Genomic DNA, 144,179 nt, shown 5'->3' with positions numbered 1-144,179 from the left:
TGTGTGTATATATTAACATCTATATCACTTTTCTTTATCTATTCATCAGTTAACACTGACGTTGTTTCCATACACTGACTATTGTGAAATAGTGCTGTAATGAACATGGGAATACAGATAGCTTTTCAAAATAATGATTTCATTTTCTTTGGATATATACCCAGAAGTGGGATTGCTGGATCATATAGTAGTTCTATTTCTAATTTCTTGAGCAACCTCTATAATGTTTACCATAATTCTGGTTTTCACTGTCACTAACAGAGTACAAGAGTTCCCTTTTCCCCACATCCTCACTAGCATTTGTTATGTCTCATCTTTTTGATAATCAGATCAGATCAGATCAGTCACTCAGTCGTGTCCGACTCTTTGTGACCCCATGAATCGCAGCACGCCAGGCCTCCCTGTCCCTCACCAACTCCCGGAGTTCACTCAGATTCAATAGTAATGCTCAAAATTCTCCAAGCCAGGCTTCAGCAATATGTGAATCGTGGACTTCCTGATGTTCAAGCTGGTTTTAGAAAAGGCAGAGGAACCAGAGATCAAATTGCCAACATCTGCTGGATCATGGAAAAAGCAAGAGAGTTCCAGAAAAACATCTATTTCTGTTTTATTGACTATGCCAAAGCCTTTGACTGTGTGGATCACAATAAACTGTGGAAAATTCTGAAAGAGATGGGAATACCAGACCACCTGATCTGCCTCTTGAGAAATTTGTATGCAGGTCAGGAAGCTACAGTTAGAACTGGACATGGAACAACAGACTGGTTCCAAATAGGAAAAGGAGTACATCAAGGCTGTATACTGTCACCCTGTTTATTTAACTTATATGCAGAGTACATCATGAGAAACGCTGGACTGGAAGAAGCACAAGCTGGAATCAAGATTGCCGGGAGAAATATCAATAACCTCAGATATGCAGATGACACCACCCTTATGGAAGAAAGTGAAGAGGAACTCAAAAGCCTCTTGATGAAAGTGAAAGAGGAGAGTGAAAAGTTGGCTTAAAGCTCAACATTCAGAAAATGAAGATCATGGCATCTGGTCCCATCACTTCATGGGAAATAGATGGAGAAACAGTGGAAACAGTGTCAGACTTTATTTTGGGGGGCTCCAAAATCACTACAGATGGTGACTGCAGCCATAAAAGACGCTTACTGCTTGGAAGGAAAGTTATGACCAACCTAGATAGCATATTCAAAAGCAGAGACATTACTTTGCCAACAAAAGTCTGTCTAGTCAAGGCTATGGTTTTTCCTGTGGTCATGTATGGATGTGAGAGTTGGACTGTGAAGAAACCTGAGCAATGAAGAATTGATGCTTTTGAAGTGTGGTGTTGGAGAAGACTCTTGAGAGTCCCTTGGACTGCAAGGAGATCCAACCAGTCCATTCTGAAGGAGATCAACCCTGGGATTTCTTTGGAAGGAATGATACTAAAGCTGAAACTCCAGTACTTTGGCCACCTCATGCGAAGAGTTGATTCATTGGAAAAGACTCTGATGCTGGGAGGGATTGGGGGCAGGAGGAGAAGGGGACGACAGAGGATGAGATGGCTGGATGGCATCACTGACTCGATGGACGTGAGTCTGGGTGAACTCCGGGAGTTGGTGATGGACAGGGAGGCCTGGCGTGCTGCGATTCATGGGGTCAAGAAGAGTCGGACACGACTGAGCGACTGAACTGAATAGGTATGAGGTAATATCTCATGTTAATTTTTATTCACATTTCTGTGATTAGTGATATTGAACACATTTTCATGTACTTATTGACCATTTGTACATCTTCTCTTTGGAAAAAATGTCTATTTAGGTATTTTGCCATTTTTCACTCAAGTTATTATTATCATCATCATCATTATTCTTCTTCTCATGTGTTAATTTATTTTATATTATAAATATCAATCCCTTATTGGATATGAGGTTTATAAATATTTTCCCCTATCCCCTAGGTTGACTTCATTTTGCTGATAGTCTCCTTTGTTGTGTAGCAGCTTTTTATTGATATAAACCCATTTGTTTAATAAGATCTAGTTTGTGCCCCAACAAATGATCTATCTCAGAGAATGTTCCATGTGCACTTGAGAATCTTAGATTTAATGTAAACCCTAGTAAAAATCCCAGCAGATGATTTTGCAGAAAATAACAAGCTGATTCTAAAATTTATCTGGAAATGTGAAATACCTATAGTAACCAAAACAGTATTTTAAAAGAAGAAGAAAGTTGAAGATTTGTATCTCCTGACTTTAATACTGACTAGAAAGTTATATTGGAGAAGGTAATGGCATCCCACTCCAGTACTGTTGCCTGGAAAAATCCCATGGATGGAGGAGCCTGGTGGGCCGCAGTCCATGGGGTCGCAAAGAGAAGGACACAACTGAGCAACTTCACTTTCACTTTTCATTTTCATGCATTGGAGAAGGAAATGGCAACCCACTCCAGTGTTCTTGCCTAGAGAATCCCAGGAACGGGGGAGCCTGGTGGGCTGGTGGGCTGCCGTCTATGGGGTTGCACAGAGTCAGACACGACGGAAGCGACTTAGCAGCAGCAGCAGCAGAAAGTTAAATTGTTAAGTATGGCTCTAGTGCAAACAATATGATACTATTGTAAAAACAGGAATATAGATGAATGAAGGAGAATTAAGAGTCAAGTCATAAATCTTATTTTTATGGGCAATTGAGTTTCAACAAAAATTCCAAGGCAATTCAATGGGGGAAAGATAGTCTTTTCAACAGCTGGTGCAGGGACAATTGGACATTGACATTTACATGACATTGGACACGCAAAAAGATTAATTTAGACCCTTACCTTACAGCATACACAAAAATCAACCCCAAAATGGATCTAGTGCCCTAACTATAAAAGCTAAAACTGTAAAACTTCTGAAAAAATATAAAAGAAAATCTACATGTCCTTGTCCGTGGGCAAAGACTTAGAAATCACACCACAAGTATGGTACATAAAATAATTATTATATTTGACTTCATCAAAATTAAAACGTTTTGTACGTCAAAAGACACTTTTAAGAAAATGAAAAGCCAAGCCCCAGTCTGGGAGAAAATGTTTCCAAATCCTAGATCTGACAAAGGATTTGCATCCAGAATATATAAAGAGTTTATGCAACTCAATAATAAGACAAAACAATTTCTAAAATCAGGCAAATGATTTAAATACACATTTCACCAAAGAAAATATGCAAATGGCCAATAAAAACTTGAAAAGAAGTTCAACATTAGAGAAATGCAAATTAAAACCAAAATGAGAAAGCACTCTACGCCCACTAAAATGGTTATAATCAGAAAGATAGGCTGGAAACAGGGCAAAGCAAGCGTTGGCAAGGATGTGGAGAAACTGGAACCCGCATACATTGCTGGTGGGAGTGTGAAATGGTACAACCACTTTGGAAAACGGTTTCCACACCTAGGTATCTGCCTAAGGGAAAATAAAACTTGTTTGTATGAAGACTTGGATGAGAGTTTTTGTAGCAGCATTATTCATAATGGCCAAAATCTGAAAACAATCCAAATGTCTATAAGCTAGCAAATGGATACATAAAGTTTGTTATATTGCACAATGAAATATTGTTCAGCAATTAAAAGGAACAAGTGACGGATAGAGTGGAGGCAGAAAATATAATTATACAATCAGTTGGTTTCTCAGTAAAAAACTTTATGCTCTTGAGTTTGAATTAAAAGTAGCAGCATGAATTAAGATGTATTTTATCTTAAACACTTTTTTCTAGCTTTGTCTACTAAAAAATCCTAGTGAAAAATAAGCTTGTTCTTGTTCTTCAGCCACCTCTGACTCTTTAGGACGCCATGGACTGTAGCTCACCAGGTTCCTCTGTTCATAGAATTTTCTAGGTAAGAATACTGGAGCGGGTTGCCATTTCCAGGTCCAGGGGATCTTCCTGACCCAGGGACAAAACCTGCATCTCCTGTGTCTCCTGCATTGCAAGCGAATTCTTTCCACCGTGCAGCTTGGGAAGCCAAATGAAAATAAGCTATCCAGAATGACTGAGGTTCCTAGTGCCCAGACTATGGTCTCTGAGTACAATTTTCCACCAAAAAGAGTAAGTTCTCCTTGAAGAAATGACTGACTCCAGATCTGTGGCACAGAATGTACCAAATGAGCCTGGAAATTTTTGTCATACCACCGAAAAAAAGAGAAGAAGCTACCAAAAACTACAAGAGTCACGTCCAAAAGAAAGGAGGCGCCAAGTTGACTAGATTCCAATGGGCACAAAATGGAACAACTGAGCATCAAAGAGGACAATTGCCACAGTCAACTGAAATCCGTCCAGTAAGTCTGAATCTCTGACTTTATAATGACACTAAAAACAAAACAAAACTCAATGACTGTCTTTGAAGGAGGCTGGAGAATCAGCTCATTATTTTGAAAAATAATAAAGGAAAAAAAATTAAGCATCTGTCTTGCCTTTCATATTCAAATTCATTCCTTAGGAGACCAAATGGTTTAAGAGGACGAGCTTATCTTACAGAAGTAATAAAGGCAGAAGGAAAATGAAATTAAAAGCCACAAGTTTGCAATTCTAATGAAGTAATGGACTTGGGCAAACATTATCGAAGGCTGCTAATGTCAAGAAGAGAGAGAAATCACACACCTTGACACTCTGTTGGAAGCACATTCATGATAAAATCGAACTAAAGAAAATAATTCTACCTGAACCTGAATGAGTCCCTACACCCTACTTACAGGAAATGCAGAGGGAAAGAATTATGTTAAATAATATCTCAATGATGCAGCTAAAAAAATCCAGGCAAAGACCCATTTCTTCACTTAAAAAAAATTTTTTTTTAAGCTGATATAAAGGGCAAACCTATATATTAAAAGAGATGTCAAAGACATCACCCAAATAAAAAGTAAAACAAAACAAAGAAGACATCTCCCAATCACCATGTATTGGCCCTAATAAAATCATGATGCAAACAAACCATTAAAAATGTTTAAGTGTTTTAGGACTGGACTGTGGTGATGTTTGCACAACTGTACAAATTTACTAAAAATCAAGCTGTACATTTAAAATGAGAGAAGTTTATAGTTTGTAAATTATACCTCAATAAAACTGAAAAAAAACTGTGTCAAACTATCAGGGAAATTTGAACACAAATGGATAATAAAGAATTACTGTTGATTTCTTAAGGTATGATCATCAAATTGTGGGGTTTTTTTTTTTAAGAGTATCTTTTAAAGATTAATGCTGAAATATTTGCAGGTACAGATAATTCGAAGCATTTGAGTTCAAAACTCTCTGGTATGTGGTGAATAAGGGCTATAGGTGTTAAATCTGAATGTTAATACTATTCTACACTTGTGACTGTTAGAAGTGTTCTATAATAAAAAGGGTGTGGTATAAAAGCTTGATTTGAGAAACAAAAAGGAAAAAAGAAACAATGAGGAAGAGAAAATCTTTTAATAAATTAGTTTTTTCTTATTTAGTTTAACTTATCTTTCCACTTTTGATATTAATACAAACGCCTTGTGGGAATGGATGGTATCTAAATAACACTGTAAACCAAGTCCCATATCTTCATAGCTACATAAAGTATGGAACTACTGCTACGAAGCCCACCCCCATGGATGTTGCAAGAAAACTGGAAATCAACAAGCAATACATGGCCATGACCCTACAAATGATGAGCAATGATCTGAATATGTCATGGCTTACAGACATCCCCATGCCTCACATAGGCTTCACATAACTTACTAGGGTCAGGCTGATGAAGTAAGACCCCCAAACCCATTCAATGGCTTTCTTTTCTGAAAAGTACACTAAGTTCCCTACATAAGAACCAAGTTGCGAACTTTCAAAGATGTGAATGTGCCTGTATGCCAGCTATCATACTGTACCACTGAACTTTTCAAACTACTGTTTTCTAAGATTAAAAATGTTTTCTTTTTGTTGTGTGTATGTTTGCTTTTTATGTATTATTTGTGTGAAAAGTATTATAAACCTATTACAGTACAGTACCATATAGCCAATAGTGTTAGTTGGGTACCTAAGCTAACTTTGTTCAACTTACAAATTGGATTTAGGAACACGCTCTTGGAATGGAACTCATTCATATGTATGGGACTTCCTGTAAAATACTTCACACCGTTTCATGAAAGTCAGACCTCACACATCCATGAGTAACATTACAACAGGAAGATTCTGAGTAGAAGCAAGCTTTCCCCACAAAATTTGGTAAAATAGCCCTGTGGCGTGTAAAGATCTCACCACAGTTTTGCATAATGGTTGTTTATTGGTTTATGTAGTTTATTTCAACTGCCCCGTTCTGTTATCAGTACTCTTGCCTGGAAAATCCCATGGATGGAGGAGCCTGGTAGGCTGCAGTCCATGGGGTCACAAAGAGTCGGACATGACTGAGCGACTTCACTTTCACTTTTCACTTTCATGCACTGGAGAAGGAAATGGCAACCCACTCCAGTGTTCTTGCCTGGAGAGTCCCAGGGACGGGGGAGCCTGGTGGGCTGCCGTCTATGGGGTCGCACAGAGTCTGACACGACTGAAGCGACTTAGCAGCAGCAGCAGCCCCCTTCTGTTATCTTTTTTTTTCTTGAATCATGGATTGTTTGTTTCAGAATCATGAGTTCCATGAGTGAGCTCGGGGTATCATTCAATCCATAACAGTGTTAGTATGCTAAACCTCCCAGGGGCTACATGAGGGGTGGCTTGCACTGAGTCCCATCTGTCAGGTGTGTAACCTGTTTTTCTGTATCTGAACATAAGCATCACTCGCCCTGAACACTCAGCCACAGAAAACAGCTCACATTTCTTCTCAACTTACTTGCACACATGCTCAGTTGTGTCCGACTCTGAGACCCCATGGACTGTAGCCCACCAGGCTCCTCTGTCCATGGGATTTTCCAGGCAAGAAAACTGGAATGGGTTGCCATTCCCTTCTACAGGGGATCTTCCTGACCCGGGGATCGAACCCGTGTCTCCTGCATCTTCTGCATGGTGAGTGGATTCTTCACCACTGTGCCACATGGGAAGCCCATTGGATTTATCTGAGTTAGGTGGTAAAGAGCATGGTCTTCACCATTAGATAGATAGGCTCTTTTTCAACAAGATGGAGTTAATTCTCACCTCTTCTAAGCTTCTGACTTCCCAGCAGGGAAATCAGAATGAAACACCTTCCTCTCAGGGTTACTGGGGGTGGGGGGGGGGGGGGGTATGTACAATGCGATCACACAGGGGACGCTTTCAGCGCCATGCCTGGCACAAGTGACATTGTAACCAACACCAGTCACTGTGATCACTCCTAACCGAGGCTGGTGGAAGGCGGAATTGGAGATGGACCGTGCAGCCTGTTTCACTGGCAAAAAAATGAAAAATAAAAAAATAAAGCACTTGGGCTGCCGGATGACCTGGCAGGGCACACGTCTGATGAACAGATTTTTCCAGGGATGACTCTGAAATGGCAAAGACGTTTAAGAGAGCTTCAAAGGTCGGCCGCGGTCTCTCGGAGCCCACACAGCCTGTTGACCTCCGGAAGGGGGCCCCTGGCGTGATGGAAAGAGCAAGGACGAGGCCGTCTGCACCCTTGGCCGAGCCGTTCACTTCGGCCTCCTCCCTTGAAAACGAACATGGGAACATCTACCTCCTTAAGAAGGTGAAGAGAAACTCCCACAGGAGGAAGGGTGGGAGCTTGAACTGCCGGGGACTGGGCTCCGTACAGGCAGTTCAAGGTCACTGTTATTTATTGAAGCCTCACAACAACCCGGAAAAGAACGCATCATTATCTCATTTCATCAGGGAGGAAAGAAAGGCCCGGCTGGGAGAAGGCACAGGCCCAAGGTTACATAACTGTTGTGGGGAGGCGCCAGGATTTGACATTGAGGCTGAGAACAGATTCCAGTCCTCCAACCACCCCTCCCCGAGCCTCCCACTCAGCTCCCCGCCCTGGACACTCCGGCCGGGACGTGGTTTTTTAGGTCTATGCTAATCCCTGTAATTTCAAGAATCCCTACCACAGCAACACGGAGGAAGGGGCGGCAGAGGCCGGGCTAATCTCCCTCCCGAGTGTTGCTCCCAACTCTCCATCAAGGAGTTCGTTTTAGTGTCTGCAGTGAACCCAAGTCAAACCACCAGGCTCCCCGAAGACCCAAGAGATACTTCTTTGGTACCTAGAAGTGAACTCCTGGGAGGAGATCCATGTCAATTCATCTCTTCAGAAAATTAAATCATGGAAGGACTCCTGTCAGCAGTCTCCAGAACTGCATATGCAGAGAACTTAACGAGTTTACTTTCCTAAGAGCCGTCTCATTGCTTGCATTCTTTAAAGCTGAACCTCTGTCTCAAGACCCTAGGGTTAACCTAAGTCCAAAATTCCCACAGTACCTGATCCACCTCACAGCTGCTAAGCTTTATAGCTGTTGTCAGACTGCTCAAACACAAGCCGAGCCAAATGTCCTCCCAGCCAGCACGGCCCTGCTCCTGAGAGGCATGTGTTATGGTTTCCATCACGCCCGGCCATAAAGTCCCACTTGAGCTTGTCAACCCAGGGAGCCGAGGGATGGCCCGTACCTACCTGGGTGACCCCTGCCTCCTCCCTTGGGACGGGGCTTCTCAGCAGAATGGCCACAGTCACTGGCTGCGATGAGTCACAAGTTCCCCAAATCTCCTGACACCAGTCAGGGAGCAAAGGGAAACGGACAGCAAACAGGCCCAGCGGGGGCTGTCTAGCCGTGACCTAAGAGCCCAGCACATTTCTTCATGAACGTTCATGCCCGAATCCGCCCAGCTTTGAGGGAAGAGTTGGGGGGGGGGGGGGGCGTTGGGGGGTGTTGCTCCAGAGACGGCGTTTCCACTGGGAGAGAGAGGAACAGGGCCAAGCCCCAGACATCCCCAGCGGACCTTCAAGATAGTCGACGTACCCACAGAACCTCCCCAACACCCCTGCACTCCGTGACTCTGACAGACCAGCAAGCTGGTTCTCAGAACGTGAACAAGTCTGTGAGCAGGAAGGGTCTACATCACAATGGCGATTCTCCTGGAGCCAAGAGAGAGTCACGGAGCAGACAGGAGCCCAGGACAGAGACCCGGGGCTAGACCTGCTTCCCAAGGGACCCAGGGCTCATGGAACAGACGCCCCTGGGGACAGGGATCTCTGCCCACCTCTCCGCACATACTGGGACTCCTGTCATTCCCCCACTGAGGCCTCCACCTCCACAAGGGCTTTGAAATCCACCATCTGTTCCCTCACACCTTTAGGTATTGTCAAGGCAATGGAGACAAACTCACACTGCCCCAATCTCTGCAGTGGGTCAAGTCCCCCATGCTCAACCAAAGAGTGTTCTCAGTGACCTCAGCCTGGCTTCTGGCCCCCCACCCACCACCGTCTGCCATGGGGGCCTGGCCTCCAGCCAGAACTACCCACTCACCCTTGTCCTGCCCTCTCTTGCTGTTGCGTTTTGACACAGACCTTTTAAAAGCCCATCCACCTTAAAAACCTCACCTGCCCAGCCCAAACCTGCACATCAAAATTACCCCAGCCTTTAAAACCCAGCCAAATGCTTCTGGCCCAAGAAGGCACCCCTGTTTCCCGTCCACATCCTCCACCCAGGTCCATGCCCCCCCGCCTGGGGGCAGGTAATTCCATCCCTCCACCCGGGGGAGGGCAGGAAAGAGGTGGGAATGAACTGTTTCTCTTTATTTACCATTCATCAGTGGACCTTTCTACAGTAATTATTGCTATGATATTCCATCAGTCATCTCTATTCCCCTCATTCCTTCTGCATTAATTCATTAGGATTTTTCTGTAACGAAGAGTTGTCCCTGGGAGTTCCCTGGCAGGCCAGTGGTTAAGACTCCCCACTTTCACTGAAAAGTATGAGTGTTCAATTGCCGATCAGGAAACTAAGATTCCACAGGCACAGCCAAAAAAAAAAAGAGTAGCTGTCCCTCCTCCTTTTATGTTATTTATTTATTTTAGTCATTTATACTTATCAGTATTAACTCGGGGATGCTTATTTTATATAAAAGCTAATATCAGATGTAATTATACTATATATTACAATATAGGATATAGGCGTATGTTAAATTCTTTATGCGTGTGTGCTAAGTCACTTCAGTCATATCCAAGTCTTTGCCGCCTCATGGCAACTCTGTCCATGGGGATTCTCCAGGCAAGAATACTGGATTGGGTTGCCATGCGCTCCTTCAGGGAATCTTCCAAACCCAGGGATCAAACCCGGGTCTCCTGCATTGCTGGCAGATTCTTTACCGTTCAGCCACCTGGGAAGCCCCTGTGCTAAATTATATTCAGCACTTTCACTTTTCACTTTCATGCATTGGAGAAGGAAATGGCAACCCACTCCAGTGTTCTTGCCTGGAGAATCCCAGGGACGGGGAAGCCTGGCGGGCTGCCGTCTATGGGATCGCACAGAGTCGGACACGACTGAAGCGACTTAGCAGCAGCAGCAGCAGCAGGGAATTCCCTGGTGGTTCAGTGGCTAGGATTTTGCACTTTCACTGCCAAGGACATGGGTTCCATACCTGGTCAGGGTAAGCAAGTAAGCACCCACAAGCCACGAAGTGTGGCCAAAAAAATTTTTCTAATTAAAAAAAGGTATATAATGTTTTACCTATAAATTATATTAAATTATGCAAATTAAATATACATACTATCATGATTTATTTTGTTGCTCAAATTGTTCTAGCTTTAACCATGGGGAACTCATTTGGGTAGCATGCTATAATCTGTTTTACTAGATTATAAGCTTTTTGAAGATAAGAATTATATCTTACTTGTCTTTTTGTTCCCACAGCCCCAAACACAACATCATGAATATAGTTGGTTCTCAATAATAATACTTAATATTTATATATTTTTTAGGTTTTTGCTGTTTTCAGATCAATTATCTTAATTTTTACATTGTTAGAAAAATGTATACATGAATAAAGACCAAAGTAATTCATGAATGATTTCGTGTATATCCAAAAAAGTTACCTAAACTGAACTCACTTAGAAACTCAACTTTTATCTGTCTTTCCTTATTTGCACCTAGAGCTGCTATTAGGCAAAATACTTGGGTTATTTTAGCTGTGTCCAGCTGTATCCACTTCTGACTCAGACCAATTCTGTATATGGCTCTTTTGAGTAGATCTTAGGTTGTTTTTGCTGGCATGTTTGTGCTTCAAGTCAAGCTGAATTTCCCCTGCCTCCCTGCTTGTCTGGATGACGGTGGTCTACTATGATCACAGAGCACTAAGATAGCTGTCTGAAATGAACAGCATCCTCAGCCATCACTCACTCTTAATACTGTTCTTGATCGTTGGGCAAAAGCTTCTGGAGTATTATACCCAGCCATGAACATCTGGTCTCATTTGGCAGGATGGCAATTCAGATCCACGTGGACAGGCTAACATGGAACATGCTAGTTGCCATCTTCTTGCTACACTGGCTTGGAACAGGGTGCATCATGGTTGAGTGCAAGTGGCTTCAGATGAAAACCCGTGTTTCCTAGTTATCAAAAGCAACAAGTCCAAACAAGAACAAGGTGGCATTCTCAGTCTCATTGACCGTATCAGAGGGACAGTCATGAAACACGAGTGATTCTTTCATTCAGGGAGATCCAGGAGGCCATTTGCTCAGCCTGCTCACTCTAATCTTCATTCCCCCTGGCCTCACCTCCACCATTCCATTCCAACGGAAATGAATCAGAGTTGATCAAGACTCCAAAAAGTAGGAACTATCACTGATCATGAAACATACAAGAATACTTCTGTTTCACATTACAAGCACTAATCATTTCCTTATGCTCTTAAAGCTATATATTTTTAAAACTTTAAAGCTATGGCTATATACCTACAATCTTGTTTCCTGTTGCCATCTGAAAATTTGCCAAACCGATCCAGTTCTGCATCTTGACGTTGAACCATTTAAGTGTTTTTATTTCCTAATATTTCCTGAATGTTTTTGATATATTATTGTTATTAACATCTAGTTAACATTATCATGGACAGAAACATATATTTTGTATTATTATTATTTCAAGCCTTTTGAAATTTATTGAGACTTGTTTTATGAACCAGTAATGAGTGACTACCAAGTAAAAGTAAGGTGCCCGCAAGGAGTACATCTAAACCAAGACACTTTGGAAAGGGAAAGAGGATGCTATTAATAATGACAACAGGGTGACCAGTGTAAGTTGAGGCTACCCTGGAGGAACTGGGATGTATCCACATTGTATGTAAAACAGAATCTCTCCCTTAAAGCAATGGACACTGGTAAACCCTTACTGAAGGTATCCGCATCTTCGGGAAAGCCAACAGCAATCCTCAGGCAAGTTTGCAGGGAAGACAGATTGTCTCATAATGGATTAAATGGGCCAAAGGGATAAAAACTGCTGGCTATGTGTAAGATATTTTTGTGGAAGGGACTCAAAGGCAAGGAAACAGAAGGAGGAACAAGCAGTTGAATACACAAGAAATAATCTCGCTCCTCAAAACAAGAAAGAGAATGCAAACCTCTCTGCCTAGGAACCAGCTGAATGGTGCAGCCCAGGACTGCCATGTAGCATAAACTCATTAGTCTTTCAAATCTTAAACACTTTCGTCTTTCAAGTCAAACCCAGTTTTAAGTATTCTGTTTAATAATTTCCTTCAAACATCTAGTCACTTAGATCATTTCCTCTTAAAAGACATGAAGCCATAAAGAAGAGAAAATGAGGATTCTCACCAGGGAAGGTGTTTTCTCTGGGGGTGTTTTTCTATATTTATTTGGGAGCAATTACAGACTTCACCATCTACCCAAGCTGTCTCCAGTTGGTCTCTAGTAGGAAACACCTCTTTGGCAACAAGTCATGATCCAGTATTATTTTTTCCCATTCTACCAAGAAGGAAATGGAGCCTTTGTGAGGGGCAAATGATGTGTTTAAATTTCTGGCTTGAATCAGTAAGCAGCCAGAGTTGAGATTACTCATGCTGTAAGCCACAGCCCTTCTCTTTCAACTTTAATGGGAATAGTCAACATCTTATTATGTGAGTGTTTGTCCCAAGTTCATATTTCTTTCACACAGGGAAAGGCATTTAATGATATAAATCATTTCAAACCTATAAAATTAAAGGAGCAGGAGTCTTTCACATGTCCGTAACAGAGATAGTGGCCTGGAAGAAACCCCGAGAAGATCAGAGATTATGAGATAAATCTATTATCTTATGGTAGAAGCCATGAGGATCTATGAGTAATAATTTCCAACTCAGAATATCTGATGAGTGAAATACATTGAGTGCCTAAGTTAGAACCTGCTCCCAAAGTGCTCAGCATAGAATGATTATTATTGCTGTTGCTGTAACTATTTAATAAGCAATGACTTCAGCCTAAGGCTGTGGGGAAACTTAAATCTAGGGACGGAAACAGATTAATAACTCTAGAAACAGTGGCATTCCCAGAACTACTCAAGATAATGTCCATGGGACATCCAGAGAGTTGTTTTAAATATACCCTAGCATATATAAAATAGATAGCCAATGGGAATTTGCTGTATATACTCAGGGAACTCAAACCACGACTCTGTAACAACCTATAGGGGTGGGATGGGGTGGGAGATGGAAGGGAGATTCAAAAGGGAGGGGACATATGTATGCCTATGGCTGGTTTGTGCTGATGTATGGCAGAGGCCAACACAATATGGTAAAGCAATTATCTTTCAGTTAAAAATAAATCAAAAATAAATAAGCAAAAAGAGTTGTTTCAGGGAAGTCTCTTTCTTCATTGAAGGTTTCAGCTGTTGAATTTAGAAGAGAGGATGAAATATCATCATTTTATGACTCTAATGAAATAATAATAACAATTGTCAATGGCTGCTAACATTATACAAAAGACAGAAAGTCAAACACCATATACTTCCAACCCTATATATTCACAGAATACTATGAAATATTCTTCACAAAATTTGAACCTAACTATGATCATGCCTCTAGACCTAAGTATTAGTTTTCAGGATAAATAGGGGATGAGAAATATAATAAACAACCCCATGAAGATATGATCTACAAAATCCAAACCATAGGACACTCTACAAGACAAATAACCCAGTTTCTTCAACTGAATACAAAAAACAGGGCAGGTGGATTGGGAGGTGGGAGATACATAGCTAAGAGAGCTTCTCAGAAACATCAAAAATAGCAATATATGGATGCTATTTGCATTCAGTTTACATATTAAAATCTATAAGGAAAAAATACTTGAGAACATACTTGAGAAAATTTGAACATTGTGCTGAGTGGATATTTAATAATACTAAGAACTTTTTAATTCTTTATGTGTGATAATGGTATTGTGGCTATCTCTTTGTTATTGTTTTAGTTCTTGATTACCTATATAAACGATAAAGTGATTAGAAGAAAACATAAGAGAATACAGAAATAGGTAAAGATTTCTTGGTGAACACACAGGAAGCACAAACCATAAAAGAAAAAATGAATATAAATTGAACTTAAAACTACTACTCAAAGAGACTCAAAAGACACTATCAAAAAATAGGTAGCAGGGGTGGGAGGTGAGAGGGAGGTTCAAGAGGGAGGGGACATATATACCTATGACTACTTCATGTTGCTGTATGGCAGAGACCAACAAAATATAGTTAAGAAATTATCTGCCAATTAAAAAATTTTTAATTAAAAATGTTTCAAAAAGAAAAAATAAGTAGTGGATTGGGAGAAAGAATGTACAACACCTATATCTGAAAATATAGAGAGAAAGAATAAACAACACCTATATCCTTTTTTAAAATAAGGTATCTTTAAACAGACACACACAAAGTAGGGTTATGTATGATTGGTTGAAACACCTATGCCTTATATCCACAATATATAAAGACCTCCTACAACTCAATAATAAAAAGACAAACAATTCAATTTTTAAAATGAGTCAAATATCTGAATAGACACTTTTCAAAAGAAGACATACAAAAATGATCAATAAGCACATGAAAAAGGTCTCACCATCATTAATCTTCAGGGAAATGCAAATTAAAATCATAAGGAGATACCACCAAACATCCTAGAACAGCTAAAATTAAAATGATGAAAAATACTAAATTCTAGAGAGAATGTGAAACAATCAGAACTCTTCACACATTGCTGGTGAGAATGCAAAATGGTGACAGTCACTCTGGAAAGCCATTTGGCATTTTCTTATAAATGAAAATACAGAATCTGAGAGAGAACATATATATTCACTTTGCTAACTCAATATTGTAAATCAACTATCAGTTCAGTTCAGTCGCTCAGTCGTGTCTATTTGCGACTCCATGGGCTGCAGCACGCCAGGCCTCCCTGTCCATCACCAACTCCCAGAGTTCACTCAAACTCATGTCCATTGAGTCGGTGATGCCATCCAGCCATCTCATCCTCTGTCGTCCCCTTCTCCTCCTGCCCCCAATCCCTCCCAGCATCAGAGTCTTTTCCAATGAGTCAACTCTTCGCATGAGGTGGCCAAAGTATTGGAGTTTCAGCTTTACAATCATTCCTTCCAAAGAACACCCAGGACTGATCTCCTTTAGAATGGACTGGTTGGATCTCCTTGCAGTCCAAGGGACTCTCAAGAGTCTTTTCCAACACCACAGTTGAAAAGCATCAATTCTTTGGCGCTCAGCTTTCTTCACAGTCCAACTCTCACATTCATACATGACCACTGGAAAAACCATAGCCTTGACTAGATGGACCTTTGTTGATAAAGTAATGTCTCTGCTTTTGAATATGCTATCTAGGTTGGTCATAACTTTCCTTCCAAGGAGTAAGTGTCTTTTAATTTCTTGGCTGCAATCACCATCTGCAGTGATTTTGGGGCCCAAAAAATAAAGTCTGCCACTGTTTCCACTGTTTCCCCATCTATTTCCCATGAAGTGATGGGACCGGATGCCATGATCTTTGTTTTCTGAATGTTGAGCTTTAAGCCAACTTTTTCACTCTCCACTTTCACTTTCATCAAGAGGGTTTTTAGTTCCTCTTCACTTTCTGCCATAAGGGTGGTGTCATCTGCATATCTGAGGTTATTGATATTTCTCCCAGCAATCTTGATTCCAGCTTGTATTTCTTCCAGCCCAGCGTTTCTCATGATGTACTCTGCATAGAAGTTAAATAAGCAGGGTGACAATATACAGCCTTGACATACTCCTTTTCCTATTTGGAACCAGTCTGTTGTTCCATGTCCAGTTCTAACTATTGCTTCCTGACCTGCATACAGGTTTCACAAGAGGCAGGTCAGGTGGTCTGGTATGCCCATCTCTTTCAGAATTTTCCACAGTTTATTGTGATCCACACAGTCAAAGGCTTTGGCATAGTCAATAAAGCAGAAATAGATGTTTTTCTGGAACTCTCTTGCTTTTTCCATGATCCAGCGGATGTTGGCAATTTGATCTCTGGTTCCTCTGCCTTTTCTAAAACCAGCTTGAACATCTGCAAGTTCACAGTTCACGTATTGCTGAAGCCTGGCTTGGAGAATTTTGAGCATTACTTTACTAGCGTGTGAGATGAGTGCAATTGTGCGGTAGTTTGAGCCTTCTTTGGCATTGCCTTTCTTTGGGATTGGAATGAAAACTGACCTTTTCCAGTCCTGTGGGCCACTGCTGAGTTTTCCAGGTTTGCTGGCATATTGAGTGCAGCACTTTCACAGCATCATCTTTCAGGATCTGAAATAGCTCAACTGGAATTTCATCACCTCCACTAGCTTTGTTCGTAATGATGCTTCCTGAGGCCCACTTGACTTCACATTCCAGGATACCTGGCTCTAGGTGAGTGATCACACCATCGTGATTATCTTGGTCATGAAGATCTTTTTTGTACAGTTCTTCTGTGTATTCTTGCCACCTCTTCTTAATATCTTCTGCTTCTGTTAGGTCCATACCATTTCTGTCCTTTATTAAGCCCATCTTTGCATGAAATGTTCCCTTGGTATCTCTAATTTTCTTGAACAGATCTCTAGTCTTTCCCATTCTGTTGTTTTCCTCTATTTCTTTGCATTGATTGCTGAGGAAGGCTTTCTTATCTCTTCTTGCTAGTCTTTGGAACTCTGCATTCAGATGCTTACATCTTGCCTTTTCTCCTTTGCTTTACGCTTCTCTTCTTTTCAAAGCTATTTGTAAGGCCTCCCCAGACAGCCATTTTGCTTTTTTGCGTTTCTTTTCCATGGGGATGGTCTTGATCCCTGTCTCCTGTACAATGTCATGAACCTCTGTCCATAATTCATCAGGCACTCTATCTATCAGATCTAGTCCCTTAAATCTATTTCTCACTTCCACTGTATAATCATAAAGGATTTGATTTAGGTCATCCCTGAATGGTCTAGTGGTTTTCCCTACTTTCTTCAATTTAAGTCTGAATTTGGCGATAAGGAGTTCATGATCTGAGCTACAGTCAGCTCCTGGTCTTGTTTTTGTTGACTGTATAGAGCTTCTCCATATTTGGCTGCAAAGAATATAATCAATCTGATTTCGGTGTTGACCATCTGGTGATGTCCATGTGTAGAGTCTTCTCTTGTGTTGTTGGAAGAGGGTGTTTGCTATGACCAGTGCGTTCTCTTGGCAAAACTCTATTAGCCTTTGCCCTGCTTCATTCCGTTATTTCAAGGCCAAATTTGCCTCGAATCAACTATACTGAAATCAACTATACTGAAATTTAAAAAGGATAAAACTACAACAAAAAAGGAAAATATATCTATGACCCTGCAATTTCATTCCTAGATATTAATTGCAATGAAAATATATGTCCACAAAAAAACCTTCTATAAGAATGTTTATAACAGCTTTGTTACAGAAAACAGTCTAGATGTCCATTAACAGAAGAATGGATCTGTACAGTAGGGCACTCCTCAAAATCAGAATGGTTCAAGTCACTGAAGTAAGCAACAGCATGCATGAATCTCAATGTAATACACTGAGTGAAGGAAGCCAGGAGCAGAAACGTAACATGTAAAAGCCGATTTATATGAAATTTTAGAATAGGCCTGGTGGCTCAGACAGTAAAGAATCTGCTTGCAATGCAAGAGACCGGTGTTTGATCCCTGGGTGGGAAAGATTTCCTGGAGAAGGAAATGGCAATCCATTCCAGTATTCTTACCTGGATAATTCCATGGACAGAGGAACCTGGCAAACTACAGTCCATGCATGGGGTCACAGAGAGTCGGACATGACTGAGCAACTAACACTTTCACTAGAATAGGCAAAAAATAACTGGTAAACAATAGAAATCAGATCAATGGTTGCTTCTCCATGCAGGGAACTGGCTGAGAACGGGCAAAATGGGATGGGATGATAAAAAACATGCTATTCCTTGATTTGCAGCTGTCCAACTGGCTAATTACACAAGTTCTGAGGATCAGAATGCATGGAAACTATGCGGCAATAAAAATATTTTAAAACTTAAAAGGATTCTAATCTACATAACTATATATTTTAAAAATATATATGAAATTATATGATGTATGGGGTTTTCTTCAAAATAACCCAGTGTCAAGGGTGAGTATACATGAAACAATTCTGACCATGAGTTGATAACTATTCAACCTGGGTGATGAGTATGTGGAGGTTCATGATACTTTTTCTTCTCCCTACTTTTATTTATGCTTGGAATTTTCCGTGAAAATAGTAAGAGAAAGAGCAGTGAAGGGGTGAGGGGATGAGGGAGAGAGAGATGGAGGCAGAAAGAAGAAAAAATGGATCCAACCACAAGATCCACTTCACAGCACTGAGGACGAAACCAAAGGACTCTGTGGGGCTCCTGGGAATGGAAGCCTTTCTGTTCCCCATTTCTTGTCTGTAGGGAATAGACTCCAGCCTCCATGACCCTTCCTGAGTTCCAAAGGGCAGATTCAAACAGTTGCTAATCAGGGAGCAGCGGGGACCCAGAGACAAGGGAGAAGAAGCCAGGAAACAATGGGGCTGCCTTGGAGCAGGGTCCTGGTTCCACCTCAAGGGAAAGACATGGTATCTTTGAGCTCTTCTACTGAACTAGAACCCAGTACTAGAAATCGCCTCCTCCCCTCCGTACACACACACACCACAAACGGAAGATATTAGCATTCTTCTTTCTAGAGAAGATCAGTTTGACAACCTCAAGAAATTCATCAGGGGACCACCTGAGGCCAAATTAAAGAAACCAAAGAAACTCATCAAAAGACCGCCTGAAGCCAGGTTAAAGGGCCACAGGCCCTGCATACACTCTGATCCTTATCAGCAACCTCATTCTTGAACCATTGCTGTAAAACTCCTCACCAAATCTTTCCAGGTTGGGACACAGTTTTGAGAGCATGAGCCCACTGTGTCCCCCTTTGCCTGGCAAAGAAATAAAACTCTTTTCTATTTCACCCAAAACTCTGTTTCCAAGATTCAATTCAGCACCAGTACACAAAGTCCAAGTTTTCAGCATCAAGGACACCTCTGGACATCAACGTGGCTTAAATATAGATATGTCTGTGAAGACCCCGAAAAGGTCAAGCTGAATTGGATACAGTTCCTTTGACTTCCCTGGTAGCTCAGGTGGTAAAGCGTCTGTCTACAATGTGGGAGACCCGGGTTCGATCCCCTGGAGAAGGAAATGGCAATCCACTCCAGGACTATTGCCTGGAAAATCCCATGGACAGAGGAGCCTGGTAGGCTACAGCCCATGGGGTTGCAAAGAGTCGGACATGACTGAGCGACTTCTCTTTCTTTCCTTTTGCAAGAGAGATTTATATCCTACTTCGGGAGATATTTTACAAACAAAATAGAAAAAATCCAGGCAGCCACAGAGGTGGAGACTTCCCATGATTCTGGAACGTTCTCTTGTCTGGGGCAGAGCTCAGCCTGAGGACACCACCCAAATGAGGTGTCAAGGTGCTATTATCATGGACGATTGACCCTGCCCCAGGGCCAAGGCTGTTGCTCCTCACTGGGGTTTGGAACAGAGGCTCTCCACCCTGGAGCGTTCTGCCCAGGAGCTGCACAGGCTTGGCCCAGGGCAAGGCAGTGCCTGCCCAGCCTGGACCTCAATGCTCAGTATGGTAAGCTCATCTCAGAGGCGGGACAAGGGGGTCCAGCTTACGTTCCTTCAAAGCTGTTGCAGGATGAGCTGTTTCTCTCACGAAGCTCTTAAAAATAAAATTAATTGGAAAAAAAAAAAAGCTTCATTTCCAATGGAAAACAGACCCTACACAGACTGGGTTATTTTCCTCAGTCCTGGATGCACTTAGCGCTGCCATTTGGTCAGTAGGGATCACGCTGGCCGTGTTTCCAGGTCGGCCTCTTGGCTGAAGCTGCTTTAATGCCACTCCATGGTGTTACTCAGGTATGGAGCCCGGTGCTGGCAAGAGGCCAGCCCAGATCTGGATTTGCTAGCACCTCAAGGACAAAAAGCCAGTCTGCTCAACTAGTTCACTTGGCATGCCCAGCAGGTTAGGCACGGAAAAAGCCTTTTGATGGATGATGGAAATTTTAGAGTTTCAGGACCAGTTATCAGCCCAGTATTTATCTGATCCTAGTAGCCTATTTTTTTAAATATTTTATTTATTTTTCCTATGCTGGGTCTTCACTGCTGCACAGGCTACTCTCTAGCTGCAGTGCACAGGCTTCTCGCTGTGGTGGTTTCTCTTCTTGCAGAGCCCAGGCTCTATGGCACATGGGTTCAACAGTTGCAGCTCCCGGGCTCCAGAGCACAGGCTCAATAGTTGTGGTGCGCGGGCTTAGTTGTTCTGTGACATGTGGGATCTTCCCGGACCAGGGATCGAAGCCGTGTCTTCTGCATTGGCAGGCAGATTCTTTACCACTGAGCCACCAGGGAAGTCCCAAGTAGTCTATGTTTAAAAGAATACTTCGTGACATCTATTTGGTACATGTTGCTACACATCTGAAGAGGATAGGGGACTGAAAGCCTCCTGAAGGAAGATGATAAGCCTGTCTTGTGCACCACACAGGGCATTCCAGTCCTCTGCAGAGGACCGGCTACACAGGTGGCACTCAGGAGGTATTTAATTGCTGAATGAATGAATATCTGTAAACCAGCATCTCCATAGACTGGTGGTAGCTCTCAAATTCTAGTGTTCACAAAAATCACCTGGAATAGTTAAAACACAGATTTTTTAGCCGTTACCCACCACGGCTCATCCCAAGTTATTAAATCCATATATGTAGATAAGTATGGGGAGAAACCCAGGAATTTGCATTTTTTTTACAAAACTTCCCAATTATTCTTTTTTTTAATGATCAATTATTTAATTAATTGGCTGTGTCAGGTCTTAACTGTGGCAAGTGGAATCTTTCATCGTGGCTCGTGGATTTCTCTAGTTGTGGCATGCTGGCTCTGGAGCAAGCCCAGGCCCCGCTGCTCCACAGCGTGTGGGATCTTAGTTTCCTGACCAGGGACTGAACCCATGTCCCCTACACTGCAAGGCAGATTGTCAACCACTGGACTCCCAGGGAAGTCCCCCTCAAATTATTCTGTTGCCCACGGTCGGTAGTGTACACTTGGAGAAACACCGTGTCTTACTTCAGCAAGCTTCCCCAGAGTCTCTAGGAACTAAACTCCCCGCCCAGGGAACATCTTCCCTAGTGCGTGATCCGTGCAGAGTGGGTTTGCTCTGCTCATCTGAATTCAAAGGGAGGCTGAGGAAGAAACTTCACCAGATGCCAGGTAACCTTTCACGGAAAGTATGACACACGTAAGATGCTACTAGGATCACAAAACCTTTTGAAGAAAAAACCTTTCCCAATAATCCACCCACTTTTCTTAATTATAGTTTTTCCTCCACAAGTCTTAGAACTGCCCTGGAAAATAACATCGACTCATTCCTCAGAGAAACACTCAATTTCAACACTTTCTTTGTGCTGGGCAATGACCAGCCCTACTGCTTTCAAACATTCTGTATGTGGAACATTCCCTCTCTGGACTCTAGAAGGTGACAGGAGGTGTGCCCCTCACCCACGTGGGCAGGAGGGCTGCAGGTGGGGACATGTGAGCCAGAGCCAGGCTGCGTCTCATGATAGCATCTTTGGGACCCAAAGCTGATTCAAACTTCTCTTTGCTCTCAAGAATATTAAAAATGTCTAATCCCAGAGGGAGTATTATTGTCCATAATAAAGACTTGAGTTTTCATTCATCAAATTGATAATACTCTCTTTGACACTCAGATCCAGGAGTGGGGGATGATGGCTGAGTTTTGAGCCAACTTCTAGAGCAAACTAAGGTAACCCAGACTCCAAAAAGTATTACACAACCAAATGCCCAAGCCTGGTAACATTCCGAAGCCCTTTTTTTAGTTACCCAGAAATGACAAAGGAAATTATTTACTCCAGGAAGGTTTGCAGATTGGTGTGGCTGAGGGATCCAAGAATGCATTTTTCTGATGTCTTCCTCCCCATTTCTACTCCTGTCAGCAGCCAAGTGACAACAGAATTATTGCTAGTCATCTATTTTTTTAATCATGTGATTTTTCTTACAAAAGACAATCGTTGTTTCAAAAAAAAAGGCCCCATGATGGTTACATGAGATTCCGTACAGCTGTTAAATGCCTCCAGCCGGTCCGATCCAAGGTTTTGAAAATTATTCACGCTTTTAATGGAATTTCAATTAAGACACAAAAAAAAGAAATCAAAAGGGACCTGAAACTTTAAAGATAATACTAATTTAAAATACAGCCCACGGGGCTCTAAGAACTGCTGAGATCTCATAAGATACATTCCTAATAAATGAAATTTTCTCTTCAGGGAGTGTTCTCTCGCAACTTCACAAGTATTTCTAAACAGAATTGTCTGACTTCAGGAAACGTCTCCTTTTTACAAAGCCATTGTTTTAGTAGGTGTGGTGAATTGAGGTAGGAAAAGAACTGTTATCTTGTAAAGGAGAATAATTACCTTCCTTTCAAAATAATACTGTATTTCAAAAAATATTGGAATATTTCAAATTAATTTCAAAAATATTATTTAAAAAGTCAGAATTTAAAAAAAAAAAGCACACACCTATTTTATCTGATTCCATTCGTAGGGGAGACATGGAAATAACCCAGTGACATGACAGTAAGGCAAAGATTACAAATGACAGGGTCTTTCTTGGGTGAGGTTCTGAGAAAACAAATCAGCAACTACCTCGGGGTGACCAACTGTGTCTTTTTTTTTTTTTTAATGGAGAAGCTAGGACTGTCCCAGGATTGGCACAACCTAGCTGTTTCTATAGACATGCAACCCCAGTGTGACTGGTACATAGGGCGGGAGAGATGAGAATGCCAAAGAAGGTAGGAAAAGGCTGTGTACATTTTAGGTTAACTTACGCTGTTCAGACACCAGGCTAACATTCCTTTAGAAGCAAAACCCTCCAGTTAGAGCCGGTTCTTCCAGGAGGGCTCTCGGTAAGTCCACCGTGAAGCGAGGACTCTAGCTAAGCAGCGAAACTGACATTTCAGTCTCTGTGTTGGAAATTTTCAAGATAGGAAGTGAGCAAAAGGGGCCTGAGCCTGGCCCAGGAGCCCTGAGAAGAGCTATGAGGAGAAAGGATTGAGCAGCCCGTGGGGATGACCAGCTGGAAAGAAAGCCAGACGTCCCTTTAAGGCATTTCATCCTTGGTCCCATCCCCTCTCTTGCCTTTGAACTTCCCTTGGTTGAAGAAAGTGAATAGCAGCTCCAGACTTGTCCAAATACCTTGGGCTCCTTGGTCTGCTTTTAATTTGTTGGAATGTTGGCAGACGCAGACTGGCACACCCCAGAGGAATGCCTTTGGCTGTGTCCAGTGGCAAGCACTGGCCAGTTGCTTTAGGCTCACTGGGAGCTTAGTGATGACCCGTGCCAGCCAGGCCTGGTTCTGAACTTCGTGGGCTGGCGAGAGGGCTGGCTCGGAAGGACCATTGAGGAGGACTGTGATGGAGCCAGAGCTGAACAAACCACCCACATGCCTGCACTTGGGAAAGGTGTCCTGAGGGGCATCCAGCCCACCTGTGCAAGGAATGACTCTCGTACGAGGGGCCTAAAGGATAGGAGGAGGTTAAGCTCTCCCTTGTTGACAAGGAAAGGAGGAGAAAGGCATTCCAGACAAAACCTTCCGGCCTGTGAAACAAGTGGAAGCATAAAAGGGAATGGTTGTTGGGTGTGACTGGTACATAGGGCAGAAGCAACGAGAATGCCAAGGAAGGTAGGAAAAGGCAGCTTAGGTTAACCTGTACTACTCAGACACTAGGCCAACATTCCTTTGGAAGCCAAACCCTCCAGCCACAGCCAGCTTCTCTCAAGAAGGCTTTTGGTACATCCACTCTGAAGCGAGGGAGTAATTCACTGGAAAGCAGTCATTTGCTGATAGGGTGAACATATCATTAACCACCCCAACGCTTGACAAGACCAGCTAATGATTGTGCTGGGCGCAATTAGCCCAAGCCTGTCTTGGCCAAACCAGAATGTCTGGTCACCATTATTTCTTGAGACCTTTCTGTGTGCCAGGCACCATGATAGGGTCTTAACGCAGGTCATTTGTCTCCCTCAGTAACTCCAGTTGAGTAGGTGTCATTATTTCCATTTGACAAACCATGATGAGCCCCCGAAGCAAAATTGGCATCATTTTTTTATCTCTTTCCCAACTCCAGAATCTTCCCCTTCTATCCTCTTGTTTAAAAAAAACCTGTTGGAGAATTCCGTCGGTTTAGTTGTTAGAATTCCATAATTTCATTGCCAAGAACCCAGGTTTGACCCCTGGTCAAGAAACTGAGGTCCCACAAGTGTGGCCAAAAAAAAAAAAAGAGTAGCTATCCCTCCTCCTAACATGTTTATTTTAGTCATTTATACTTATCAGTATTAACTCAAGGATGCTTATTTTATATAAAGTTAATAGTAAATATAATTATACTATATACTACAATGCAGGATATATGATTATGCTCAATTGTTATTGTTCTGTCGCTAAGTTGAGTCTGACTCTTTGCGAGTTCATGGACTGCAGCACTCCAGGTTTCCGGGTCCTTCACAATCCCCACAGTTTGTGCAAACTCACATCCATTAAGTCAGCGATGCCGTCCAACTATCTCATCCTCTGTCGCTTCCTTCTCCTCCTGGCCTGTCTTTCCCAGCATCTGGGTCATTTGCAATAAGTCAGCTCCTCGCCTCAGGTGGCCAAAGTATTGGAGCTTCAGCTTCAGCATCAGCATCAGTCCTTCCAATGAATATTCAGGGTTTTCCTTTAGGATTGACCAGTCTGATCTTGCTGTCCAAGGGACTCTCTTCTCCAGCAACATAATTCAAAAGTACCAATTCTTCGACGCTCAGCCTTCTTTTATATTCATTATAAATTAGGTAAGGAATTCCCTGGAAGTCTAGTGGTTAGGACCTCACCCTTTCACTGCCAAGGACCTGGGTTTGATCCCTGGCCAGGGAACAAAGGTCCCACAAGTCATGCGGTGCAGCCAGAAGATTATAATTTTAAAAATTAAAAAGTGAAACCTCTGTTGATGCTGAGGGCATTCAGCTATTCCCCTGGGTACCTTTCCTAGGCAGGTACCCTACCTGCCACTTGGTTGGTTCCTCCCCTCAGGTAAGATTTGGGGCCCTTGAACTTGAGACTTCCTCTCCACGCCATCCCTGCTATGCCTTTTCTCGGCTCTGACATCTATTTTGCACCCCCTATGCAATCTTCAGGCTTCCTCTTCCCCCATCTTCTACCACTCTAGGGCCCCATTCTGCTTGTCAATCACTGACTATCGTGACCACACACTAGACCTTGACACAACTTCCTGTCTCCTCCCCTCCCTGCCAACCCATCTGTTCTAGGTCATCCAAACTGCCAGCCTTTTCATGCCCTCGTTACACCCGTCAGTGGTGCGCTGGTCAACGTTTAACATGCTCCATCAGGCAGCAATATATGCTGGCATGTATGTCCGTAAGTTTATTATGAGTTTATTGATATAAAAAATACGTAGCACACAATCTATAGAGAATAAAATATACAACAGCTTCGAATTTAAACTCTATTAGGCGAATTGATTTTTGCAGCCAACATATGGTGGTCACGCAATTCAGCTGGAATTTGACAAATGCACTTGCATATCAATCCACTCTCTTCTCAAAAAGTTTAACTGACATGGGAATTCCTTGGCAGTCCAGTGGTAAGATTCTGCGCTTTCACTGCCAAGGGCTGGGACTCGATCCCTGGTCAGGGAACGAAGATCCCAGAAGCCATGCAGCATGGCCAAAAGAAAAAAAAACATAACTGACATGATTTATTGTTAAGTCATTTCCCACTCTCGTTCAAACTGTATTTATTAAACTGAAACTGTGTTCAGCTTCAGCACCAGCAGTGGCAGCATCCCCATCATAAGATACAAGTTCAAACACCTCCAGAGTGGACAAGAGACGAGGGCATGATGAGTTTTGAGTCTTTACTACCTTTTTGTTAATTTTTTTTGGCTGTACAGCATGTGAGCTTACTTCCAGGGCCAGGGATCAAACCAGCGCCCTCTGAATTGGAAGCACAGAGTCTTAACCACTAAGTCCCACTACTTTCGTTTTTTAATGTAACTTATTTAGTAGTAAGTTTCTCTAAGTCAATTGCAAACAACAGTGGTTTCTGAAATCAGCTCACAGGATTCCCGTAAACGTAAGCATCACTTCCTGTGAACTGGCAGTCAGGCTCCAGCACACAAGTCCCCCTCAACCTCAGCCTGGTTCTCTCTTTTCCTGTCTTAACAGGTCAGCCTATAAGGGCACATGGAGTTGGCAGTGTCTGGGTGAACATGACTGAGGTGAGGTCAAGGTCAAATTGTCTAAAACTGTCTCTCTCAATTTTCCGCATATGGGTCCACAGAGGATTTCTTGGGAAACAAATATCTCAAAAAGTTTAGACTAGGCACTTAGCAGGTTTACAACTCACTATGTATCAAGTATTTCTGGAGTTACCAAGGAGAGGTGACAGACTCTCCTGGAGTTTGGGTCTGGTAAGATGTCCACCCACTTCCTGCGTAAGAGATGGAGGCCCGCAGATGGGAATGCAGAAATACGATGGAAATGGACCAAGCAGTCCTTCTGCTTACCCTGCAGGGAGCAATGACTATGCAGAAGCCCACTAAGGAAACAGATCTCCCGAGTCCTACTGTTATCTATGCTGACACCAGCTCCTACAAGGAGGCTTTTCCAGAGAGGGGACGCCATCTGCAGACATTATCTCATCCTCCAAACCTCACATCAAACCTGTGAGGCATGTAGCAGACGGTATCCTCAACTTACCTCACCTGTGGGGAAATCGCTGCCCAAGCATCAGACCAGCTTAGTGGCCTGCCAACACTGCGAGCGCCCCGCCACCAGCACAGACTGAGCAAGTGGGCATCTCTAGTTTGTTCTGCAACCACTTTGCAAACTGCAAAACAGAGTGCCCCCTACCCCAATTCACCAGGGAGAGAAATCCGTTTTAAAATGGCCCACTGTGAGCCCTGTTCTAAGCAGCTAAGACCATCTTGAGGGAGTGGCAACTGTATTCATAGTGACATTACAGCCCCGAGTGTATCTGCAGAAACTCCAGCAAGTGGGTCACCATCCTAGGCCAAGTTGAAGTTTTACGGGAACTCAAAAGTTGCTTGTCGGGGGCTGGAGCTCATGGAAGGAAGGAGAGGTAAAGAATGACTACCAAGCCCTCACCAAGCTGCCTCCTCCTTCCTGAAGGATGTAAATCTCTACTTCCCACCCATGGCTTCCAATGCAAACAAGCCTCGCTTTTTGAAGATGTGAACCTGATAAAAGTACTAAGGCCAAAAAGTTTCGTTCCGCCTTTGAGTTCATGGGCGGGAGGGAAAAGTTGTCCCACTACCAGTCGAGTTGAGGAAAGCTGGCTTCAGAAAGCTGGCCTCCATCTCCCTTTTTTTCTCCTTCACAGGTGAACTTCTTCCCAGCACAGAGCTCTCTCCTCTCAGAGCCATGTTGGCAAGCCAGGGGTCTGCCCAGAGAGCCTCTTCTCCCAGCCATCTGCAAAACTCAAAAGTTCTCTCTTCACCTTTCAGAGGCCCATGCCACTCTCTAGATCCTCTGGTCAAAGGATCCAAGGGCCTACCCTTGACCTTCAGCTCACACCTCGGCTGTCTCCTTCTCAGATCTGGATGACCCCCCACCACCCAGGACTACCTAACGCCCAACAAAAACCTCCCTTTCCAGTTCCCAGTAACTTCACTCGTCTTCCAGGTAATTAAACTGGTAAATGTCCTAGGAAGCATGTATCTAAGTGATCACCGGGTGATTGCCTACACCAAAATAACGAAATAGTAAATGAGAATAAGGAAGCCTTGCATAAGCACCCTCTCATTTTGGAAGCCATGGCCCAGCCCAGCTGCAGGCTCCTAACCCACAAGGTTCAACAGATGACACAAGGTTCGATGTCTGTGTGACAGTGACTACTGCCAAGGCTGCCACTGAGGGCTATACCTCTTGAAGAGCCTTCCACCTACCTGACCACACCAATCATTGTTTCAGTAGGTCACACAGAGACAATAGCCAAGGCAAAGTCCTGGTGGTGTGGCAGGTTCACAGGTCAAGAAACAATCGGTCGGTCTCTGGTCACAGCAGGCGCCGAGATACTGTCCGAGGAAGGAAGTCTCTCCTTCCATGTTAACCATCCAGCTCCAACCACGCATCTGTCCCTTCCTGCTGTGTTGCTTCCTCTTATCAACGGACGTGACAACGTGGGAACCAGCCCTAATAAATGACACTTAGATGTGTGATTTGGGGTACGTGCACGGCCGGTTTTGAAAGGAGCCTGCTGGTATGCTCTGGCAGTGCAGTCAAGGCGTTTTCCTGCATTTGGACTAGATGGTTGTGTTGTGCTGGCTGCTCAGTCGTGTCCGGACTCTGCGATCCCATGGACTGTAGCTGGCCAGGCTCCTCTGTCCATGGAATTCTCCAGGCAGGAATACTGGAGTGGGTTGCCGTTCCCTTCTCCATTGGATGAGATGAGTGGTTTTCACAATGATGTGTACACGAGCCCCAGGTCTGAGAGCAGATGGGGTTATCTGTTTTGCACTCTGGGCTTCTGACTATCGTTATTTTAAAGCAAGGGTTCCAAAGCTGGGAGGGAGGGAGGAAGAAGAAAAAAAAACCCTGAAAGCTGGACTGATCTTCCAGTGTCCACATGGGTAAACACTAGAATGACCTCAAGCAGCAGCATGGAAAGCCAGGACTTAATTCTGGTTTTAAGATGCATTTTAACCATTATTAACCTAATCCTGGATGGCTCAGCGGTAAAGAATCCTCCTGCAATGCAGGAGATGAAGGAGACACCACAGGCTCAATCCCTGGGTCAGGAAGATCCCCTGGAGGAGGGCATGGCAAATGCCATGGACAGAGGAACCTGGTAAGCTACAATCCATAGGATCACAAAGAGTCACATGACTGAACTGACACGCGCACACACAATCTAATCCTAGTTTATTCCTCGAGCATCTTCTAAAGAGAAGCAAACATAGAAACCTCCCACCTGCAGCCACTGAATGGAAGAACTGCCCCCCGCCATCCCCCTTCATGTGGCCCTGGGAAGCCACTGTTCCCACCACCACCCATCCCCGCTCGGCGACTTCCTAGCCAGGGCCCTCCCCCCGTGACCTTCAGGTATTTTTACCTTCAGCTCTGCCTACTCCAGCACAAGCTCTCCTACAACCTAGTCATTTCTGTGCTGATGCTGTGTCAGGCACGGACAGATGAAGCACTCCAGGGTGGTCTGTTATCACGGATCCAACTTGCTCTCCAACCCTCGGGGACTATAGTTTGCTTCCAGAGGGAGTGTCTCCACATCGACCCCCCTTCACCAAAGAAATACCAGATATGAATTAAGCATGGCACTGTGGCTGCCAAGGTTTTAACTCATGTGATAGCTAAACGAGAAGGGGGAAAAAAAAAAAAAGAACCTAATAAAGAGCTTACTTTGCACAACTAAAAAAGAACGACAACAAACCATTTAAACATGATTTATGTACATTTATGGCTTTATACAATAATAGCAAAGATTGTTCTTGTGTCTGTAAGTACATCAGCATCATCAGGCACTTTTCATTGTATTGGAGCGGGAACGCAGGATCTGCACGGGTACTCAACTCGACTGGCCAAGGGGGCGGGGTCTGTCTGCGTCTGGATGGGATGAACGTGGCCAGGCCGCCAGGCTGTCACCCCCCTCAGGGAGGAGGCCGACAGTAATGCTAGGCTGTTCTGTCTACATAAGCCACACTGCGTCTTTTACTGAACGATTACTCGGTAATCATTCAGCTGGGGAGAGGGGTGGGGGTGGGGAGATTGGTAACACTTATCCAGCAGCTGAATTAAGTCCAAATCATATACTTTGGGGGAACTGTTTCCATTTTGAGTGTCTTTCTCCTCCTTCTTGGGACCTTCCATTGATTTACTGCTCACTGGGATTTTAATTTAGACTTTGTCAGTTTTTCAAAGCAGACCTTTCCAAGTAACACATCGATCACCTAAATATACTCCATACGTCTATATTACGGAAACAATACTTTATATTTAAAATATCTGAATAGCTCTATAATACAATATGCTTTTAATAACAGTACAAACCAGAGGAAATAAATCAAACAAGGCTGCATAGGTGATATCATTTGCACATTTCACAAAGCAATCATGTACAATAACTGATATACTCATTACTCCAGAAAGTCAGTATTCGTACAGAAAAAGAATTACCAGAGGTCACATAATGTTTGTTTTCAAAACCGACAAGGTGCCTTTCACTGAACTTCACTGTACCCTGGAGAGCTACCCAGGATTCCTGTTAGAATTTTAACACACACACACAAAATTTGAAGGGAAAAAAAAAAAAAGATATTTACACAGACTCAAGAGGAAGCAACATCTTTTTAAAAGTCACTCTATGAAGTAGTAAGATTTGAACAGTGATTTTTTTTTTTTCTTTTGTAGCTAGTTGCCTCATCAGTGAACAATGGGCCTGATGAGGCTCAGTGTGTGCTGGCCTGGGGGGCACGAAGTGGTGGTCACAGAGGGGAACACAAGAACTGTGGCCCCAATGAGTCCGAGCGCAGGTACAGGGGGCACCGGTCAGAGGAACCAGGGTTTCTGAAACCAGACTTATTTTGGAGTGGCCAACAATGAAGATGGTTAGAGGGGTGGCTGTTTAATGAATTTTCAAAAGTGTAGAAGTCACTGTGGAAAGTAAACAATACAGCCTGCCTCCTGGAGGAAATCCATCCAGAAAACTTGTGTTCTTGTTAAACTTGGAGAAAAAACCAAGCCAGGAGAGATGCAATTCTTGGGCAAGACAAAGCCAGTGTGATGTGGGCTAGGTCCACAGAAATCAGAGCTTCCTCAAGAAGGCCAGAGGAACACTTTTGCGCACCTGTTCCTTTCCTTGTGCTGACTCTGGGCATTCCGCACGACTTGAAAACACTGATGGACTAAATGGGATGCAAAGCCAGTTAACTTGGGTCTAATCAGTTATAGGTAACTGGAAAATATTACAACATAATGACCATAATTATAGTTTGGGTTGCTAAAGGGGAAAGAAACTCTCCAATTCTTAATGCAATGGCTTTCTAAATAGATTCAAAGGTATAACTTACTGCTGGCTTGTCGGTTTTTAAATTTAGTGCCCGAATTTTTAAGCAAGTGCTAGTCTCTTTGGTAGCCATCTGCAATCATGAACACCAAGCACTTTAAAAATCACTCAATTTAAAAATTCCCCCGTTCAACCTCACTTTCCACAGTGCACCAAGTAATGTGCAGGACAGAAGGGGAAGGGGGTTTAAGAGTGAGTATGGACACAATTCTCCAGAAGTACAAAGCCAACACCCGCCTGGACCAGGAAGAGCACAGCGTTACGAGGCAAAACTTTTGCTGAAGTTCAACTCAAAAAGGTTAAGTTGATCAAAACCCCAGCTTGAGAAAGGAGCACTGTTTTGGAGGTGGGTCTCCCCTTCTGATCTCCAAATACTACACAGCCTCCCCCCAGGAGTACTTGAAACAAAGCACATACAGGTACTGATCAGAAGATTCAATGCCGGGCAGGGATGCCTAGTTCACAAGGACAGCAGAAGCAGATGGGATTTCTGTAAAACACATACACAAAAACAAATCAAGTTCTCAACGTGAAACGCAAAATGTCCGTAACTATACATCACTCTCGTGCCAAGGTAGGGCCAGAAATGTTGGGTGTGCAAGTACTAATTACAAGGATTTTAAGATTAGTCAGAAAACGTCACCAAGGAGCATCCCCAAGTATACAAACCAGTGAAGCATGTATAAAATTAGTACTAATCCAGTTAGAAATACAAAAGGAAAATCACGAATGCTGCTTCAAATGTCTGGGATTCCACAAATTTACAAGCAGACTATGTAACAAAGGTAGACTCGAGTTTTAAGAAAACATTACAGTTCAGTATCTATTCCAAAAATGATCTCAAGTCCCAACAGTAACATCAAAAATCATTTATATGGAAATTAGAACCATTTAAAGTGTTTGTACAAATTTGCAAATAACAAAATAAACAAACGAAGAAGAAAAAAAAAATAGAAAAGACCTGTACAAGGCTGGAGTTTAATCTTTTTTTTCCCCCCAAAACAGTTTTGATAAGTCCGTTAATTCAGCAGATGGACAACAGGCTACTGGTTCTCCTGTGAATTATGCGGTGCCATGAACAGATGCAGAGCTGTCCAGTGGAGCTGTAGAACGGAGAGCTTGGTTCTCTGTGATTCATCAGTTCAGCAGAACACAGGTAGTACAAAACCAAAGTTTAACTTACCAAGGACATGAGACCATCACAGTATTACAAAAAGAGTATAAACTTTCCTTGGACCAAAATGAATATTAAAAAAAAAAAAAAAAAAAAGCACACAGATACAATTCTGTAGCTACGGCTTATGTACAAAAGTTGAAAGCACACCAGGATCCAAAAGTCTTTTCTGCAATTATATGGTGTAGTGAGTTTGGCACTTCATTGTAATGAATTTCCAATGGCACAGTCCTTATCTGCAGCAGCACATAACCTGCAAACACTGGGCAAACATCCTGTACAGGAAGCGTCTTCGCTGCCAAGTCTGACGAAAGGAAAAAAGAAATGCGTTTTGTGTGTGTTTTTTTTTTTAAATCAAGAAAACGAAAAGGTAGGGTGAAGGACATCTTTGGACTGCTTCTCTCAGTTCCTGCTGTCAGACAATCTGAAGTACTTTTAAGTGTAGCCTAGGAAAAAACACATACACACATACAAGCATTGAAAACAACCAAATGAAAATCAATTCAACTTAACATATTAGGATGACAGACATACTGGGGGGGGGGGGGGGTTGGGCTTTCTCAAACAGCTCTGAAATCATTCAATGGGAGAAAATTCCACTTTAAAAACCCCTTCAGCATTTGATTTGTATCAAATGTATTCATTTATTGAAGAGTTACTAAGAAGATGCAGCCTTCTGTCAAAAGAAACTCTTTAAAGCCATTAGAGGAAGCTTCCTTATGTTTTGGCTCAGAGGAGAATTTACAAGCTGCAAAAAGGGCAAAGAATGAATGATAAAAGATGCCTCTACAAGGGGCAGCCGACTGACATAAAAATAAAAAAGTCCCGACCCTGGAAGATACAAGGCAAGTTACTGGGCTCCTCTCTTTAAGTCCTGTTTTCAGAAGGTCTTTTGGTATCGGGGTGCTCTTACCTGCTTGCTCGCTTGCTCACTCTCAGCCTGACACCCAGCTGTGTGTTGTTGTCTTGACACTGTGTGGGAAGCTTTGGTTGGGCAAAACGTTGTCAAAGTTAAAATCCAACGTGTCTCCGTCCATGAGGTCGTTCCGAATGATGGACTCCATGTCACAGTCCAAGCGCTCGATAAACATGCCGTCCAAGTCACTGGGGAGCTTCTCCTGGTGGAGAACGCCCATCCGGCCGTAGCCATTGCAGCTGCTCACAGAGGAGTAGCCCCCCAGGGCGCTCATCTGCATGGGGTGGGCCAGAGGCACTTGTAAAGCTGTCTTCACCGGGGCCAGGCGGTTCATACCCGAGGTGTGGGGCATGGTGTTTACCGCGTGGGGCAAGGCACGCCCGTTGACTGCGGATGTCGACTGAGCGTGTCCGGGGTGGGTGTGGGAGCTGGGGGTCATCATTTTGTTGTGAGAGGCCTGGCCGCCGTAGGCCGGCATGACCGAATTGGGGCCCATCAACACGCTCTGGCCAAGCACTCGGCTGTTGGCTTGAGCCACCCCCGGATCGACTGGCGTCATGATGTCGTTGTGCGGAGGAGAGTCAGACGTCAGCAGCTCCTTCAGGAGTCCCGGCGCACAGTACTGGCTCATGCCTCCATAACTCGATTTGTTGTCCTGCAGCGTCTGCATGGGCATCTGAGGCAGGGGGCTCATGCTGGACTGGCCGTATGTATATTTTTGGTAGTTGGGGGTGGGTGAATTCAGACTGGTGTTGGGCGGTGCAAAGGAGTAGCAGGGCGTCTGCTGCATCATGGTGCCTGGGGAAGACTGGGTGGACACAGTCAATGACGTTGGTGACGAGAGAAGGTTGAGATTATCCAAAAGGTTCTCCATGTTCTCAGGGTTACTGATCTCGGACAGACTGGGCAGAGTAGAAGCCATCTTTGCGGCGGACGGCGGGTACACCATTGAGTGCACGTCCCCGTCTCCCAGGTCGTCCTGCTCCGTCATGATGGGAGAGAGCCTCCCGCTAATGGTACTAGCGTTCGAGCTGGTTCGAGGGCGAAAGGTACTCCAGTTGTCGAAGTCGTCATTGCTGTGGGAGCCGGGACTTGCGGGCCACTTGGAAAACTGCGATCCCGGGCTGTCCCCGGCACCCTCCTGGCCCGACTGCAGGGATGCTTTTTTCTTGGCAGCTCGGCCTCGGCTCTTAGCAAATTTACTGTTGTTGTCCATGGATGCGGCTCTTCTCCTGGGGGATTTCCCACTCTTGCCTCCCTCTGGATTGAGCATCCACCAGGAGCTTTTTCCAGTTCCTTCATTCTGCACGCGGATGAACTTGCTGTGCAGGGACAGATTATGACGAATTGAATTCTGTAAAGCAGAACACCACGTCAGAAATACAAATACTGCTCTGGCTGAAGACCAAATATTACACACAGACATATCTCACATGGAAGACACGTCTCACATGGAAGACAAGTCATGTTTTCAAAGTTTACGGTACAGATCTGTACCATCACTACAAGACAGCTCCAAAGAGTAAAGTAGTACTGTATCTTAAAAACAGTATCTGTATTTTAATTTAACAAGGGGAAAAAACTAAACAGGCATTATTATAAACACTTTCTTTTACATAGCTCTATTTTCCATGGAAATTACAGGACCTGGTTTTTAAACCACTTAGATTTGCGATGCAAATACTACTCCATTAACAGAGTGCTATCAAAACCCCTATCCATCCAATCATCCCCTAGAACTACTGCAAGTTCTCTGGGGATGGTACATGCGCCACTTAACACGAAGTGAGAAGTTCTGTATTATGGGGTCCACGTGATCACCAACAAGAGAGAAAGCAAGCAGATTATATCCTCAGTCAAGACTCAAAACCCTGAAAACTAGCTAAGACCTAGGTTCATTTATGTTCTTAAAGTCCATTAGGCAGATATAGGTGAATAGAAGGAAAACGAGGTGGTGCTTGTGATTTTAATTTTAGAAAGTTGAAATACCAAGGAAAAAAAGACTTAAATTCAAGTGCTGTTCACGACCCTCTCTTCCCAGCTTCTACTCGAGCCAAAAAGCTGCCCTGGGAGGGAAGGAATGGTGGAAAGGGCAGAGAGCTGGTGGCTCTGATCCACTGAGTATGGCTCCATGACTAAGTCGTGACATATACAACCCCCAGGATGGTCAGGACAGAAAAACCAACTTTGAGCCCCTGGGTAGCTCTGCTACTCACTGGCTACAAACCTTGGGAAGCTGCCTGGCCCCCACGTGCTTTATAGCCCCCTTTGCGCTGGTTCCATGGGTCCAACGAGACAAGGTATGTCAGGAGCTCAGCCAGTGTCCACCATGGTAAATGGTTGGTGGGAAGAAGGTATCAGATCCCACCTTGGCGGGAGGGCACAAGGCACCACCCTTTCTGAGCCCATTCCCCTCCTCCTAGTCACTGGGTTGTGGGTAGGAGCTAAGTGGTATTACAAACACAAACCCGCAACTCCAAACACACTGCGACAGGAGCCAAAGACAGCGCAGGCCCCAGCAGAAGCGGTGGGGCCAGGCTGTAAGGGAGGAAGCCCGAGTGCGACTCCTGTCCTGGGTAAAGCGTGAGACTGCCGGCAGCTGGACAGCCTGCTGTGGACAAGGAAGAGGGGCTCCAGGGAAGCAGGGCGCAGCCCGGCTGGCTCGGCCCCAGCGCAGGACAGGCACGCAGCAGCCTCTCTCTCTGTGCACTCAGTGCTCTCTGTCATCAGGGCCTGGAGCAGGTTCTGGGCGTCCTGGACTCCCGGAGCAGGACTGAGCGCGTGGCCCCCACACGTCTCTGGCTTCCTCTGCCAAATGGATGCCCAGCTCCGCTGAGTGAGCCCCTGGGACCCCTGCGGCCCCTTCTCCCCGACCACGAAGCGGCTCTGGCTGGATCTGTGGTCACCCAGAGATGCAGCCACAGCGCCCACATCCTCATCGCCGTGGGACTCAGATGCTTGAGTGCCAATTACTGTGCCAGAACAGAGCCTCTGCACGTGGAGCCGGCCGGGGCTCCACGCAAACCATGAGCTCACCATCTCTCTCATTTAAAGGAGATAAAAAACAAAGAGAAAGAAAAAGAAAATAAAAATCTCTCTTTCTAAAAGGAGACAAAGAAGTCAGAATGGGTCCAGACAGTCAAGGCTGAGAAATCTACATTTCAAAATGCCCTCTGACCCTCTGTCCTACATTCCATGCGAGGATTGCAACACAGCAGCCCTGGGACAGCCCTTCGGCCAGGCCCAGGCGAGCGGGGTCGGTCACGGCCCTGGAAGGGGGCTTCCAGGCTGGATGCTGGGCAGGCATGTACGTGGGTGGTGGGGTGGGGCTTCTTCTGTTCCCAAGACTCTGTCCTCTTTCTTCCCGCCTATAGACCTCACCCCAAATCCAGACTGGAGCCCCTGAAAGAGGCCAGGAGCTGCATCTCCCGCATATCCTATTCCATCCCCGTCAGATTCTCCAAACCCTACGGGGAAGGTTTCACTGACACTGACACAGACACAGACACAGACAGTGCTTCCCTGCTGGCCCCCAACCTCCACACACACACACACACACACACGGCCCCCCAGCCTCTACATTCTTCCTCAAAGAAACAGGCCTGCTCCTGGGGCAGACCTGGAACTGAGTCTGTACAGGCTGGAAGTCTGGGCATTTGCACAATATTCCATCATGACTATCTTGTTCTTTAAACACAATAGAAACACAGATAAGCTACAATGAATCTCTGGAGGAAAGGAAGCTTGACTCCTGTCCCTGTCACATTTGGTTAATGATGAAGGGGGAAGATCTTCCTAGATAGTGGCTTCCTGGCTGTCTGTACAGCCTGGGGGGCAGGGGCTGGTGGTGGGGGACACAGCTCTATGATACATATAATTAGGTCAGATCATTTGTAACTGCAACTGGGGGACACTTCCATTAAAGATGGAATCTTTAAGAAGTTCAGGAAGAAAAAAAAAAAAGGCCAGGAAGTATTCACTAACTGGGCAAGACACACACTGGCTTACCAAAAATGGGGGGGGGGGGGGGGGGGGGGCGGCGGCAGCGCGGGGGTGCACACGGGGTGTAAGCAACCCCTTACTTACCAAGACTTTATGCTACATACTTTCCTAAGAGGACATTTCAGGTCACTCTTTGAGTAACAGAGCTGTCTCCTAACTTTACCAACAACTAAAAAAAATTTTTCCCCAAACAGGAAAAGGTTTGCTGTGCAGGGCTGGTTACATAAATTCCTGTTTTTCACATAGCCAGCAGGACACTAAAGAAGCTATGATAATCCAATGGGAGGAATTGGAGTGGGAGATGTTGAGTAGGTAAAGCTTGAAAAAATACATGTCACTAGTCATGATGTTGGGCTTCCTGGTGGCTCAGACAGTAAAGAATCTGCCTGCAATGCAGGAGACCAGGGTTCGATCCCTGGGTCAGGAAGACAGAGGGCGAAAGAGGAAGAGATGATTGGATGGCGTCACCGACTCAATGGACATGAGTGTGAGCACGCTCCGGGAGATAGTGAAGGACAGAGCAAGCTGGCGTGCCGTGGTCCATGGGGTTGCAAAGAGTCGGACACGACTGAGCGACTGAACAACATCAATTCATGATGTGACGTCTGCAAATCTCAGCAGGATGCAGTGGACACGGCCGAGGTGGGGCAAGCGTGGTTCCCGTGACCTGGGCAGAGAGCCACACGCAGCCAACAGGGCTCTGAGCTTCAACTGGGAACGAGTATCACGTGAGGAGAGAGGCAGGGTGTGAAGACAGAAGCGCTCGCGCACTGCAAACAGCTCACCCAGATCCCGAATGTTCGCCCGAGACCACCAGAGAGGAGGAGCCCTCAGCAACTCCCCTGCCACTAGCTGTCGTCTCCGCTGCATGTGCCCCTCGGCTGCCTGCCCCCTGACCCTCCCTCACCATCTGCGTGCCTGGCCACCCTGAGCGTCGAGGTAAGTCTATGGGGGCAGCGGCACCCTGGACCCGCTGCACCCCAGCCAGGGCGCCCCGGCTTGCTCAACCTGCTCTAGTGGCTGTTTCTAGCTCACGGGTTCATTCCGTGCCCTCTGCAGACCAGATTCCACACCTCTTGAAGGGTAAGGGTTTTTTTTTTTTTAATCTTATCTCAAAGCTCATAGAAGACGCCTTACACACAAGACACACTCAATGAACGGCTGTTGACCAACGTCCCAAAAATATCACAGGGAAGGTGTCATGCCATCCACCTCTTTTCTCTGTCCATTCGTGCATCGCTTCATGCCAAGTAACTTTCATTAACACTGGGGCTGATTTATGCTGGGCACAGTGAGGGACGTCAGAAGGAGCTACTCACAGAGTCTGCCTTCTGGGTGTTCTATGATCTACCTGGGGAAGGAACCAGTCCACCTAAATGGCCACTCAGGACAGGAAATGTACAAAAGACTGTCCAGGAGCCTTGATGTTTTCCTGCCAAAGGTCACCACTCCCACCCCACCCCGCCACTTCTGTCTCAGCCCAACTGTCTCTTTCTTCTGAAAGCATTTCCCAAGAACCCATCCCATTCTGCAGCTAACACACGGCCTGGTTTGCTCACCACAAGCACAACTCTGCTCTGCCTGGCTTCCTACAACCCTGTGAGTTCCAGGAGCTTGGAGACCTGGGCTGTCTTCTTGGGCACCGTACCCTCACAGCTCTACTACCAAAGCATCTATTGGATAGATGAACAGATCTTACATTTACAGGCTGTTTTCAAGATTAAATGAGATAACAGATGCCCTTAGCTCAACCAATATCAGCCGCTGTTTTGATTAGGATAATGGCTGTGTTTCAGCAACTCATGCGTATTACAAACATCGGTCTCATTCTCATTATTCCTTTATAACTAGATTATTATAATAGTTAAATTATTCCTTTATAATGAGAATGAGACCATCACCTCTCAGCCACCACTCTTCACCCCAATTTCTGCTGGGCATTCTAAGACTACTCTGGTCTTTGTGTTCAACCAAAAACAAAACCAGCAACTTAAAGCTGAATACATCCTGCTCAGGATCCCCTGGGCCTTCATATTTTACACCTGGATTTTACTTTAGCGCTTACAAACCGCTTTCAATACATCATGTCTCATTCTATCCTTGGAAGAGTCCTGTAAGGCAGGTTATCATTGGCCCCATTTTGAAAATGGGAGCACTGAGACTCAAAAAAAGAATCTCCTGCAAAATGTCTCTGCGTGCACCACCACTGCCGGCTGGAAAAACCATGTTTTGGCTTCACCATCATTAAGAAGAATCACAGGAACATATTACTTAAGACTGAGGTTACCTGTGTGCATCCTTGAGGGAGCGGAAATAATTCTGTTTACAAATACTAGTTTAGAAAGCTTGTTTTCTGCCTCAACGGGTAATAAATTTACAAAATATGATTTGTTTTTAATTCTAACTGGTTACTCTTCGTGGCAGGAAACCAGAGCAGCTTAAGTGTGAATTTCAGACGTGAGTGTTGCCTCGGGGAAAGCGTGTGCAAAGAGGCTGTGGGAACCCACAAGGAGAATGGAAAGGCCCTCAGAGGCCGCACAGCCCAGAACTGCCCATTGCCCCCACGGGAGGGTGGGTGTGAACAACAGCCGGCCAGCCAGACAAAGAGAACTTCAAACCCAGACGCTGGGACACATGACTAAATGGACTTGTTGTTCCAGAAATTCTAGAAATTCTTTCAAAAATGCGAGACAAACTAGATCTTTCCCAGAGCGTTTTATCGAATTCCTGTGAACTCTGTCCGTGTGTGCGATGCCTTCGCAGGCTCCCGGCGTGGACGTGGCTCCTCCTCCTGCTTCCTCGCTTTTTACAAATCCCTTCCTGCATTTCCAAGAGCAAAAACAAACCAAGGAGAAAGTGGGAGTAATCTCTGTTCAGCAGAGCTCCCGTCAGAGATGTGAATAAAACAACTCTGTAAAGCAATGCATGGTGCTTGCAAACAGAAGGAAACGTGACCTTTTTGCCCATCCTTTTTTACAGGTGATGGTGACAGACTTATGTTACCAATCGAAGCATGTACATTCAATTTTGGAAAGTGCTGTAATGGTAGATCTGCTGTGGAGGGCTTGATCTACTACACGTGTTCACGTTAGGCTCCGGCACCCAGCTCTTCTTCTGGAAAGCTGGTTTCACCTCCCCGAAACCTGTCCTTCTTGCCTGCAATCAGTGGCCCCCAGTCTGCACTAGGATTCGTGCTTCCCCAGGAACCTTTGTGGACAGAGGCCTCACAGCCTCATTAAACTTGTGAGCCGGAAAGTCCTGGGAAGGTCACCTGTCCTCACACCCTTATTTTGTATTAGGGAAAATAGAGTTCGGAAAGATTAAAATGCAGATGGAAAGCTCATTTACAAAAGGCAGGAACCACGTGGTGCAGAAGCCCTAGACGAACTGTAAAATCAGAGTCAAGGGCATGCAATGGCCCTCCCCTAGACCAAACCAATCTCAGCTGCACATTCTCCAATGGCTATAGGTGCACATTTAGCTCCAAAAGCAGCTTTATCTCTGACTCAAATCACTTCAAAGGAAGGAAAATATGACTACATTACATCAGCTTCTACTAAAAAAAAAAGCATATGGCAGACTATGCTCTCATGTGAAACAGAACCAAAAAGGCAAATGTAACATCTCAGAAGTTTCAGGTTTTCGGGGGCAGTGGGGAGGCGGAGTCCAAGGTCGGACGGTGGGCTCCAGGTCTCCCCACGTCCTGATACCCGTGACACAGCAGCGCCGTGACACAGGGTCACTGGGGACGGAACGGCACCCTCTCCACGGAGAGTGCTCAAGAGTCACCTGGCACAAAGCGGGGAAATGAAGGTTGGCTATTTTGTGATAGGAAGTAAAGGGATGTGTAAACAGGAATTTTTTTGGCCATCATGAATGGTTACAACTTGATTAAAAACCATTCATCACAGACTTCCTGTTCAACAAGGCAGCCAGCCTTCCTGAGGCTGTTTCCATGTCCTTGCAACCGAGCTGCGACCCTTCTTTGACAGAGAAATTGTTCTCACCCCTTAAGAGGACTTTAAAGGTAGAGATCTGGATCGTTTAACTAGTGTGCTCGCTCAGCTTTGGGGGTGATCCCTGTCAGAACCTGTGTCGTCTGTGAGGTTGTTCAAGGAGAGAGGCGCGCACGCCACCGGCTGATGAACAGCTTGTATTCGGGATGGCAAATAGGAGAGGGGAACTTGCTTCCTCGTCTCTTCCCACACTGGCCAAGAGGAAGCCTTGCAACAGAGAACCAGGCGATGCTCCACAACTGGCCTGATCCTTAATAAGCTTGTATTCGCCAGAAGCCTCAGTGTTTCAGGGCAAATCTTCAGCCACTAACATCAGATATTGAGGACTTAAGGAAAAATCTTCAGGATGGAACAGAAATTTTACTTGATGATATTAAAACTATGCCAAGCTTTGGCTCCTCCGAAGGTCGTAAATGAAAAGAAGCACAGTGTTTCCCCGTGCTGTGCCCTAGAGGCAAACTGTGTGTCAGAAAGCTGTATTTCATGAAAGGAAGGGCACAGCCCTTGATTTTCAGGATGTGAAGACCCATGCCACGCCATGTCCTGTGTTCTACACACAAGCAGAAACTACGAACTGCAAGAGGCAAAGCCCCAACATTCCAGGTGAGCTCGGAGCCTCAGAGGCAGGCACCTCCCTCTGTTCCAGATGCCGAGGCATGCACCTGAACCCCTGGTCCAGGTACAGTCTCCCCAAGAGTGGCTGACGTGGAGCCCTGCTTAAGCAAAGCCTGGAAAACAGAAACCACCTCCCACAGTCACACGCTTGGGCTGGAGGTTGCCATGGGAGCCAACAAGGCCAACTCTCAGGTGAACGTCATCACCCCTGGCTAACAAGGTCCCAGGGGTGGATATACAGAGACTCAATTTCATTTAGCTAAAACTCTCTTAAATACCTCAAAAAGGGGGATGGGGGTGGGGAGAGGATGTGTCGGCTACTAAGGATTTCAAAGTAGAGCTGGTTTCTCCTGGGATTAATTTAGTTCTAGTGCAGCAAGCAGGCAGCCCCGGCCCTTTAACCCACTCACTGCTTCCCCAGGGAGGCACAGGGGCCGGAGGGCACTGCCAAGTCCATGGCGGGGAACCACCACTCCCCACTTTGCCTGTCGGCTGACCAGAAGGACCCCTTCCTTTCTGAAAGGTCTTTTTAGTTAACTGCCCAGAATAGGGATTTTTTTTTTTTTTTTTTTTTTTTTGCTGCTTTTGCCTAATGACTGCTTCAAACACATAAGGCCCTACCAGAACAGAATATTAAGAGGAAACTCATTTGTTGAAGCGATTTTTCCATTTGCCTAATGAAAGTCTTTGTCTATTTTATAGGCCATACCATTTATCGAATCTGCAATGGCTTTATAAACACGCTGCTTTACAAATGCAATTAACTACCTTACATATTTGGCTACCAGAATGAGCCAAAACAAAATCAAAACCAAAAAACAAAGAATACGTTAGGATTTACTTTCTTCTGGTGAGGAATTTAAATCGGGCATACAGTGAAACCTCATATAGCATGAGTTTGATCCATCTTAAGTTCTTCTAAACAGAACTAAGTGAATCTCAAAGTATTTGGTCAAAGTTAGTGATGAGCCCATTAAACCTGTTCATGTTAAGTAAATGTTTATCCAAGGTGTGCACCTAAACTGCTTACAAGAACCAACAAAAAGCTTTACGAATGTAAAGGTGATGTTGAAACTTGGGACAGATTAGAATCTGCAGGATAATATCCCACAGATAGGATGTACTGTCTTCAATTGCCTTTTACCCTAAATATGTTAATATGTTCACTGTCTACAAAATGCTAGGAAAAGATGAATCCACTGAATGCATAATCTACTTACGAAGAGCCTGTACACACAGTAAACAGAATTACAAAGTACAAAATCTAGGTTTATATGGATTTTTTTTTCCTATTTTGGAACTCAAATATGATAAATCTATTTGAGTTAATAGATAATCTAGATAAATCTATAAAATAGATAAATCTGATAAATCTGAGTTAATAGATAATCTAGATAGATAGATAATCTAGATAAATCTATAAAAATAGATAAATCTAGATTGCAAAATGAACAGCAAGTTGCAATAAAATACGCCACTCTGAACCACACATTATTTGCGATGGAGCTATACAGAACCTTGAAACCAGCTTTCGGGCCATCATTCTGGCTAAGGAATAAAGCAACAATGATTTCTTAAGTACACATTGTTGTGGGGCCACCCCCAAAAAATTCTTCAGAGCTTGTCCCAACTCAAATAGTTACAAATATTCACTGACTGACCCAATACGAGCAAAAACACTGGGCCCATTTACTTTAAGATAAAGCAAAATTCCACCCACCACGGGAGACTGGGCTAGCCAGAGCAGTCCCCACACCCTGCAGACGGCAGGGATCCACCTCGGTGAACAGATCACAGCCCTATTCCCCACACCTTCCTTCCTTCCAAACAACAAAGGCTTCGTCAGCACCAGCGGGACCCATGCCAGTTCAGAGACCCCAAGCTGCTGCTGCTGCTAGGTCACGTCAGTAGTATCCGACTCTGTGCGACCCCATAGACAGCAGCCCACCAGGCTCCCCCATCCCTGGGATTCTCCAGGCAAGAATACTGGAGTGGGCTGCCATTTCCTTCTCCAATGCATGCATTCATGCAAAGTTGCTTCAGTTGTCTCCAACTCTGTGCGATCCTATGGACAGCAGCCCACCAGGCTCCTCCGTCCACAGGATTCTGTAGGCAAGAATACCGGAGTGGGCTGCCATTTCCTTCTCCAAGAGACCCCAAGAGAACCCCCAAAACACATCAGAAATGTAGCTTTCCATTAAGTTACCTAAGTGCCTACATATACGGGTCCCTCGGGGCCTTTCATAATGTGTCCACCCCCAAAGCCGCACCTTCTCACCAGCACAGCTTGTCCGTGCATGAGGCTCGCGCCCAACCTGAGCAGCATCTGTCCGAGGTGCTCCCGCCGCAACACGGTGCCGCTCTTGTCTGTCACCTATGCTGTGAACAGCATTTTCACATCGGAAAACTGTGCATCAACTGAACAGAGAAGGAGCCCCAGAAGCGGTCCCCTCACTCTGCACAGTCACTGACACTCCACCCGAAGTAACACATTTATTAAGGGATGCCTACAAGGACCCGCAGCCTAAGTCAGGCCTCAGGTCAAGATTAAGGCCAGCTCTCGGAGAATGTGCTTCACCAAGACCTTCCTGGGCTCAGGGGGCTGGAAGGCTCCAAATTGAGTCTGCCCTGGAACCTGATTTAGATGACCTGGGGACATCCTACTAGGACTTCTGTGGATTCCATTATTTTTGAGCTTAGCCTGAGTTAGACTGGTCCATATTCCAGAGAGAAGAGAGAAAGAAAGTCAAGTAGGACAAAGTGAAGTGAAAAGTGAAAGTCGCTCGGTCGTGTACGACTCTTTGCGACCCCAAGGACTCTCCATTGGGTTCCAGAGAGTTGAACACCACTGAGCAAGTGAACTGAACTGGACTATACAGTCCATGGAATTCTCCAGGCCAGAATACTGGAGTGGGTAGCCTTTCCCTTCTCCAGGGGATCTCAACCCAGGGATCAAAGCCAGGTCTCCTGCATCACAGGCGGATTCTTTACCAGCTGAACCACAAGGGAAACCCAAGTAGAACAAAAAGGATCCCCAGCTGAGTGATTGCAAACCTTGCCCATCTGGAAAGCTCTCCTTGTATTAAACCTTTTACTCTCACACTGCAGTTTGAACTCATAACCTCTTTAGAAACATGAATGACAAAGTCAAGAGTCAAGAATTAAAAGCATAAGACTATGTTTACAAACCTCCAAAGACAAAACCTCACAGCTACTTCTGAATATCATTTTTAGGAGGTGTTGATCTCTTCAACTGCCCTGGCTACACATATGCATTGTTTTGGGTTGAGAAAGCAAGGAGAGAATTTTGTACAGTTAAGCTCTATCTTAAATACTAGAGGGAAATGGACAAAGGAAGAATGAATAAATGATGATATGAACTCACTTTCTTAAGGTGAGTCAAACCAATGGAGAATGAAAACTTCTTGCCCGAGCCCAAAGTCTGTGGTGGTACACCTTCAACTCCTCTTTGGAACTTTAGTGCTCAGTTTTCAATTTTATCACTTTGAATTTTGCCCAGAACGAACTGTGAATAGCAAGCACTGTGGCTGGAATCTTGCACAGGGCACAAAAGTTTTGTATCTCTTCTGAGCTACTGAATTCAAGTTCACTCTGAACCACTGCTACAATTCACCACAGTATGTTAGTACATTCGGGGTGCCTTTCCTCCACTTTGTTAAAACTATGCATTTGCCAAAATGGTTCAGTATTAGGATCTTCGCAGAAGAGTAAAGGTTTATACTCATGTCCAAGTTAGGCCATTTCTTCTGCATATGAATCTGAGCCAGGTAGGTGACGCCCTTTACTTTACCATCATATAACCCAAAGAAGTATGGTGAAAAGGTAGTGACAGCACATTGGGAAAACACAATATTTATTATTAAAAATGTGAAAGATGCTAAAAATTTCAATTTCTAGAAATCTTTGATCATCTAAAACAAAAGCAAGATTTTCTGGATTTTGTTGGGCCCATTATTAGACACTTAAACTATGAGCAGTGAGATAAGTCTAATTTCAACTCCTCTCACTTTGTTCTAAACAACAGGTTAGTGTCTTTGATATTAGTTTATTTCCTTTCTATTTTTTTAAATTACTTGGAAAACTAATTGAGACAAATTCTGAAAACCCAGTTAAGACTGTTAGAGAGATTAGAATTTTAAGCAGGTGAACTAAGTTTGAAACACTCACTCTTCACTGCACCTCTAACCCCAAAGGTAAGAAGCTTTGTATTTTAACCATTTTGAAAGTCCATGATACATTTCTATCAAACAGTTAATGAAGATAGGCGCCAATACATTGGGCAACTATTTTGGTCCTCGAAGTAGCCATAAATTAAGCAGGAGTAGCATGAAATTTTAGAACAAAATATTTTCTTTACAAGAGTCTTCAAGGTTGGGTTATCTGTGTTTTTATTTAATTACACAGACACCCGACTGTTTCAAAAGGACCACAAGGTCAGTCAGGGCTGGAGCAGGACGTGTCCGGTCAGCTCTGCCCTAGTGGATACCAGGGCAATTTTGCTCTTGGAGGGATGGAGGGGGCCAGGGTACCATGGATATCACAGGACCCAAATCAGTCATTTTTATTGGGAATACAAATGGAAGATAAACTAACTTTCATTTTTATCATTTAAAACTCCATCCAAAATTTATCAAGAAATCAAACAAAGCTTGGTTGAAGTGGGTCTACTGCAAACTATTTAAATCCAGACCACCTCAGAAATTAACATTTCCATTTCCATATCAGTAACATAAATCAGGGTCTTCTACAATGTCATTTCCATTCAACAAGTATTTATTGGGCCTCTACTGTATACTAGGTACATGGAAAAGCAAAGTAACACATGCCTCCCAGGCTGACAAACGATAGGAGGCACACGCTCGAAACAAGGAAGGAAAGACCCTGACCTGGAAGTGGGGCGTGAAGAAAGGCGAGAGTCAGACCTCTGGATGAAGGAGAAGGGGTTCTCGATGTGAGTGCAGAAACAAATAGAAGGTGATGGGCATACTGTGTAACAGCCTCCCAGATGGCTCAGTGGTAAAAGAATCTGCCTGCCAATGCAGGAGACAGGAGTTCAACCCTGGTTTGGGAAGATCCCCTGGACAAGGAAATGGCAACCCACTCTATTCTTGCCTGGAGAATCCCATGGACAGAGGCGCCTGGCGGGCTGCAGCCCGTGGGGTCGCAAGAGTTGGACATGACTGAGCAACTAAACCAGCACCACACACTACAGAACGAGCTCTAAAACCCGAGAAACCTGGATTCAAATCCAAACCTGAACACTCCTGGGCAAGTGACTTACAACCTAACAAAAGTTTTACCTTACTGAATCACAGTACTAAAATGCTCAGTGCGTAGACAAGTTTGTGAAAAGCACTAAAAACGTGTTTGGAAGAGAAAGAAGGGGTAAATGTGGCCGTATTTGAGTTCAGACGCCAAAAGAGGGGGAAACAAGATGGGAGGGGACTTGTATTAATAAAAACAAGCTAGGAGCCTGTGTTTCATCCCACATGCAATGCTCAGGAGATCAAGTGAAAAATCGGAATAAAGTTATGACATGAAACCTAGAGGAACGAGCCAACCTGTCTTCCCACGAAACGGCAGAAGAGGAGACTGTGTCCCCGCTTGAAAAGCAGATATTAATATTTTTGATTATCCAAAAACTTAAGAATGTGAGGGTGTCTGTATTTTTATGTGCACACAAATGCTTGCTGATTAGCAAAAGTATCTCGGGAAGGTGCTGTCTTTGTGTGGTTCTTCCTCACCTGGAAAACTGTCCTTGGTTCAGATCACCAAGGTTCAGATCACCCCAACCTCACCACAACCGGAGGTGGCTGACCGGAGGTGGCTGCAGCTTGTGTGGAAAGGCTGAGAAGCATCATCTCGAGGACTCCATGCATCTTTCTCTCTAAAGCTGCTGCTGGGCTTTTTTTTTCTCATGATTCTAACGCTGCTTGGTGGTTCTAAGACTCATGGCATGATCTCAGAAATATGACTGATTTTTTTTTCATAGTCAGAGAAGGGCAGGATACTGGAGCTAGGACCATTTGTTTTGAAAACAAATTCTAAAAGTCGTGAAGTCTGCTGTGTTTTCATATTTTTATCCATCGTTCACAACATTTGGCATATGAACGGCGTTCTTACTCTTTGAGAGGTTTATTTTTGTTTCTTGAGGTCATTGTCTAGGCTCAACCATAACATCTTTCAGGGTGTTTTGAAAGGCTAAAGGGAAATTAAAGGAAATAATGCCCTACAATGTAACCATGGACCGTTCAACATAAACAGGGATAAAGTTGCTACAGATCACTCAGCTATTCAGTACCCTGGTGGGTGCATGTGAGATCCAGGGCCAAGACCAACCCGTGGCTGGACGGCAGTGGTGTGAGGATAAACAGATGGCGTTTTCCCCCTAAACACACTCCCTCCACCACACATCACACATCACCTCCATTACTGTGGAGCACACACCACCACCCCCAACCCACACACACACGAAAAAGGTCTAAATCTTGGCAACTTAATGTTCAATGGCAAACTATCCAGTCAGAATTTGATTATACAAGTACATGATTCTGGATAAAAACCCTACCCTCAGCAGAGTCCACCCTTTCTTCTTCCACAGCCCAGGGGTCCTGGCCTCCGTCTGCTTCCCTTGCTTTCTGCCGCTGAGGAACACTTGCTGAGAAACACCACACCTTTCGTTATTAATGTCCCATCTATTTCACGGCACTTTCTCCCAACCGTGGCTCCTTGTGGGATCACTTTATTCTCCCCATGAAAACAAACAGAACCAAACTAAGCACTTCCACCGATTCAGAGTTTCTATCTTTTGGATTTTAAAATACTTTATGTGAACTTTCCATCTACATTCAACTCCTGAAACAGCTTAGCTGAGGTGAGGATGAAAACAGGAAGAAAGAAACTAAGACAGAAAGAAAGAGACCCAGAGAAAGCAGGGAAGGAGGGTAGCGGGGTGGGGAGAAGAAGGGGGCAGGGGGAGAGAGACGGACGAAGGAAGGAAGGAAAGAACATCGAGTATACTGCCCAAGGATCAGGTCTCAGAAGGTGGACTTGCTTCCTTAGTTTGAGATTTCGGTGCAAAATATTAAATCATTCCTGCCTGGCTGGAACAATGTCTCTCAAAACAGAAGAGTTCTGCTAAGAAGCTCTGCTTCTCCCAAAGCAGAGGGCTGACTGATAGGTGAGAAGGACGCGGAATCTGCACTCGCACCTCCACCATGCTCCCCACACCCGCCCCCGCCACAAACGAGCAATCTCCAGAGAGCAACAGAAAGCTGCCAAGGCGAATACTGGATATTAAGGACGAGCTGGGGGAGGGATGCTGACACACAGGGCCTCCCTCGGGGAACGGGCCTGGTCCAACACCTGCCAAAAGGCAGCGGCACGCTGCTCTGGGTCCAGGTTTCTGCAGCCCGTCCTTGCCAAACAGAACAGCTGTCACCCAGGCTACAGTTCATGAATCTTTACCTAACAACCCTGACACGCGGGCCTGGGGCGCTGATCCTGGTTGCGTTCTGGTTCAAGTCCTGCTCCACACAGCTCCAGCTGAACTGCTGACAGTGACAAGGTGACAGACAGGACTCCCCACGGCCAGCCTCTACCCCACCCCCACCCCCAGGGGAGACGCTCTTTTCCTCCAGCTCTCCAAAGGTGAGGTGTCCCTCTCCCCACAGAGGTCGCCTGGAGCACTTCCAGAGTAAACACTGGACAGAGCAGCACGTTCTGGCCAAGCAGAGCGTCTCCAACGTCTGAGCCAAAGCAAGGACTCCTCAACTTACACTGGACTCCCAACTGTAGGGTTTTTAGAGCCTTTAATATGCTAACTTCATGTTCATACACGAAAGCAACACAAAGCAAAACGCAATAGCCTTCATTAACGCAGACCTTTTGTTTGTTTTGTGGGTGTGATCACGTGCACCCGCCACGTCTCTGACACTTCCTGACAGACCATGCTGTGAAACCAATGTTTAGCGGCAGGCACACACTTTGGGAAACGCTAGTCGACTGGCAAGACAGTGGTCAAGGGAGTGAAGGTCTGGCTCTAACTCTGTATACACGACTCTGGACAAATTTCATCTCCTGTGTCTCTCCGCTTTGTCCTAACTCCAGAGAGGAGCTGAGCCGGGTACAGTGTCTTCAGGAAGCACACAGAGGGTACTGTGCACTTCTGAGGTCTCAGGATCATGCCCAGGGTGGAAGGGCAGGCCATCCAAAAGCTGCTGAGCTGCCTCCCAAAGAGCATAGCTGTCCCAGGCGCCCCGGGAAGCCCGGGTGCTCGCTGAAGCCTCCCTCTCTGAACGATGCAGGAGACAGACTCCCCTGAGCAGGCCAGGAGACTCAAGACTGCGGGTCCCGCACAGACTCTCGCCCACGACCTCACAGTAAGAGCCAACATCTTCAATAATACACAAGGCAGACTTACGAAGGGGCCAGAATGAGCCCACTCTAATTTCAATTCCAAATCCCTCCCACCCCTCCTGAATGCTTCTGTGGGAGGAAGGAAGGCAAACACCAGGTACAGGAGGAGGAAGAAGGGGAGGAGATGACAGGAGGAGAGCATGATAGGCCGACTGCTCAGAAGACAGGGGAATGGAAAAAATGATTTGATTCCTAAGAAGTCTCCTACGTCAGGAAAACATACCCCAGCCCTGGCCGTGACACCATACTGGGTAAGAACCATGATGTGAGCAGGGAGCCAGTTTCCAGGGTCATGGAAACACAGTCCGGAGGAGAGGGAGCTGCACACCTGCTCGCCTAGTTAGTACAAGGCGTTAGCAGAACTACTGCAGAACTAGCCTGGGCAGAAGCAGCAGCCAGGATTGGAGGGCTCATTTACATACATTTGACGATGAATGCCAACGATCACGTCCCTGAGACCTCCAGTGCGTATCAATGTACAGCAGCTAGTATCAACGGTGATCTTCACTGCCCGTTACATGGAATCTGTATGGTCAACTATTTCTTCTACAAGACAATCTCAACGAACATAATGATGTCTCTCAGTGGTGAAGGCAATGGGGATCTTTACTTTCTAGTTGTACATTGTCTTTTTGCTGTTGTTAAAAGAAAGAGCACATGTAACTTTCAAAATCAGAATAAAGCTACTTCCTCTGGGGGGCAAGACCAAAAAAACTCTGCCTGTTCCTCTTTCATTTGTTCATTCAAAAAAACTGATTTCATATCAAGTGTCAAGACCTGTATCATACCACACACACACACAAATATTTTCATAGTCAAATAAAGTCAAGTTCACAAACTATATCCTAGGATTTTTTTTTTTTTTCAGGAAACAATAGTTCTTTCCTTAAGCAGGAAGTAGAAAAAAACAAGTTCTATAACAAAACCAGTCAAATATGGTGGCTGGGCCAAAGAACCTGAGCCTGCTGTCATAGAAACCAGATTCTAACAAGCCAGTCCTAGCACTGAGTGAACACGTGACCTTGGATGAGTCACTTCAGCTCTCCATGCTTCTTTAATCACCTCATCTGCAAAATGGGGACAGCAGCTGCCACTTCAAAAGACTTTTCATAAGAATTAAAATGAGATAATCACACAAAGCACTTAACAAACACAAAATGTCAAGCAAACGTCGAGCCGCTGAACAGAGGCAAGGCAAACCTCAAGTCACCACCCTGCACAAACTCAAAGAAAACCGAGCACTGGTGCGTTTTTTTAGGCAAAACACATCCCTGGGCACTGGGTCTTAATGTTGATCCAACCATTAGTAGCAGCAGCAACAAAAGACGCTGTCACTTGGAGGTGAAAGTCATCCAGGGTATGATCAAGCAAAGTCAGAAGCTCAAAGACACTTCAAGCTGCCAAACTACTCCTTAGCCCTTGTCCACACACAGACACGATGGCTCAGATGGTCAAGAATCTGTCTATAATGCAGGAGACCTAGGTTCGATCTCTGAATTGGGAAATTCCTCTGGAGAAGGGCATGGCAACCCACTCCAGGATTCTTGCCTGGAGAATTCCACAGACAGAAGAGCCTGGCGGGCTACAGTCCACGGGGTTGCAAAGAGTGACTAACACTTTCACTTTTACACATAGACACACCAGGCTAATGTAGTTGGCGAGACATGGGCACCAACATTCTGAAACCCAGCAGGAGAGGGTGCTGGAAGAAATACGAAAATAAAATACAGAGAATACAGAAAGGCATTTGGGCTTTTCCAGAGTATAAGAGGTGTCTGGAGTGGACAGAGCACCACAGAACATCTCTGCTATGTTTTGTGACCCCCTTCCTCCATCATGGATAAATCCGGAGGAGAAACTGCTTGGAGGCATTTAAAAAAAAATAGTGAACAAAAATAGAGTCCAACATCCCTCACACTTGTTGCTGAAACACATTCCTTCACCTTGGAAAGACAGTCAAGAAATCTTGTGGAGAGCTGTCCTCATACAATTGTACAAATTGTGTTTAAATTGGGAAGCCAGCTGCTCCTTGATCAGTCATCCTTTTTATCATCAACAGAACTTTAATTAGCCCCCATCTGCTTCCTGTTTTATACCACAAATTTTAACTTTCACCTGTCTGGAGCCAAACTGCAGTTAACTACACCCATAGTAAATAAAAACACTGAACTTTTCATACAACACACAATTAATTTTCATTAAGTTGATACTGGGCTATTCAAAATAGTGCCTGATTCAAGTCAACTATTTTCCCATAAATGACAAAGTTCTATACTAAAAATTCAACAGAAACTCTCTCCCACCCACATCTTCTTGCATTTTTTCCATTAAGAAGGTTTTCAAGCTGTCTGGCTTCAATTTCCTGATTTTACTGTTAAGTATGGGGCCATGTCAGGTCATGTAATAACAATGGCTCAATCTCAAACACACAATGCTGACTTAAAAAAAGAAAAAGTTGCAGAATGATACCTACATTGACAACATTTATATAAATGTAAAGGGGGGGTGGGGAGGGGTGACTATATAGGATTTATGGGCCCTCATACATCAGCCCAGCCAGGGGACAGGCTTCTCTAAGAAAGCCAAGAGCCCACCTCTGAAGCAGTAGCCGTCTCTGGGGGGACAGGAAGGCACGGAGCAAGGTAGGTGGCATCTGTTAAAACCGCACGGTGGCATGAGCACTGCTGCTGTTTAGTCGCTCGGTTGTGTCCAGCTCTCTTGCAGCCCCATGAGCTGCAGCCTGCCAGGCTTCTTTGCCCATGGGATTTCCCGGGCAGGAACACCGGCCACACTAGCCTCTGTGTACTTCTAGATGCTGGGACTATTTCATACAGTTGTAAGCCAAAGCCAGAGGGAGGGAGCTGCAGTCAATAAGCGAAGGTGAGCCGGTGCCCTATGCCTTCTGACCCCACTCGAGAGCTAGGATGGCACTGGACACAGCTTGAAAAAGCTCCCCCAGATTCTCATGCCCTCACCCTTTGGAAAGGCCGAGTAACAGTCCACATGCCTCAAGGGCAGGCACCCCACTCACTCATCTCCAAACTGCCAGTGCTTACCTACCCAGTCAGGACCCGAGATGTATTATCTGAGTCAACCCAGTCAGGACCCGAGATGTATTATCTGAGTCAATCAATAGACAGCACAAGAGGATTTCTGTGCTGCTATTTCCTAGCCCAATAACCAAGCACATCAAGCCAATTTACCTTTCTTGAAGGAGTCTGAAAAGATGATAAATGGTTACCACTCCAGACTAATGACTGCCGACTTCTAGGAAGCATGTTGGAAACTGAAGCCCTAAAGCCCGTGGCTCAGAGGCTGGGATTCAGCAAGTTCAGAGTGGGGCCCAGGGCTCTGTATTTTAAAAAGTCCTAGTACTGGGACTTCCCTGGCAGTCCACTGGTTAAGACTTCACCTTCTTACGCAAGGGGTGTGGACTGGATCCCTGGTTGGGGAGCTAAGATCCCACATGCCTCATGGCCAAAAAGCCCCCCATAAAACAGAAGCAATACTGTAACAAACTCAATAATGACTTTTAAAACAGTCCACATCAAAAAAATCTTTAAAAAAATTTAAAAAGTTATAATACTGAGCGTCACAAAGTTTGAGAACACTTGGACTAGCTTCATGTCCAACATTCCTTCTTTCAGTTCTAATATTCTAAGAAAATAACTCAACTGTGTCATTCCAAGAGATTCTGATTCAACAGGATGAAAAAGTGAAGCCCCAGAATATTTTTAACAAGCATCTCATCTGACAGCCAAGTCTGAGAAACACAGTGTTAGTGGTACTTTGCAGTCACTAACACCAAATAATATAAGGCAACTTACGGTATGATGTTATTTCATAGATAAGTTTAAAAAGGATGATTAAAAATATAATTATATGGTTATGGATAAAAGCCACTGTGTCCTAAGATCAAATTTTAAATCATCGTTTTTTTTTTTCAGAAAGAAAAACAGAAGCATCGTTAGTGAATGAGGACGTGTCAACCTCACCTTTCAATTTCCTGGAATTTTCCTCCCCCACTTTCCTCTTTAATATATAGTATTTCCTTTGGACACACACACAGCCAGCTTCACAATGGAGTCTTTACAAGATCACGGCTGCAGATACCAACAGGCCAGCCAGAGACTCTGTGGGAGGGACCCTACTGCAGCCTGACTGCCCCCGCTTCCAAGGTTTCTGCTCTGGCCGAGAAAGGATAATCACTTCTTATCAAACACTGATAGCACCTAAAATTCCTTCTCCTTTCTGACACGCCATCTGACACCAGGGTGGGGGCAGACATCACATCTGCTCTGGAAATCACCAGTGGAATGTACTTTCATGGGAGCAAAGGTTCTGGCTCACAGCTGACCACAGGTCAGGAGAACCTCAAGTTACTGCAGAAGAAAAGGAGCTGAAACCCCATCCAGCAAAGTGGATGCAAGCAGCCGCCAGTTTTCAAGGGCTGAAAGCAAAATCTAGATGACCAAGATAGCCAGAAAAGTTCAACGTTATCCTGGCTAGGATGTCACATGGACTCACTTGGCATCAAACATGTAATTTAGCACATGCTTTTAATAAGTTCATGTGTAAGATAAAACCAATCCAAAAAGGGGCTGTGTGCCCAAGGGAAGTGTGGGCCCCCTCCTCCCGGTCCACGACCAAAAGCCATGTCTTTCATATACAGAGACATCCACTTGCCCCTCTAACTCCAAGGTGACTTCAACATGAAGGTCTTTTAAGAATAAATGTGGAAAAGCCCTCAAAAATCTGGATCACAATCCACAAAGTAGTGAAACCAATCTAGAGGGTGAAGGCGAGCGATTTTTTTTAATTAACACAATAGACAGCTTTTTTATTTTGTAGAACTCTTGTGTCACACGTGTACACATGTACACTGAGTCATACTAGAAAATGGACTTCTTACTATGCATCAGGCTTGGGGGGAAAAAAATGAGAAAGCCACAGAAACAGAAAGAAAGGTACTCCTTACCAGAGGACCCGCTTTCCCTCCCTAGGAAAGGCCTAACGACAGAGCCCAGTGAAAAAGAACACGGTTCCGTCCCCGGGGTTTCCGGGAGATAATACCCTCAAAACCTTCAGGGAATGCCCACGCGGTGCAGGCGGCAGAAGGGCCTTGTCCCCGATGTCCTGTGAGAGGTGGCTTACCATCTGGGCCTGGGAAGAACAGAGGCAGGGAAAAGGTTGTGTGCTATCATGTTTGACTTCTTTTTTAATCAGGTAACTTCTGGCCGAGCTACTTTTTCATCAGGAGAACGAAACGGGTGCTAAGCCTTCATAGGCTGAGATTTCAAAGAAATATTACTTAAGCGTCCATCTTTCCTTCAGGGAGGTGCAGAGTCAGCACAAGAAAACCATGGCTAGGGCAAGCAAGAAAAGTGAATTTAGATTATGTTTACAAGCCAAGGGAAGGAGAAAAGAAGACGCATTGAACAAACCCTCTACTGGAAACATTGCTGAAGTGTTTTGAAACTGAAGATTATACCACCACTTAAGATATTTTTTTTCTCTACTATTTTGCCCAGCATATTACAAAACTGCATCTAGGCCTGAAATAGCAGATTGCCTCAAGAGCAAATGACAATATTTGTACCAGAAATGTTGGCAACCAGCAGCACAGATGGGTTTCTGCACAGCAATCTTCAAAATGGGGCTCCGAGAATAACTCCACCTACTGCACCAATGCTAAATTGCTGAATCCAAAGTCAGAAGGGCTCATTATTCCAAATTTTCTCCACCACCTCCTTCCCAAGCGCACGTGTACCTGCCTGACCTCCTCTGCCTGGGAAGAAGAGCGCAGAACAAAGAAGAAAAGAGAGAAAGAGCAGAGTCGAGTGAGAAGGTCCCCGGGCACCAACAGGTGGTGGATGGTCAGTTATCCACAAGCAGCAGGATCACACAAATAATGGAAGCCAGTTATTTACATGAACAGTTTTCATCTTCCCCTTCAAATGCAAGTTTTTAAACACTGTACCCAAGTTTCATCTCCTCTCCAAGGCCGGGTACCTTGGTCAGGTGATGTCATTTTTGTTAGACTTGAGAACGGAGGGAGGGACCAGAAGAATTACTAGGGTGGTCCCAAAGCTACCCTTCTGCACCTACAGCATAGCTCAGTGGACAAAAACCAAACCTCCTTCAAGCCCCCGCAGAAGAAGAAAACAGCCACCTTTAAACAAAGGAGCTGGCACCTCCACGTCTGCTCTGCCTGCCAACTACGACGTGCTGTTCTCTCCCTCCGTTCCTCTGCAATTTCTACCAAATGGTCTGGAAAGGCAAATTAAACATAAGTCTTCACTTAAGGAGACATTAATTATGAAACCCATCCAATTAAAGCACTGTCTCTGGCAGTCACCCTATCCTTTCCCTGTCTCTGAAAGCGCCCAGGGGGTTGGCAGTGGAAATGGGTCTCTGCCTTTGTGCTCCGTAGGCTGACCTCCAAGCAAACCAGAGGGCCTGCCGCACAAAAGAGAACAAGCGAACAGACTTTTTTTCAGGTTAGGACGGTGCTTTTCAAGTTACATAATGCAGAGGGCAGAAGACGGCAACGTGTTCCGAGTTCCCGCACGGTCTAAGGTGGGGGTGGCGCAGGAGGCCTGCACTCTCACAGAGCAAACTCAAGTATTAACAAGCTTAGGGCTTCCGGCAGACAGAAGCCCTACATTTAAATACTTGTTAATTTAATCCTGAAGAAACCAAGAGTGGAGGATTAAGGGAGTACTAAATCTCCCACCCTTCCTCCCCTCAGACAGGCTCTGATGATAATTCCACGGCCTATAAGCAACAGTTAGAATTGGACATGGAACAACAGACTGGTTCCAAATAGGAAAAGGAGTACTTCAAGGCTGTATATTGTCACCCTGTTTATTTAACTTCTATGCAGAGTACATCATGAGAAACACTGGACTGGAAGAAACACAAACTGGAATCAAGATTGCCGGGAGAAATATCAATAACCTCAGATATGCAGATGACACCACCCTTATGGCAGAAAGTGAAGAGGAACTCAAAAGCCTCTTGATGAAAGTGAAAGTGGAGAGTGAAAAAGTTGGCTTAAAGCTCAACATTCAGAAAACAAAGATCATGGCATCCAGTCCCACCACTTCATGGGAAATAGATGAGGAAACAGTGTCAGACTTTATTTTTCTGGGCTCCAAAATCACGGCAGATGGTGACTGCAGCCATGAAATTAAAAGACGCTTACTCCTTGGAAGGAAAGTTATGACCAACCTAGATAGCATATTCAAAAGCAGAGACATTACTTTGCCAACAAAGGTCCATCTAGTCAAGGCTATGGTTTTTCCAGTGGTCATGTATGGATGTGAAAGTTGGACTGTGAAGAAGGCTGAACGCTGAAGAATTGATGCTTTTGAACTGTGGTGTTGGAGAAGACTCTTGAGAATCCCTTGGACTGCAAGGAGATCCAACCAGTCCATTCTGAAGGAGATCAGCCCTGGGTTTTCTTTGGAAGGAATGATGCTAAAGCTGAAACTCCAGTACTTTGGCCACCTCATGCGAAGAACTGACTCATTGGAAAAGACTCTGATGCTGGGAGGGATTGGGGGCAGGAGGAGAAGGGGACGACAGAGGATGAGATGGCTGGATGGCATCACTGACTCGATGGACGTGAGTCTGGGTGAACTCCGGGAGTTGGTGATGAACAGGGAGGCCTGGTGTGCTGCGATTCACGGGGTCGCAAAGAGTCAGATACAACTGAGCGACTGATCTGATCTGATCTGATCTGATACTTCTCAGGGATTTCTTTGGAAGGAATGATGCTCAAGCTGAAACTCCAGTACTTTGGCCACCTCATGTGTAGAGTTGACTCATTGGAAAAGACTCTGATGTTGGGAGGGACTGGGGGCAAGAGGAGAAGGGGACGACAGAGGATGAGATGGCTGGATGGCATCACTGACTCGATGGACATGAGTCTGAGTGAACTCCGGGAGTTGGTGATGGACGGAGAGGCCTGGCGTGCTGCGATTCATGGGGTCACAAAGAGTTGGACACGACTGAGCGACTGATCTGATACTTCTCAGGAAGGTCAGGTACATGTGGCGAAAGGACCTCTTTCATTACTAGGTCTTGATTCAGCTAATGCTGGATAAGCCAAGTGATGTCACAAGTGAAACAAAGTTCTCTGCCTTCCTTTCCATTTTCCAGAGTTAACTAAAATCCAAGTAAAAATGAGGGTGTTAAAGCCTACGCAACGGCCACTAGCAGAAGCAGACAATCTTCACAGAATCCCCAAGTCCTGGGGGAAAACTCTTGTAAGCTTTGGAATGGGCTTCCCTGGCAGCTCAAATGATAAAGAATCTGCCTGCAATGCAGGAGACCCGGGTTCGATCCCTGGGTATGAAAGATCCCCTGGAGAAGGGAATGGCAACCCACTGCACTCCAGAGTTTTTGCCTGGACAATCCCATGGACAGAGGAGCCTGGCAGGCTACAGTCCACAGGGTCGCAAAGAGTTGGACGTGACTAAACAAGTAACACTTTCATCTTATACTTGAATGAGTATATCAGGTTTGGAGGGGAATTTACTCCAAGGCAGAAAGACACCCAAAGACGACACTGGAGAGCAGTGTGATCATTTCCATCTAATTATCCACTGAACCTCCTCAGGTCACCCTGGTAGAAGGCAGGAGCCTCATCAGAGCAGTCCTCAAGCGGACCTGCTCTGGAGAATTCAGAATCCACCACGAGGCAGCCTCCCTGGTAAAATAAAAGGCAGGTCCACCTCTGTCAACCAGACAGGGATTCAGAGATGCCATTGGCACCAACAGCCCAGGCGACGACCAGTCAGGGCGGACCACCCAGAAAAGCCACAGGAGGACCCAACACTAAAAGAACCCTCAAATATTCCCACCTGTTCTCACACACAGTTTCATTCAGTTCTCATTCACTCTAAACAAGAAAAGACTGGCGTGAAATTTACATTTTCTTCCCAATCAAGGCCATCCTCACCCACAGCAACATGGAATTTAAAAAAGAAAAAAAAAAAAAAAAGAAATTACATAAGCAGTCAGTATTATTTTTAGAAACAACTTTCATTTCCATTTCAACGTACTTAAAATTCAAAACTTGCTAATAATAGAAAGCACTTCAGTGTCACTAAAACCGGAAGTTGCTGCAAAATAAAATATGGTATATTTCAGAGTCAAATTCAAGGATCCCATGTTGTAAAATATTTGGTCTCTGTTACTCTTTCAGCATTCAATTTGTAAAAAGGAAACATGTTCTAGTCTGGTTAATTAACCAGTAACAGAAGTCAAGTCATGAATGCTGCTGCCTCCTAAATAAATCAGAATAGATACCCTCTGAGTTCATTTGGTTTCGGAGCCCACGGTGGCTCCGCCTGAAGTTGAGAGAGAAGGCATGTGCTCCTGGGTGTCAGCAGCAGAGGCGTGCAGGAGTGATCCCGCTCCCGGGACGGGGGCAGGCTGCCAGACTCCTGGGGCTGGTCACAGGGGCATGGCTGGGCTGACAGCAGAAGCGACAGGTGTCTGAGGGGCGTGTGGAGACAAGGCGAAGATGCGAATGCTGGGAACCCGCAGACACACACAGGCCTTACTCTTCTGCCATAATCTGCAATCAACAAGTTTTAGTAAAAGCCTGCAATCCTACCTCTGGCAGCCTCTCTCTGCCTACTGTTCGTGGCCCCCACCCAACTCCTCCCAGTAGCAATGGTGTTATTTTACAACCCCTCCAGCAAGTCTGAAAAATGTAACAGATTCGAAAGCCATCCTCTGTCCCGGAAGAGCTATCCCAGCAAGGTGGCAGAAAAGAGACTCTCTCAGGTAAACAAAAAACCTATTTTCACAAAACAAGGGATTGGATTCGACCAGAAACGGCTAATAACATCTAAGACAAAGGATGCACACAAAGCACAAGAAAGAGGAATTCACACCACGGCCTAGATGCCACACACGGGGAAATCTTCTCCTTGTTGAGATGCCCGGGTCTCTTCTTACATAATAACTCCTAGCAGTTACTGTCCCTAAAATAAGCTTTCTTTCCCAAAGAACCATCATCCAAATGTCCACCCTTTCCACAACTAAAGTCACTCAAGTTTGAGAGAAGTGTTCACCAGTCAAGGGTGCAGGATGGAGACAAGACTGCCTTCCGTGGGCTCTGCTGGCCAGGCAGCTGGGAAAAGGCACTTCGTGTCCAGCGGGAGGCCGCTGAGCTGGCAGCCAAAAAGCCCGGCTCTGCCCAGTGTCACCTGCTGGCCTGGCAACTCAGACCCAGCCCTAACCTTTCAGGCTCTTCAAGTAAACTGGAAGCCCCCAAACATCCTTCAGTTCCTGTAGTCGTCTATGGGTCTAAGAAAACTGGGCTCCATTTTGGTAATTTAGCCAATTCTCGGGAAATAGAGGGACCTAAGAAAACCCTGCAGGGTGGATGCAGACTACATGCCAAGCTTGGAGATACCGTGGTTGGGTTCCAGACCACCGCGATAAAGGGAACGTGGCAATAAAGTGGGATGTGCAAATGCTTCGGTTTCCCAGTCCACACGGAAGTTATGCTTACACTATCCTGTAGTCTATTTAAAGTGTGCCATAGCATTATGTCCTACATATATATATATATGTATCTTCTTTTAAAAATAATGCCGTTGAAAAAATGGTGCCAACAGACTTGCTCAACACAGGGTTGCCACAGCCTTTCACTTATGAACACGCACTATCTGTGAAGCGCAGGAAAACAAGGTACGCCTGTATCCCAAATGGGAACCTAGCCAGCCTTCTAAAATACAGAAACTCCAAACCGGAACTAGTGAAATCTAAAGATGAAGCCAAAACAGCACAAACCCAGAAAATTCAACAGACAGAACTGAGTTTTCCATCCTCACAGCACAGGTTAATCCCAGTAGTCTCAAAGTCTCGATTTGTTACGATGGCTCAGACTGGCTGTGAAAGGAAATGCGATGAGGATGGGGAGACACGATGAAATGCCAAGCCAGTTTAAAGAACACATCCAGAAATGGACTAATGCCTTCTGTGCAGAATTTTTTTTTTTTTTTTAAGAAAATCAAATTGCTCTGGGGAGAGCAGTGGACTTAACGTTAACTAAACGTTTTGCCTGGCACATGACAATTTTTCATTTAACATTCCATTTTACAAGCTGCCCAGCAAAATCCTCTTTTACTTAACATCCACTCCTCCATTCTTCCTTTTATTCCCTTCAGGTTTTCAAGGTGGTGTGCGTGTGTGTGTGTTAATTGCTCGGTCGTGTCTGACTCTTTGGACCCCAAGGCCCACTAGGTTCCTTTACCCGTGGAATTCTCCAGGCAAGAACACTGGAGTGGGTAGCCATTCCCTTCTCCAGGGGATCTTCTCTGGAGATGGAACCTGGGTCTCCTGCATTGCAGGCAGATTCTTTACTGTTTGCACCACCAGGGAGGCCCCTTTCTAAGTGTTAGATATCGCTAAAAACACCATTTATAGGTTCTAGAGCTCTGCAGGGCTGGAGCGTGGCTGATGGGGGCGGGATGAGAGTCCCAGGCAGAGAGGGTGACACTCAGTGGGTTCGTCAGAAGTCCATCATTTCTGCTCTGCAAATCCACTGAGAACCAGAGAGGTCCCTCTGCCAACAAGTATGGAGGATGGAGGGGAGCACTAAGAAGTCCAAGAGGGAACGCAGACCCTGGAAGAGGGCGGGTCGGCCCCTTGGTGCTGAGGGACGGCAGTGATGTAGACAGATTCCTTGAAGCTCCCACTTTCTGGACATAGAACACGATGACTAGGTCCAGACATGGTCCAGCAAACTGTGGCTCACATGGAGAAGGTAAGCATCTCAAAAGGAAGAAGCCGTCATTGGCACTGAGCTACAGCCACACTGGGCAGAGCTGCCAACCAGACGGAGGTAAAAGAATTGTGAGCAACCAAAGTCCCAGAACCAGTCAAGGGTAGAGGGGCCCAGGAGGTGAGTACTGACTCGTCCTTCCCCAGCAGGCCAACTGGGGAGAGCACCCACGACTACTGAGCGTGACAGCAGAGTGCAAGACAGAAGAAATTCGCAGTTGTTGTTGCTGTTCAGCCGCTAAGTCATGTCCGACTCTTTTCTACCCAATGGACTGCAGCACACCAGGCTTCCCTGTCCTTCACTCTCTCTCAGAACTTGCTCAAATTCATACCCACTGGGTCAGTGATCCAACTATCTCATCCTCTTGTCCCCTTCTCTTTACGCCCTCAATTTTTCCCAGCCTCAGGGTCTTTTCCAATGAGTTGGCTCTTTGCAGCAGGTGGTCAATGTACTGGAGTGTCAGCATCAGTTCTTCCAATGAATACTCAGGGTTGATTTCCCTTAGGGTTGCCTGGTTTGATCTCCTTGCAGTCCAAGGGACTCTCAAGAGTCTTCTCCAGCACCACAAGTGCCAATTATCAATTCTTTGGCACTCAGTCTTCTTTATGATCCAACTCTCACATCCATGCATGACTAATGGAAAAACCATAGTTGGACTGTATGAAACTTTGGTGAAAAGCGATGTCTCTGCTTTTTAACATGCTGTTTGCCATAGTTTTCCTTCCAAAGAACAAGTATCTTTCAATTTCATGGCGGCAGTCATTGTCCGCAGTGGTTTTACAGCCTAAGAAAATAAAACCTGTCACTGTTTCCACTGGTTGCTCTAGCTGAGTAAGTTAAAACTCTGCAAGTAGACTAAATGCAACAAATCACAAGGCTGAGTTCTCACACTGGCATCTTCACGCGTCAACATTCCACGTCTACACGCGTCGCTCTTCTCAGCTGGGTATATCACAGTGTGCAATCCCCATCTCATTCCATCATCATGCCACTCTCACCTCCTCTTCCAACAGCTCTCGGGTTACTTCTGCAGACAAACCAATTTAAGGACGTGTGAACCTGCCATCACTTTAAAAATAAACTTTTGTATTAAAAATCAAAACTCTGGACACAGAGCCAGTTGCTTCCTGCCCACTGCACAATTTGCTTTGAGAACTAAGCCTATAATGTCTTCCAGGGAGTTATCTTAAATGCTTAAAAGCAGCAGACCAATCTGTATTTCAAAGATCCAGAACAAAGAACAGTCTCTTTTTGAATAGCTGTGAAAGCAGAGAAGAAGCAAGACTAAACCAGAAGAGTGTCCGATGACTACATTCCCCGGGAACATTTTCTGAATAGCTCCGATTCTACAACTCGAACTGCAGCATCAGGTGACCCCTGCCTTGGATGTAAGCTCCCGGGACTAAAGCTCAGTCTGACCCTGTCTTTCTGCAGTGCTCAGCACAGTTGGGAAACCAAACTTCCAATAACTAAGGAGGATCTAAGTTACTCCCTCCTTCTTTCCAATTTCAATGGTCCTAATTTCTATTTTCCAATTCTTTACTGCTTAGCAGAGATGGCAGGTCCTTACTGTCTTGCCATGAAATATTAAATATAAGGGACATTTCCAGGTCTCACATTATTAAACATAATAAAAAGGCACATGGCTGATGATATTAACAATATAGTAATACACAATCACTTCACAACAGTTACGTTTATAAAACTTAACACTAATAAAATATCTACTACGCCTCAAGAATAGGAGGCATTTTGAATGAGATCATTTAAAATCAAAGACTTGAGGAGGAGAGGTATTGAACCTTGGATCACACACATAATACACTCATTAGAAAAGAGTTCACTTTCAGGGTCTCAAGCCCCAGTATTCAATCACTCAAAGAAGCTGCTGTTTTCTACCTACATGATATGAAAAAGCTTTTATACAGACTGCAAAGAAAAGCTATTACTACTGCAATAGTGTGCTTTCAAAATATATTTCAAGTTCAGATATGAACTCTGGTAATAAATACAAACTACTGAACATCCCAACCTGGGATATCACAGGTAAAGAAAAGAAAAAATTTAGCTTTCTGTTTGTTACTTCTTCAAATGGCAATTTATTATATGAAGAATCCTCCAGCTTCCAGTAAAATCTACCCCCATATAACAAGGATTCAGGACTCTGGATCCTTCTTTGCTCCTTAATTAGATGTTTCATAGGCTTCCAAGTGAAACTCAACAAGTGGCCCTGAGATCATCTGCACATAGCCAGACAACACGAGCCGCCCTGTCACCATCCTAGAGCACTGCCTAACAAGGTTCCCTTAGACAAGCCTCACTTGACAACAAGCCACAATTCAGTTAAATACTGGAGTGATCCGAGATTTCCGGATTCCTCTGAATTTGGAGAGGATGCAGGGAACCCTCCTCCCTAAAAATGGAGGAATAAAGAGAGGTAAGATTTCATACAGGGGTGTCTTCTGTTTGAAGGGCCCCCAAGAGAAAGGGCGCTGCATCGTTACCAAGTGAGCAATAATACACACTCAGATGCATTCACGAGCTTGCCCCCGAGTCCTTGGCAGTAGATAGACAGTGCACAAAAACTCCACGCTAGTCACCTCTTTGCTGCTCTGGAGTTTAAGGAGGTCCGTGAACGCGGGAGGAGCAGAGCAGAAGGCAGGGCACTTAGGAGAGTAGGGAGGATGAGCAGAAAGAAGGAAGGGGTGTTGGAAGCACGCGCAAAAGCGGCCCCGGGCCAGAAAGAGCTGGCTGGAGAGAGTGGAGATGGGCTGGTAAGGGTCTCTGGAGAGTCAGAATCCCATGCCTTCATTTCAGGGGTGAGGAAACAGGCAGTGGTCACAAAGCCAGTAAGCGACAGGAATCAGCCCGGGCTGCTCAAGTCTCCCTGCGGGAGAAGTCAAGATGCATGGACCACAAAGGAAGACGTGCAAACCACACGGTGCGGAACAGCTTTCTGCATGTTCACCTCACACTCCCCTCCAAGGAAGAGCACAAGATGAAGGCGGTAGAAAAGGTGTGCCCCAGGAGGAGGGGCCGTCTGGACCATACCGCTGGTCACTGAGCATCTATCTTCAGTGGCACCTACGAGAGAGATTCGTAATTGGGTTGTGGTTGTTATACTCTTAAGAGGCCAAGATCAAGTCCTCTCCCCAAATAAAGGAACACCCTAGTAACTCTGGGGCTTCCCTGGTGGGTCAGACAGTAAAGAATCTGCCTGCAACATGGAAGACCCGCGTTCGATCCCTGGGTTGGGAAGATCCCCTTAGAGGAAGGCATGGCAACCCACTCCAGTGTTCTTGTCTGGAGAATTCCATGGACAGAGGAGCCTAGTGGGCTACAGCCCATGGGGTCGCAAAGAGTCAGACAGGACTGTGCCTCTAACGCTTTCACTTTCACTAGAAACTCTGAATTACAAATGGAGAAAACTGAGATGGCGTGATCAAGAGGTTTAATAAAGGTCAGGCTTTGCTAGAAATGGCAAAATGCCCCTTCGGTGCTCAACAGCTGGATTTCTGTTCTTTAGGGCCTGGCTCCAAAAATATGAGATTATATTCTTGAAACAGGCTTTGTAGAGAAGAGAAAAATCTTCATTCAACAAGCTTAACCATTAACTTTAGGGTGGCGGGGGTGGGTGTGGGATGGGGTGGGGGGTGGGGGAGAGTACCATAAAATCCAGTGCTTCTCATATTAACATGCACAGGAATCGCCAGGGAATTTGTCAAAATGCAGATTCTGATTCTGCAGGCCTGAGGTCAGGCCTGAGATTCTAACAAGCTCCTGGGTGATACTGACGCCACCGGCCCCGTCCATGAACCATACGTCGAGCAGCAAGCCCATAAAACAACAAGAGGTACAAAAACCACATTTCAACGAATGTTTATCTCACAACTCAGACTGCTGGCTACAAAACAGTGACATGTGAGTCTTTCTCCTCCTGATGAGTGACAGGCTCTGCAGAAATGTCAACACAACTTCTTGGGGGGGGAGGCGGGGTTTTAAGTCCAACAAGTATACACAAAAGCATTCAGCACATGGCATTGTGATTATTTAATACAAGAGAATTTGCTCCGGGTCTGTTGGCGGCGGGGAGGGGATCATAGCCTCTGTGTTTGTCATACAAGAAACAGAGAGTAAAGGCTGGAGACACAGAAACTGGTTTAAGTCCTCCTGGGTGGTCACATGGACCATGTGTTCATTTGCATGAAAGCTAATCCCCCCAGTCGCACTCAGAATGGGCCCTGCTTCGCCTTCCAGGAGTCCCATGGCTTCTGTTGTGACAGCCCACAGGAGAGCCTGGGCTTAGACCACGGAGCGCGGCTACTCTTACCCAGGCATTTCTAGAACACCTGACGCCACGTCTTTCCACGGTCTCATGTGCTGTAGTGGAAACGTAAAGCTTTCTGAAGACTGTCTTACAGTCTTTGCGGGCTATTCCACACCTGAGGAACCCAATTTTTACAAGGAGCCTTTAGGAAGCAAAGTAGCTTTGGAGATCTGATCCAAATCCCTGACCGTGACGAGTTACATGACCTTGGGTAAATTATTCAAAGCTTTCTGTTTCCTCGACTATAAAAGGAGGATAACAGCCACCTAGGGAGGTTTCAGTGAGCTCAGGCATTCAGTGGCCGGCCTGTGAGGGTCAATGGCACGCGGACCACCAGGACCACCAGGGCCACCTTCTCCAGCTGAGCCAGGCAATCCCAAGCTGCGCTGTAATAAACACACGCATCACTAGTGGGCTCTCTTCTCAGTGACCTTATGCCCCGGGCCAGCAACAAGTATAAATCACCTACTTTTTAAACATCACTGAGAACTCCTGATTCCTCTGCACTCATCTAACCACTGTGGTATGGTAAGAAGGAAGACTGTAATATTTATTGTCCCCAGTGCCATCTTATCATTAATCCTCCCTGCATGCCACCTTCCCCTTGCATCCTCATCCTGTCAGAAGACGGCTCAGCACCCCAAAGTGGAAGAAGAGAGGCTGTCCCCTCACCTCATCTCCCCACTATATGTCCTCCCTGAGCCAATAGCAACTGGTCTACCCAGCAGAGTGTGAGAAGGAAAGGAACTGGCCTTTCCCCGCCAGTTCAGCACTGACCACACGGGAAGGCTACTTAAGACAGCAAAACCAGGCAGAGCATGGTTTACAAATAAATGAGTGTGATTAATACTTTAAAGAAAGCTGAAGAACTGATACTTTTGAACTGTGGGGTTGGAGAAGACTCTTGAGAGTCCCTTGGACTGCAAGGAGATCCAACCAGTCCATCCTAAAGGAGATCAGTCCTGAATATTCATTGGAAGGACTGATGCTGAAGCTGAAACTCCAATACTTTGGCCACCTGATGCAAAGAATTGACTTATCTGAAAAGACCCTGATGCTGGCAAAGATGGAAGGTAGGAGGAAAACGGGATGACAGAGGATGAAATGGTTGGACAGGATCACCGACTTGATGGACATGAGTGTGAACAAGCTGAGGGAGTTGGTGATGGACAGGGAAGCCTGGTGTGCTTCAGTCCGTGGCGTTGCGAAGAGTCAGACACAACTGAGCAACTGAACTAAACTGAACCGAATGCTTTAAAGTCCACAGTATTCCAATATATATTATCTCACTCAATCCCAACAGTAAGCCTGTTAGGTATTTAAAACTGCTCTTCTTATTACCATCATGACAGATAAAGGCTTACAAACAGTGATAAATGAGACAAGTTCATGGCCACCTTCTCTCATTCGCTTAAGACGGAGGTCTCCCCAGGAAGATGGTGGGGAAGACATTCCAGAACCACCTGCGTCACTCAGTTGCACACATCCTTCTGACAGAGCCCACTGGAGCCCACTCTGTCAGCCTGAGCTGCACCCGCTCTAGGTCATCAGGCTCCGTAAACCACAGCTCACCAGCTGTGGGCCCTTAATCATAGCCTTAAGAAGGTCTCGCGCGCTGGAATGTAAATGGCAACGCTGAGTCAAGGGTGAAGCTGAAACCCTACATTTTCCCTCGGAGCAGGCAGGGCCCTGCTCTGTGAAGCACCTTCCCTTGAGCTCAGGATTCAGAGCCGAGCAGAAACAGCCAGCTGCACAGGCAAGAGGACCGCGCGGGGGCCTGTTCACCAGCGTGCGAGCTGCCTTCCCCCTCCCTCTGCCCACACACCCGGCCCAGGCTGAAAGGGCCTTTTCAAAGGCATCGGAGGTGCTAGAACATCTCCGCTAAGTAATTTAATAATGAGCATCTGGTACTTGAGTCCCAAACAGAAAGGAATGTGCCCGGGAGCTGGCGGGCCGAGCCACATTCCTCCTGTCACCCTGCGGCAGCAGGCGGGTGGGCGGGCTGCAGCCGTGCTAGGGACAAGCCTTCTGACAGCTCCGCCTGCCCAACATCAAAGGGCCAGGTCGTGTCTTCAATTTGTAACTTGGGACTTTTTTCTCAGTTTCAAATCACAGGCTGACAGAGGTTACAGGCTGACGGGGTAATAAAATCATTCTGTAGTGAGTCAAGAAAATGACAAGCAAAAGGAAACAGCGGGATAAAAGAGGAGAAGGGGATGGAAATCTACCACGCAAGAGGCAGAGCATCAAGCAGTGAAGCTGGCTCTTCAAACGGCACAGGGCACAGTGGTGGTGATTCTGCCAAGTATTGTTCACGGAACAGAGTCACAAATGGGCAAGGGCTGTGTCCAACTGGTGATATTTATTTTTTTTTTAAAGGAAGAACATTCACAAATGATTCCAAGTTATTTCTCATTTTCATCCCCCTAAAAATTCTGGTTGGATTCACAATCATGTCCACTGATACAATATTATTTGCCAGAGGCAACAAAAATAAACACATGAAATCAACCAGTCTTGCCCACTAGCATTAAAAAAAAAAAAAAAGAAAAATCATATAACACCAGAACTTTAAAAGACAAGTCAATACTTTTTTGAATGGATTCTTTCAGGAATATTTACACAAACGTGGCCCACATGGTCACTATCCACCCAAATGTGAGGAGTGGTTTTTCATGGGCTAAGCTGTTCCTGTTTGGCCCTTTATAGTGTCACATCCCTAAACCGGAATATGCCCCTGACTCTGTGCTAGTTAAAGTGTGGTTTGGGGACCAGCAGCCTTGTCCAGGCGCTGGTTACAAATGCAGGATCTCAGCTGCGCCCCAGACCTACTGAGTCAGAACTATGTTTGAACAAGATCCCGATGATTCATATACACATTGAAGTTTGCTAACCACCATCTCAAAAGATGTTTTATTATTTAAAAATCATTTAAACCCATTTTAACAGCTCTGCTAAGAAAGTCTTCCTTACACGGAGTTGTAATTTGCCCTCCCATATGTCCCATTTATAGATGCTTCCTGGTAACTAGAATACTCTTAGGCAAAGAATTCCAATCTTAAGCCTGTTGTGTGAAATACTTTTAAAATATACTCAAAGTTCTTTTTGTTTCTGTGTGCAGTGCATGAGAGAAGAAAAATCTCTCAATTCATTCTAAGCTATCCATGACACACCATACAATATTACTATTCCTACTGAGGATCAAAAATGTACCCAATAAACAAAAATAAAAGCAAGTATCCACATTAAATAAGCAGTATCAACCAAGCAATAAACACAGCAATTCAAGTGAAAAAGGTACCCAAACTGTCTCCAAGACAAAATTATTTGCAAAATTCATCTTGCCAGGGAATATCTGCTATACAGTTCAGAGTGAAAAAGACAACTTTTGTTTCCCCCCACATGCCAGTCTCTGCCCTCAGCATTTTCAACACTACTGAATTTAAGCCGTATCACAGCCCCATAAGATGGATACCGTTTTAAGTCTATGTTTTATTGATGTTTAACCTACATATAGACGAGCCCTGAAATCTGCTGTGTACAGCTCGGTGAGTTTTTACATCTGAACACCCTCATGGAACCACCCCCCCCCCCCAGTCATTCCCAGCATCAGGCTCCCGGCCGCACGCAGTCGGCAGCCCCTTCCCCACAGGTTAACCACTCATCTGGCTTCTAGCAGATACACTAGTTTTGATTGTTTACTGAAAGTCATATAAATAGCACCAGGCAGATGTCACCTTTTGAGCCTGGTTACCTTCCTTGAACAGGTAGGTAACAGGTCTAGAAGGATCTACCTAGTGTGGCTAGGGAAGGGGAAGGCCTTGCTGGGGGAACAGAGTGAGCAAAATAACTAGGAGGGAGGAGAATGTCCTGGAGCACGAAAGCGGGACTGGTAGAGGAGTCTGCAGGAAGGAAGTTGGAAAGGTGGGCCTGTTGGATGGTGGGTGGCCGTGGATGCCAACAGAGTGTGCAAGTGTTTGATGGGGTGATTGACATAATTAATGACAAAACTAAAGTGACATGTCAAGGAATCTGATGTCACAGCTTGCCCAGAGGCGAGTGGAGGAGGAGGAAACTGGAGGCAGCAAGCCCAGTGTAGGGACCCAGGTACCAGACGGTACTGACCACAGGGGAAGGGAGGGAGGAGACACTCCAAGGCAGCCTCCGCTGTGGAAGCTGGAGTTGATGGGAGGAGTTTTCTCCACGGCTCCAGGACGAGACTTCTTTCAGCCAACCAATAGAGAAGTCAGGAGGGGAAACCAGTTTTAGGGAGGAAAACACCCTGGGTTTAAGGCCATTTGGTCACCTGGCTGGTGGACAAATGCGACTAAAGCTCAGGAGGAAAGATCCGAAGATGTCATGTAGGAGGTGATGAACAAGAGAGCAAGAATTAAACGCTGTCCAGAAACCATGTGTTTGAATCAAGGCAGCTGAAGCCAGTGAGAAGAGAGGACCACCCCGAAACAGCATGAGGTACAGGACTGCGCCCTGGGGAAGACTCACAGGAAAGAGGAAAAAGGAGTGTGCAAAACAAGGACAGCAACAGCGCGGGAGCAGTATAAAACCTAGAAGGTGGTAGAATATACTTAGCAGCAGTTCCCACAACAGCACTGCATTTAAACACTCTTTTTCTCAAGTATTTGTTGCTGTTCAGTCGTGCCCGACTCTGCAACCCCGTGGACTGCAGCACGCCAGGCTTCCCTGTCCTTCACCATCTCCCAGAGTTTCTCAGGTATACCCACTGAAAATCCTGAAACCAGATTCTCTAAGAAAACGCAAGGTACTTTAGAAGCTTCATTAACTCTTTCTAGCATCTTCAAGGTATTACTTTGCAAATTACTGTCTGGGTATGCTAAACTTAGTAAATTATTGTTTGGGTGAACTAAATAGTAGCCTAGCACTCTGAAAGAGTTAATGGGGCTTTCAAACTATCTAATTTACTCCTGAGGTGCTCGTCATACTCAGAACTCTAACTCGACTTACGTATCACCAAGGATGATTAAATCCACTAAAAAACTGGGCATTCTCATTTCAGTCCAAATTGAAGCTAACAGATTTTTTTATTTAGGCTTCCCAGTCATCATAACAACCACAGTTCATATGATTAACATCCAATCAACAGTGGTCTTTCATCAAGAAAATCCACTACAAAGAAAAGCTGGAGAGAGACAGGAACATAGAAAAGTGCAGAGCAATGTCTGCAAGGTGACAGTGTGTGGAAGCAGGATTCGAAGGTGGGTCTGGTCTGGGTATAATAAAATCTGCCCTGGCCTTCCTTCTCTGCACTTGTTTTCCCCCTTTCACCAGATGACAACTGCTAAATCTGTTTGTTAAAGCCCAGTCTTTGGGAAATAGTAAGTGAAAATTCCTAAGAGCAGGTATGTTTCTTTTCTCTAAATGATGACAATAGATAATAAAAAAAGGAAGAATTTATCTTTGGATTTAAAGCTTAATTTTTACTTGCTCGAGTCACTTCCAGTTATGTTGCCAGTGATAGCATTTTATGTTATTCTCTGATTGAACTTACTTTATTAATCAGAAGCAAGTTGGCCAAGTTTATACATAGCATTAAGCGGAGATTTTTTTTAAAAATACTGCATGGAAAAGAAAAGGGGAGCATTACTAAAACATTGTTTTCTTTCATTAAAGAAATATGGCTCTTTTCCCTATTCTTTCAAATGTCTTTTATGATTATGTTTTTTTTTAATTATAAATACAAAGTCGAATTAGTTCACATCAAGTCTTCAAGCAAATCTGAACAAATCAATGTTTTGAGCTGCCCAAACACATTGAACACGGATACTTCACTAAAATGTGATTCTGAAATTCCCATTAAAATTCACAGTGGTTGAATGGCTTTTTTGTCAGACTGTCACTTTTTGGCACACGTTTTCAAAGATGTCATTCTTGCTTTGCTATATAGAGCAATAACTAGTCATATCTTTATAAAAACACAGTTTTATCATTAATATCTTCATTTGAAAACTAGCTTGAAATAGAAGTATCACCAAAGATTCTCAGTTCAGACCAGTTATGAAATCTGAAATTAGTACCATGTTTTCAAATATTAAGAGATTATAAAGAAACAAGGTAATCAGAACCTTATTATGAAGGTACATATATTACTGTTATATATGTAATATACAAAATTTCATTATATAGCTTTCAGAGCACACAGAAAAACAACAACACAGACCTTAACAAAAAAGTTTAGTCCCATCGTGGTAGGAACAAATTAAATAAAGTTTTTTCAAACTTTTTTAAAAACTAAGTGCTAATCAAATGACCAACCTATCCCTTAAGTGCAGGCAGGGTTACGCTTCCTCTCTCGAACTTTCTGAAGATGAATCCGAGCAAAGGGACAGGGCCATGCACAGGCAAGGGACAGTGAGTCTGCACACTCTCTGGCATTGGTCATCTGCAAAGCCCTAAGCCTGCTGCACAGAGAAATTTTCAAAAGGAGTAGGTATGTGAGAGAAATAAAAGTTTTTAAAGGAAATTTGAAAAGCCTTCCTTCTCTTTCTCCCCAGTCTAACTCTTGAGGACAAAAAAAAAAAAAACAATTTTTAACTTTTCAAAGCATAAAACTCATTAACACAGATCCCTAAGGGATTAAATGTGGAGGATGGGGGACAATGTATAACCAATGCCAAATGTAAAAGAGAAAGAAGTCCATACAAGCAATACAAACAATTATTTCAAACACCAACGGAGTGAAAGTCGCTCAGTCGTATCCAATTCTTTGGGACCCCATACAGTCCATGGAATTCTCCAGGCCAGAACACTGGAGTGGGTAGCCACTCCCTTCTCCAGGGGATCTTCCCAACCCAGGGACTGAACCCAGGTCTCCTGCACTGCAGGCAGATTCTTCACCTGCACCAATGGGACAGACATGCGAGATTTCGTGCTAAGTCTATTCAGTGGTGTCCAAGTCTTTGCAACCCTATGGACTGTAGCCCGTCAGGCTCCTCTGTCCATGGGGTTCTCCAAGCAAGAATACTAGGGTAGCCATTCCCTTCTCCAGGGGATCTTCCTGACCCAGGGATCAAACCTGTATCTCCTGAGGCTCCTGCATTGCAGGCAGATTCTTTACCACTGAGTCACTAGGGAAGCAATGGAGAGACACTTACCTTCAATCACTAATAGTGCTTTTTTAATGCTATTGTTTTTCTACACAAAATCATTTGAACTGGGGGTGGGGGGGACTTGTTTTAATTTCATCCTAAACAGTACATTCCATCTAGCAGGCATCGTTTGTTTACACAGCCCCTAACACACCACCTTTGGCTACTAACTGGCAATCTATCCTTTTTCAGGATTTGTACCAGAGATTCAGGAGTAGATTAACCATCTATTCTTCTTTTAGCTGACACAAGTAAAGATGAACCCAAATGCCAAGCAAAACCAAAAAACCACACTATGAAGCTCACCTACTCAATGAGCAGAATATTCTACACCTTACTCACAGTACCATAAAACTGGTACAGAGGTCAAGGTCCCAGGCTAGAGGCAGTTCTGTGTGGGATGAGTAAGGGATGAATGTGAACACTCCACCCACAAGTACCCAGCACACGCTCACTCACACACTGCCTCAGTCACTCAGCAGCTACACCACAGTTAGCGCCATTTCCCCAGTTTTAATTGAAGGCATTGGCAATAATCCTTCAAGTCTCTTTGAAAGCCTTACTACGCCTGGGCCTTTTATTTGCATTTCGGACTTTTCCTAGCACATGCCTGAGATGATCTATCATTCCAACACAAGGTAATGAAGAGAAACAAGACATATCCCTAACAATGTGGCTTTTGGTGGTCAAAGTTTTTAATACCACAGGTTAAAATACATTTGTCACCCAATACAATCCCAGATCAAAACTGGAGTTGGCCAATTAACTTTAAAAAGGGAACATTGAAGTGCACAATTTGTTAAAACTGATATACAGGCCTTAAACATTAACCTTAAAATAAATACATGCAGATGTGTGAGGTGAGGCAAAATCTTTCCTTTGAGACAGGCCCCATCTTCCTTATAAACCCACAATACACCATCACCAAAGGTTTACAACATTGATTTCTTTAAAGTGGCTTCCCTCGTGGCTCAGATGGTAAAGAACCTGCCTGCAATGTGGGAGATCTGGGTTCGACCCCTGGGTTGGGAAGATTCCCTGGAGGAGGGCATGGCTACCCACTCCAGTATTCTTGCCTGGAGAATGCCATGGACAGAGGAGCCTGGCGGACAGTACATGGGGTCACAAAGAGTCAGACACGACTGAGAAACTAAGCACAGCAAAGTGGTAGAATCTACCAGACTACTGCAGAGCAATCTAACTACAGAATTCTTCATGCTTTCCCCCTTATTTTTTATAGGGTCTGACCACACCTAATTTATCAGCAATTTATTTCCAAAGTACCCAACTTAGTCTTCCTAAAGATAGTTATTTCAATTCATATTTAATGGATTCATTTAATGTTTAACTACTTTCTTTTATTAATTGGGAAAGCGATACAACTACATAAACATGTCTGATAAAAGAGTTTCAAGAAAAATGAGACCCAGCTGGTGTACCAGAGGGTAGCGTGAGCAGCCAGAGGAAGGTATATTTCACGAGGGAATGCAGAGCATGGGTTCACGTGTGTGTTGCTCAAGCACCAGTCGACCACGAGGCCTGATCCTGCATATGCTGGCATTACCACCAAATTGTACACGTTTTTTTGTGCATCCAACTCTTTGCGGACCCATGGGCTGTAGCCTTCCAGGCTCCCCTGTCCATGGGATTCTCTAGGCAAAGATACTGACGTGAGTTGCCATTTCCTCGAACTTCAGAGAGGATCTTTCCGACCCAGGGATCGAATCCCCGTCTTCTGCACTGGCAGGCAGATTCTTTACCACTGAGCCACCAGGGAAGTCCCCTATCACCAAAGTGGACCACAGACATTTATCTGCCAGATAGGGGTAAAGACAGGGAAGAATATGGGATTTCTTTTTTAAGGCTCAATTTATGTTGAATGTGACTGAATTAATCTGAAAAGTTTCACTTCCATTAAAATAAAAAAAAACACAAAACTTGCCACCCAAGAAGCACTAATATTAACACATTAAATGTGTAAGAGTCGAATGTTACTTGTTCCTACAAGTCCATCTTCTGGAAAAGCTGAAGAGTGATACCGTATGTGTATGTGCATGTATGTACATGCTCATTGCACATACGGCTGCATGCAACTCAATTATCTCATAATTAGCTTGGTGTCAGATAAATTGTTTTTTTTTTTAACTCTCCTGGGGTGGACATCCACGGTATGGTCTTCAGGGAGGTCTCGTGGCACAGTTCTCTTCCCTCCTGCTCTCTGTATTAGAGCTGACTCAGCGCCCTTTAGCCCAGTGTCACCCTGGGACCAGGCAAGACGTGCCAGCGCGGATGAAAAGATGACAGACACGCAACTGGATGCTGCAGACACTGAAGGGGAACGCCACTTAATCACTTTTCTTCTTCAGAAATGCCCTAACAGGCAATGTGGCTCTACACCACACAGCTCTGTATTTGCTCACACACTTGTAAAGATAACTGTCATCCCTAAAAACTGTCCTGTGTAGAACAAAAAGCCATGTTCTACCAGGTTAAGATGTGATTTTTTTTTCCAGACAGAAATCCAAAGTGTATTTACTTAAGAGAGCAAAACAGCTGTATGTTAACTCTTTCTAAAATCCAGCTGGTTCCTATTTGATTCGAACACTTTCTCCTGGTTCTTAAGCTGCTTCAGGAATGCAGTTTCTGCTATGAATAATCACATTTATTAAACACCATAGAAACTGAAATCTCTGTTTCCAAAATTTAAAAACTGCTAAGTATTTCTTGATTAAAAAAAAAAAAAAAACTGGATTGTAATGTTTTATGTCACTCAAAAAAACTATGATTCTTTTTTAAATGAGATTTAGCATTTTAAAAAATCTTTGAAATGGACATGCTGAATCTATAATAGTAAAGGAACTGACGTTCCCAAGAAAAATAAGTATGCTCAGTTATGTCAAAGTCCTCTTAATACAATTTAAGCAGACAAAATTGGTAACTCAAAATTTCCAACACAATAATTAACATATTTTTCTTGATAAATTATAATCCAGTCCTTATTTTTAGTAAGCAAAAAAATACACTGTAGGAAAAAAAAGTCAATACTGAATGAAAGCCAGTTACTGGTAGTCACAGGAGTAAATAACTAAATAGAAAAATAAAACTCTTAATAACACGTGATCATATCATGTTATTCCTTGATGAAGTGATTATTTTCCAGGATAATTCCAGTCTGTTCTCTGATGCTCAGTCATAAATCCAAGCAATCATAATTGGCACTTAAAAAAATTAATTAACAGCATTAATGTCAGCAATAATACGTATGAAATAGTTCCTTCTCGATAATTCCTGACTCGTGATTACAAATGACAGGGACGGGACAAGGCACCCACTTAGCATGATCTCTAGGACCCACCTCCAGCTACACTGCACGTCTCAATTCCCTTAACACACAGGCTCTCTCCCACCAACAGCCCTGTGTTCGGGCCGCTCCCCCCACCCGCCACCTCCTCCCTGCTCGGCCCAGAAGCCCAGAAGCGGGGTCAGACTGCTGAAATTCGACTCGCACTTCTCCTCCTCCTCCTGGTGCTTCCACCCCTGAAGCCCCAGTGTTCCCTGTCACGTTGCTCTCAGGTCATTGCCCTTAACACCTGTGCCGTCAGTGGTTATCTAAGCCTTGACCCGTGGTGACCTCTGAAGGCAGAAGTTGTATCATCATCGGCTGCACAAGGCGAAGGAATAATACCACTGGTGATCCATGGAGAGGCCGGCTGGCAAAACCAACCAACTAGTGTGCGGAAGAACGCCGCAAGTTACACCAACAGGGCTGTCAACACTCACCGCTCAGAGATGCCTCTTACTACCAGCTGACGAGTGCTTAAGGCTAGCTAGCATGAGCCTAATAATCTAGATGTACGTGGACCGAGCAATAAAAATATCAACAAATCTGAGACACCGTGAAAGACATTCTGACATGGCACTGTGGTGGAATTTACTGAAAGGCATGTTCTACTTAACCAAAATACTGTAAGAACAACTTCTCTCCCAAGTGTAAGATAGTGAGATGAAGCACACGTTAAAAACTGAAGAGCAAAATAACAGCCACTACTACAGTGAACAAGGTGTTTTCAAACACCCCAAGGAGACGTTTTAACCAAACTGCGGTGGTATCAGCCTTCAACCCTGAGACTCCGCCACACCCATCCTGTCACCTGTAGCCACCATCTAGTCTAAAACAGCTGATTTCTGGGCTGGGCCACACTTCAAAAGCAGTACACCAGCTCCTATCAGCAGAGAAAAAGGTTTTCATCGACTGCACATCATGTTCTCTATTTTTTGGAAGGACGGTGGGATGAGGCAGGGTGCCAACAGCGGTGGAGGAAGACGGTGCAGGCAGCTGTCCCGGGAGACTCTACCGTGAGGTGGCCCCCTGCCCCTCCAGCCTCCCCACCCATGCAACTTCCTCACGGCCACTCCTAGTCCCACTTTGTATAAAAGCCCATCTGCTCACATCCCTGACCCTGCTTCAAACCCCCCTGGTTTCCTTTTTCCATCAGATAAGGATCAAGTTCGTGTAAGCCTCTCAGACCTGACCCTGCCTGCCTCTGCAGCCTTGTTTCACCCTGAATCTCCCTTCAGACTTCGTACTTGGACTCCCAAAATGTACTGTGTCCTTTCACGCTTCCAGGAGGCTCTCGAGAGAAAGCCCTTACGTTCCTCCCCGGGGACAGCTCCCTGTCCCTTCTGAATGCAGGGAGGGCACTGCTATCTCCTGTTTTCTTGTCCTGCACCCTGAGTGCTTTGCAAAATGCAGGAGGACAGAGCATGGAGTCAAGAGTACGTGACGTCTGAGCACTGGCGTGATCCTGGGAGTACTGTAACATTCCCAACGCCCTGAGGCGGACAACTGTCCATCCCAGTCATATGAAGGAGCACCAGAAAGCCCGTGTTCTCCTCTTAAAGACACTTTTACGCTACACCCTCACAAATTTCCCAATTGAGACTACAGGGGAGGCACTGTACTAGGCACTACAAATGAATGGATGGATGAATGACAGACAGACAGACAGACAGACAGACAGACAGATAAGGCACTGTCTCCACTCTCAGGAAGCTGAGTGCCTACTGGGGGATTCTATAACCCCTCAGTACAGCCTTCAGTAATTATTTCACATTTTTAGTACAGTACACACAGACGGTAAGTCTCTCCACATTCGGTGCCTTTATTCTCATCCACTATTTAACCTCCTTTCCCTACTAAAGTCATCCTCTTACGCTTGGATGTTTCCCAAGTTTTACACCCTTATGACACATGGCAGCATAAAGGTGGACTGGAGGCGCCAATAAATGAAACCTGCAGTTATAGCCAGGGAATGGAATCTCAATTCTAGTGGTGCAGAGAACTACGAAGACTAGCCCAACATCTTCATTCTACAGAACAAGCAGCCCACGACAGGAGACAAATAACCCAACTGCCTGGGTCTCCCAACAGATTACAGCTAAACCTGACTTGGAATCGAGACCTCCTGCCTCAGCTCCATTCTTTTTCCCTCTGTCCGCTCTGCCCCTCAACCGACAGTAACATGTCCCCTGTGTATGTCAGATTCAGACCACAGTCACAGGAAAAGCTGAACTGGTATTTCTTGAGGGCAGAGGAAAAGACAAAAGCCAAACGCAATCAAGTAGCACCAAAGAATCTCCTAACCAAAGGCTTCCTTCAGCTGCCAGCATTTTTTGAATTTGTGGTAAACAGAATCATCGGTCCCAATTGTTCCAATGTGGTTACTCTCATGGCCCCTTGCTGAAGTGTACTTCTCTACTCCTTGATTTCAGGCTTGGCCATGTGGCTTATTTTAGCCAGCAGGGGCAAGGAATGAACTTGCAAAGTAAGGCTCCCCTCTTGTGCATCTGCCATCACCCCAAGAAGAATTTACCCCAGACGGTTACTTACCTGCCAGTGGGGGCCTCAGAGTGAGAAGCAGAGTGAGCTGCCCTAGATAACTTCATGCAGGTGAGCAAGATGTAGAACAATACATGCTTACAGGTGTACAGCTCTGAGATGTCCGGGTGGTTTTTTACACAGCAAAGCTGACTGATAAAATGTCTTATTTATCCTCAAGCCAAAAATGCTTACTTCTGGTTATCTGTCACTGCTGCATCCCCTCAGAGTATTCGCATGCTGTCAACGTAGAAACTGATTTACTCTCTTTTACTTCCATTTTGCTAATTTCTTGAGACCATCTCTTATTTGAATTATCTTCAGAAAAGAATCCTGTCTCCAAATTAAAGTGTTATCTCCAAGTGCTTCACTGATTCTTGTGGTAGGTATTATGTAAGTGGGAGAAAAATGTATCCTTTCAGCATAATCTCATGAAATGCCTTGTCTCCCTTTAAAGCAGTAAGATCTGTCATGATCACTATTAATTTAATAAAGATAATTTTCAGCTCATATGATAGATCCTACAGATAGGTGGGAAGGGAATACATGTATCTTTCAACGTAGGTACTAATAAAATTTTCAAGGCTGCTTTAAAGCCCTCACCCGGAATAAATGCTAAAAACACCAATTAAAAAAAAAAAAAATATATATATATAAAGGTCCTCTAAATCAGGGTTACATTAAACAATGACATTCAATGTAAACGTCGTTTGATTTAGCCATTTTCTGATTTCAGCACATACCCTGATGTTGTTAAAACTACTCCAATTTAATTATCATTATCATTTGTAATTTTTGAAGCTCAGTAGACTTGAAATAGAATTACATTTGGATAACAAAACCCATTATGCAATAGAGTCATCTGGAGGGTAGAACACCACACTGGAATCTAGGAATCTACAGCTTATTTTGTCTTCTGCTTGCCAGGACAAGGTTAATTTGTTTCCTTTACTCTTTTTTCTGTCTTGCAAAATGAAAAGGATATTATTTCCTCTGAAAGGACATAATTTCCACTTTGTATATACATATATAACATGTCTAATATATTCATTTACTATATATGCACAGTATTATATACCTGGAATTATGTATGAGCAACATATATGTGAGTCCACTGATGGGACACCACAGATTTGAGGGCGTCTAACTTTTGATGTCAAAGCACTTTATGATCTTAGGAAAGAGAAGGCTAATTTGTCCATTTTGGACTGCAGATAGTTAACTAGAATTTGACCAGGAAGACAAAACGAAACATTCCTTCTTGTTCTGGAACCAACACCAGTAGAATAGCACTATCTTCAAGGAAGACTGGATTTGTATAGATCAACCTGATGTCTAAGGACAGCCTGCAGGAGAGAAAAAAAAATCCTCAAGGGTTCTTAACCTGGAGCCTGTGGGTAAAATTCAAGGGATTTAAGAAAACTTAGGTGGGGGCGGAGGGGTGGGGCAGGGGAGAGACATACATTTTGATATTTACTAACCAATCATTGAAATTTAGCATTTCTTTCACTTATGAAAAGAGCAGTGCAACATAGCATTAGCAGTACCTGTGACTGTGACACCAATGGAAATAGCTCTGTCAAAAATTCAAAAGACTATTTTTTACTTGCGATGAGTAATTACCTAAAAATTATGGTGCCTTGCCACTAAATCCTGTTATTTTAATGTATTGATAAAGAAGCACATGTCTTAACGAGTGACAATTCTGGTAACTGTGTTCGCTATAACTGGTTTTCTTTGCCATCACATGCATTGCACCCACCTACCACATCCCTCACTCCCCAGTCTTCATGAACGAAGGAGCCCAGGGCAGGGAGGGAGACAAGCACTCTGGGGAGGAGAGAAGAGATAACGACCTATATGTGTGTCTATAGCAGTGAAATTAAAAAACGGTAATTATGATGAGGCATCTGTCTGTTTGGCACCATCTAAAACCGGCAAGCAATAATTGTCCAACAAGGGGGTGTTTAGTGTGTGAGGTTTAGGACATTGTGCCAGAAAACCTAAAGCGTCCAAGTTGTAAAACTCTGTAATAAGCAGGTAATCCTAGGCCCAGCGTCCAAGTTTCTGCCCTAACCTGTTCCTTATGATTATGATTTTAAAACATCCCAGTGTCAGCAGGTTCACTGTGAGTCAGACCTGAAATAATAAATGGCTTATTTTCCATCCTGATGGAGGAAATACATCACGGCTCATTGTGGCTCACTTAACTGAGGCTGTTTTTACAGGAAAATATAAAAATAACTAAGTCATTCTGCCTGACCACTTTTATTTTAACTTTTTTTTTTTTAATTAACAAAGCTCTTTACTACATCCACTTTAAAAAGAAAAAGCATGTTTTCAATATAAGTTGCAAAAACAATACCTCACAAACATCTAGAAGGAAAAGTAACATAAACATTCAGAAAGAAAATTAAGTTTTTGACTAAGAAATACCCTGGTGGGCCAAGACAACCAATCAGATGCATTCACTTCATCAAGATAAAGTGTTGCTTATTTAAACTGTCAACCATGTGATAATGCCATTAAATGACAGTCAAAATCCTTCACCACTATTTGCTAAGGCTGCCAGGTTTTCGAAAACTACATTTATTTATACACAAATATAGAGACACATTCCAGAACCCAAAGTCTTAGCTATTGCACCCTCTCAACTAGAAGCTGATGGAAAGGTGACATCGTCACCAAAGGTGAAGACTTATTCAATGACATTATGCTGCAAGCAGACTGCCAAACCCATCATGTCTGTGGATAAAATAACTACAGTGAGTGAGCAGTATATTCTACGAACAATGAGCTGATTTTGTCCTGCATTTCAACACTTTCTGTGTGACCTTACAGAGTTCTAGAGATCACTGATGCCACCGCTTCAGAATGTAATCTTGTTTGCTACCCAAAACTCTGCAAGAGTAGTTCAGTACATTTGGAGGAAAAAAAAAAAAAAAAGATATCGTCACTGCAGCCAACATAGGTACAAACTGCATACTTCAGGATCTGACCAAATGATTGAGAATTACATATAAAGTACTCAGTGTGCAACACATCTGAAGACAAAATGAATCCACAGTTCTGCTGACTTAGTACAAGGAGAGGGTTAACTTTCATTCCATCTCCTTGAAATGGTGCTAAGAGGCAGAAAAACCCGTTGGGAGCGCCCACTGACTTACCTGCCCATTCCCTTCTCACCCGTGTCCCTGAACATGGATGGGGGAGTATGGAAAGAAGCCATGAAGGCAAACGGCAGAAGCTTCATTTCAGCATGTTGTTGCTCCCACTTTCAAATAAGAGTTTTATTAATAAAAGGCAGAAACTCTACATACAGTCCATCACAAGCCCTTCTGTCACTCTCCTCCCATCACTGTTACAGTGTTACCGACAGTTTAAAAAAAAGAAATATTAAGAACTTTCTTTGGAAGGAATGATGCTAAAGCTGAAACTCCAGTACTTTGGCCACCTCATGCAAAGAGTTGACTCACTGGAAAAGACTCCGATGCTGGGAGGGATTGGAGGCAGGAGGAGAAGGGGACGACAGAGGATGAGATGGCTGGATGGCATCACTGACTCTATGGACGTGAGTCTGAGTGAACTCCAGGAGTTGGTGATGGACAGGGAGGCCTGGTGTGCTGCGATTCATGGGGTCTCAAAGAGTTGGACACGACTGAGCGACTGAACTGAACTGAAGAACTAAGGGTCTAGCTTTTGCCCTGCCTTCTGCAGGAATTACCAAGGGCAGGGTCCTTAGGTTTTATAGAGGCTTAGCAGGAAAAAAGCCTTGCATTCAGACATTCCAATTCTCCCTCTTCTGTTTATTAGCTGTCTCCCTGTGGAGACCGATAAAATCTGGCTTCACCACCTCTCCCAGGGGTCCTGTAAAGTTCAAGTGGGACAGAGTGTGGCAGGCACACAGCACGTCACACACTCAAATATTAAGAGATCGTGCCATTTACAGGGGGAAAAATGTTACACGGGCTTCATGCATCTGTAAAAGAAAAGTATCAGGATGATACCTCAGGTTTTCAAACTTCAGGGAGAAACAAGAGAAGGGATTTTTTTTTTTTTTTTTTTTTTTTGACCACACCGTGTGGCTTGTGGGATCTTAATTCCCCAACCAAAAATTGAACCTGGGCCCTCAGCAGTGAAAGCTCAGAGTCCTAACCACTGGACCGCCAGGGAACTCCCCAGAAGGAGTTCCTGATAGATATATCTGCTGTGTTACACACACACACACACAAACAAGTGCAAGCATACTGAACAAAATGCCTTTCAAAAAGAAGGCTGACCCTACAATTTCTATAGCCAAGAATTGTTAAACTCCCAGGCACAAAATTTCTTGTTGTTCATTTTAAGTCAATTCCATGACTGGTTTATCAACCAATCTAGAATTTTAATGTCAACTTTTTAAAAAAGAAAATGACCCACAGACTCTGCTTTCCCTTTCCCCATATTCCTTTCATCATCAACATAAAGGCAAAGAACTAAACTTCTACTGGTCACAATTTTCACAAACCTCCTCTATGATCTCAAACATTTGAACCTTGAGATCTTGGGCTAAAAAGAACATCTGATGGGAATAAACTCTTATTTCCCCATCAGGATTATTACTAGGTCAATGAAACACAGCCGAGTGTAAGAGTCCTCTTCTGGGGGGTGGGGGCCCCCGGCATGTTGAGAAGGAAGAGACAGTGAAAAGGTCAGTGGCCTGCCACCTCTCTCTTCCTGAGGCACACAAGGATGTGACATGCTGACATGTGGTTAGCAAGAGGCCTCTCCTCCCTTTATGATCTGCCTCTCTACCCCATCCCCAATCTAAATCAATTTTTATTTTCAGTTAAAAAAAAAAAAAGTTGCCACACATAGAGGGACTTTAAGTAATCACATCAAAGTCTGGAACTTCAAAGATGCAGCTCCCACAGCAACAGAAGCTCGGCTCCCATCTGCAGCGTGAGTGGTACTGTGCACACCAGCGTCTCTGATCGAAGACCCTGATGAGTGTGTGGGCAGCGGGGCCGACACACGCACTGTGAATCTGGGTTTCCTGACCCTCGCTTGGCTGAGTTGAGGCGGGTGATTATGGGGCGTGAGCATCTGCGTTTGAAACAGGTCCCCAAAGAGGAAGCACATTCAGGTCACTTGAACAAACACGAGCGCAGTCACACCAGAACCATCTGCCGGCCTGCCCGGCAGCCCCGCCCCTTCAGTTGTACAGTCTTCCGGGCCCTCGACCAGGACCTATGCGACAGCTTTGGCAAGACTTAAAGTTGGACCCTCATGGCTTGTACCATGAAACGGCTCATTTTTCCAAGAGCCTTAACAGACAGAAGGGAAAGTAAATCAAGTAAAATCAGAAAGAGAAAAAAAACTAGCATGTGACCCAGCATCTGAACTACTAGTGGTTACCTTTCCTCTACCAAGCAACATAGTGGTTTCCAAAGGTATTTCCCAGCAATTCTACTTCCTGATTTCAGTAGCCACTGTTTCAGGAATAAGAACAAAATTCAATACAGAGGCGAATGTTGGAAAAGTCCCAGGGAACTGACCCGGCCCAGTGGTTATGGGCAAGTTCACCCGGCCATGCCAAGATGCTTCCCAAAGCCTAAGTGTTTGCTGTAGGCTTGGTCCCCGTCTTCGAGTTTAGGCGGGTTCCATCTCCTTTGGTGGCTGGAAATTTTGAGGCCAGATACATTCAACTACCAGGAAATGACACGAGCTAAATGCACTTTAGGAAGGCAAGAGCACTGGTGGGAATATGACCCTCTGTTTCAAAGCACGATCCTGCAATATGATGGCACCACACTTGATTCATCTGAAAATGATACCCAGGATGTAGCCTAAGTTACTCGAGGTCACTAGAATTGCAAAAGACCTGTAAGAGACCAGTCAGTCTGGCCCACCTTATTTTGCAAACAGAAAACTAAGGAACAGAGGAGACAAATTTTCACGCAGAGGGTCTTGTTCCTGAGAGTGAGGCTAGACGATCTTTGGTGTTGTGCTGTCCGTGGAAGACACACAGGCCCTGGGCCCTGCAGAGGAAGGACACGCCCAGCAGTGCTCCTCCCATCTGGTGGGCAGCCTTCCAACAACCTCGACCACTCAGAAAGCATTTCTCCTATTCAAACAACTGTGAGTCAGAGAAGCCGGGGCAGAAGGAAAATGAGCAGAGTACTAATCTGCAGAGCACAGAGACCATCTGAGACCCTCGTCCAGCACCTGCTGGATCTAAATAACCTGAGTATAAAATAAGGTCAGTTATTTAGCACACTCTATTACCCAGGTTCTCCTGAGGCCTCACTCGATCCTACGTAGAGGACCATTTTTAAGGAGCTGGGAGACCAAACAGTGCACAGCTGAGAAGAGGTGCTTCAGTAGCCCCAGAGGACACCACGACACAGGTGGAAAGTAAAAAAGTGGATGTTCCCAATGACCACCCCAGTCACACAGTCGGGCAAGAGCATATGGGCACATGAGAGGTAGAGGGAAAGCACGCTCCTGCGGCAAATGGTTGCTGGGCACGTACACGTCCTGGGTTCAAAGGCACAAACAAAACACACAGGCGATGCTTGTCCTTGTGGAGCCCGGGCTCTGCAGGGTAGATGGACAGAGCAAACGCAGTGGATCAGGTAGCAATAAATGCTGCGAGGGAAAATAAAGTGAGGATGGAGGCGGCTATAATTATCAACAGAGTGGTCAGGGAAGGTCACGTGGGAAAGGCGACATCTGAGTGAAGGAGGCGAGGTGAAGGAAGTCAACCGTTCAGACACTTGGAGAAGAGCGTTCCAAGCGGAGGTGAAGGACGGCACCAAGGCCCTGAGGCAAAAGGATGCTTGGCCTGCAGGAAGGTCAGTGTGACCAGAGGGACATGAAGGAGGAAATGAGTTCAGAGAAATGACTGGGGGTCAGGCTGGGGGAGGAACACTGGAGGAACCTGGGCTTGCACACTGAAGTAGCGGGGCGGTGGCGGGGTGGGGAGGGTTAAAAGAGGGGTTGTGAGCGGAGGACTACTCTGGGCCTTCTGGGAAGGGAAGCAGAGCAGAGCAATTCTCTGCTCACAACCTCCCCCACCCCACCCCCCGGGGTTCCTTCTGTGCAAGCCAAGGTTCCTCCAGTGTTCCAGAAACCAATAGGCGCCATGACTGTCAAACTCACATTATCTGCATTTCTAGATATTCCATCCAGAGTAATTCAAGACTTAAGGACAGCAGAAGTACATGTACAAACTCGTAACAAACACTCCTCGCGCTTCCAATCTCCAGAGTGGTGTTTCATGTTACAGGATTAGATTTTGGTGGGTGACTTTCCTAAACTGGGTGATGAGGCAGAGAGAAGAGTGAGTGTCATCTTATTGACGAGCAGAGTGACAACTGAGAACAGAGTGGGAGCTTTAAAACCAAGAGCCTTGGAGACAGACAGACCTGGATTCGATTCCAGGTTGTCCTTTTCATTAACTATGTCATCTACCTAAAATAGCTAAGCCTTGATTTCCACTCGGAAGAAGGGGAATAGCAACATTATCTACCTTATATGGGTGGAATAAGAATTAGAATCGCACTCAGAATAAGTGGTGCTCAGTAAAAGGCAGCTATCTCATTAGCTTGTCTCCAGCTTAAGCTTGATTTTTATTTCTACTGCCATTCCAGAAGTAGAGAGCAATACAAAAATGAAGTTGGCTGCACTCCTTAAAGTCCTGAGAGAAAGACTGGTGGTTATCTACATATGCGTGAGCCTCCTTAAAAGAAACTTGATGGATTAATAGTACTCTTTAGCATTATACAATTATTTGTATATAGTATTAAATATGATTTGTATAATTTCTCCTAATTAAAACGCTTGGCATCTCTCTTATGTAACTGCCCATATTCCAGCAAAGATTTATCCTTCATTTTAAAATCTCAAACACACAACTGTGGTTAAGAGCTAGACTTACAGATGGGATGTTTATTCAAACCAAAACCTTTGATTGAACTGGCTGAGTCTCAACATGACACCCCAAGATATCACTCCTTGGGTGATCCATGGCCTGGTCACCTATGGAGTTTCCTTCTTTTCTGGCAAAGGCAATTCTGCTTTTCCCAAGTCAAAGACACGTAAACAAAAGATACCAACCTTTCGTCAATTCCACATTAATTTCACTTTTAGCTAGCCCATTTCCTCAACTGTGAACATGGTTAAATAGCAGGTAGTTACTTCAGGACTGCTGTGATGATTAAAGAAGGTAATTAGGTTGTATGCCAGGCACAGAGTGATGAAAAACAAAAGTGAGCTATTTGCTGTTATTACTAATATTACTCCTGTTTTTGCCCATTCTGCAAGAATTCCTAGAGCTGTAAGGAAGCATGGAGGAGGAAGGGAGCTCCTTGTCCAGATAGGCGACTCCTCGGGGCATTATCTGCTTGGATGGTTAGAATCACAGATCTAAGCCTATGCCAATCATCTCTTAGGGCTCGAGTAGGCTGATGGTTAACACATTTATACAGCCAAATTCTCAGCTGAAAAAACACCTTTTATCAAGAGTACCACTTAATCGAAACAAAACAACCTAATTTGCATTAATTTACCTTTCCACTAATCCTCCAATGGGAGAGTTAAAAAACAATGAACCACAGGTAAAGGAGAAGAGGAACAATGGAACTAACTGGCTTCTGAAAAATAACGCAACCTTTATATTGAAATATATTTCCCCAACTATCAAAAATCTGACCAGAAAACATTAACCCACTAGAAGACCACTCTACGAACACAGGCTTTTCTCAGTGGTAGTGGGCATCATGTGGGACATTTGTCCTTACTGGTGCTGACTTGTTAACAAAGCTCTTCACTCTATGTGTATTATCTATCTATCACATGATGAAGCAGAAGGCAGACCAGCAAACCCGCTAATGACAAGCAGCAAAATAAGGGAAAATCAACAGAAGAGTTAATTTACACAGGCAAATTAGAATGCTGGGCTAAAAATCAAGGTAAAATTGAAAGTTTAACAGAGTTGTTAAAAAAAAAAGACATGAGATAGGATATTCCTTATATGCGGAATCTGAAAAAATGGTACAGATGACGTAGCTTATTTACAAAACACCAAATTAAAATAAGTAAAACCCAGGTGGTCCAGTGGTTGAGACCCAAACTTTCATTGCTAAGGGTACAGGTTCAATCCCTGGTCAGGGACCTCAGATCCCACAAGCCATGTGATACGTCCAAAGAAAACATAAAAAATGAAATAAAAAAATTTTAATTGAGACATTTATGTAAAAAACAAACATGGTTACTGGAGGGAAAGGTTTAAACTGGGAGACTGGGACTGACACACACTACTGTATATAAGATACACAATAAGGACCTCTGTATGGAGCAGGAAATTCTACTCAATAACCTGTGATCGCCTATATGGGAAAACAACCTACAAAGTGTAACTGATTCACTCTGCTTTACACCAGAAACTAACACAACAGTGTAATCAACTATACTCCAATACAAATTTTAAAAGATGAGAGAAACTGGGGGAAAGTATGTTTGGAGGTAGTCAGAGAAATGTCTGATGACTGCAGGCTTCAGAGGAAGCATCGGAGTGATACAGATCCTGAATAAGCTGTTTAAAGATATAACCTGCAGAAACAAAGTATAGTTTTCAGATCACAGGAAAGTCCCATGTGCTCAGAAGAGGCCATGTAACAGCTGAAGGACCAGTGAGCTCTTTATTATCACTTAAAATGCACACGAGAGTACCTGTCAAAAGGAGAACGGAGGCGGTTCTGCAAACTCGGGTCAAAGAAGTCCTTACCTCTGGAGACAGAAAGGGACTAGGTGACCCTCTCTAGGAGATGCTGAGAGGGGATGCGACCCAGTCTCAGCTCTGAAATCATGCACCTGGGAATTGCTGCCATATCACAGCCTCAGAGCACCAAAAAGAAATAGATCAGTAATGTGATCAAAGCCGACAGCCGCTAATATTGCTGCTTTTAACAGCAGACCACTCATGAAGCTCCTCTGACCACAAAGAAATGATGGAACACAGGCGCTTCCCCAAAACTTACCAGAACCCACAGCGGTGCTTTGCTTTATAACATCTAAAATTGCACCGAAGAACAACAATAGGCAAATACCACTTACGGGGTTTCTCCCACCCTATCCCACCACTGATAAACTTCTAGAACTGATTCATGTTGTATTATGAGGATGGTACTCTGACTAAAGGAGAGGGTGGGCAACCATCTCATCATAAATTAAATGGGGGTTAGCCAGGCAAATGGCAGGAGGACATTGTGTATGAGTTTCAGTTCAGTTCAGTCGCTCAGTCGTGACCAACTCTTTGTGACCCCATGGGCTGCAGCACACCAGGCCTCCCTGTCCATCACCAACTCCCGGAGTTTGCTCAAACTCATGCCCATCCAGTCGGTAATGCCATCCAACCCTCTCATCCTCTGTCGTCCCCTTCTCCTCCTGCCTTCAATCTTTGTCACCATCAGGGTCTTTTCCAATGAGTCAGTTCTTCACATCAGGTGGTCAAAGTTCTGATAGCTCATTTGGTAAAGAATCCGCCTGCAATGCAGGAGACGGTGGTTTGATTCCTAGGTCAGGAAGATCTGCTGGAGAAGGGATAGGCTACCCACTCCAGTATTCTTGGGCTTCCCTTGTGGCTCAGCTGGTAAAGAATCCACCTGCAATGCCAGAGACCTGGATTTGATCCCTGGATTGGGAAGATCCCCTGGAGAAGGGGATACCCGCTCCAGTATTCTGGCCTAGAGAATCCCATGGACTCTATAGACCATGGGGTTAGCAAAGAGTGTATGAGTTTAATACTTTTTAAGACTTACCAACTCCACTCAAAATATTTTTTGGAAAATTTTAAAAGTGTATGGAATCATCCATTTTCCCAATCTCCTTGTAAATGTGAAAAGGAACATATGATTACAACTTTCAGTGAGATCGTTTCAGTAAAGGAAGTAACTATCTCACTGAGTACGCCTAACAGTTTTTCATGTACATAACAAAGAATATGTCTGGCGTTTCATTAGTTAGAAATTTTAATAATACCAGTATCAGCAGATTTGTGTCTATGTTCTAAAGTCCCTTGCCAAACAATTATAAAACATGGTTTTAAATGCTATTTGAAAAATAACAAAAAGTCTAGTAACAAGGTTTTGATTGGATAAATTTAAGTCAGAATTCATGAAAGTATTACTATTGTGAAAAGTGAACTGTTAGTACAGACAAAACTGATTAAAGCTCTAATGCAATAGAATAGAATTACCACGGTGAACTGAAAGAAACACAAAACACAGTAAATTAATCCCACTTAAGCAAACAAAGGACTTCCCTGGTGGCTCAGATGGTAAAGCTTCTGCCTACAACGTGGGAGACCCAGGTTTGATCCCTGGGTCAGGAAGATCCTCTGGAGAAGGAAATGGCAACCCACTCCAGTACTCTTGCTTGGAAAATCTCATGGATGGAGGAGCGTGATAGGCTACAGGCCATGGAGTCACAAAGAGTCGGACACGACTGAGCGACTTCACTAAGCAAACAAAAGTGGGAGGGAGAATAAAAGCATTGCCACAGACTATCATACATATGGCATGTTGATAAACTGTTTATTATGACCGAGAACCAATGTGACATCGCACAAATACACTTACGATTAAGTACAAAATGTGTCATCTGAAAACTCTCACTCAACAGGTCTCCTTTCTACTTAAGCAAAATATAAACATGGCATCAGCAATCTATACTGCTTGTAGTCCCCAATGCTAACGGATCACTTCTCCAACAAACACAGCAAATTCTGACTACTGCTCAGTTAAGTATCCACAGTTTTCCACCATTAATGCTCAGGATGGAAGAGTAGAAATCCAAGTGTGGCCTAATAGAGAATTTTGTAAGCTAGAGTTTAGAACTGATGCTTCCAAACTGTGGTGCTAGAGACACTCTTGAGAGTCCCTTGGGTTGTGATATGAAACCAGTCAATCCTAAAGGAAATCAACCCTGAATAATCATTGGAAGGACAGATGCTGAAGCTCCAATACTCTGGCCACCTGATGCGAACAGCCAACTCATTGGAAAAGACCCTGATGCTGGGAAAGATTGAGGGCAAGGGGAAAAGGGGACAACAGAGGATGAGATGGTTAGATAGCATCACCAACTCAATGGACAAAAATCTGAGCAAACTCCAGGAGAGAGTGAAGGACAGAGAAGTCTGCTACAGACCATGGGGTCGAAAGAGTCCAGCTTGACTTAGCAACTGAACAGCAACATAATACGTAAATCTACATTAACTAAGGCTCAGTTTAAAAGTCTAATTCTCCACAAAGAAAGAGAACACGGTTACATGATCTTTTGATAATTCTGCAAATTAAAGGAAAATACAGCTCATGATAGGTAATTATATGGACACCAACCTTCCCACAACCATCTGAAGACAAGTCTTCGCATGCATACCATCAAAAGCAATTCAGGACATGAGAGATTATCATCTCTATTTTACAGATGCAGAAACTGAAACATGAATGTCTAAGTGACAAACGTGACCAGGGATCAGGGACCAGGGCGAAAAGCCTTTTCCATCTTTACTACTCTTTACTTTAAAACCTAAGACTATTTTATAAAATACCTGGTTCTATATATTCTATTCAGATATAATAATAGAATCACTGATTTTAGGCATTGCCATAGACTAATGTAAGTGATAAACATTTTACCAAATGGAAAACCTAACAGTTTCTAGAGCTGCCCTGTCAGTGAGAACTCTCCTGCCCCACACCCTGCAATGTTCTTTGCATTACAAGGATTATAAAAATAACTCTTAGTTAAGATTGCTAAATTTTCCAGACTCTACTATATGGAAGATCCAGAGGTAACTCCTTGCCCTTAGTGAACTATTACACACGCACAGAAATGATAACTAGACTACACAGGCTACATAACAAAATTGTAAACTCCACCTATGCCTCTCTCTGTTCAAAGCCCATCCTTAAGGTGAGGCTCTGCATATGGTCTCAGCTGGAGCTCTTGGCCTACTTTTCCTTGCGGGGCCATGCACTTCCCTAAAACTTGGTACACTAGACTCAGCCCAAGATGACACCAGCCTTAAAGCTAAGAAGACAAACCTCCCTCCACCTAAGGCTGAAGAGTTACCAGCTACCAACCTGTGCCCAAGGGTGACTTCACTGCACGGGCCCTTCATGCAAATAACTTCAATCTGGCCACAGGCTCTAAAACTCCTAAGATTTCACAATCTCTGTCTAAACTGGAGGTGTCACAGTGTCCATCAAGTATGCAGAAATGAATACATACACCTCGGAGACATAAAAATGCCTTCCCAGTTTTTCTTTACTTCTCCCGCCTCCTCTTTCACTATTTCTTTTCCCGATCACGAGCCTTACTGGGACGCTGCAATGTGCTCTGCTCTCGTCCAGTGCCATCTACAGCCAAGTAATTTCATCAGTATTTCCTCCCCCTACTTGGCCCCTCAGAGCCAAGCAATGTGGCCACTACTCTCAACCCGCTCTGCCTCCCCCATGCATCTCACACCTGTTCATCGCCCCCAAGTCCAGAGGATCCTATTTCCCCACCTGCTCAAAACCCTCTGACACTCTATAGAAGTTGTACTCTTCCAAACTGTCAATTGCCTAAAAGATGAAAAATGAGGAACTGTTCAAATCCAAGGAGACTAAAGAAGGTGATGCTTAAGTGCACGTGTGCTCCTGCACTGGACTGTACCATGAGAAAAAGCAGCTGTGATTAAGGATGTCATTGGGAAGCTGAAAAAGCTGGAACACGGAATAAAAAATAGGATAAACAAGGCTGTATTCCTGAATGTGGTAGCTGCACAATGGATACTAAAAAGCTTACACTTGTTCTTTGAAAATATACACTGCAACATTAAGGAATAAAGCGACACCATTTATATCAGCTACTCTTTTTAACTGGAGTATAGTTGATTTACAATCTGTTAGTGTCTGTTATATAGCAAAGTCCGTCAGTTATACATATACAAATATTCACTCTTTATATAAGCTACTCTTGAACAAACTGGGGGGAAATGTATGTCTACTATATAAATTTACACACACTCATGCATATATATGGGACTTCCCTGGGTTTTCCCAGCAGTTGTGTACAGATGTGAGAGCTGGACCATAAAGTAGGTTGGGTGCCAAAGAATTGATGCTTTTGAGTTATGGTGCTGGAGAAGACTCTGAGTCCCCTGGACTGCAAGGAAATCAAACCAGTCAATCCTAAAGGAACTCAGCCCTAAATATTCACTGAAAGGACTGATGCTGAAGCTCCAATACTTTGGCCACCTGATGCAAAGAGCTGACTCAATGGAAAAGATCCTGATGCTGGGAAAGACTGAGGGCAAGAAGAGAAAGGGGCAGCAGAGGATGAGATGGTTGGATGGCATCACTGACTCAATGGACATGAGTCTGAGCAAACTCCAGGAGATACAGTGAAGGACAGGGAAGCCTGGCGTGCCGCAGTTCCCAGGGTCACAAAGAGCTGGACACAACTTAGCGACTGAACAACATCAAATGCTTATATACATCAGAATGCAGGCAAATGTGGCAGATGTTAAAAACTGGTAAATCTGGGTAAAGAGTGTGCAGAAGTTCTTCATGTTATTCTTTAAACTTATCCTTTGAGGGGACACATAAGGAAACTTCGACGTGATGGGTATGTTCATCATCTTGACTGTGGTGAAGTTTCACAAGTGCATATGTGTGTCAAAACTCATCAAGGAGCACAGTAAATGAGTGCAACAGATCACTGTCAGTTATGCCTCAATGAAGCAGTTTCTTAAAAACACATACGCACAGCCCTTTGAGGGTTTCAGTCTTCGTGAGCTCTCTCACAAAAGCATCTCAACACACCTTGTAGTGTGTGGCCCTCTCATCCCTCTTCTGCACTTTTCACCCTTCCTTCCCACAGTCCTGAAGAACTCGCTGTGCTGTCTGAGCTTGCCTTCTTCCCTCCTTTTGTTCATTCTTCTACTACTTCCTGGAAAAGGGGGAGTGGAATTTGAACTTACATGGCCTAGACTCAACTCTCATCTGTATCCAGTCACACGCTCAGTTGGCAGCCCAGCTCCTAGCCTGAGAGGTAGGGATTAAGACCACCTACAGTCCAGACACAGACGGGGAACTGGTCCAGCGGCCGAGGTTCCAGCTGAGTGAGGTGGAGAGATGAGAGAGTCTACAGACTGAGACACACACGACAGCATCAAGGGTCATTACCTGCACACATCTGAAGCCTGCAGGCTCAACCCTCTTCCCCACGTCTTCTCTGAAGCAGGCTCACCTCTCCCCTGAATTCACACAGTATTAGAGAGACACTCAGTGAGGCCACCCTAGGTCGGCCAGGTTCGTCACAAGGGCACGCCATGAATAAGGCCCACCTATCTCAATTCCCAAGTGTTAACAGCCTCATCTCCATGTGTCCTCCTTGCACAGCAGAAGAGCGCAGTATCTGAATGCAATAATCATACTGAGTTACAATGATTAGATCCTAATCACTGAAGGAGCTCAACCAATAAATGGCAATGAACAGTTGTAATGGTAAGTTCTGAACTGCCTATGCCTTCATGCACAACCTGAGGATGTACAAAGCAGCTGGATGTGGCCCCCCCATTCTCAGACTGAGTTGTGAGCCTTGGCTAAAACCTGGGAGGAGCCCACAGATCCAGTTTCCCTGTGGCCATCTGGTTCCACCTGGCCCTTCTGGGGCACTGAGTGCTGTAAGAGGAAGCTACAAATGATGGGACTCTGATAAATATGCACTGGTGGAGCGAGTACACATCATTCAGAAACCAGGGGACCTAGAAGGCGGATGGGAACTGGTGGTCAGGAAGCCTCTGAAAGAACAAGGAGCCGAGTTAAGGCCTCTCTCAAGCTCAGCACTCAAGCTCATCAGCATATGGAATGACTGGAACCTCTAGCTACGTCATACTTAGGATTTTTAACTCACTGCTCACTACTTTAAAAACACTGATATCTTCTTCCTTTCCATCTTCAAAATGCAAGGGAAGAAGGTTTAAAATGTAATTAGCTAGATCAGGAGCCCCAGACTGGCCAAAATGCCAGGTATTTTGTTCTAGGAATTCAAGTACTGTTAATTTCAACAGCAAGAGGAACCAAAACCTACAGAATCTGATTATATAGAAAATCTGCATGTAGTTTATACACACACAAGCCAGGGGAATCCTCCAAAACAGCCTGGGCCAGTTTTATCTTTGTTCTTACAGAAGAGCAAAAATGATTGGTCAACACTGGAAAAACCAAGGCAGGCTTGTCATTTAATGGGTGGTCTGGTAACCAAGAAAAGGGGCTAAACAATCTATTCATTCCCGAGAAGTCCTGTGAAAGCTACACGCCTTGGCAACAGCACTCTGTCCTTTTCTTGGATTAAGTCTTCTGTATTTGTTAGAAGGGAGGAAAGTTGCCTTGAGGTGTAACACCAAGATTCCTCCTGGGCCCACTCTGCTGGAATGTGGTTCAAAAGGAGACGAGAAAAAGAACAGAAGAGACGATGCCTCCATACAGGTGTGACTTCCGAAGCCCTGAGAGGCTGGCTCAAGTGTGGGGGGATTTTCTGCCTGACATAAACGATGCTGTGGGGGTAGATAAGAGAGGAAGAATGAATCCATTGCGATGAATAAAGAAAAAAATGAGGAGAATACAAAAATAATCACTGCCGAAGTCATCGCTCCAGAGTTCTCAATCCTGCGGGGCTGAGAGGCCGGGCGTGGGGAGCCGCTGCAGGTGGGAGTCGCACTGTGGCAGAGAAGGGCTCCCCGCTGACACCTTTAAGCTCCAGCTTCGCAACACAACCTGAATGGACCTCACAACCGGAGGGTAAGTTTAGCGCCACCGTTTTGTAAAGCAGAATGTGACCTCCCAGTATACACGAGCATTAACTCCAAAGGATCCAAGACCTTAATGGAAGAGCTAATGCTATTCAACTCTTAGAAGGAAATGGAAATGGAAATCTTTGTAACCTTGAATTAGGCAATGGGTTTTTTCTTTTTTTTATATTTATTTATGTATTTGGCTGCTGTCGGGTCTGCTTGCATCACACGGTATCTGCGTTGTGGCATACAGATGGTCTAGCTGGGGCAGGCGGGCTCCGAGGCCCACGGGCTCAGTAGCTGCAGCCAGGAGGCTTAGTTCAGTTGCTCTGCGTCATGTGGGAGTTCCCCAATCAGGGATCGCACCTGAGTCCCCTGCACTGCAAGGTGGCTTCTTAACCACTGGACCACCAGGGAAGTCACAGGCAATGGATTCTTAGACAAAAGCACGAGCACCCAAAGAAAAACATAAATAAACTGGGCTTCATGTAAATCTAAAACTGGTGTACTTTGAAGAACACCACCACCATTTTCTACACCCATGTTCATAGCGGCATTACTCACAATAACCAAAATCTGGAAGCAATTCAAGTATCCACTGACAGATGAATGGATAAACCAGTGTGGTACATACACAGAAGGGGATATTAGCCTTAAAAAGGAAGAAAATTCTGTTCTATACAACAGTCTCTGTTTGAAAACGTTATACTAGGTGGAAAAAGGCCAGTCACAAAAGGACAACACCACATGAATCCTTTCATGAGGCACCTAGTACCTAGAATAGTCAAATTCAGAGACAGAAAGGAGAATGCTGGTTGCCAGGGAACGAGGCTGGAGGGTATGGGGAGTTACTATTTAATGCATCAAGAATTTTTATCTGGCAAAATGAAAAGAATTCTGGAGATGGAGAGTGGTGATGGTCGCACATTACGATAGCACTTAAAGCCACTGAACTACATACTTCAGATTGATTCAGATGGAAAATTTATGTGGATTTTACCAGTTTTTTAAAGTAGAAGAAAAAAAAAAAAAAACCATACCACCACCAAGATAGTGCAAAAGCAACCCACAGAATGGGAGAAATTATTTGCAAATCATATTGATAAAGGACTTTTATCTAAAATATATAAAGAACTCTTAAATCTCAATAATAGAAAATATAAATAACACAACTTTTAAATGGGTACAGAATCCAGGGAGCTCCCAGGTGGCCTAGTGGTTGGGATTCAGCGCTTTCACTGCTGTGACCCAGGTTCGATCCCTAGTCCGGAACTGAGATCTTACAGGCCACGTGGTAAGGTCAAAGGAAGAACAAAAACCTGGAATTCTCCAGGCAAGAATACTGCAGTGGGTTGCCATCCCCTTTGATGATCCCCTGGAGAAGGGAATGGCAACCCACTCCAGTATTCTTCCCTGGAGAATTCCACGGACAGAGAAGCCTGGCGGGCTACAGTTCATGTCAGACATGACTGAGTGATTAACGCTTTTAAAAAATAATAAATAAGTAAAGAATCTGAATAGAAATTTCTCCAAAGATGATATGCAAATGGCCATTAAGATGCGCAACATCATCAGTCATCAGAAAAGTGGAAAACAAAGGCACAATGAGGTACCACTTCATATCCACGAGGATGGCTAAAATAAAAACAGTAGTAACAGCCAGGGTTGCCAAGGATATGGAGAAATTAGAATCCTCACACACTCCCAGCAGAAATATAAAACGATGCAGCCACTTTAGAAAAGTTACCATATGACCCATCTATTCCACTCCTAGGTATATATCCAAGCCAAGGGAAATAAAAAGGTATGTCCACACACCAAAAACATGACACATGAGTGGTCCCACAGCAACATTATTCCTGACAGTTTAAAGGCTGAAACAACCTGAATGCTCATTAACTGATAAAACGTAGTTTAGTCATACAGTGGAATACTATTTGGCAATAAAAAGGAATGAAGTGCATACTACAAAAATGGGTGAGTCTTGAAAACATCATGCTAAGTGAAAGCCAGTCACAAAAGATTGCATATTATATACGAAATGTCCAGAAGGGGCAAATCCATAAAGACAGAAAGCAATGAACAGTTAGTAGCCTAGGGGTGAAGTGTAGGGGGCAATGGAGAGTGATTAGTCACGGTGACAGGTTTCTTTGGGAAGTGATGAAAATGGTCTACAGTTGACTGTGGTGATGGCTGCACAATTCTATGAATATACTAAAAATACTGAATTTTACTATTTAAATGGGTTAACTGTACAGTATGTGAATGATATCTCAATGAAGCCACTATGAAAAAAATATAAATGTGAATGTCTACCTATATGCCTTACCTAAAAGATACCGAGACACAATAACTCTCTGAATGGTAAAGGAAAAAATTCACAAGTCTCCTTAAAATCAACTAGAGGAACTCAAACCACTGGCCCAGGCACACCTCATCAGCAGAAGTGCCTGTTGTATGTATCATGCCCAGCATCCAAGGTCATTCGAATAAAGTGACAAGGCACTGTACCCAAGCACCTCGCTCACTATTAAGGTTGGAAGCTTACTCATGAGAGGTTCCTTTACAGTCCAGGACTTGACTACAACTCCTGAACGTCAAACTGTTCTGCCCACATGACAGATAGGCACGACAGCATACCAAGGTGTGTTATTCCATAGCTATGACTTAACAGCAAAAGATAAAGAAGGCTCACTTTTCTAATTAAACTGCCCATGATAAAGTCACCTCAGAGTTTTCCCAATGACACCACAAAATCTCGTCTTATGTTGGGGAAATCTTCAGGAGAAGACTCAACAACATAACTGGTTCATGTCTACATGAGTACATATTTAATTATTTGGCTATATAAGCAATAACAAATCTCACTTAAGACATTAAGAAAGTCTCATGTTCAATAAAATGAATATAAACTTAAGTTGCAGTAGAAAACATGTAATTTATAAGTGAGTATCATTACTAAGAAAAGTGGCTTTGGTCTTATTTAAAAACAAAAGTATAATTTCAACGTCACTTTAACATCATTCACTAAAATCTACGCCTCTAAACATAACTCACGGAGAAGGCGATGGCACCCCACTCCAGTACTCTTGCCTGGAAAATCCCACGGACGGAGGAGCCTGGAAGGCGGCAGTCCATGGGGTCTCTAAGAGTCAGGCAGGACTGAGAGACTTCACTTTCACTTTTCACTTTCATGCACTGGAGGAGATGGCAACCCACTCCAGTGTTCTTGCCTGGAGAATCCCAGGGACGGGGGAGCCTGGCGGGCTGCCGTCTATGGGGTCGCACAGAGTCGGACACGACTGAAGCGACTTAGCAGCAGCAGCAGCAGACATAACTCACAACACTTGTGAGTCATAACCAACCTTACAGGGCATCTGGCATTGTTCTACATGCTTGAAATGGAATATTAGACATCAGAAATGCTTATTATTACAGAAGAGCCTTTCAACCAAGAAATCGTAGGCCTGCTTCCACATTAACTAACCAGAAAGAGTTTAGAAAAGTATTGCTTCCCATTCATCCTGCTTATTCAATTTTTCCTAAGAAGATAATAGGGAGTGAATTCAAGGTAATATTTTTCTTTAGGCCATGTATAACTTTACAGAACCATTACATTGCAAGCTTCTCTTAACATTAAAAAAGAAAAAAATGTAATTACTTCCAATAAAAAGCCTTTTAACCCAGAAGGGCAACTTTTAAAGACTTAATTACAGTTTAATATTACAACACACTGGACTGAGGAGACACTTTATACACTGCCAGCATTGTTTAAAAAGAAAAATTACCATGGCCAGTTTTGTTTTTAGTCAGCTTCGTAATTCGCTTGTCAGGCACTAGTGAAATTTTTGTAATCAGGTTTATAATCCTTAAACAAGTATCCTGTTAAGACTAAAATGAAACGGAATCCTGCCAGAGAATTTGCATATAAAAAAACTTAAAGAAGATGTCATGTCTGGGCGATTCCCTGAACTAGATTTCTTACCTCTAACCACTGCCCTCTACAACTGGGCAGGGCTGGTCCCTTGGGCAGGCAGGGCCTCTGGCCCACGGCCAGCCACGCCCTGATGAGGGAAATGGCTTTAGGGAGTGCTTCACCCTCCACCGGGGGCCCACCCCTACCGGCCAAGGGGCCTAAGACAGCCCTAGCCATGGAGATGCAGGGCACTCTAACTGCTGCTCCCTTCCTGGGGACCCAACATGTGCACTTCCCAGGCCCACAGGAGCACATGTCTGCAGGAAAAAGCTGCAGGCTCAGCCCTACCTCTGCCACAACAAAGGATACAATCTCAGGCAAAGTTCTTCTAACTCTCGGGGTCTCCCGATGATAACACTTACCTTGCAAGGTTTGCTGAGAGAACTAAACGACATCTCCTAACAAAGCTAGCACAGTTCCTGTCATGAGGTACAAGCTGAATAAATGACAGTGATTATTAACTCCGACATTCCTTGAACAATGACTGTGCCAGGCACTGGTTTTTTAAGCACTTTACAGGTATTAACTAACATGGTTCTCAAAACAACTCTCAATCATTATTATCCTGACTTATAGATGAGAAAAACTGAGGTCAAGAGGTTAAGAATTTCACCCACCAGTCAGGCCATCTGGATCCAAAAATCAAGAAAAGAAATATTCCCAATTTAATGGTTATCAACTAGTGACGGTATATGCAACAGCTATGGATCCTAGTGTGAAAAGCTTACAACAGGGACCTCCTCTGGTGGTCCACCTGCCAATGGAGGGGACATGGGTTAGATCCCTGGTCCAGGAAGATTTCACATTCCGAGGAGCAACTACGCCTATGCTCCTAGAGCCTGGGCTCTGCAACAGGAGAAGCCACTGCAGTGAGAAGGCTGTGGATCGCAACTTGAGAGCAGCCCCTGATCACCGAAACCAGAGAAAGCCTGCATGCAGCAACGAAGACCCAGCGCAGCCAAAATTAAAATAAATAAAAATTTTTTAAAAGCTTCCAAGAGGCCCACATTGGGATTTCACCCTTGACCCAGCTGTTCCTACCTATCAAACTTTAACTCAAACAAGTCAGCCTCATCCTTCCTGCCTTCTGTTATGTTCTGCTGCTACTGCTAAGTCACTTCAGTCATGTCCGACTCTGTGTGACCCCAGAGACGGCAGCCCACCAGGCTCCCCTGTCCCTGGGACTCTCCAGGCAAGAACACTGGAGTGGGTTGCCATTTCCTTCTCCAATGAATGAAAGTGAAAAGTGAAAGGGAAGTCGCTCAGTCGTGCGCGACCCCATGGACTGCAGCCTACCAGGCTCCTCCATCCATGGGACTTTCCAGGCAAGAGTACTGGAGTGGGATGCCATTGCCTTCTCCGTCTGTTATGTTCTAGTCTATGCTAAATAATAGCTGCCATTTATAAAAGACACTTGTACACACCAAACACTGCACTAGAGTATTTCATACTTTTTGTATTCTCATAACAACTTACAAGAGAGTTCAGTTCAGTCGCTCAGTCATATCCAACTCTGCGACCCCATGAATCGCAGCACGCCAGGCCCCCCTGTCCATTACCAACTACTGGAGTTCACCCAAACTCATGTCCATCGAGTTGGTGATGTCATCCAGCCATCTCATCCTCTGTCATCTCCTTCTCCTCCTGCCCCCAATCCCTCCCAGCATCAGAGTCTTTTCTAATGAGTCAACTCTTCGCATGAGGTGGCCAAAGTATTGGAGATTCAGCTTCAGCATCAGTCCTTCCAAAGAACACCCAGGACTGATCTCCTTTAGAATGGACTGGTTGGATCTCCTTGCAGTCCAAAGGACTCTCAAGAGTCGTCTCCAACACCACAGTTCAAAAGCATCAATTCTTCGGCGCTCAGCCTTCTTCACAATCCAACTCTCACATCCATACATGACTACTGGAAAAACCATAGCCTTGACTAGACGGACCTTCGTTGGCAAAGTAATGTCTGAGCTACTGAACTGAACTGAACTCTCTTGTAAGTTGTTATGAGAATACAATAAAGTATGAAATACTCTAGTGCAGTGTTCGGTATGTACAAGTGTCTTTCATAAATGGCAGCTATTATTACTTTAGCATAGACTAGAACATAGTAGGCAGGAAGGATGAGGCTGACTTTTCTGAGTTAAAAGTTTGATAGGTAGGAACAGCTGGGACATAAGAGAGCTACTGTTTACATTTTTCAGGGGAGAAAACTATAGCACAAGTGAGGCCCGAGTGACAAAGCTGCTAAGTGCGAAAGGCAGGAATCATCTGGGGCATGTGACTAGCTAACTCGAGTTCTTACCACTCTAGAATACGGACTTCCTCAGCAACAATTACTTTATGAGAATAACTGTCACATCTATGGTTCAGATAACCAACACTACAGAATTTCAGGAAAAGCGTATGCTTATCTGTAAACTACAGATGAGGATAAAAGGTTTGAACCATCACATTTCAGGATCACTTCCAGGTGCAGTCTGCATTTTTACCAACAGTGTCTTACTAAGTTAACAGTGATATGTTTGTCTACTTTGTGTCTATGTTTTTTTTTAATTCTTGGAATTTCTTTTTCTGCCAGTATAGTTCAGCAGCAGAGAAGACTGGAATACTGTGGAGGATTCTTTTCCTTCCTAAATCTAGGAACAGCATGGATTGGTTTCAGTTAGGTTGCTGAAGCTAAAGCTCCAATACTTTAGCCACCTGATGCGAAGAACTGACTCACCGGAAAAGACCCTGATGCTGAGAAAGATTGAAGGCAGGATGAGAAGGGGACGACAGAGGACGAGATGGTTGGATGGCATCACCGACTGGATGGGCATGAGTTTGGGCAAGCTCCAGGAGTTGGTGATGGACAGGGAAGCCTGGCATCCTGCAGTCCACGGGGTCACAAAGAGTTGGACACAACTGAGTGACTGAACGTAGTACAATTAATAGAGAACCAGATAATTTAAGGACCTGGTAATTTAAAAGGTTGCTCTAGAAAAACACATAAAGCAATATGAAAATCTCTGGCATAATCATCATCTAACTTACAGAGGAATATTACAGTGACGTATGAAAACATAATAAGAATGAAAAAAAGAAATATCTTTTGGTCCTCCTCAAGAAAAATGTAATATGCTGTTTTCCAAATGTTTGTTTCCTATCCATTTATGTGGGAGGAACTATATTCAACTGTTTCCAGAGAGGAGGAAACAGAAAGGAAGAATTCTGCCCTAAAGAGCTCCCAGTCCATGGTGAGACAGGAAGCAAGACACAAATCCACAAGAAGGCGCACCCATCACAAGGAATCAAAGGCAAGAGATCCCTTTGGATTGGGATTCAACGGGGAGGGAACCAGGAAAGGCTTCGTAAGGCAGTGAGCAAAAGAGGCATTGTGAGCAGAGGAAGGAGGCCATGCAGGAAAGGGGGGCACTGCCAACTTCCATCACACATCAGTGCGCAAGGACCAGGCGTGGGCAGAGCGCTCTGCCACCACACACCCGGGGGCACCCAGGATTTCAGAAGGCAGCAACTGTCCAAGAAAACTCATTCCCTCTTATGACAGTACTGAAAAGAACTGAAGCGAAGTATATTCACGCCAGGAAGAGGGAGGAAAAAGTTCTGAAGTCATTTAATAAAACAATAAATGAGGCTTCCTCGGTGGTAAAGAATCCACCTACCAATGCAGGAGACTGAGGAAACGCGGGTTCGATCCCCAGGTCAGGAAGATCCCCTGGAGGAGGGCATGGCAACCCACTCCAGTGTTCTTGCCTGGAGAATCCCATGGACAGAGGAGCCTGACGGGCTACAGCCCATGGGGTCAGACACGACTGAGCACACACAACAACACAACAACGATAAACAACAAATAATGAGATTTTAGGGCAGGAAAAAAACAAAGGGAAATTTTACATAGAGCAAGGCTTCCCAATCTCAGCAGTACTGAGGCTTGAGGCTGGATGGTGCTCTGCTGGAGGGCTGCCCTGGATGCCCCTGGATGTTTAACAGCAATCATGGCCTTTCCCCTCTGGGTGCTAGCAGCCCCACCCCCAATTGTGACAACCAAAAAATTCTCCCGAATTGCCAAATATTCTTGGGGGCAGGGGGTGCACAAATCCCTTCCAGTTGAGAACCACTGGCCTAGTCTTTTGTCAGGAATGCAGAAATACAGACGTGCCTCGGACACACTGCAGGTTCCATTCCAGACCACCAAGATAAAGCACACATGCAATAGTGAGTCACACGCATCTCTGGGTTTCCTGGTGCATATAAGTCACGTTGACACTGTTGTTACTGCTGTTCAGTCGCTCAGTCGTGTCCAACTCTTTGCGACCCCATGGACTGCAGCACACCAGGCTTCCCTGTCCTTTACTATCTCCCAGAGTTTGGTCACACTCATGTCCACTGAGTCCGTGGTGCCATCCATCCATCTCGTCCTCTGTTTATTAAGTGTGCAACAGCATTACGTCTCAGAAAATATATACATACCTTCATTTAAGAATGCTAACTGTCATCTGAGCCTTCAGTTGTAATGTGTTAGCAACAGTAACATCAGAGATCACTGATCACCGTAACAAATACAATAATGAATACTTTGTAATACTGCAATAATTTTTTGCAATAATTGCCAAAATGTGCCAGAGACACAAAGGGAGCAAATGCTGTTGGGAAAATGCCATCAAGAAACTTCCTCAACACATGGTTACCACAAACTTTCAATTTGTTTTTGTCTTTAAAAAAAAAAAAAAAGGCAGTATCAGCAAAACGCAATAAAGAGAAGGGCAATAAAATGAGGTAAGGCTGATCTTGGAATTTTTTCCTTCCTCTCCTCAATCTGAAAAATCTCTCCAGATAAAACAGGTAAGAGGACAAAGGAGACGGTAACCTTTGTCTTCTTATGTAGCAACCCCAAGCTCTTAGCCTTCACAACAATCCCAGGATGTAGTATTCTCATTTTACAGATGAGGAAACCTATACCTAATGTTAACCTGCCCAAAGTTCTGCTAAGTTCAACAAGCCTGAATGGATCTGGTGACAATACTCCAGGTTCTAAACGCTACTGCTATTGCTTCTCAGCCTTTCGGCTAAGATCAAGTGCGAACGTTACTGCTCCAAGGGGTCCTTTTACTTAGGTAAAGAGAAATTCCATTACCTAAATAAAATGAATATTAATAACCTCCTATAAAAGCCCATACTAAATTAAATGGCACAAATCCTGTCCATCTATTAGGAACTACTTGTTCAGGAAAAACCTAACATGTTACCACTTCACACAAAAGCAGATGGGAGAAATAATTGCTGTGGGTTGATGCCATTTGCAAGGCTGTATGGGAAAGGTAGGGAGGAATGAACACCATTTGGAAGGAGGATCCGAAATTAAGCGGTATCTATCCCTGAAGCACGGCTACCATGTCCTCCAAACCACAATCCTCTGGCCAAGCAGCTCCCAACGCAGAGGACTTTCTCTCAACAAGGGGCATCCTAGAGTCATACCGACCCACTGATGGCCTCGTAAGGCCCCAGCCTTGGAATGGAAACAGGGCCTGCTGGTAAAGAAGGCTGACCGGACCTGGTCAGGTAAGAATTTGCCTCATATCCTTGTCCCTTAAATGAGGGCTCAACTGCCTTCCTGAGGCATAAGCTCGGCCCAAACACAAGTCTTTTCTGTCCAAATGGGTCAGTTTTTGTTCTCTGTTAACTCCAGAGCATCCCCAGGCCAAGTCCATCATTCCCCGTGCAGGAAGCACTCTTCCTCCTAAGCAGTGTGCGATGGAGTAACAGAGCCCACAGAACACCCCAGCACCCACCAGGCCATCTGGTGAGGAAAATATGGGCCAAAAACTCCTTCTGGCACACTGAGAACCATGATTGGGTCACTGGGTCACTTCTCCAAACCCTTCATTAATCATCACCACAAATGCATGCCTTTCCCTCCTGAGAGGAGCAGAAAGCTCACTACCCCAAAGGCATACTATACCAAACAGTCTCGTTAACTAACTGAACAAGCTAGCAACGTTTTGGTCTTAGGATCATCACTGTGTGTATTAACTGTTTGGATGCTGAAAAGTAACTGATCACCTTATCCATTAATTTTATCTTATTTCCAACTTTAAGTCCTAGTTTTCCTCCAAGATCCCAATCAATCATTCTCTCTGATACAGCAAAGCGAAGTGGTTAAGAGTCTGAGATCTACAATAAAAACCCACCAGCATCTCGCTTCTCTCACTTACTGTGTGACACTGGGCTGTTTATGCCTCAGGTTCCTCATCTAAAAAATAGGAACAGTCAATTGTTATAAATTATCTTTGTTCAACACTTGGTATTGTCATATTTACAGTGTTTGCCAATATGTAGGGTTTTAAATAGTATATTACAGTTTTAATTAGTAGTTTTCTGGTTACTGATGAACTGGATCATCTTTTAAGGTACTAATTGGTCATCTGCTTTTCTCTCTCATATAAATTGCCTATTCATACCCAGTGTTTATTTTGGGGAAGAGTTGTTTGATATTTTCTTATTGATTTGTGGGAGTATTTTTAATATTCTGGATAATAATCCAATATACCTTTGATTACATGCTGCTGCTACTGCTAAGTCACTTCAGTCGTGTCCTACTCTGTGCGACCCCATAGACAGCAGCCCACCAGGCTCCTCCGTCCATGGGATTTTCCAGACAAGAGTACTGGAGTGGGGTGCCATTGCCAGAATACTTCAATTCTGACATAATGAAATGCATCAATCCTTTGAAAAATGGGGATAGTAATGGTAGCTACTACCTTTTATGTTTATGTGATGGCTTGCCTGAATCCAATATTCTCTCTCGAGGAGGAGGAGGGATGGAAAATCTCAAACTTCATTTTCATTTCAAAAACCTTAATGCTCCTAATAAAGGCATGTGTTGCTTAAAATTTTAAAAGGTAAAATATAAAGGCAAAAAATACATTACACATATTTATACAATTTAAATACAACCCACCTGTAGTATCTAGGGATATTTCCTTCCAGACATTTCACACAATTGGAAATTGAAACTGAAAGATATATCATACAGTTGAACAAGTTTACATACAATTTTACTCTCTGCTTTTTCATACTGCCAGCTATTTTCCTGTACTATCAGAGGTTCGTCCAAAACACAAAACCAGTCTCCAGAACACCCTTATTAAATTTGCTACAGAATTACTAGGAAAGTTTAGGAAAGAAAGGTCTAGTTAGCCATTTTAGCTTTCTTTGGTTCTACTCTTTTTATCGAAACACATTTTTATATACTCAAGACGTCCAGAAACAAAATATGAAAGCCCCAGGCTCTCAGCTACTCTAAATTTCAAGTCCAAGTATTTTGGCTAATGCCGAAACGTGTAATATGGCCTAACTACCTAGCTCCCTGCTCTGAGCACCTCAAAGTGCCCTCCAAGTACTCCCAGTGTTATCATTAGCCCCATTTTACAGATAAAGAAGCTAATACAGCAGAAATGTGACTTGTTTAAATATGAATTATCTGTTTACCCATCTAGAAACAAAACCTGGGACCTCCTCTAACAGTCACTGAAAAATCACAGATCTGGACTAGGCTCATGAGGGCATTAGGAAAACCAAATGCAAGAGGGAATTCTGATGGCTCTGTAGTGACCTCAACACCGAGTCTCAAACACCTTGATGGTCTATGGGCATCCTCCCAGGGATGTAAGAAGAGATTCTAAGTGTGTTGGCACTGGCCAGCCAATTATTCCCAACAACCCGTGATTAAAACAGGACGAATGTTCGTCTCCTGCCTCAGCTCATCCCAGGTGGAGCCAGGTAAGCGAAGCCTCCAGGTGGACTGACAAGGAGTGGGGACTCTACTGTTTTGAACAGAAAGGGCAAAGGTACTGACTGGGAGGACCAGGGAAAAGGCAGTGATAAGAGTGAGCATCAAATCCAAAGGACACAGAGACGCACCCGTGATGGAAGAATGTCTGCATGCATACAGTACTGGCTCACGAGCTTAAGTGATTTATAGGAGCTTCACGGCCTTAGTATTGGAGATCTCAACTCCATAAAGCCTGATTTGCCTGGGTCAAATCTCTGCAATTAACAGGGGCAGCATTCTCTCTCCTCATTAAAAAAACAAAAACAACACAACCCTGAGATTTTAACTGCTTTTACTAATTGTAGACTTCTCCAGTCTGCAGTGTCATATTCTCTAGGCCCGAAGCTGAAATTTAAAACTTCAGAATGTGAAATCAACAAACACTACCCATCTCAAAAATCAATCATTTCCACATTTAACACGGATGGAGCAGGAAGGTTATACAATTCGCTAAGCCAGACTCTGGCTAGAGACAAAGTTCAACATTCACCACTGAAAAGCAAGAGGACACACTGGAGCTCAGTAAAAACAGCTGATGACAATATACACCTGGCACAACGCTGATACGGCTAGCATTACTCATCCTGCACTTTGGTGTGGTTCTCCCTTCCAAAAGGCAAACACAGGTTAACTACACCGCACGGAATGGGATGAATGCGCAGTGCAGAAAGTCACATCTACACATTCAGACTATCCCACATCCAAAATGTTCTTTCCTTCCACTCCCCTGACTACTTAACAGTACAAACTGTAGTTTAAAAAAAAAAAAAAACAAGACAGGCAGACTAACAGGTTTTTAGCATAAAGGGCTAAAATACACTGAGTTGCTTCCATTAAGTTTATTCCCCTCAGTTACTTGCCTCCTTGCAGATCTCCTCTTCACAGGTCTGGCTTAAGGTGGGGCTCCTACTTCCTTCATTTGAGACACAGGACCACCGTCCTCCAAACCCTGATGAGAACCCAACGCAGGCCTCCCAGCCCTGTTCCCTTACCTCTCTTCTATGTCAACGGGAGACACAGCATCCGAAAGTTAGCACGGGCTTTCTCTCAAGCCACCCGACCAGAAGCGTGCTGTCCTTGGACAAGGGCACCGCCAGCCCCACCGTGTACTATACTGGTCATTCCCCGTCCACAGACAACTGGGTTTGGGGTTCGATATTTTGACGTGTACAAATCTTAAGTCCTTGGGAGTGTTTATTAAGGGGTTGGGAATGGTCAACTGGGAAAACAATTATGGGAACTGGCTTCAGGTACACGAAGGGGAAATAAAGTAAGCTGATTCAATGAAGCTCCCACGTCCAGACCCAGGAGCAAACCAGGGGCGAGGAGGGGAATTACACATCAACACAGAGGCTCAATACAGAAATAAACTTTTTAGCAGGCTGGGTGGTAGGGATTCTCAAAATCTCCAAGTGGCCAACCAGAGGCTCACACAGCAAGCAGCGCTTTTAAAATTTATTCAACTAATAACTTCATGATTCCTCGTACCTTCTCTTACACAAAGCTCAGTACACTTTAAAGGCCTTGAGCCAAAAGTCAAGAACGAGGAGATAAACAGGAATGCCAACTCTTTCAGGTAACCTCTACACAGACAACCTCCTTGTTGTCTGTTTCAGACACAAATCTCCTTGTAAATACTTCTGAATGGGATCAGATCCATCAATGATTTAGGGACCATTTCCAATGGCAGTCGTAAATACAATCAGGTTGCTGGAACCAGCAACAAACTTTAAAGAAAGGTCTCACCTAATAAGCTGGAAAAATGTATTCAAAACAAATGAGGGGGCTGAAATGAGAAGGAAAGAAAGATGCGATGAAAAGAATGGGGGGTGATGATCAAAAGCAGCACTATTTTAAACTATTCTAAAATACGAGCTCAGAAGGCTGCACGAGGCATTCTTCATTTAGTGCATAACTGAAAACAAAATACAGTCCCCACATCGTCACTGTTAACTAACCTACCCTGGGTATTGACCTCAGATGGGGAATGAGAAAATTAAATGGCAGGCCTGCTGGTGGGTTACTGGGAGGTAGGGATACATTACGATTTTCTGTTTAAAGTGCTTACAGCAAAAGGTGACTTTTAAAAAGAAAATACTGTAAAACTCTGACTTCAACAGTTTCTCTCCACTTCATCAAGTTTCAGATGCTAAATTTCAGATGCTAAATGTCAGACTTCATGACAATTCAAAGGGGATAATTTTTGATGTCAGTTTTTACTGCATTCAGGAAACATAATCACACACGTAAGCTTTTAGTCAGCAGCAGCCAACACTCCCCTCCTCAGGGAGAGGTGCAAATACGTCTCCCCTTTGCAGTTGATGGCAAACTTAGGGCTGGTAAAGACATCACGAAAAGACAAGCATTTTAGTTCTCTTTGCCATGTGTACATAGATGAAAGAAGAGTTCAAAGACCCTAAAACGTCGAGCTAGTCAAAAATTTCAATCCAGATCAGAGAAAATAAAACTAAATACGAGTATAGTTATTTTCTCAGGATTTGGCACTACTTTCGTAGGCTCAGACTCCTAATAATAAGCATGCCAACTGTACCACACCCAGAAGAGAAAACTAATACCCTCTTTGTGCGGTCCAATTTTACTTTTTTCCTGTCTTCCTCCACCTCTGACTGCAAGAGCCAAAATGCGTACTCCCCACACTATCACAGGAAACAAAGCCAGGGAATTCCATCTAAAGTGAAGGATGTCAAATGGCCAAGCATGCCAAGCAGGATGTCAAAGGTCATGCCTCGTGTTTGACCACACAAAAATACAACTAAATATATTTATAGACTGAATGAGTTACTGTAAATCCAAAAGCTGCAACCTGGTGAAAAAGGGCAGAAGGGACATTAAACTCAAAAGGGTTTAAGCCTACAGGGGGGAGCTGTCCCGGTTGACTTTCAAGTTCATTTGCACAATAAATGTGGTCTGACAAGTTATTATGCTCTTCTCGGTGGGCCCCATGCAGGTCTGCAGAAAGGTGGCTGCCGGCTTGTTTCAGGCCTGAGGAACGAGACAACAGCCCAAGGCAGCAGGACAGCTCATCTGCAGAGGTGAGCTTGTCTGCAAAAGGCAGGTGGAGGACTTGAAACTCTGCTTAATAAAATTCAATGTCATTTTTCTCAGTGAGTCCCTCAAACAGTCTCAGCAAGCCACCCAGAAATGAGTTTAATGGGGCACATGATTTAATGGGTGGGGGGCTGTCTCCATTTCCAATCCCAGGGGTGGATTCACAGAGTTAAGGATCACAAAGACTTTAGTCATGAAAGGAATCCCTCTGAAACGGTTTAAGTTTTTGTGGTATCCTTCATTACTTCTTCCTCCCAGTGCTCTTTCAAGAGTGATTTGAAACACAAATGGAGGCGGGGGTGTAAATGAGGCATAATTGGCGGCCCTGAGTTGTCAACTGCAGTGCAATCCATCTCAGCTCTAAGACTTCCAGGACTGAAGGTGTTTTCCCTTTTCTCTTCTTGGCTTTTACACATAAATACAGGCAGAGGTAATGGGCAGTCTAAGGACACAGCCATCAACAGCTTGTCTTTGATTAAAATGTCTCCATAATTTCATCACAAAAGAAATTAAGCAGGAATTCCTTCTAGGAACACATTCAGCATTTCAAGTGACTCAAGATAGTTTACACTATTCGATGGGAGCACATGGCACAATAATCAGTATTTTTAGTTTTTTTTCATAGAAATATAATTTAGAAGGCATGCAATCAGAAAGTCTGAAACTGACTTCAAACATGCACCTATTGTTCGTGGAGAAAAAACTACTCAGCATAAATATGAGCTGCCTCCTTATCAATATCAATATTCCATTTTATTCTCTATCCCCTACCCTTCAGTGCAAAATAAAGCAATCACACCAAGGAATGCAAGGGCACAGACTTAATATTCAAACTACTCACCAAATGGCTTGTAACTCAACTCAGCTGAACAGATTAATTTAATACTGACTAGAGTCAGACACCACAGTGAGAAATTCAGGCTGAAAAGACCATGAAGAAGGGCAGCCTCTGAAAGGCTGGTGACAGACAGGGAGACAAGCCCTCAGGCACAAGGACCCACCTAAACACTGAAGCGTGGGCAGAGCAATTCTGGAAGCTTCTGACAATCATGCTTCTAAAATTTTATTTAATAAAGTGACTTCTGCATTTAAAAAAAATGTTCTTAGTACAGTTCATTATCAAAAGTATCAAAATGGCATTTCAAGAAATATAGAGCACTTTAAGGAAACACCTCAAGAATATTAGAATATAATATTATAGGACTACAACAGAGCAGGGGGATCACAGCTGGAGAAATACTCATTATAGAAACAAAAAAAGAGAATGTAAACTGCATCAAAATGTGTCTCATTACAGGAATTTCTAAATCTAGAAAATTTCTTTCTTTGGTATTAATTTTTAAATTATCCCACGTATTTCAGAAGATAATAAAAACAACAATAAAAACCATTACAGTGACCTTCTTCTAAAACAGGTCACCAAATACTGTGCTTAACATCAGCGTTCCATCATAACCTGAAAGCCTGCACATTAATGCAAATGCATATAATAAATATAAACCCAAGCCCTATGTTAAGTAATTCTACTCCAGGAATTCTAAAGGGTTCAGGAAATCACTTTGGGTAACAAGAGTCGGAGTACAGGAATCTTTCACATTCAGTGCATGCAAATGTCACAATGGGCCACCAAAGAGAAAATTAAATTCCAAAAGGCTGAGGGAGAGAGACCAATACAGTCGCACAGATTATAGAGAACTCTCTCAGTCCTGAGGATTCTTTCATATTCATTGCATGTAAATTTCATGACGGCATGCATATCTACCCATCCAGAGAAAAAAGGTTTACATTCAAGTTTAGAGAGGTGCAGCCAGCTAGGTTACCGGGTATACAAACAACCTCAGCTGATATTTACAAGTTCAGCAAGTTCCCCTTGGCTACCTCCTCCTCCGACCCCTTCAAGGCTGGCCTTGCGGAGCAGACAGGTGATGCAACGCCTGCCTTTAAGGTGGCTGGGTGTCTCCAGTATTCAAATCACAGTATTGGCGGGCTGAAACCTGACAAGGAACCCTCGCTGGTGTGACAAATTGATGATCCTGCAAATTAAACATTATAGAGTAAAGAACATCTCAAATGCACCTATCTCGCTGCAACCCTACACTAAGGAATAACTGCAAAAATTCATGTCAAAATAGGAGTGCGATGAAATCCACTGTCTCAAGAATCTGCCAAAATAAGACCCTCTGGCTAAACCATATGCAAACCATTTCCTTTTACCTTGCTTCCAAACAACCAAACTGTCTGAGGTATGATATATATTTACTTCTACAGACCATTTCCAGATATTTATGTGGTTATTTTATTTTTTTTAGCTTTGAAGGGCAGACAGTATTAACAAGTCTAGGAATTAACGCAATTCAATTTTTTATCTCTCCAAATTGGACTTGAAATTCAAATGCATTTCTTTTCAGGTAGACGCTCTTCACTCTTACCCTCAGCATCACTACAAACATACTGCCACCTCATTCTGTGGGCAGGCACTTCTCATTCAGACAAGAGAGGTCTTCCCTCAAGCCACCTACATGGCAGGCTTCTGAGGCATGATATTGGTGGAGGAAAGCACTTATTTTTTTAATTAAAATAGCAACACTGATATGGGAGGGGGCAGTGCAAAGAGGCAAAGCTAAGTGCCTCCTTCTCCCCTTCCTCCTTCCTGCACTAGGCAGGCCTCTGTCTTGGCTTGAGTCCAAATAAGAGGGGGTTAATCATGCTCTTGGAGAAGGAAATGGCAACCCACTCCAGTGTTCTTGCCTGGAGAATCCCAAGGATGGCAGAGCCTGGTGGGCTGCCGTCTCTGGGGTCGCACAGAGTCGGACACGACTGAAGCAACTTAGCAGCAGCAGCAATCATGCTCTTTGAGACTTTTTTACTGCAGGTACAAAATACAACCTCTGAGGTCCCCTCCCCCTTCCTGAAATCAGGTTCCTTTAGCTACTTTCAAATTTTTAACTCAGCAAACCAATCATGTAGGCCCCTCACTAGCAGTGCAAAGGCAAGCTGTGTAACAACTCAGGGTCACAGCCGCAAACAGAAAAACATTTCTTCTCAAACCCTGACTGTGCGTGCCTGCTTTGCAATGAGTCCTGTCTGACTCTTTGCAACCCCATGGACTGCAACGCACCGGGCTCCTCTGTCCAGGGACTTCCCAAGCAAGAATACTGGAGTGGGTTGTCATTTCCTATCCCAGGGGATCTTCCCAACCCCGGGACTGAACCCACATCTCCTGCCTTGGCAGGTGGGTTCTTTACCACTGAGCCACCTGATTCTGATTCTTATCAAATCTCTAATTTAGTAAAAGGAAAGATTCACAAAACCATGACCCATTTTCTAGATTCAGAAGGAAAGGCAATTGAGAAATAGCCTTCATCAAAATAGCCTTCATTTGACTTCATCAAATGAAGGAAAAACAAATGGACACAGGCCACCAGCTGTGCCAACCCTCTTTCTCAGGACAGCTCTGCTTTTAATCAGGTGAGCTGGACAGTATCTCCAAAGCTGTTAAGATCACGGGTCTGTCACTTCAGCCAAACAAAGAACGATGCTACAATTAAGACAAATATCATCTAGGGGAGAAAATTAATCAAGGCAGAAAAAGACTTTCTTTTTAGGTCAAAGACCAACGCAGAGATTATAGAACCAAGTCACAGTCAAGAAGGTGGCAGCTTGGGCATCTCCATGCATGTGGCTGGCGAGGGTTGGAGAAGAGCAGGACCTGTCGGAGGCAAGAGAACATGCCAGGTCACACACGCCCATGGGCCACGTGCTTTGGAGGTGACATTCTCTTCTCAAAAGACGGTAGTGCCACCCACAATCACTAAGAACTGAAGAACTCATATGACTTTGTGTCAGCAGGAACGGGCCACCGTGGAAGAAATGACCTGTCAACCCACAGACCTCCGCAATGACTTCTGACTCTGCCCAGAGGGAGATGTTTTACCTCTCTCTCTGCTTATGGAATGAAAAGGCCAAAGACCTGGCCAGCAATTTTCACCCTCACTCGATCTACAGAAGTTGAGAGGGGGAATAAAATTAAGACTGACCAGTCGTTTCCTAGTTGCTTTTGACTAGATGACCCGGACATCGTTAGCAATCACACAAGAGGGATGACCCGCTGTGCTGTGAAAGCTATTTCATCTAGGTGGATGGTAACTTACTCATTTAACAAAACCTCACACTGGTGAACTATGTGGTCTATTTTTGCATCACTGTCCTCCTCCCAGCAGCAGGGTATCTTCTGAATAAAGTGCTGTCTGCTACTATAGGTATAAACACACAAGTAAAACAGCTTCCTATGTTTCTTCAACGCCTGTCATTTCTAAAATGGCTAATAAGCTTTAATATATCTGTATGTCTGCCTTTTGATATGCCAGAGTTTTTACTATATAAACCTCTTAGTTCACCAAAAGGCTAGTCAGACTCACTCCAAGTATTCTGAATTCTTGCAGTTATGTCTACCTTCCTGACATTAATTTGGGGTTTAGTCTATCTAAATTTAACCTCCTCTGGATCTGTTGAAACACCTCCTTATAACCTTCTTCATCCTGTACTTGGGTTAGTGGATAAAGATATAATATAATGAGAAAGTTATTAAGGATAGCTAATATTTAGCTAGTATGAGAACTGACATTTAAACTGTAAAGCAACATAACTTTCACTCATAATTGCTGTGGGTTTATTTAAAGACTGCTAACTTCAAGATTTCTCATTAAAAAAAAAAAACAACTAAGAATTACACTCAATCAGCTTTCTTCGAATCACTCTGTCCCCAGGACACTGGGCATGAAAGTTGATTTTAAAGAACAAACCAAGCAAAAAGCTAAACATTTTATAAACCTCTACTAGTCACAGGAAGTTGATTCTGTTCCACGTATTACCAAATTCTGTACATCAGTTTTAAATCAAATGCAGCACATTGTCTTTAAATTGCATTCCACGGGCCTCTATATTTACATGAGAGCATATTTCTGAGAAATTGTATTTAGAAAACTAAAAATGTAAGCCTATTTTCACAATTTATTATATTAGAAAAACAAAGATACAATTTCATAGAAAAAAGTTGGCTTCTATTATTTTCATAATGTATCTAAAGTTCAAGTTCAGTCTGACAGCAGGCTCTGCTTCCTATACTTTTCAAACCTTCCCCATGTGCAGCATGTATCCATCTCACAGAGAAACCGTGCTTCCCTATTTTCATGGCCTTATGAATGCCAACCCATCATTCCAAAAATAAATTTTAAAAACTAACACTGATGGGAAGATGGATGTGCCAATGGACAAATATATGATAAAGCAAGCTCAATAAAATGACAGAAGTAGAAACTAGATGGCAGGTAGATGATGTTCAGTAGAGAATATTTTATAATGAAATCTTGGGAGAATAACATTCCATTTTCAAGGTCCATCTCAATGGCCAACCCAGAACTCCACTCTTCTCAAAGGCACTTAACCATGCTACCATGTATCATAATTATTACATGTCACATCTAACCTCCCTACAGGATCCACATCTGAATCATTTTTCTATCAATCAAATGCCTCTAATATAACAACTTACACATAATAATCATTCAACAGATGGGAAGAAAATACTATGACTACAGACTGAAAATAATCACTGTTCTTTAGCTGTACTACTATTAAAATTATCCTCAGGTATTAGATGAGAATAATTGCAGATTTAGCTTTCCAATTTTATTGGGCCTAATACGGAAACTAGCTCACTTTTCTTTCTTTTGGTTACAGCAAAGCTACATGAGGATAGATAGGGGGGACTGCAGGGGAGAGGTGACCCAAATGCTTTCCAAGTGGCAAGAATAACTCAACCTAAGACTCAGCACTTTCAGCACTTAGCCCACAAGTCCATAAACCATAGACAGACTGAGTGGAGTAAACTGGGATGCCAGTGGAAAAAGAAAAAAAGAGTTGGGTTTTTTTTTTTAAAGGTTGAACCATATGACGTCACCAGTGTACAAATAAGCGTTTTCATGTTTCTTGTGTTCTGTATAAGACTACAAAAAAAAAGGTAATAATTATCTCCAGAGACTTTCTGTGCCTCTGACTTGAACATTGTTGGTCCTTATTGGTAATTAACAAAAAGGGAGACTCCATCAACACTTGAGTGCATTTGTACACAGAGTACCCACTGAAATAACAAGCCTTTACCCCTCAGACACACCAAAATAAACACTTTCAGGTTCATCTGGTCCTCTCTGGTTCACAACTGAGTAACAATCTACCAACTTCAGACCTCTGTGTGCACCAGGGCAGGTGGGGGACTGGGCAAGTCTTTGCAAACTTTTACTATGAAGGCACACCTTGAACTGCAGAAGCAGGGCTGGATCCGCTCCTTGAATGTGGAGCGCAACTGCAAACTCCTCTCCTCTCTCCCATCACCATGGGGCTTACACAGCCTTTCTAAGAGGATCCCAGGAAGCCCCAAAGTTATGGCACACAAGGACCAAAAAAAAAAAAAAACCCAGCAGAGTCAATTCCTATGATGCCAGGGTACTGGGTCATTTCCAAGAGCAGAGGGTTCCAGAAAAATGCAAACAGTTCAGGCTTCCCAAAGAAATTCCAGACTAATACAGACAGCTGTTCTCTTAGAAAGTCACCCAGAACTGCAGTTTAGGAGCTTGGATCAAGAGGTTAGAGAACAAGGGCAAGCAAAACGTTGGGGCCCTTCCTAGCAGGGGTTCTAAGCAACCACTGGGTATTCACTTCTCCCTCCCCATTTCACGTGTGTGTGTACGCGTGTGCGTGCGCTCAGTAGCTCAGTCACATCGGACTCTTTGCAACACTATGGACTGTAGCCCGCCCGGCTCCTCTGTCCATGGGATTCTCCAGGCGAGAATACTGGAGTGGGTTGCCATGCCCTCCTCCAGGGGATCTTCCGGACCCAGGGATTGAAGCCACATTTTTTGCGCTGGCAGGCAGATTCTTTGCCACTGCACCACCTGGGAAGCACCCACTTAAACAATGCCCGTGCGGTCCATGATAGCTGGCAATACTCGTGTCCATTGCCGGTGCCTTACAATTGCCTTACAGTAACGGGGCGGGGGGGCTATAGAATGTCAACAAACGTTAACATTTTTTCAAGTTTCCATGAGACATGAGAATTAAAAATGCCTTCTTTCTAGTATTCACATTTGTCACTTTAAAAAAAAGCTGAATATCATTCAAAAATAGAAGCCACCCCTCCCGCCTCATCTCCCCAAGGATTTACCAGAAGACCAAAAGTAAAATAAAAATGAAGCTCTTATGAGGGGCAATTAAGTATTCATATTTGACATCTATTTGGGAACTTCTGAACAAAACATCTCAGCCACATACATGGTCACATAAGGCCCACATACCTTTCAGCCTATAGCAAATAAGACATCACACTTTCTTGCATTAGCCCCTTTCCCAACTCTCTTTCCTCATGCTCCTTTCCTCAAACACATATATTGAGATTTTCACCTGACGGTAAAACAGGTTTTCTTTAAGGTTAATTTCAATAATCCTCGCAGGGTTCTGTCAAATGTAACTGTGCAGTAAGAAAGCAGCCATCACACCTGCCATGGAATCTCTGTGGCTAAATTACTCACCTGCAGTTTGAAAGCCCTTAGAATAGAACAGGTAAGAATTTTTAAACATTACGAGAAAATGCACCATCAGGTCACAGACCAAATTAAAGAAACTTCATTCCAAAATAAAGACTATCTCAGGTAGCTCATAGTAAAACAATTTTAACAACTGTTAGGTCTTACTGTTGAAGTAAGCTATTAACCTATATTAACTGTTTCAAATAATTTCAAATCAAAAACAAAACACAGAGCCAGAACTCACAATATTACTTCCCAAGCTCTAGAAAACTTTCTGTATGGGAAGAGAAAAAAAAAAAAAACAGATCATAGAAATGAAGTTTCACTATTTATAAATACTGTACATGGTTTAAAAGATCCCGGGTTTTCCAAAAGTCTCAGCTTCCACTTTGTGTGTAGCCTTATGACAGCTCTAAGCAATATTTAAACAAGTATAGAGAAGATTTGGCATACCATTCCTACAAATACAAATGCATATCCCACAAATAAAACCAGTCTTTAAGGAATCAGAAGTTTCTGAACTTTTCAACAGCTTTCCAACTATTCTGTCCTATGCAAATCACTTTCAAATTCTCAGGCAGGCCTCAGGAAGTAAAGCACAACAAACTATATTTAATTAAATATTCAATCTAATTCCCTACAGTAAATCACAGGAAATAACTTAGTTCCAAAGCAGCCTCTCCTAAAGCAGTCAAGTTTGGGTTGATCTGCATTTTAGAACTGAATTCTTTTTCAAGCTAAAAGTCATAGTAAAATTTCTCCTTTTTATGAATCTTTAAAACACAGCGAGTCTTTCAGATCTGAGACTGAAACCTGGTTTTAACAAGTAACTCATTTTTATGAAAACTCCAACCAGAAGACGAGTTATGAGTTAGAAAACGCTTCAGGTTGTTTCTTTTCTTCTTAAAATACTCTTTTACTCAAAGTGAAAATGCACTTGCTGTAATCTGACTTGCACCAACTGACTGATACACCTGAAACATTTCCTCACTTGAGAATGGCAGCCGGCTCCCTCCCAGCGCCCACGAGGTTTCTACTGGGAGCTGCAACTGCTGGGAGCTGCCACTGGGCCTCTAATTCTGGACCAATACTTCTTTCTAACATTTAACACATCTTCCAGCTCTAAGCAGTACTTTTAAATTATAATTGCATTTGGGGAAAAAAATTAAAACAAGTAAGAACCTAATATAAATGACTGGGGGGGGGGGTTGATTTTAGCCTTAGAATCGTTTATTTTTAAAGCACTTAAAAAAAAACCAAACTAAAAACATTTAAGTTATATTCCTAGTTTAAGAATGTCTTGACTTAAGGCCATATGAGAGGCGAAATTAAAGATAATTCCCAAACTTTGCCTTCCCCTATCTTCAAAGAAAGGCACTCCAACAAGTTGAAGTAGGCTGTATCCATTTCCAACGACATGCAAAAACGGTGTTAAGTACATACTGTACTCTGATTAAAAAAGGGGGGGGGGGGGCGTTTAATGGCAAATGCTTTATAAGAGCTCAAGTAGAATTGATAAATGAGTCAAGCACTTAAATTCAAATGTTAAACTAAAACTGAATTTGGCAGACATCCTCTAACTTAAAAGAACATACACCGCGCGTAAAGTACAGAGGCTCTTTTTACCTCTTAGAAGCACTTGGTAAAATTGCATGTAATGCCTAGTAATGAATGAGATTATATGTGAGGCTGTTACTCTAAAAAACACTTCGGAAGAAATAAGATCCTGGCTCCTTCTCCACGAGTTTCAATACGATGTGATCAACTTAACCTTTCCAACACACATTAACCACTGGGATGACACTGTATGTAAAACCACCTTGGTGTAACAAGTGCGCAGCAAAAAAAATACTACGCTGTACAGTCCAGATGAGGAGCGAGGAAGGAGTCTAGATCAACTACAGAACCTTCACATCCATCCCTTCACCTGTGACACTGAGAAACTGCCAGATTCTGGAAGCCGCAGGGCGGACGGAAGGCCGGTCAGCCTCCCAGGAGCCCGCCCTCCTGAGCACCCCAGGGCCTTCTCCACCTCTCGGTAGGGATGAACCTGCCCCCTCCTGGGTCTCTCCTGGTGGGTCTCTGTCTTTCTCTCTCTCCAGAAAGGCAAAAAGGGCCAGAGGCACTTCATCTACAGGGTCTCCATCGATGCAGGAGGTCCCTCCGGTTCCCTAGATTCGAACCTCCACTCCAACTCCCCCAAAACACTGGTCTCAAAGCTCTCCGCCTTGCCTCTCGGATCTGCACCTCCGTGCTAAGACGGAAAAGCAACAGAGGACACATGTTCCAGCCCCGGTCATCCAGGGGAGCCTCTCTGTGCCTAATTAAAGGCCTTGAACCTAGGGCGAGGCCAAGTTTGCCGGGCACTTCCTGCCGCGGAGAAGCGCTGGCCTCGCCGCCCCGCGCGGCCCGGGCCCGGGCCCGGCGGCGCGCGCGGCCAGAACGCGCTGGCCCTTTAAAGGCGCTTGCTTCCTGCGCCCGCGGCCCCTCCCTCGCCGTCGCCAGCTCCCGCCCCCGCCGAGGGTCACACTTGAACTTTAGCTTGCCCCGCGCGGCCGGGCGCCGGCGCTTCGCCGGCGGTGGCCGCCCCTTCGCACGTGTCGGAGGCGCTACCTCTGGCTGGGCGCGCCCGGCCCCCGGCACTCGAGGCCACTTCGAAATCCAATCAAAACAAAACAAAATGCACGCTGGCCTCCCAAAACGGCGAGTTCGGCCCCGCGGGCCTCCCGGCTGGCGCCCTGCCGGTCCCCTCCACCTGCAGCTCCTTTCTCGGGCGGCGGGGCTCCGAGGCCCCCATCGCCGCGCCCTCCTCCGCCCCGCGCGGCGGAAACGGCTCCGCGGGGCGTCCTGGGGCTTGGGGGTGGGGAACGCGCGCCGCGTGGGCGGCGGAGAGCCGCCCTCACCCCCGATGTCCTGGGGGATTGGGGGAGGGGGGTCAATATGAGCAGCGGCTTGAGTCCGCGCGAGCCGAGGGGGAGCAGTTCCCAATGAACCCCCTGCACCTCTCTTTCACGGGCGAACTTTTCTGGCCGCTCGGAGGTCCACTTCTTGTAGTCCTTTTTCTCACCCCCTCTGGTCCCAGCAAGCCCCTTCCCTGTCCGGCTCCAACTCTCACTAGAGCGGGCGCACACACACTCATTCCTGCCCCAGCCCCTCGACGGGTCCCGGGCAAGCCCACGACCCACCTCTGCCACTCTCGCCCTCACCCTGCACGCGCTGCCCGCGTGCCTTACACTTTCAGGCCAAGCGAACTTGTACCGGCGGGCCCCCGCCCCCCGTCCTCCTTCTCTGCCCCGCCGCGACCTCAGGCGGAGGCCGGCTCCCCCCAACACCTACCCAGCCCTCCCGCTCCGGCCGTGCGCCCGGAGGCCGCTCACCTTCCAGCCCGCTGAGCTGTTGCTGTCGCCCTTATCCTTGAAGTAGGGCACGCTCTTGACCATCCACTCGTAAATCTGCGACAGCGTGAGTCGCTTCTCGGCCGAGCTCTCGATGGCCTTGGTGATGAGGTCGGCGTAAGACAGGTTGCCCCACGCGTTGCGGCGGGACGAGCTGCTCTTGCGCGGCTGCCCCGCGAGCTGCCCGCCGGCGGCGGCGGCGGCCGCGGCGGGAGGCACAGGCGGGTGCTGCGACAGCGGGCCGGGCGGCGGGGGCTGCGGCGGCGCCGGGTGCAGGCAGCCCGCCTCTGGGCCCTGGAAGTCGCCGCACAGCCCCCCGGTGGCGGCAGCTGCGGCCGCCGCCGCCACAGCCGCCGCCGCCGCCGCGGCCGCCGCCACGGAGCCGGGCGCCTGCTGGAAGTCCCCGCTCTCCTCCAGCAGGCTCAGGTTGCTCATGAAGTCGGCGTTGACAGCGGCCGCCGAGGCCGAGGGCAGGCCCGCGGCGCCGTCGGGGTTCGCCGCCGCGCCGCCCGACGGCGCCGGGCTGGAGGTGGCCGAGTTGGACTGGCTAAACTCCGGCCGGGGCAGCGGCCAGGTGCACGAGCGCGGCCGGGGCAGCGGCTCGAAGTCCGGGTCGATCTCCACCACCTGGGGCGCTTCGGCCATGGTGACCCCCCAACCCTTCCCCCAGCCGCGGGACTTGCCCAGAAGTGAGAAAAGCGCAGCACCCGGCAGGGGGTGGGCGGTGGGGGGGTGCCGAGGGGAGAGAGGGCGCCGAGAGCCTGTCCGAGATCTGCGGGAAGGGGTGAGGTCGGTGCAGCGAGCGGACGGAAACCGGGAGGGAGGCGCGGCGGCGGCGGAGTGGAAGCGCGAGCCCAGAACTTAACTTCACGGCTCCGTCCGCATCTAGGCGCCTCCGGGTCCGCTGCACTGACGGGACGGCAGGCCAGAGTCGTCGGGGCCCCGACAGCACTGGCGTCGCGCTCCCCGCCGAACGAAGGACGGACGGACGGACGCCGCGGGCCGCTCGCTCTCCCCAGGCGGGCGCGACCGCGGCGCTGCTGCCTGTTGAATGCGGCGGCGGCGGCAGCAGCTGCAGCGACTACGCGGCCGCCCCGACTTACGGGATCTGCCGCCGCCCCCCGCCGGCGGCGGCGGCGGCGCGCGCGCCGGCCCGCCCCTGACGGACGGCCCCTGCGACCAATGAGAGTGCGGCGGCGCCGCCCGGGCCGCCAATGGGCGCCGGCCTGGGCGGGGCTCGGTTTTCCACGGGGAGGTGGCAGTGGGCTGGTGGGGGGTAGTGGGGTGTTTTTCTATTTGACATGCACACTCGCTCGCTCGCTCGCTCTCTCTGGTTTTTTTTTTTTTTTTTGGCTCTCTGTTATTATTTTCTGGTAATTCTCGAGTGTTTCTGTGAGCCTTTCGCCCTCTCAGTGTTTTGATTGCTAGGAGGCAAACCAACGTGGAGGCGGCGACGACACTTTGTTTACTACTGAGGAGCCCAGCCGAGTACTCGGGAAGCCCGAGTGGAACGAGCCGCCCGCTTCGCCTCGACCTGCGCTCGGGAGCCCGAAGCTGGGCCGGGCGGGGGCCGGGGACGCTCGACTCTCAGGGGGCCGCCGGGTGGGTGGGTGCGTGGGCGGGCGGAGGCGGCCTCGTCAGAGTTCTGCTCACTCGCCCCCTCTCGACTCCGCCCACGATTTCTCTGCAGAGAAACGTGGGCAAGTCGGTGGGTTTTGTTTTTGTTTGGTTTAGTTGGGGTTTTTTTTCCTTTCCCTGCAATGTGTCGAGTTCTCCGGCCCCGGACGCGGGCCGCACACACGCGTGTCCCCACCCCCGCGCGGGGCCGGGGCTGGGGCTCTGACTGCCGAGTTGGCGCGGAGGACCCAGCCGCCGCCGCAGCGCCGGGAACCCACCTGTCCGCACCCGCGAGCTGAGCCTCGGGGGTCGGTGTAGACTAGTAGGGGGGTTGGGGGTGTGGGGCGCCGTCGGCCAGCCGAGCCGCCCCGAGCCGGGTTCACTCCATTCTTGACCTAAAACGAGAAATGAGAGAAGGGGGCTCGGCGCCGGCCGAAGACGGTTGCTCATGCACACGCACCCTGAGACCCGAAGGCAGCCTCAACCCTCGTGCCCTCCGTGGGAACCTATTCCCCTGGGCGGGAACCTCAGACTGTCCACTGAGTCAGTCCGGGACGACGGGGAAGGCGGGGTCAGAGGAGAGCACTTAGGGAGAGCCTTGTCACTTTATTACTTACTTACACTAAGTTCGATTGTTTGCTTGTCATTGCTTTGCTATTTAGAATGCAAGTGCTGAGATGTTGAGAGGTGAAAACCTAACAGGGGACAGAACCAAAGGCTTGGGGCGCAGCCCTGCCCCACTCATTCCCAGGTGTTGCTTTAGGCTGCTTGTCCCGCGCGTGTCAATCACCGCCCCCTCCCATCCCACCCCACCTCGCTCCATCTGGGCTCTAGGTCCAGGCTGTCCTGCCAAGATCAGTGGGGGCCAAAGGAAGACAATGGCCCTTGTGTCTCAGGGAGCAGAAGAAATACTTGTCAAGTTTTGTTTTGCTTTTTTTAGAAGGAATATGGAAGGCATTTCCTTTCAGAGAGATGGGATCACTGAAGATGTAAGACTGACGATAGAGTTTTAAATATCTTTGTCCAAAATGACAGCTTTCAATCCACCACCACCACCCCACCCCCCGGCAAAAAAAAAAAAACTATGACAGTTCTTCAGTTGAAAAAGTGGCATCTAAAGGAAAGGAGGCCTATTTTAGAAAAGTTTGAAAAGACTTAGAGAACAATTTGGTCCTCGTTGACATTCTCACCCGTCCAAACTCAGATTTCTTCATAATCCGATTATCACAACAGCTTCCTACTGATACTGGGGGTGGCTGGGGGTCGTGAGCCTGATGGATTGAAAATACGTTTGGCTCCCACCCCACCCCCCACCCCCTCCTGTGGTCTCTGCGTTTACTATCAGATTGAGACTGTTCCGGCTTCCTCAGCTAGCCGCTAGAGGACCTCAGTAACCCAGATGATGAGCCGAAAGGAAGGCGGTAGTGTACAACCGCTGCTACCCTCTACCTTTCCGACCAGGCTTTATACAGGCAGCCCCCATTCAGACGGCCGCACCCTACAGATAGGCGGTGCCCAAGTGGATCATGCCTGGCAAAGGAAGCCAACTGCAAATTTGGCCTTGCCTTCATTTCAATTCCGGTTTTTCAGGACCTCAATTGGAGGAAGGTATTTGGTTAAGGGAGTTTTCTTACAGACTTTCTCCCCAGATCCTTGAAATCTTCTGAGCTATCATGCCCAATTGTTCCTTTAAATGACAAATTCGCTTTTATTTGGTCTTTCCTGAGTACCTACAGCACCAATGTCCCTGCAAAAAATTAAAAATATATATTTACAGCTGCCTACCATATCATTGTATGTATCAGTTTACTCACCCTTGCTGGAGGACATTTCGCTTGTTTCAAGTCTTGAGGGATCACAAACTGTTCTGTAATCTCATAGAACTAAGAGATTTTGCATATGTGCAAGTACATCCACAGGAGGAATGTCCAGAAAGATCACTGGGGTCAGCAGTCAAGTGCATTTGTAATTCTGAGACACTGCCAAATTGCCCTCCATTATGGGTGTATCAAGATGAACTTTCTTTTCAGCTAGACCTAGAGGATGTTAAAGTTGGAAGAAAATCTGGAGATCATCCTAGAGGTGAGGCACCACGCAATGAACTGAGACACAGCAAAGTGAACTGATTTGCCCAAGTTCACATAAGTAACAGTGATGCTGTCAGGGTTAGAGCTTCAATTTCCTGCTTTCCCATCAATAATCTCAATACACAGAAAATTATAAATACTACATAGTACCAATGTGGGCTTCCCTGGTGGTTCAGACAGTAAAGAATCCGCCCACAATTCGGGAGACCTGGGTTGGATCCCTAGGGTTGGGAAGATCCCCTGGAAGAGGGCATGGCAACCCACTCCAGCATTCCTGCCTGGAGAGTCCCACGAACAGAGGAGCCTGGTGGGCTACAGTCCATGGGGTCGCAAAGAGTTGGACATGACTGAGCAACTGAGCACAGCTCAATCCCAAGGTATCGATAATCAGAATAAAACTTTGTGGTGTATTTCTCAGTCGATCCCATAGGTTTTAGTAATTTTACTTCGATGAAATTACTGAGCTAGAAGTTTTGATTTAAAAGATTTTTTAAAAGCTGACACACACAAAAAATGATAGTGATAGTAAGATAAAAAGATTACAAAATGAGTTTTGTGGGGTTTTGCGTTTTTTTTTTAGTCAAAACATGTAAATGTTTTCTTTGAAGGATGGCGAAGGATTTAGGTTGGCACTAGTTCTTCTTAAGAGAAAAAGGTTTATTTATTTTCTCCTTCAGTTTTTTTTTTTTTTTTTTTATGGTAGCTGTTTGTTTTTAAGGCTTTTTCTAATGATTCTCACTTCTTAATAAGTAAGTGGGAATCATTATCATTGGTGCGTGTGGCCAAACTGGGAAGAAAAACAATTCATGTCAGGTAAGAACAATTAAGATGAAAAAGGAAGTTTATGCTCACAAAGTCCATCTCACAAACCATAGTGATATTCTTTCCTCTGCCGCTTTTCAGAGTAGTTATTACATCATCCTTGACAGGAAGACTGAGGGGATGGTTTCCTTTGATCAATTCCCAGGCAGAAATTTCTATATTTACCCCTCACCACCACCACATTGATCTCTGGTTTAAATTCTTACTTGTCAAAATAGGTAATTTAAGTCCACTTTAATGAGTAAAAAGCTTGGATGCTTATTCTTCTTAAGTGGATGGCACTTCATACTCCACCTTCTCTTCCCCAGAATTGTTCATTTTCAATATTTTGTCTGAATCATTAGGATACACTGCTATCAACTAAAAACAGTCTTTCTTTCTTCCATTTGCCCATAGAAAATAATCACCTCAAACAACACAGCTTTGGCTTCTTAAACCCATGTCCTGAAACCTGGCCTATAGCAAATATCAGAAGTAGTCATTCATTTTTCTTGAGGAATAATTATCTTTGGATTTTCTTATTCATTCAACAAATATTTATAGAGCACCTACTATGTACAGGCTACGTGCCATGCATCTCAGAGTACACTGTTTAGATGGCAAATTCGTTGAGGTCATAAAAGAGTGAGTGAGTGAAAGTCACTCAGTCGTGTCTAACTCTTTTCGACCCCATGAACTGTAGTTCCTCTATCCATGGAATTCTCCAGGCTAAGAGTATTGGAATAGGTTACCATTTCCTCCTCTGGGGGCTCTTCCTGACCCAGAGATCAAACCTGGAACCCAAGTCTTTGGTATTGCAGACAGATTCTTTACCACTGAGCCACCAGGGAAGCCCAGGTCATAAACAGTTTATGTTATTTTGCTTTACATGATATTTGATGTCAGAATTAAAACTGTGTCACTCTTTAAAGAATCAGCAATGCATCTTGACAATATTTTTTGAAGGAATTACATAAAAAAAGTATTTCATAGATACAAGGAGTGCTGAGGCAGAAAAGAATTGAAGTATTATCATAGTCACCATTTTGAAGAAAGATAATAAGATGAGGTAAAAAAAACTGAATAAATGCACATCCACACGTGTTGGGAGTATGAGCTCTGAGCACCAGCCTTGGAGTTCGGATGATCAAAAAATACAGGCTACATCAGATTGTCTAATACAAGTGACACTCACTAATCTGTAACTGGAGACAAGCACTGGGCAAATCATAAACCAGAGACCCAATATTTTCAGTTCTCTTGTGAAGATGTTTGTCATCTTCAATAAATTCTGTTCCTTTGCTTTAATTGTTAGTGAGAGGCTAGTTGTGGGTCCCTACAACAATACTAAAAATGTATTTGGAGATAATCTAAATGACCAACAATAGAGAATGATTAAAGAATGACATATTTGTTCAGTTCAGTCAGTCGCTCAGTCGTGTCCGACTCTTCGACCCCATGAATCTCAGCACACCAGGCCTCCCTGTCCATCACCAACTCCCGGAGTTCACCCAAACTCATGTCCATCGAGTCCGTGATGCCATCCAGCCATCTCATCGTCTGTCATCCCCTTCTCCTCCTGCCCCCAATCCCTCCCAGCATCAGAGTCTTTTCCAATGAGTCAACTCTTCTCATGAGGTGGCCAAAGGATTGGAGTTTCAGCCTCAGCATCATTCCTTCCAATGAATACCCAGGACTGATCTCCTTTAGAATGGACTGGTTGGATCTCCTTGCAATCCAAGGGACTCTCAAGAGTCTTCTCCAACACCACAGTTCAAAAGCATCAATTCTTCAGTGCTCAGCTTTCTTCACAGTCCAACTCTCACATCCATACATGATCACTGGAAAAAGCATAGCCTTGACTAGATGGACCTTTGTTGACAAAGTAATGTCTCTGATTTTTAATATACTGTCTAGGTTGATCATAACTTTCCTTCCAAGGAGTAAGCGTCTTTTAATTTCATGGCTGCAGTCACCATCTGCAGTTATTTTGGAGTCCAAAAAGATAAAGTCTGACACTGTTTCCACTGTTTCCCCATCTGTTTGCCATGAAGTGATGGGACCAGATGCCATGATCTTAGTTTTCTGAATGTTGAGCTTTAAGCCAACTTTTTCACTCTCCTCTTTCACTTTCATCAAGAGGCTCTTTAGTTCCTCTTCACTGTTAGGTAGAATCATATATAGTCATTTAAAATAAAGTGGACCAAGCATTCGCAATGGCATTGTGACAGTACTGGTGATAAGATATTTAAGAGGTTGGAGATATCACTATTGGCTAAAAATGTTAGCAATGGTTGTATCTGAGTGATGGATTTATAGGTGCTCATTACTGAGCCCACAGAAACCCCTCCTTTTACAAGTAAGAAAGCAGACACTGAGAAGTTAAGTAATAAAGCCCAAGGCGCTGGGGTCAGAATTCAGGCCTTGTACTCTTGCCTGGAAAATCCCATGGATGGAGGAGCCTGGTAGGCTGCAGTCCATGGGGTCGCTAAGAGTCAGACACGACTGAGTGACTTCACTTTGACTTTTCACTTTCATGCATTGGAGAAGGAAATGGCACCCCACTCCAGTGTTCTTGCCTGGAGAATCCCAGGGATGGGGGAGCCTGGTGGGCTGCCGTCTATGGGGTCGCAGAGTCGGACACAACTGAAGCGACTTAGCAGCAGCAGCAGCATTCAGGCCAAAAGTCTTTCTTTGTATCGCACTGCTTTTCACTTTAACTTTCTAACTGGAGGTTTTCAGATCACTAATGAAATTCAGCCTATTTTAAACACTAGATCTCAACTATCTTCAAAACAATAAAATTAGTCTCCCAAACTCCCAACATTACATTTAAATTTTTTTCTAATGTTAAGGACTGCAAGTTGCCCTAAAAATGAATGGGTGGCACATGCAATCCCAAGTTCTTTGAATGTCATGAATCTGAATTTTGCATGCATGCTTGCAACACAATGTGTTTTTACTATTTTATTTCTGTTTCATGTCATATTAAAGCTCTTAGCATGCTTCCAAAAAGGGGGGGACATATGTATTAAATAAGAAAAAGCTGCCATCTAGATCACAGATGGTACTACATTTTTGGCAGAAAAGAAGTTTAAGAAGGAGTCCTACTTATTTACTTGGAAAACTAATTTGTATGAATGTTCACGTTAAGCAGTAAGAATTAATCACCGTGTTACAATAATCCATTTTTTCCAATCAAACTGCCCTATTTCCACAACATAACAGAAGGGAAAGGGAGTCAAGTGTGATTGTAAACAAACCCCTAAAAAGAAATTCCACAACAGTAATAAAAGAATGAAGCAAGAAGAAACAGCTAGCATTGTATAGTGACTAACTACGTTGCTCGTCATTTGTTGATAAAAATCAATAACAAGAGGTAATGACTGTGTAGTCGGAGCACATGTGTCTTTAATATGATATGTGTAGTCACCGTCTGTGTCAGTTACGCTGTGGAAACAGGAGGTAAGAGTTTATCAAATTTCGGATTTGGCTGACTCACAGGGCCCACCCATATGTGAAGTCTGCTATGCCAGAGAATAAACATAGATGAAGAATGAGTATTTCTCTGGGATATCAGGTTTTTATTTTGTGGTAAATACAGCCTTTAAGACACACAGAGATACTCTACATTCTAAGGTTTAACATTTAAAAATGGAACTTCCAATTAGTTGATCACCGATATCACGCTGGAAGAAAAAACTGATTTGTCTCCTGTGATGCTGTGTGTACGTTAAATAATTTTGTGTTTGAGCAACAAACTGAAAACAGAACATTTGACAACTACATGGCACGCTTGCACTCCAGAAGATTCCAACCTGGAAAAATTCTTTCTACAACCCAGAACGAGGCTGGGTGAGATCCCACCCTCCTGTTTTTCAGATTTATCTATCATCTGAAATAAGATGATATGTATATTGATAAATATAAATATATATTTCTCACTTCAAAATGTTTTCATTTCTAAGTCATAAATCATTCTTCACCCAGAATCAGAATATACACATTTTATTTCTCCCCCAGGGTTAATAAAAACTACTATTTTCAACAGTAATTATGGATGAAGTGTTATATAGCTATTATCTGAATCAGTCCTCAAACCAATAATGTAGAAATTATTAGGAATTATACTTTATAGAAATTGAAACTGAGGTACAGAGAGCTAAGAAACTTACTGAAGGTAAGTTTACTTACTTTAGAAGCTTATCTAATTGTTATCAGACTTGAACCAACTACTATCAAAATCCAGAGCTCGTCACCTGTTTCCACACTTTCTGCCTTTGTAAAATGTTGGGGTTTTCTAGAGGCCTAGAAATTAACCAGAGATTAATTTGATGATTCAGTTTTTTCTTTCCAGAAAATTGAAATTTAAACATATTAGGGGGTGGAGGGATCTTTGTCAGCTATCAACTCTGCCTGAAACCAGTTTAGTTTATGTTAATGAAGGAGTCTAGAGATAGACTATAAATAACAATAATAATGCTGATGTTTGCATTTGTATAACACAAATTATGTGGGGGATTCCAAGCCATTAGCACTTGCTTATTTGAACAGACAGCCTCAGACCTTCTTCAGTAAGAGCAACCTGCCCTTCCGGAATGGTTGGCTCATCTGAAACTCTTTCCAAAGCTCTCCTAAACCTGAATAGACATCAAACCAAATTCAACAGCTCTCTTGAGCTCTATCCCTGACGAAGAAAGTGGTTAGCACTGGATTTTTATTGAAAAGTCATTCCACATATTGAAACAGGAGGTAGATGAGCCCCTCACACGGTAAAGCAATTGAAGATGCCTTTTCTGGTGGATCAAAACTCCAAGATGAGAAGAGCAGGACAATTAGGGGAGGAGGAAGGGCCCTGCCCAGACCACACATTTCTTATTCTTGAGGTCAAGAGACCTCCCCAACCACACAAGTGCAGAAAGATTCCTTGGAGGTCAAAGGGAAGTGATGCTAACTAATGCCAGGCTTACCCACAGGCCTCTTCGGTAAAATCCATCTTGGCTAAGAGATGTGTGTGCACAGCTGGGAGGATCCTGACGTATACCAAATATGGAATGTGTACCAAGGAAATAAAAATGACTGGACAAAGGAAACCCGAAAGAAATACCCCCATAAAACTAATTCAAACTGCCACGGGGGCACAACTCAGCGACACTCTCTCCCTGAGTCCGCCCGTATGTTTATCCACACATACTGTACTTTTTTTCCTGTTAATAAATACTTGTTTTGTTACTTTCCGTCTCTGTGGAAATTCTTTTCTGCAAAGCTGAAGGGCCAGGGCCCTTGTCACCAACCCCTGGTCTAGTGGCTAGGATACATGCTTTCACTGTCTCAACCCAGCCCAAATTCTGGCTGGGAACCCAAGCCCTGCTCCAAGTCATCGCAGGCCCGAGGCCACCCGAGATCAGGAAGAGCTTCAGAAGCTTGGACTTAGCTTAGAACAAGTGAGCGTATATTCTACAGTTCAAATGGAGGACCTTATTCCCATACTATTTAATCCAGCTCTGTTTGCTGAAAGCACTGGGGACTGATCAGAGCCATAACGTTCACTTACATGAGACAGTAGACAAAATTAAGAGCAAAACAAAACCCTTGTGTTCCTCTCGACCTCAAAGTGAATTAGAAAGTGCCCTCTCCTCTCCGCCATCAAGTGAGCATAAAGTATCAGGAATATTTGTAAAGCACCTGTAGAAAAACTTACTTTGGAAGTGGGATGGGATCCTATCTTAATGCCCCCAGTTTTCATTAAGAAAGCATGAGTGGAACACCCTTCGGCTGAGAGTTCAGGAGGCAGTCTCCTGTCTTCACAGAGAAGTATCTGCCACCTCCTCAACCCACAGATTGCAGGCTGGCATTAGTCAGAAGAGCTTATCTGTGGCTACCTTCCCTTCAGCCAATTTAAATTACCAATGAATCACAGAAGGAAAATAACCCCTCCGTGCTCTCCCATTTCCAGGAGATATCCTAGTTTTAATTAGCTGATGCATCCAGTTCTGAGAGTCAGAAGATGTTGAAGATTAATGCAACTTTCATATGATCATTGAGTAAAGTCAGTAAGATCATCCAAATATATAATCTCTTTTCTTGAAGAGCTGTATATTTGATGTTTTGCTTGTCATGGTACGCACAGACCCTCAAGGCCTGGGGAAGCAGGGTGGAGAAAGGAGTAGGATGCCTCCACCTGGGTAAGAGAGCAAATCACATGTGTGCCTTGCTCATCTCTGCCGAGGCTAGTATGAGTAGAAAGTTGCGGACAGAGGAAGAGAAATATCATATGTCATCCCTTATATGCAGAATCTAAGAAGAAAGGATACAAGTTAACTTTTTAGCAAAACAGAAATAGAAGAAATAGCAACCTACTCCAGTATTCTTGCCTGGGAAATCCCATGGACAGAGGAGTCTGGCTGGCTACCAATCCATGGGACCTCAAAGGGTCAGATACAACTTAGTGACTAAACAACAACAACAACATTAAGAATCTAAGAAGAAATGACACAAATGAATTTATTTACAAAACAGAAATAGACTCATAAACTTAGAGAAAAACACTAAGGGGTAGTTAAGAGAGTTTGGGATTATAGGTACACACTGCTATATTTAAAATGGACGTATTGGGATTACAGGTACACACTGCTATATTGAAAATGGACTTACTGTATAGCACATGGAACTGTGCTCAATGCTATGTGGCAGCCCGGATGGGAAGGGAGTTTGGGAGAGAATGAATACATGTATATGTAGGGCTGAGCCCCTTAGTTGCTCACCTGAAATTATCACAGCATTGTTAATTGGCCATGTGCTGAGTTGCTCAGTCATGTCCGACTCTTTGGGACCCCATAGTCTATAGTCCACCAGGCTCCTCTGGCCATGGGGATTCTCCAGGCAAGAATACTGGAATGGGTTCTCATGCCCTCCTCCAGGGGATCTTCCCAACCCAGGGATTGAACCCAGGTCTCCCACATTGCAGGCGAATTCTTTACCTTCTGAGCCACCAGGTATAATCAGCTATATCCCAATACAAATAAAAAGTTTAAAATATAAAAAGATTTGTTAAAAATGTAAAAAAAAAATTTTTAAGCTGTGGAAACACAGTGATTCTCATAGACCACAGTAACTGTTTTAGCAAATATGCAGTGCTGTTGGTCCAGCACTGCATATTTGATATGATATGATAAAAAATGACAAAATATGATAAAATGAAATCACCAATGGACTGTCCAAGAAAAGCAGCAAAGCACAATCAACTAAAGTTCTTTTACTAAGTAGTGTTCAATTTATTCTGCATTTTGAATTTTTATCTTGGTATTACTTGCCACCTACATACCTCAAAGAGGTATTGTAAGGATTAAAATAACATCTTAAAGTGCTTTGAAACAGGGATGAAATGTTTGTTTTTTTGACATCGGTACAACCTCGTGGGTAGGTTTTTGTTACTAGACAAATGACTTCGGCTTAGGTAAACACATGATTTCTAAATCACTGATATTTGTTCTAAATCCTGCTATGGCTCCTTCATGTTTCAAGTGTTACGTACATTGGTTGCCCAAATCCAACTGATTCTTTGTAAATTAAGAGATAGTATGTATAACATCCATGGAATGTCATAGCAAGAATTTAGGGAAAGCCTCAAATCTCAAGGGTTTTCATTACTTCTCCATTCCCTGCAGCTGAGTATTAAAAGGAAAAATTCGTGGAAATGACTTGAGAATTCTGAACCTTCGATGCACCTTTTTATATAGCCTGATATACCAAAACATTGCTATAAAGGCTTTAAAAATCCTGTTACATTATTCTTGATAGTCTCAGCAGGCAATTAAAAAGCGGTTAAAAATAAAGTTAGCTGACTCATTTTGGTAGTTTAGCTGATGATGATACTGACAGCTTCATTTAACAGATAATGTTATCACAGAAAACAGCACAACTTCAACAATAGAGCAAATTTTTCTATAACAATTGCAAGAGAGAATTGATACAATATATTCTTAGTTTTCTGCAGTTCTTTTGGGGAGTGAAATTCTTAAAAACTAAACCCACTCAAACACCAAAATGTATTTTATAAGAGTTAGATGTTGTCTCTAAGAAGCATAAAAGCTGGAGATGAGTGACTTTCTCATGTAAACAAAACAGTCCTAAAAAATTAGCTCTCTTTCAAAAAAAGAAAAACATACAGAACAATAACAGCAAAAAGTATTGTACTTAAAGGCAATTGGAATAAAATGGCTTTTGAATCCAGAATCTTTTTTCCTAGATGTGATTTAAAAAAAAAAAAAGACTATTAAAACACTAATTTAGGAAAAGGGCAGTAGCTTAATTTTAATGTTCAGTTTTAAAATTAAAAAGAATTCATGTCTGTTCGTGTAGACATTATTTCTAACATGAAACACCACCTGTATTATCAGATTCTGCAGTTATTCCTAGATTAGTTATTCTTGGCAATGGTACCGTAAAACTATGTCTCAGTCTCTGGTTTGTGTACACACACACACACCCACACCCACAGGCGCACACATTCACGTTCCTATGTATACACACCAGAATTCTATTAAAAGATTGTAAATGCCACCTTATTTTCACAGCCCAATTAAAACATACAACAAATTTATTCACCAATAAACAAAAATTGACGAGAACCATGGAAACCTCTTAAATTGGAAATCAGGAGGACCTGCCTGAAATTAAGAAACAAAAGAAACTGCTAAAATTACACAGTGAAGGTGAGAATTTGTAATGTAAATGTTAACCCTGAACACTCTAGAGGTGTGAAAGTTTTTTATTAGCAACCTTGCTGATAAATTCTTGAACCGGTCATAACAGAAAAATTACTTTTAAATGGGTCGTGATGAAAAAATTATTAAGGTGGTCATAATGGCTAAAGTGGGGCTTCCCAGATGGCATAATGGTAAAGAATCTGGCTGCCGACGCAGGAGACACAAGAGACATGGGTTCGATCCCTGAGTCGGGAAGACCCCCTGAAGTAGGAGATGGCCACCCACTCCAGTATTCTTGCCTGGAGAATTCCATGGACAGAGGAGCCTGGTGGCTACAATCCATGGGGTCACAAAGAGTCAGACATGACTGAGCAACTGAGCGCACACGCACAAACACACACAGAGCCCTAGAAAACTAATCCATTGACTAAAGGATCAGTTACGTTTTTCTAAAAGTTAGTATAGACTTTTAACATTCCACTGGGGGACTAAAGGGCCTTAACCTAAAAATGCAGTTAAACAAATAAAGCCCTAACTTGAGAGCGAAGTCTCAACCAAATCCATGCTGGTAACAAATGGTTTATGAACAAGCAGCAGGGTCAGCATTAGAGGAACACACACACTAGAACTTACTGTGTTCCAAGCACTGAACCATATAAACTTATTTACCTTCCACAAACCCTGTGGGGGACGTACTGTTTGACAGGAGGGGGAACTGGGACCAGGGACGTTGAGTAACTTGTGCAAAGTCACCTAGCTAACAAGGACACCTACCCAAGCAGTTGCTTCCAGAACCTTTGCTCTGAACCAATAATCCATGTGGTTTCTTTAGTTTGTAGATCTAATATCTATTCGACTTCCTTGGTGGCTCAGACGGTAAAGCGTCTGTCTACAATGCTGGAGACCCGGGTTCGATCCCTGGGTCGGGAAGATTCCCTGGAGAAGGAAATGGCAACCCACTCCAGTACTCTTGTCTAGAAAATCCCATGGATGGAGGAGCCTGGTGCAGGCTACTGTCCATGGGGTCACAAAGAGTTGGACACGACTGAGCGACTTCACTTACTTACTTACTACCTATTACCACTCTGTCACAAACCCAATACACGGCAGGGAAAAGTGGTAGAAGTTTAAAGAAACTACACTCAAATTCAAACACCACTTTGAAGAAGTGATGCTTTTCAAATGTGGTGCTGGAGAAGACTCTTCAGAGTCCCTTAGAGAGTAAGGAGATCAAACCGGTCAATCCTAAAGGAAATCAACTCTATTCGTTGGATGGACTGACGTTGAAGGTGAAGTTCCAAAACTTTGGCCACCTGATGCAAAGATCTGACTCTTTGGAAAAGACCCTGATGCTGGGAAAGATTGAAAGCAGGAGCAGAAGGGGGCGACAGAGGATGAGATGGTTGGACGGTATCACCGACTGGATGGACATGAGTTTGAGCAAGCTCTGGGATATGGTCAAGGACAGGGAAGCCTGGCGTGCTGCAGTCCAGGTCGCAAAGAGTCGGACATGACTGAGCGACTCAATAGCAACTCCTTACTCCTCCAGGCAGCTTCCTTCTCTGAGTAATGGGAATGGAAACACTGCTGTGAGGCTCCACTGAGGTAATTATATAAAAGTACCTGCAGGTGGGATGAGCCCCAGGCATTGCAGATGCATTTACAAGGTCTGAGATTCTTTTTAAAGATATTCAGAAGGGCTGTCTGTTGAGTGAAGTCCAGCATCCAGCGTGGTTTTAGATCCACCAAAGACTTAAATCCCCTTCCAGTTAGTCTCGTATCTGTAGTGCAGGAGGGCTCAACCGTGCCCACCCGCACAAGTCCATCACTCCTTGCTTTCAGTAAACTGTCCAGTGGACAAGTAAGAACGAGAAGGAAAAAGAGGTCCTCACTGTCTTCTTCACCCCCAGAGGTCTTCTCTCCCTCCTTCACTAGGATTCTGGAGAGCCCTTAGAGGTATCACATTTAGGGATGTGGATGAAAAGCATTTGTGCAAGGGGGCTCACTGAAAGAAAGGGAAGGCCAGCCTATTGAATAAGGCAGGGATAGACCAGACCCTGTACTCGTGCATAGTCGCTAAGTTGTGTCCAGTCTTTTGCAACCCTACGGACTAGAGCTCGCCAGGCTCCTCTGTCCATGGGATTTCCCAGGCAAGAATACTGGAGTGGGTTGACATTTCCTCCTCCAGGGGATCTTCTGGACCCAGGGATCAAATCCACGTCTCTTATGTCTCCTGCATTGGCAGGCGGATTCTTTACAACTCAGCCACCTGGGAAGCCTGGGAAAACCCCATGGACAGAGGAGCCTGAGGGCTACAGTATGGAGTCACAAAGAGCCAGACACAACTGCAAGATTGAGCACACACGGACCAGACCGTATGGCAGTCCTCAGGAGCCTACAGAACCATAAGAAGTTGCTCCCTCCCACACCCAGATAAAGACCATTCGAGCTCCCAGCGCCCCCCAACCCCTCCAGGTCCACGAGGCTGCAGGCATCCTCCTGCAGAACCAGCCTTCCCTGGAGCCGGCCTCCCACATCGTCGTTGGATCCAGTCTGTCCAGACTGTAAACACTGGCTGTCCAGATAACCTCTGTGCAGGCTGCCCGCAGCCTGGGCCTCTTGGACTCACTACTGTTAAGCTGAGTTGTCAGTCAGTCGCCCTCCTCTCTCAGACTTGTTCTCATCCCCGTTGTCCAGGCTTCTGCTGTCCACCTGTTTGGGTCAATGACAACATGTCATTGATTCCCTTTCTGGACTAATGTTAGCCTCTCGTCGGGGAGAGAAACACTCTTTGGAGAACCCGCTTTTGAAATCCACACTCCCCACACACGCTGGCATTCCTCTCCGCTCACGTTACTGCAGCTGCTCCCGTGTCTGGATCTAAACTCTCATCTTGTGTCTGGTGCAGCTGAATTACCTTGTCCCGGGAGTTTTCAACATCTCGGCGGGGACAGAGCACAAGCCTATCCCACTGGAGACTAGCTGGGCCAGGCCCTGTATTTGATAACAATCTCAACATATTCAGTGCCATAGGAATTTCTCTCCCCTGTGCTCCTAGTTTCTTTCGATACTGCTACAATTTGCAGAACAAACAACCAGAATGCCACAGGCCAGGCTAAATTCAGGGCACATTCTCTAACTCTGCAGCATAGCCAAAGAGACATGCATGGGCTTGCTTTTCCCTCTCATGGAAATAAACACTCCTAGAAGCTTAGCACTCACTTGTTTAGGACCAGATGTTCCTTCACCTCGTGGTGTTGGTTGTTCCTGACAGTAAAGAGCAGGTCGCTCCAGGTCCAGGCTGACCAGGTCAGTGTGGTACTGACACCCAAGAGTGTCATCTGGCCATTCCCCACCATATACTCTTGCCATAATTCAAGTGGACTGTCAAAGGGCCCAAGCCCAAACTACCATCTACCTGAAAGTGATTACAACCTAGGATTTTAAAAAAATATTTAATAGATTTTTTTTAGATTTTTTTCCCCCTGTGGGTCCCTTTTTAAAAAGTCTTTATTGCATGTGTGACAACATTGCTTCTGCTTTATGTTTTGTTTTGTTTTTGATCATGAGGCATGTGGGATCCCAGCTCCTTGACAAGGGATCAAACTCAAAGCCCCTGTATTGGAAGGCGAAGACTTAACCACTAGATCACCAGGGAAGTCCCAATTCAGGATTTTAAGGTTATGTATTCTAGACCCTGAATTGGAAGGACTGATGCTGAAGCTCCAATACTTTGGCCACCTGACGTGAAGAACTGACTCTTTGGAAAAGACCCTGATGCTGAGAAAGAATGAGGGCAGGAGGAGAAGGGGATGACAGAGGATGAGATGGTCGGATGGCATCACAGACTCAATGGACAGGAGTTTGAGCAAGCTCCAGTTGTTGATGGACAGGGAATCCTCTAGTGCTACAGTTCGTGGGATTGCAAAGAGTCAGACATGACTCATCGAATGAACAACAGCAAGACCATCACAGGATATAATGGGCCACGTACAGCTGAGTCTTGCCATTTCTTTCCATCTGAGGGATCCCCATACGTAATTGTCCTCAGTCCTTACGGGGTGTCAGAGAGCCAGCATGAAGTATTGTGTCCACAGTTTCACTGATTCCAAACATATTAATCACAGCTGTCACATTAGTTTTTACACAGAAAAGGATTCTCTCTGCAAACTTAGCTCAGAAAATTTGCTAGCTAGCTTTGATATTCTAGTTGAGCTGTTTCTCTCCCTTGCCATTGCCCTGCATCATTTCTGATTAACCTGATGGAGCTAAAGTTGCCAAACGTGATTTTTTTAAACATTTAACAGCAATGTTTTAGTGCCCCCTACTGGTATGTGACATTCTCAGTCCATTTGCAAAAAAAAAAAAGCTCACTTATCTTTTTAAAGTTCATAAAACAGAAAAATAAGTCTTTTTGAGCTTTAAAAAATTGCTTAATTTTTATACTATATTAGTTCAAAGCAGTATAAATACTCCACCATTCTTGTTGTTGTTCATTATACAGACATATTTTAACATTAAGTGTCTTATTTACATCTTTCTCTGTATCTAATTTTTAGTTTGGGTGGAAAAAACTATTTTGGAAAATGGCTCCTTTTTATTTAATTAGGAAGCATACTCATTAAGAGAGAATTTCCCTTACATCCTCACACCCTCTCTGAGGCTGCTTATTAGTCTAAAATAGAACTTTTGTTTCACTTCAGAAAAAGGGAGGAAGTAAGCTTTGGTAAGTAGGCTTTATTTTTTATTTTTTAAGAAATATTTATTTGGCTGCACCAGGATCAGGCGATGGATCAGTCTTCAAAGGAAACTGATGCTTTGGATCTTCATGAACAATGATACTGGTTACAGAGGCAGTCCATCCTAAAGGAGATCAATCCCAAGTGTTCACTGGACGGACGGATGTTGAAGCTGAAACTCCAATACTTTGGCCACCTGATGCAAAGAGCTGACTCATTGGAAAAAGACCCTGATGCTGGGAAAGACTGAAGGCAGGAGGAGAGGGGATGACAGAGCATGAGATGGTTGGATGGCATCACTGACTCAATGGAGATGAGTTTGCGTAAACTCTGGGAGTTGGTGATGGACAGGGAGGCCTGGAGTGCTGCAATCCATGGGGTTGCAAAGAGTTGAACACGACTGAGCGAACTGAACTGAACGGAGGCAGATTGCCGAACAGCCATTATGATAAAATCCAAAATCCCTGTGCAGAGAGTAGACACACTCCTCATAAGAGATAGAGAACAGACCAGAGATCAGTGGACAGAAGACCCACTAGAGGGGACGGGATGTAAGGCAGAGATGTGGGTGGGGGGTAAGGGTTGGAACCAGAGTGACAATTGATTAAATATGGACAGAGTCTTGTCCTTGATAAAACAAACCCTGTTTTAGATAGTAAAATAATTTGGGAACAACAATTTGCACATGGGAATCTTTTTTTTTTTTTTTCCTCACGTTATTTGGGTAGAACGTGCAATCAACTAGGGCAGAGGGAGCCCATAATGCTTCAAGCTCTTGTTAACTCTTAGCCAAAGGGGAGAACATGTAAGCGAGGGTGTGAGACCACTCCACAGTGCTCCCCAGCCTACTGGAGCTTGGTCTGCCCTGAAAGGTCCCAGGGGCCCAAGAGGGGAAGATAAGCAATGACTTGGGGTTTCCACTTCAGTCAGTGAAGGGCGGGCCTGTTTTTGCAAAGCTCGAGGGAAACAGGAGATAACTTCATGTCAAAAATGGGCCAAGGGAAACCTTTTCACCTAACAATCTTCTGCCAGATCTGGAAAATTAGCCCTAACAGTGAAAGCTGCCCTCAAAGTATTATGTCCTCACAAAGAGCAAAATTTCCCAGGAAATTTAAATTGCCCCAAATATTCTCCTCAAGGATTTTTGAAGCTGTTTTCAATCCTTTAGATTTGATCTTCTACTCAGACTTTTTTTTCCCTTCTCCTACTTTAAATTTTAAAATTCATTGGAGGAGCATTTGAGATACATTTGTCACATAACTTTTATTTCTGTCATTTATTTCCACCTCTCGCTTTTAAAATCTTTCAAGTGAGACGCGAACATTTCATCAAGGCATATACTTAAAATGTCCAAAACCATGGAATGTCTCTGTGTGTTCTGCCAAAATCTTAATTCTAGGTATTTTAACTTCAATTTTAATAACTGCCATTATTAGTCATACTGTGGGGTGGGGGGAAATGCTGCCTTAACTGACAGTTCTTCTCAAACCAAACCTACCCATTATAATTTCGCAGGAAGTAGACAACTTGAAAACTGTCTCCAGGGCCTGTTTTTCATAAGGTCAGAAGCACATTATAAATTTGACTCCACTTTACATTTCAGCTCGGGGGAAGGGAAGGGACAGGACAATTAAAAAAAAAAATAACCAAGCCTATTAAAATGCAGGTCTTTATGACGAAAGAGTTCATATTCATCTGCATTCCCTAGTTTGACTAAAATATCTACCTCAAAAAAAAGAACACAAATAGACTGTCACCTACAAACACATTATGGCTTATACAGTCTTGAATGGGAGTGCGGAGCTTCTTGTTTTGAAATCACAACCCCTCCAGGTAGGTAAGGGTTTCCCTGGTTCCTCAGTGGTAAAGGAACCTGTGCCTCCTAAATTGCCTGCCAATTATGGAGGCACAGGTTCCATCCCTGGGTTGGGAAGATCCCCTGAAGAAGGAAGTGGCTACCTACTCCAGTATTCTTGCTTGGGAAATCCCATGGACAGGGGAGCCTGGCAGAGCTACAGTCCATGGGGTCACAAAAGAGTTGGATACGACTTAGCCATCAAACAACAATGACAGGTAGGTAACGTTGGAAGCTCAGACATAAAAAGCAGTTTGCTCTAGGACTTTCCTGGTGGTTCAGTGGCTAAGACTCTGCACTCTGAATGCAGAGAGCCCAGGTACAATCCCTGGCTGGGAAAATAGGTTTGCCATGCTGCAACTAAGACCTGGCACAGCCAAACAAATTAAAATTCAAAATAGTTATCATTAAAGAAAAACAAAAAAATAGTTGCCCTGATTTTCTTTATGCTGAGCCCTACCACAGACTTAAGAGAAAACCTAGGATTGCATAGTTGTTCAAGGAGAAACTCACCTATGCTTCCTTACACAATGTTTATGAAAAAGAACTATCATTTAGTTGCTGCTTGTTATGTATCAGGTACTGTTCTCAGTACTATATTACACAGCATAGCACAACAATCCTATAGGCTGGGAATCAAACTTTACAATTGTTATCAAATGGGGAAACTGAGGTACAGAGGGGCCTCCCAGGAGGCTCTAGTGGTAAAGAACCTGCCTGCCAATGCAGAAGACAAAAGAAACATGGGTCGATCCGTGGGTCCGGGAGATCCCCTGGAGGAGGGCATGGCAACCCACTCCAGTATTCTTGCCTGGAGAGTCCCATGGACAGAGGAGCCTGGCAGGATGAAGTTCAGAGTGTTGCACAGAGTCGGACACGACTGAAGCCACTTAGCATGCATGCATGCCCGAGGCACAGAGGCAGTAAATAATTGCTGCACAGTGGCACAGCTCATCAGAAGCCTGGCTACTTGTGGCACTGACCTAAGTGACCTAAGTGCTGCATGGACACTGGGCCACACTGCCCTGCGGGATCAAGGATAAGGCCAGGACCAGCTCTGCAGGGAGAGCCTGGAAGGAAGGCCCCCAGCAGCCGAGTGCTGAGCTGTGTCTTTCAGGTGACCCCTGTTAGAATGGGAGTTGGGTCGTGACACTTGGAACTTACAATACAGTTCTTCATCACAGAGAGTACGTATTTATATATACCTCACTCTTTACCACCTGGTTGCAAAATTTTTTAAAGAACTTTTTTTATGCAGACCATTTTTTAAAAAGTCTTCATTGAATTTTTTGTTGCGATATTGCTCCTATTTTATGTTTTGGTGTTTGTTTGTTTGTTTGTTTTTGGCCATGAGGCGTGTGGGATCCTAGCTTCCTGACCAGGGGTGGAACCCATGCACCGAGTACTGGAAGGCAAAGTCTTAACCACTGGACCAGGAGGGAAGTCTCTGGTTATGCACTCTTAAAGATACCTGAGGACTTCCTCTCAGAATACTGTTTTTCAATGTGTAAAACAAAATATAAAGGACCATAAAGGAAGCCAGTTCCATTGAAATACACTCATCAAAATATTTTTAATGTGATATAATAATGAGTTATTCTTTTTCAACAACAAGATCCAGTGGCAGGTCTAATAATTACTGTAATTTTGAAGTGGTAATGAGCATACATTATATTTTGAGATGGCTGCAACAACTCCAATGTTGATGTGAAAATAGACTTCAATGGGTGACAGAGTCTTAATACTGCTATTACTACTGTGTTTTGTTGTGCACATTCATAATTGAAGGAAATGCTAATTTTCAGTTCGAGGTGAGTGGAAATAAGGAAGTAATTTTTTTCCCCTAGGTTCACAGACATCCCCTCATCCTGA

At 44.4% G+C, this 144,179-nt stretch overlaps 1 protein-coding gene and 1 non-coding gene across 2 annotated transcripts; one reads left to right on the top strand and one right to left on the bottom strand.

The window, feature by feature from the left end:
* Positions 1–29,906: 29,906 nt before the first annotated feature.
* On the bottom strand, positions 29,907–123,555 carry FOXO1 (forkhead box O1). The gene is made up of 3 exons (XM_025000053.2): positions 122,483–123,555; positions 33,618–34,974; positions 29,907–33,150 (listed from the first exon to the last, which is right to left on the bottom strand). Exons 1-2 carry the CDS (start codon positions 123,143–123,145, stop codon positions 33,640–33,642), a joined length of 1,998 nt encoding a protein of 665 aa, XP_024855821.1. The 5' UTR covers positions 123,146–123,555; the 3' UTR covers positions 29,907–33,150; positions 33,618–33,639.
* A 19,019-nt stretch (positions 123,556–142,574) lies between these two features.
* Positions 142,575–142,647, top strand: TRNAQ-CUG (transfer RNA glutamine (anticodon CUG)). Its single transcript has one exon. It is a non-coding gene; the product is annotated as a tRNA-Gln (tRNA).
* The last annotated feature ends 1,532 nt before the right edge of the window (positions 142,648–144,179 follow it).

This window comes from Bos taurus, chromosome 12 (genome assembly GCF_002263795.3).
Source record: "Bos taurus isolate L1 Dominette 01449 registration number 42190680 breed Hereford chromosome 12, ARS-UCD2.0, whole genome shotgun sequence".
Classification (NCBI taxonomy): domain Eukaryota; kingdom Metazoa; phylum Chordata; class Mammalia; order Artiodactyla; family Bovidae; genus Bos; species Bos taurus.
Note: the sequence above shows the minus strand (reverse complement) of the source record. Positions and strands in the feature narration are given on the sequence as shown.

Bases quoted from the DNA above. Each gene is read 5' to 3' on its own strand.
- FOXO1 (XM_025000053.2), bottom strand. From the start codon at position 123,145: ATGGCCGAAGCGCCCCAGGTGGTGGAGATCGACCCGGACTTCGAGCCG. The intron at 34,975-122,482 runs GTGAGCGGCCTC...TCTGCTTTACAG, and splicing joins ACAGCTCAGCGGGCTGGAAG to AATTCAATTCGTCATAATCT.